Genomic DNA, 140,043 nt, shown 5'->3' with positions numbered 1-140,043 from the left:
AGACAGGAAGGGGATTGGTTCCTAAAACCTCACGCACCAGGAAGGCTGCGATATGCCCTTTGTTCATGAACAGAGGAATGATGAAGAGTGTTAGGCTAATAAGGACTTTAGTGAGGAAACACAAAGCTATCTGCCAAAGGACTGCACTGCACGAGAGCAGAGAAAGCCCAGGATGTCACAGGAAAGACGTGGCCATCTTGCCCTGAGAATGGCCCTCACTCTCCACAGGACTCAGGAGGCAGAGGGGACTGAAGAGCCCCCCATTCAACCTCCAGACTGCACCCCTCCCCCACTGCCTTCTAGAAGGAGGCTCTCCAGAGCCACCCCAAGGCCACCACCCCAGAACAGAAGCATCCTGCACTGGCCTTCCCTCCCTACCAGCGACTTCCTACCAACACTTCGACCTAAACCCACTCGACTCCCCCATCTTAAGATCCCCCATCTTAAAACCAAAGAGCAGAAGGCCTCCTGCCCGCCCAGCCTCTCCCAGCCACTGCCCCCTGGCTTACGCTCTGCAGCCATACCTCCCGGAAGGCCTGTCTCCTTGGGCTGTCGTACTTCAATCCCCAGCACCCCACTCCATGGCACCACAACTGCTCTGCAAAGGTCAAGGGTATCCTGGTTGCTGGATCCAAAGGACATGACGCCATCCTCTCTCCTGATCACTCTCCTTCCCTTAGCTTCCAGGGTGTTCCAGGGTCTGGCTCTCCTCCGCAGCCCCTCCTCTCTGCCCTCCACCCCTTCCCTGCTGTGGCCCTCTTTAGGCTCCGCTTCCTAGGACCACTTCAACACAGACGTCCAGCTCCTTCCCTCCTGCTTGGGGCTTTCACTTGCATCTCACTGCACATCAACTAATCCTAGGAGCCTGCCTCTCGGGCCACTGCACAGCCACAAATTCCCGTGTCCAGAACGAACTCGTCTGCCTGCCACCCGCCACCGCCCCCAAGCCCTCTCTTCCCTGCGTGTGCTCTGCCTCAGGGAAGGTCAAGGCCACCACCAAGCCAAAATGCACGTTCATCCTCGGCTCCTCTTCTTGCCCCCCAGTCCCTGGGCTAACCACGAAATCCTCCTAAGCCCACCTTCAACTGCCCTCCAGGCCCGCTGTGCACCCCTGTTCAGGCTACCACCACCTCTCACTGGACCCCCCAACCACTGGGACCCCACAACTGTGGTCTCCACACCAGTCAGTGATCTGTGCAAACCACTCAGATGGTGCCACGCTCTGCTCAGTCGCCGCCCTGGTGGTCAAGCCCGGCCTCCCCAGGGCCTCAAGCTGGAAGGCGGCAGGGGCAGGATGGCACCCTCCCCTGCTGACTCCAGGGCCTGCACGGCTGGCCACCAGGCCACGAGAATCCCCACTGCCTCAGAGACTACAGTACTACTCAGAGACAGAGTACTTGCTACTGGGGGGTGCTGCCTGGCCCCCGACCCAGGCTCCTCTCCCCAGTGAAGGGCTGCGTGGCTACTCTCTGAAGAAACAGCCAGGAGCTTATCAGAGATTCTCTAGCAAAGCAGCCAGGGCTGCCCATCAAAGTCTCCCACCGAGATCCCCAGATACAGTAATAACAGTTACTGCCTAACTTCAACACCCTTCAGCAGGAGGTGGTGCGCGAGAGCGCCCACTAGTGGCCTCCATACAGCAGTGCTAATGCAGGAGTAACATGGTCACTACTGCAGAGCTTGGCCTCCCTGCCCTGACAGTCAAGGGGCTCACAGGGGCCTGGAGACTTCACAGCTGCCAGGAAGATGAGGGGGAGCTGCTCAGTTCTCCGCCGCAATTATTCAGTCTTTAGGGTGAAGCTCATCCAGAGTCCTGAGGTGTCTCCAAGCCCACCCTGCAGTTCAGGTGTGAAAAGCCTGGCTAGTGGCCAAGTGTCCTCTGGGGAGGACACCCAAGCCCAACAACGGCGAGGGAGACTGCAGGGGAATCCAAACCTTCACAATGCGAGAGTCTCAGTTTTTACCAGGGTGAAAAGAGAGGGTGAAAATATGGAGTTGAGAGAACTTGAGACCTTACTCGGGGTTTAAAAAAAAAAAGTAATGGGAGACTAATTGGTATCCATCAAGTTGCTTCTGGTGAAATTACAGTGGAAGTTTCTTCCACACCTGTAGAAAAACGTTTACCAATCATTCCCTTTCCCTTCCTTTTACCAATCAGGAAGGTAGCAGCCCATCAGTGACCTTAACAATGATGCCCTGGAAACATCACAGGACCAGATACTTTTATATGTGTGCAGACAGGAGCGTCCAGGTACCTTAAGCCTATACTCTTCTATGTTCTTTCCTTTTCTATCCAAGAGTTTGGACCTGCTACAAAGCCAAAGGCCACAGAGATGACCTGGTAAAGAGCTGGAGAGTTAGAGCCAAGTAGACATACCTCCCCAAACTGGGGGCCTGCCAGGAGAAGGGGACTTTTGCTGTCTATAGCACTGTCAGTTTCAGAGCCACAGCCTTTAAATGATATTTCGAAGGGTCATTCGGAGCTGCAAAGCCATCCTCTTCATTAAAAGGGCCCTTAGAGGCTTCCCTGTCCTCCACGAGGGTGGGACCCTTCCCCAGAAGCTTCCCTAAACCCCCACTCCTTCTGCAGGGCGCTGACATGCGAGTCCCCTCCGTGATTCCCCGGCCGTTACCTCGTTTGAACTCCTCCAGGACGGCGTCCAGCTTGGTGTCATTGAAGACGAAGTGGAGTGGGTGGCTGTAGAAGCGGGTGATTGTGCTGAGCGGCGTGCAGTCTTCGGGGTCCACGAAGGCCAAGTCTTTGAGGTAGAGCATGTCCACGATGTTGGAACGCTCGTCCTCGTACACAGGGATGCGCGTGTGGCCGCTCTGCATGATGCTGGCCAGGACGCCGAAGTCCAGCACGGTGCTGGCGTCCAGCATGAAGCAGTCCTCGAGGGGCGTGAGCACGTCCTCCACGGTCCGGCAGGGCAGCACGCCCTTGCTGAGATCGCTGTAGGGGTCGCTGCCGCCGCGCGCCAGTTCCAGCACGCGCTCGCGCAGCCGCCCTGGCCGCGCCGCCAGCTCCAGCAGCTGGCCCACGGGCAGCGCCACGGGCAAGGTGAGCAGCACTGCCAGGCGGCTGAGGATCAGTGCGCGCGGCGCCAGCGCCAACGTCCAGCGCCCGCTCACGGCAGCCGGCACCACCTCGCCCACCAAGAACATGAGCCCCGCGCTGCCGAGCACTGCAGGCACGGCGCGCTGGCCGGCCGCGCGGTACAGCAGCACCGCCAGCGCCGCCTGCGCCAGGCTGGCCAGCAGCAGCAGCGCGCCCAGGGCGCAGCCGGCCCAGCGCCGCGCGGGCTCCAGGCGCCGCGCCGCCGCACGCTCCGCCTCCGACCCGCTCTCGCGCAGCACCTGCACCTCGGCTGGCGCCAGCGCCAGCGCGCTCAGCTGCAGGCCCCGCGCCAGCGCCGCCAGCGCCAGCAGCCCCGCCGCCCCCAGGCCCAGAGCCCAGGGCGGCGCCGCCTCCTCGGCTGCCCCGCCGCCCGGCTCCACACGCACGGCCAGCAGCGCCGAATGCGGGCGCACGGCCTCGGCGCGCAGGCGCAGCAGCGCGCGCCACTCGCCCTTCGGGGCCGCCGCCTCGCTGCTCTGCTCCCCGCGCACCGCCAGCAGCGCCGAGTGCGGGCGCACAGCCTCAGCGCGCAGGCGCAGCAGCGCACGCCACTCGCCCGTGGGGGCCGCCGCCTCGTCGGACGCCGCGGCCGGCCCGCCCTCGGGGCAACCCGCCCCCTCAGGGGCCACCCAGGACCAGGAGCTGTTGGCGAAGCCCGAGCCGAAAAGGCGCAGGCGGAAGGTGGCCTCCGGAGCGGCCCGCATCTCCCCTCCGCGCGCCCACCCCGCGCCCGCCGCTCCGTCCTCCTCCAGACAGACACCCAGCACTCGCGGGCCCGACGCCGCCTCCCCGGCGGCGTTGCCCAGGCAGAGCGCGGCGAGCAACCAGCCTAGCCGACCCGCCGCCGCCGCCGCCGCCGCCGCCGCCATCGCCTGCTGCCCCCTCTCGGCCTCCCGCGCAGCCTACCCCTCCGCCTCCCCCGGGCCAATCGTCGCCAGCCCTGGCGCCTCTTCCGCCAATAGGCGGCGGGCGGGGGCGGGCCCCAGGGTCGGACTAGGCTGCGCCGGGGAGTAAACAGGCCGCGGCGCGATCCCGGGGCGGGCCGGGGGCGTGGAGCTCTCGGCCCCGCGGGGCTCGGCCGCGACTCCCGGGGCTGGGGCTGGGGCTGGCTGGCGTCCGGAGGGCGCGGAGCGGCGAACTGGCCCCCCTCCGCGGGCGTCTGGTTCTCACCGGCAGTCGCCGCTCACCGGGAGGCCGGGCCCGTGCTTTGGGAAGTCCCTGGCTCGGGACTCGGATCCCAGAGCGGAGCGGCGCTCCTGAAATTGCAGGCGGAGAATTCAGCCAACGGAGATGGGCCGTTTTCTCAGAAAGGGACCCCCTGAACCACTGACCTAAAGGGCGAGGAAGGCTGAAAGAACCGGTGACTGGGCATCGGAAGCCAAGGTTTATTGAAAGTGTTTCTTGATCGCACCCGATTCTGCAATAGGTCTGGGACGTGACACACAGCCCCTGCCTTAAAGGAACTTGCATTCCTGCCAGGGAGAACGATGGTGAATACGTACACGCACGAAATCACTACCTCATTGGATCCTCACAGCTACTACATGTTGTGAACATATTTTACCGGAGAAAAGTGAAGCACGACTCAGACACGGATGTTGGGTTTCAACGCGACCGGCCTAATATCCTGTTCGCCATCCCAGCCACATTAGGAGATGGCAGCTCTGTCAGGAATTACTGTACAGTCACTCCACTCCAACAGATCATCCTTGGGAAAATAATTCCTAAAGACCAACAAGAACTATTCAAGAGAATCCTCCCAAAGACTGTGTGGTCCTTGACAGTGTGGAATGTTCTTCAACCTATTATATGTGGACGTCACCTGGTTGGAAGGAAATAGACAACCTGCTAACAAGACTCCTCTATAGGAGTCCAGATGAAATGGGTTTTTTTGTATTTTCTTTACATTTTTATGTACTTTCAAATCTCCTTACATAGACTTTCATAAGGCTGTTCACGTACATGTCATTTAAAATGGTCTTTACAAGGATTCTATAGAAATTCATGTGCTGTGTCATGAAAACACTTTAAACAACAGTTTTGGCACTGTGGCTGCAATTAAGTAAAATACATTTGTGTGGAAGGTAATGTGCAAGAATGAATAAGCCCGTGGCGAGTGACCGGCAGAAATACTGTGTGAAAAGTTCCAGAATAAGCCGCCAGCAGAAGCAATAATGACTACTGAGCCTTTCCACTGGGCTGGCATGCCTCTTTTGAAAAAAAAATAATAATAGTAGACTCAACCCCTTTGGTTCACACTTCTGTCTCCAAGTCCAGATAAAATGCTGACACTGAGATAGAATGGACAACAGGCTTGAAATGAGTCATGTGCCTGAAAAGTTAACTAGCAAAGACCAGTTCCAGAAGTAAGATGGGGAGAACACTCGGTATATCTAGACAGAGCTCTGACCTTTGACAAGTTACTTTTCCCCTGCTCTCCAGCTCCCTTGGAAAACAACCTGTAACTTACTTGGGAGGGGGGAAACCTTTGAGTAGAAAAACAGTTGGATCACGCTTGGAAAACACAAATAGTGAGTTAAACTGGGAGACCCGAAGACAAAGGACCCGGTACAGAGCAAACAAAGCTGCTCACGAGTGACTTTCTGTGAACAATAGAGGCCCTAACATTACTTTTCCAGCTTCTTTCTGCCTTGGCTCTGAGTCAGTCTTTGGCCCATCATCACAGCATCAGTGGAGACACTTGTTACCGGGCATTTAGTACCCCCACGGGCGATTTTTCCTTTCTGATCATTTGGTTCAAGACATTTCCACGTTTTATCTAGTATTCTTGAGTTTCAAACCCATAACTATTGTGTGTGACCCCTGGCTAATTCCTTCTTCTCTCTCAAGTCTGCAAACGTCACTTCCTCCAGCTGGTTTTCCTCAACCATCTTGACTAGATTGGGTCAAGGTTATGGGAGCATTGTGCTCCCCCCCCCCCCGCCGCCAATAGCATCCAGTACTCACCTTCTTGTAAGACCCATTCATTCATTCAACAAGTATTTCCTGCATCCAGTGCCTGCAATGTACCAGGTACTGTCCTAGTGCTGGGACTGCAGTGGAAATAAGAAAGACCTTGACCTGCTGGAGGTTAAGTTCTAGTGTGAGGACAACAGAAAATATACAAATCCGTATTTTAATATCTGACAATATGTGCTATGGAGAAAAACATGGCAATACAAGGAGACGGACAGAGGGACTGGGGCCAAGCTCTTTTGGCTGGGGTGATGGGGGAAGGCTTCTTCGAGGAAGTAGCGTTTGAACAGAGGCTTAGATGAAGCAAGGGGGTGAGCCTCACAAAGACCTGGGAGGAAGTTCCAGGCGGAGAAGACAGCCTGAGGGGTTGGTGGCACCTGGCATGTAGCAAGGGCTTAAACGTGTGGAACAGATGGATGAATGAAATTTATTCTTGCCCACCTATGCACAAGACTTTGTATTTGTTATTCCTTTTATCTGAAATGTCCTCCTTCCTTTCTGCCTACCCAGTGCCTCCCTTTCTTTAAACATTCCCCCCCACCCCGAGTTGGCCCTGTCAAGCCAGGCTTACTTGAGCCCCTGGCCTGGGTGCACTCGACTGCACACACAGGCCGAGGCACCTGTGGGTAGGAGTCCGCCTGGCTGAAGCCTCGGGAGCGGATACAGTGAGGTCCCTCTCAGGCGGGCTCTCCAGCGGTGAGCGCTCCAACTGTGAAACCACAACCAGCCCCTGAGTATGGACTGAGAGGCACCCGCTGCTCTAAGACAACGTGATCATACTTCTGGATCAAGCTCCTTTCTCCTTCAGCCCGCAGGGGAGAGAGAAGGGGCAATCTGCCCATCCCAGCTGCCCCCAAGCCTCTGGTGTCCATTGTACCGGATCCCTAATGGTGCCAGTTGAGCACACTTGCCCTGTCTGTCTAGCAGCAGCTGGCACTCTCTAGCTCCTGTGACAACAGCCTTGACTATATATATTTTTGTAAGTTACATCTCTGCTTCCTTTTTACTGCTACACAGTCCCAGAACGCTGGCCCCTTGCCCTGTCATAGGAGAGAGCCAGGCACGGCCACTTCTAGCTCTATGACCGGTACCGAGTATCGACAGGACTCAAACAGGCCAACTGTAAACTCACCAATATTTATACATATTTCTTTTTTTATTACCAATCAAAAATAAATTCCATATATCGTTTAGCAAATATTATCATTGTTTTGTGACAAAAGACACAAGATTCATAACAACAAAACTCCCCGAGAGTCAAACTCATAACAATGCCAAAATAAATCACAAAAATATACAAATTAAAATCTTATGCAAAATAAATATGAGTTATTTGCTACGGTGGCTGTAACTCGCCTACCCATCCAGGGGCCGTTTGCGAAGGTCTCCCTTCCACGGGAAGACACGCAGGGCTGGGCCAGGTCAGGGTACTGCTCAGCCCAGGAACGAGAGATTGGAATAGGAGGTGAAAAATTGCACTGGGAGGAGGAAGTCATCGGACCAGTAATATGTGGAAATAATCATGACCCTCTGCACAAAGTGATTATAAATGGGGACGGGAAGAGGAGGGGAGGCGGGACCATCTCTTGAAAGTAACTGTGCGTGCAAAGAGGTAGCCGTGGAAGCGTGTGCACCTGCTCCTTTGGCTTCACACACACTCGGTTCAGGCCGTGAGTCTGCTCCACCTGGCACTCAGGTCCCAGGAACACAGCTCTGCGAGCCCCTGTGTGGACTCGGAAAGCAAGCTGCTCCTGGAGAAAACTGAGGGGTTTTCAGGCCCCAACGGGGGCCAAAGGTCTGGTGTCTTTTTTCCTTATGGCTTGAGAACCCATGGCTGTCACCACCTTCTCTGCAGACTTGTAGGAATCAATTCTGTGTCTGGAAGGACTTTAAAATGACCAGGGGCCAGTATACTTGGTGCAAGACATTTCCTGGTCCCCAACAGAGCACTTGGGGTAACAGGACTCACAGGCTGAGGAAAGGAGTGAATAAATAACACTCAGGAAGGCCTGTGGAGTCTCCCTCGCCTGATCTTGGGCCCCCCCACCGCCCCCCCCAGCAACTGTTCCACCCAACCAAAGGGCCACCTTGGACCTTGGTCCTACAGCCTCCCCGATGGCGGGAAGCCTGCGGCACAGGGAAAAGGTGCTGGGGCAGGACTGCGCGTGGGGCTGGGGCTCTGAGCGCCCAGGACCACGAGCTTCAGCAAAGGCCAGGACGACATCTCACACTAGGATAACACACACGTGGGGAAGACGGGGCTGCCAGCTGTGTGCCTTTTAGTTGGATCTGTAAGTGCGTGAACAAAGCCAGGTGAGCCTCAGCCACAGAGGAGAGGGCAGGAAGGACCGGCTTAGGTCGGCTTCCTACAACGTCCTCTTGTCCTCAGTCCCCAAGAGGCACTGGGGTTTTGGATTAGAAACCGGGAGTCCGGAAAGAAGGGCTTGGTGGGTCAGTGACTGAGACCTGACTTTCGCTGTGGGGTGGGAAGGGGGATGGAACGAATTGCTAACGACGTAGATGCCCATGACCAGGTTCCCTCCTGGCCCCAAAAGGAGCATCGCAGACAAGTCCCCTCTAACGCAGTCGCTCCCCCAGCCTGGGGAAAACCTTTGGTGAAAGTGAGGTCAGGGCCTGGGGAGCAGGGGTTAGCAATCTTAAAGGTGTGAGACCCTGCCTAACACTTGGACTCAGCCCCAGTACAAGGGGAGAGTTGTCCAGAGGGGCAGATATGAGGGACAGGGCGAGAGTCCTCAGCGGAGCGCAACTCACCAGGAGAGCCCATCAGCAGAGTTCTAGGAGATTCCTGGGTCCAGCGATTACCAGGAGGAGGTATGCTCCTCTCCGCAGTTGCGAGTGTCACGTCCCTGATCACGGTTCCCAGAATCCCTCGGCCTCGGTGACACCAGGCGAGCCTCAGCGCGTGTCCGGGCAATTGTCCTCAGCACTGTTTGGTTCTTTGCTTCCTGGGAAGAACTTTCTTCCCTCCCAAGGGAAAACCTTCCTCCAGCAGGCGCGTGGGATGCCATCTCTGGAGGAGGTGGAGGAGAAGCAGAAAGAGGAGGCTTCCTGAGTCAGGGACATAGCCAAAAAGGTCCCGGCTGCGAGCAGGTTATGGCTATCGCTTCCCGGGGTGAGAAACCCTACCCCTTTTAAAGTTTTTGTGGAAAAAAAAAAAAATTGTTTTTAAATAAAGTTCCTTAACCCTGTCTTCCCTTCCCCATATGGTATTAAAAAGAGGTGAGATGAGCCTAGTTTAGAAGCACTCCTGGTCGCCGGCCCATTGCCCCACAGTCCAGGGTGGGCAGCCGCCAGCCCGGAGCTGTTCAGAGGTCCCTGTCGGAGGCCAGATCCCCCTCGGGTCGGGGGCCATCTGGCTGCTCAGTCAGACAGACTATCTGTACCCCTTCCGGCCTAACAGGCTCCCTGTCTTCGTGTGGGCCCACTGGGGAGGCCCCCGCGGGGCTGGCGGGGGACCCCGGGCCCTCCCGTCAGATGGCGCCCTCGAGGGAGGCTCTGTGCAGCAAGGAGTTGCGTTCGTTCAGGAGAGTCGTGGTCTCGTCCACCAGGGGCAGCTCGGACTTGTCGGTCAAGTTCTCGGTACAGATGGTGCACCCATCCGGGGGGAACTGGGGGCAGTTCTCCATGCGTGAGGCCAGCAGCCCATTCTGGTACTGTTGCCGGGTGATCTGCAGGGGGAAGCGGGACGGCCTGGTTCACCGACAGCAGGGCCGGGGCGGGGGGCCAACCCTACAGGAGACCCGGAGAAACGGGCAGCCAGGAGGGAGGTTGCGAGTCCAGGAGAGAGGGCGTGACCCAGGGGGCGGAGTGGGGGGGGGGTGACCAAAGAGTGAGGAGCTAGAGCAGGAGGGACACGCATCCATCCCGGGCCCTCCGTGCTGGGTGTGGTGGATCAAAGAAAGAAGCTGCCGGTCAGAGGCAGAGTGATCCAGACGCCCAGGAAGAGGAGGATGGTGCTGCCCGGGAAGAGGGCCATGGGGAGCGCTCACCTTAATGTACTGGAGGTCCATGAGCGCCCGGACGCTGAAGTCGGAGGTGTACTGGCCCAGGATGGAGCTGCCGAACTGGCTGCTGCCTGCCAACGGGGCCGTGCTCGACGCCGTTTCTGAGCGGTCCGGGTAGCTGAGGGAGGCCGAGCGGCTGAGGGGTGCGGGGTGGGATGGGGAGCGGTCTGTGGAGGGAGAGAGGCTGTCAGGCCGGGGGCCAGCCTGGTGCCCCTCACAGCCTCCCGTCCAACCTTGTCCACGGACACCCGGGCAGTGGTGCCCCCACCGGCAGCGGGAAGTAGCTCGCGGGCACAAACGAACGGAAGCTCTGCCTGCAGAAGGTCTGACCTCATCAATGCCAACGAGCTAGTTTGTTTAGGACTGTGGTGCAGTAAGAATTAAAAAGTCTACCCAAACAGATGAACAAAACAGAAAACAAAAACCAGAGACACAGAAAGTTTATGGCTACAAAACCCCTCATTTCCCCAACAGCTGATCAGGCAAGGGTGACACAATGATGGCTCGAGCATGGCAGAGGAGCCACTGTCCCTGTCTCGATGACAGCTTCTGTCAAGGGACATAAACTGCATACTTTTTTTTTTTTTTTTTTGCGGTACGCGGGCCTCTCACTGTTGTGGCCTCTCCCATTGCGGAGCACAGGCTCCGGACGCGCAGGCTCAGCGGCCATGGCTCACGGGCCCAGCCGCTCCGCGGCATGTGGGATCTTCCCAGACTGGGCACGAACCCATGTCCCCTGCGTCGGCAGGTGGACTCTCAACCACTGCGCCACCAGGGAAGCCCAAACTGCATACTTTTAAATTATATGCAGAGGAAGAACCTACAGTTTGCACTCTCTCACCACACGTCATACACCCCCCAACATGACACCCTGCTCACATTTCAAAATGCTCGTAAGAGCTCAAAAGTGTGCTCGGCACGTAACCTGTTGTGTGTGGAACAGTCCTGCCCTGTGTCTGCTGAGCCCAGCCAGTCTGGCAGGGGGGTGGGGTGCAGCAGGTTCCTCTCAGAGGAACCTAGAGGCCCCGGAGCTCCAGGCTTCCCACTCTGGGGTGTCTGGGGGCTGGGTCTCAGTCCCCCTCCCACGAGGCAGAGCCTGGGGTAGCGGTGGCAGTGCCTCTTCCCGCCACTAGGGGAAGCACAGGCCTCCATTCGGTCGAGTGAAACCAGGCAAGGGGAATGGCTCAACCTCCAACGAGGAAGGAACCAGCTCCTTATTTTGGAAAAGGAAGGGCACACACATTATTGTACATCATTAGCTCGTATTTTGGGGAACACTCAGAAAACAACGAAATGCACCAAGAAGTTAATTGTGGAAGCGTACTGGCTTGTTTTAAACGAACAGGACGTGGACTAAGCTGATTTGCTTAGTTAACTAGTAAGTTACTAACTACTGAGTCAGCTATTCTAACAAACAGACCAGTGAAAAGAGCAACCATTGAATCTGGGTGGCTGAACCCAGTGCGACTGAATTGAGTAATACTCTACGTTTGAGTTTCATTCATAAAACCAGGAAACTACAGTCTGGATAGTCTATGATTAGGTGGTATACAACCGCTAGAGGACCATGTGCACGTATCACTCATTCTAACTTAAGCAACACCTCTGATTAAGTTCTAGCAAAGACCAGAAACACTAGGGATATTGCTTAATATTTGACATTAATTATTTGGATGATAGAATGCTTTTAATTAATCTTATTAACACTCCAGGAACAGGAACTGAATTTAAACCAACATAAATTAGTCACATGGCCTATTAAAAACAGAGGTCTAGAAATCTAACAAAATACGAAGTGTTTGTTTCTGAATAATGAAATTATGATGCTTCTTAATTTTCTTAAGATTTTTTTCCACCTTCCCAATTTTCTAAATAAGCTATGCTACTTTTATGATTAAAACAAAACAAAACAAAAAAACAGGGGGTTTGCCTTGGTAAGTCCATTTCTGGAAGACTAGTCTAAGGACATAATCTTAAACACAGAAGAAGTTTTTCCGTAAAGAGGTTTACATCATGCTGTTATACTTAGAATATAGACCTCCATGAATATGCATAAGGGGGAAAAAAACCAAACGAAGGCACACCTGCTTGGTGAAACTCTGTGTAGCTCTAACTAGAAAGCTTATGGAAAAGGGTCTCGGTTCCCATATTAGGTAAAGACATCAGGATTCAAACCATGTGTGCATCAACTCCCGGCCATCTATGAGACAGAAGCAAGAGCAGAAGAGGAGAGTGAGGCTGAGGGGTTGGCCAGTGAGGGCTGACATGGCCCATTCTGTTCTCATCAGACAGCCCCCTGCTCAAAGACCATTAATGGCTTTGTACTTCCCATCACTGCCAAAAGTTGGCTGTGTTTGAACGGGACAAGTGACTTCTAAATCACCTTTTTTTTTTTTTTAAAGAGGGTCAATTTTAAAAAGTGTGTTTTTGTACATTTAAGATGGAAAAAACCCCAGCTGTACAAACATAATAGGGGAAACAGTTGACTGAAGTGATAGGTTTTTAGCACTGCTGGGACCCAGGGACCTTCTCTAAGTTATGCACTGAGACCGGAGCTCAAAGACACGCGTAATGCTCTTCTCCTCCGGGCTCAGCAGCCCAGGCCAGAATCCTGACATCAGGACCTCTGCCGCCGCAGTATACATGAGATAGGAATCCCTCGAACTGAGTGATTCTGAGGCCGACACAGTTCCCACCAACCCTGGGACAAGGCTCGGGAGTGTGACATATCAAAGGCCAGAAACAGCATGCTTCTGTGGCTTTTGGAATTTTCCTAAACACTTTCTGATTGGAATGTCACGTTTTGGTTGTAACAGAGAAAAAACAAACAGTAACTGAGCTCTAACTAAACATTTTATATCAATTCTCTCACTGCTGCCAACAATTCTAAGAAGTGGGCACATGTATTGCTCCCATTTCACAGGAGGAAACCAGGACTTAGAAAAGGTAAGTCAGCTCCCAGAATCATTTAGCTGGTGTCTACGCAGACCCCATTCAACCAGGGCAGTATGACTGCGGCCACACTTCTAACCACCCAGCTGCTGCCTCCCCCTGGCAGGTGGAACCGGCAGCCAAAGAATGAAAACCAAAGCCTGTGAGGAAAGCTGGAAAGTTTTTTAGAGAAAGCTGATGGGGTGACAAGTCATCCTGCTCAGGCCTGTGAGTGGCCCTGAGCAGCTGGGCTCCCTTGGTCTGGCCGGGAGCCACCCTCCACTCCCAGCCTGTCACCTGCAGGCGTTTGTGTCTCTTCTCAAAGACTGAAGGACCTCTGGGGAAACCCTTCCAGGACCTGGGCAAAGGCACATAGTAATTGGGCCCCAGGCCAAGCACAGCTAGCACTGGTCAGGCTGGCCCACAGGTGTGAACAGGTGGGATGGCACAGGTGCTGGGCGGGGGGCGGGGCCCCCAGTACCTGCTGGGAGCGTTTAATGCGGCTGCAGTGTGAGGGCTCAGGCGGCAGGTGGCAGTGCAAATTCTCCAGCCATGCCATGTTACCTGAGAGCCGGGAGAGCAGTGAGTTCCGCTTGCCAGGCGGACACCTGACCAGGGTGGAAGGCACTGGAGCAAAAGAGGAAAAGGTCAGTGATGGGTGGGGTGGACGTGGAGCCATAGGAACAGGATGGAGAAGCAGACTTGCTGGGGGCCAGGTTCCCTCGAGCAGAGAGGGGGCACAACAGTAAAGGGGACCCGGCCCTGACGGAGAGGGTGCTCAGAGCTGACCAGAGCCCTGATCAGAGAAGGGCAGAAGCTGGTGGAGTGTGCCCAGAGCCCCCGGAAGTCATCTCCCCTCCCTTCCAGCCACTGCAAGTGGGAACCTGGGGCCTCCACATCAAAAGACAGAGCCCAGGACCCTAACCAGGCTCTGAGGCATGGCTGCAGAGAAAGGGTGCTTGGAGGGACGTCCCGTGACTGTGTGCCCTGCTGCACAAGATTTCCCCAAGCTGGACCGCAAGAGGTGCTCTCAGGAGGGGCAGAGAAGTCCTCCCCAGGCCTAAGGCACCTGGGCAGGGGCCACCTGTTCCAAGACCCAGCTCTGCAGCCTTGTTTCCCACTCCCCTCCCCCAGGAGCCTGTTCATGCTGGTGCAGGAGCTGAGCTGTGTCAGTATGCACGGGTGCCCAGCCCCCCACATGGGGGTCCTCTTTGTCAAAGGACAGTAACAGGCACAGCATGGAGGCTCCCCAGGAGCTGCAGCAGCCCCGTCACCATGTGCCTGTCCCCGGCACCAAAGCAGACTTTCACTGTCCAGCCTGCAGCAACCTGGGGCCGGAGGGGTCACACAACTGGCGAGAAGCTGAGCCGGGCGAGACTTGGGCCTTGTCTGCAGGGCAACCCCTTCCAGCAAGGGGAGCCGGAGCCACCCAGAACCGGAGAAGCAGAGGGCGCCGGGGTGGCCAGTGGCCCTTCTCAGAGGCTGCCCAGTCCTTTCTTTGCCCCCAGGTCCCTTTATTCCATCAGAACGGCCCCTTAACCAAAAGGCAGTGGCTCGGCCCCCTGAAAAGCCGAAGCCATCTGCAAACTGCGCGGCCGAAAAACAGGCCCTGGCCTGGCCTCCAAACACGGGGGCTATGGGCCCCCTTCCCCCACCCTGACTCCCCTGGCCCAGTCTTCACAAGTGAGGCCCTGCAGCCTCCCTCCCCTCCACCTGCCTCTCTCTCAACTGGCCTCCCACCGTCATGGCTAAGGAGGGCCACTCCGCTGTCACAGGACTGCCTGCTCAAGGGCCGCTAACGGCCTCCTGCTTCGTATGGCAAGCAAATGCCGTCAACTTCCTGCGGCTCCCTGACTCACGTCCCCCCTCTTCCTCACCTCCTGGTGGGCTGGTCTCACCACCTCAGAACACGCTCTCAGCTCCCTCCGGGCTTTCGTCAGAATCCCCTCATCTCTTCCCTCCACTCTCTGAACCCAGTCCCAAGGGGCGAGTCACTGCTCTTCCAGGCCACTTCCTCGAGGCCCTGGCAGCTCTGGCCCTCGCTGGCCTCCTCTCCCCCGAGCCACCTGGGTTATGACCCTTCTAGGCGGCCCTAGGTTCTGGGGGGCCAGTCCGAGTCTCTCCCCCTCCAGGAGTGCTGGAGGGCGGCCCAGACATGGCCCAGAGACTCACCAGAGGGGGACGAGGACAGGGCCATGGTCCCGTAGTAGGAGAAGGCACCCGTCTCAAACTTCATGTTCTCCTTCCCGGCCTCCACCTCCACCTTCCCCTGAAAGAACACGGGTCAGGGTTACAAACAGAGTTGAGAAGGAAAAAACATCTGGGAAGAAAAAGCCTGAGGCACGAGGGAGACGCGAGGAGTGAACAGGGCTGTGGGCCCCGTGGAGGAGCTAGTTCCAGAGCCCTGGAGACCCAGGGGCTCAACGGTGGCCTTGCGGGCGGAGGACGGGCAACGGGGAGCAGAGGCTCAAGGGCAGGAAAGCAGGTGAGAGGGCAGCTCAGGCACGGAGGGCAGGGCGGGGCAGGCGCACCTGCAGGACGAGGATAAAGTAGTCAGCCGGCTTGTTGCGGGTGTACAGGTAATGGCGGACGTAGTACTTGTTGTGCTCATCGAACTTGAGCTCCTGAATGACGTCTGGGTACTTGAGCAGCCGCAGCAGGATCTTCTCCGATATCAGAGAGGGGCTGAACTGGGGAACCTCTGGAGGAGGAGAGAGGATGATTTCACATGAGGCCAGGCTGGGCGGGGCAGTGCCTGGAACACGGTCACTGCTGTGCTGGACAGCTCCTCACTGCCTGGCCCTGCCTCCCCGGAGGGCATGACCTTGGCTCCGGCCTCAGTACATGCAGGTCTATCACTGGTTGGGCCTGGACAGTGGCTCCTACACTAATAAAACATGACCTCAGGCAAACTCTTTCACCTGTGCCTCAGTTTCCTCATCTGTAAAATAGGGATTTAAAACCTCATGGGGTCGCTGTTTGGTGAAATGGGATAACGGACGTAGGACACTTAGACACACGCTTGCCACATGCGAAGTGCCTAATAAACGTGACTATCACTACTGTCAGGATCCGTGTCATCAATAGCCCGGCAGGAAAAGCACAGGAGAGGGAAGGATCACAGCTTTAGCAAGTGAGGGCTGGGAAGGAAGTCAGACTGAGGGGAGAGGACAGAGCAGGCGGGCGTTCTCCTAATCAATCACCCGGGTCTCCAAGGGACCTCTGAGTCAGGGGTGAGAAGAGAGAAAAGTCATTGACCTAGAAGTCAGGTCCCGAGGGACCCAGCAGATGCAGGCGGAGGGGAGGCAGAGAGACGAGAAGGGAGCTGGATCCAGACACTCAGAAAGGATGCGCATGCAGGGCTGTGGGCTGTACCCAGGGGGAGGGGGCATATGGAAGGGCCTCCTTCTCCCTCCTCAACGGGGAGCCCGGTGCCCACCTCAGGTCCTCCCAGCACAAAACAGCCAAAACAAAGCCGGATGGTTCCTGGAAGTTTGTAGCAGCAACCCACTAACGGGGAAAACAAACCGCAGGGATCTTCGGTGGGGATGGAAGGAAAACACCTCGCCCTCTCCCAGAGGCAGGCGCGCGTGCCCCAGGCCCTTCATCTGCTGTAGCCTTTGTCCCCTGGGGAGGAGTAACCAGAGGCCCAGTACGTCTCCCTCCGGGGCTGTATCCCACCGACACCCGAAGGCCCCCCCTTCATGCTCTTACCCGTGGACAGGAAGCGATGAGCAGCCAGAAGTAGCTGAGGAGAAATTTTCACCTTGAGTTCATTGTCAGCATCCTTGAAGGCTGAGAAGTCACGCTTGTTCTTCTCAGATACCCGTTTCCGGCTTCGGTTGTCAGCTGCAAGAGAAGGAATCTGGAACTGAGAACAGCATCCCCCGAGGACTGGGGAACAGACTGGTACCCACCCGCCGACTCCCAGACCCGCGGCTCCTTCTTCCACCAGAAGCAGAAGCAGCACTGTCTGCGCTGAGACACAAATGCTGGAAGGAAGGCGGCTCCTGCGGGCGCTCCGAGCAGCCCTGGTTGGTGCCCAGCCTCCCGTGCCCACCTGGGGACAGCAGGTGGGAGTCTGAGCAGAGCAGAGCAGGGCAGGGCGGGGAGGGGAGGGGACTCACTGTACATATCAGACTCGTCCAGGATCTCGGACTTGATGATCTCCTCGATGACGTCCTCCAGGGTGACCAGGCCCAGCACCTCGTAGAAGGGGTCACCTTCGCCCTCGTTGTTCACCTTCTGCACGATGGCCAGGTGGGACTTCCCTGCAGGGACAACATAATGAGTCAAACAAGAGCAGAGGGACCAGTCATGAGACTCCGCCACCAAAAGTTAACACATTTGGGGTCTTAAGTCACTGGGGTGGGGTCATGAATGGCATTTCTTCCCTTTTGTGCATTTCCTGAAGCTTCTATTGCAAACAGACATTGCTTTCATGGAGAGGAAAACCAAAAGTATTTTTCAGTTTAAAGGCATTTAATTAAGGACCATTTGTTTAAATAGAATGAAAATGGCAAGGCCCTGCCTGGTGCCGCGCACCAGGGGCTCCTGGGACCCCTGGGAAGGGGACAGACCCACCCTGACAGCTCGTGGACAGAGGCAGCATTGGTCAGAGCCCTGCGTGCACCAGCTGGACATGGGGCTCCCCAGGGGGCCCACGCCGCCCCCCATGGGCCTCAAAGGCCACTCACGTCCCTTCATCCAGTGCTCCCTGGCAAAACTTCCCTGCATGTATCCAGGGGCCATGATCCTGCCCAAGGCAAGGGCTCTCAGTACCCAAAGCCATTAACAAATTAGCCCAGGCTATAATTAGGCCAGGCAGGTACTGTAATTAGAGGGCCACCCTTGGAGGCAAGAAAGAAAGTTAGGAGGCAGAGGGTGGGGAGGAAGGACCCTCCACAGAAGCTCTGTGGGGCGGCAGGGCTTCCCAGGCCCTCCTTTGGGGTCCCACACTGCTCTCGTGCCCCTCGCCCCAGTGCGTGACAATGACAGGGTGACAGTCAAAAAGGGCCCGGCCCCCACTCTGGGTTGAACGGGACTGTGTGACCCACACACGGGGACACGGGTCTACAGCAGCCTAAGGGGAGAAGGCCCGGAGAGCTGTGAAGGTCAAGGCAGCTTCCCCTGCATGACCCAGCCTCAGCCCTGACTCTAGCACACAGTGCGCAGAGGATGTTCGCCAGGTCTCTAAGGCCTCAGGGAATCCCAGTCCCAGGATGCATCTCCATAACTCCTGGGGGCCTCTGAGGGAGAACAGAGACATGCCAGTTCTCGGGACCAGCATTTTTAAAAATAAAGTGAAAAATCGCAGAGTACACCACATGGGGGCAAGTACTTTTTTTGTTTGTGTGGTTGGTTTTTTTTGTTTGTTTTGTTTTAATTAATTTATTTATTTTTTATTTATTTTGGTTGCATTGGGTCTTTGTTGCTGTGTGCGGGCTTCCTCTAGTTGCGGTGAGCGGGGGCTACCCTTCGTTGCGGTGTGTGGGCTTCTCATTGCGGTGGCTTCTCTTGTGGAGCACGGGCTCTAGGTGTGTGGGCTTCAGTAGTTGTGGCACGCGGGCTCAGTAGTTGTGGCTCGCGGGCTCTAGAGCGCAGGCTTAGTAGTTGTGGCGCACGGGCTTAGTTGCTCCGCGGCATGTGGGATCTTCTTGGAATAGGGCTCGAACCCGTGTCCCCTGCATTGGCAAGCAGGTTCTTAACCACTGCGCCACTAGGGAAGCCCTGTGTGGTTGGTTTTTTTGTGTGTGAAACTTTTCCACAAGGTGCCGGTCACTGTGGTATCCTTATTTCCAGTCGTGATCAAAAACCTTTCAGCGCTTTGCCAGGAAGAACCATGGGCTCGATTAAAACTTTCCAGTGTCTTCCAGAGCTGAGCCGGCAAGACCCAGAGCTCGGCCAAGGTCCTCAGCAGGCAGCAGGCAGTCAGGGCCAGAACCCCGGTGTCCGGCCCCCCGGCCTCTTCACCTGTCAGTGCTGCCCATGTAGGAGCGCTCCCTGGAGACAGAAAGGATGCTCTGAGGGGCCTGGGGCAGCCAGTTAAGCTGTGGCATCAGGCGGGAACCAGAATTAGAGCAAGGGAGCTTTTGCTGCTTCCAGACGGCACACCTTAATAAGCCTGGGAGCGCCCAGTGCTGGGGAGACACGCAGGCCCCCACAGGCACTCTGGTGGGTGGGCAGGTAAACAGGCACACATTTCAGGAGGCCCAGTTGGCGGCATGTCTCAGAATTCAGGGTCCCTAAGCTTGGACTTGGAAATTCCACGGGTAGGAACTTACTCTACGGATGTAATTTTCAAAACGTAGAAAGACAGAACAAGCAAAGGGGCTCATCAGAACATTCTTTTTAACAACCTCAAACCTCGAGAGCAACGGAGCAGCAGTCCTTAACAGGAGCCACTGCTGTTCTGGGGAGAATGCAGCACGGCCGGATGAACCACGTTGTGGAAGGAAGCCCTGGAGAGGCGATAACGAGACAGAGTGCGTGCTGCCACCTGCCTGCGAGGGCCGGTGAGGTGTAAACTACCCTGTTAGCGTCTGGAGGAGATAACCATGGCCACCTTCGGGGATATTTGGAGTTTGAGGGAGGGGCCGTGTTATCCCTTACTTTATACCCTTCTATATCGTTCTACTTGCTAGGCATGTTCTACTTCTACAGTTTTGGTTTTTTTTAATTGAGAAAAAATGAAGGGGGAAAGACAAAATTAAAGCGAACAAAGTGAAACTTGTGGGAGGGGGTGAGCAAGGACCCTCCATGCCTAACCTGCCGCAGACTGAGCCCCGGAGAACAGGGTGGGTGTGGCTCAGTCCGCAGGTCCTTGCTCACAGCCCAGAAGTCAGAGCGCCTGCAGAGAAGACACAGCTCCAGTAATCTGAGAAAACGTCCCCGTCCCCACTGAACCCTCTGATTAACCCCCAGACTCAGAACAAGTCCTGACCCACAAAACAGTCACGGGTCACACTGGGCCTCACAGGGAAAGGTGGGTGGCTTCTCTGAAGGACCGAAATGCCCCTCCTGTGGATGAAACGAGCAGATTCCTTGAGCCCCTCTCAGCCCCCTCCCTGCCCCTCTCTGGGGCACCTTGGTTTTTGGAATCCACTGGTGGGTGTGGGCGCCCTCTAGTGGCAGCACCTTGCAGACAGGTACCCTGTAGGTAAGGCAACCTGGGGCACCGCCCACGGTCAGCCCTGCTCTGCAGGCTAAGAGCCTGGAACACTGCACTGACTGTGGCTGGCCAGTTGGGCCGCATGCAAAGGTGCTGGGCTGGGGGCCAGTCAGTCGTCCTCTGCTGGCCCGGGCACAGGACCCTGGGCCATATCTGCCGCCTTCTAATTTATCTGCCCAGAGGGGCCATTCTTGGGTCGTAGCAGAACCATCTCCCCTCCTGGTCAGAGAACCTCTCTTGCCAAGGTCACCAATGACCTCCAACGGTGGGGTCTCAGTCTCAGATGACCTGCCCAGGCCACAGTCTCTGACAAGGGGCCAACTCTCTCCCTCCCCCTGGAAATCCTCCCTCTCCTTGGCTTCCAGGACACAGCTCTCCTGGTGTTCCTCTGACCTCAGGGCTGCTGCTCCTCCTTGATGAGAGAGGGTCCCAGGGCTCAGTCCTTGCACCTTGTCCCTTGCCTCTGGACTTTAAATACAAACTATAAGTCAAGGCGTCTCAAATAAGTATGAGCAACCCAGCCCTCTCCTGTGCTCTCTAGACTCACATATCCAGCCAGCTGCTCGCCGACAGCTAGCTCCACGTGGATGTATAACATCCTGAACTTAAGTCGGCCAAAACCTAGCTCCTGCCCTTCCTCCAGACCTCCCCAATCTCCATCCATCCAGTGGATGAGGCCCTGGGGGAATAAACTTTGCCACCTCTATTTCTTTTCTTCTCTGGCCACGCTGTGCGGCATGCGGAATCTTAGTTCCCCAACCAGGGTTCAAACCCGGGGCCCCTGCAGTGGAAGCGCGGAGTCCTAACCGCTGGACCGCCGGGGAAGTCTCTGATTCCTGTTTCTCTACCCTTCTACATCCAACCCACTCAGCGGATCCCATCGGCTCTGCCTGCAACGGACACCCAGAATCCAACCTCCTCTGGGAGCCTCCACTGCTACTGCCGCGTGCTGAGCCACATGCACCTCCTGTCACCCAGAGGGTGAGACCCCAAGTCTTCATCCTGGACCCGAGTCTACTCTCAACACAGCAGCAAGGGGGACCCTCTTACAAGAGAAGTTATAACGTCACCTTATGCTGTGCCCCAAACCCTCCAGTGGCTCTGTCTCACTCACGGTAGACAGCATACTCCTCGCAGCGGCCTGGGGCCCAAAGCCCTCCTGCTGCCCTGCTCTCTCACACTTGTGCCGCTCGGCCTCCTGGCTCTTCCTCAAACTCCTAAGGCTGCTCCCTCAGCCTGGCCTGCTCCTCCCACACACACCTGCCCAACTCAGCCTGCTTCGGGTCTTCCTTCACTGCTCAAATGTCACCTTGGCCTACCCAGAGGGCCTCACTGAGTACTGCAACACTTCCTCCAGCCCCGCAACCCTGGTCTTTAGTTTATCACCTACAATAAACAATAGAGGAATTCCCTGGTGGCGGAGTGGTTAAGAATCCGCATGCCAATGCAGGGGACACAGGTTCGAGCCCTGGTCCGGGAAAATCCCACATGCCGCGGAGCAGCTAAGCCCATGTGCCACAACTACTGAGCCTGCGCTCTAGAGCCCACAAGCCACAACTACTGAGCCCGCGAGCCACAACTATTGAAGCCCACGTGCCTAGAGCCTGTGCTCTGCAACAAGAGAAGCCACTGCAATGAGAAGAAGCCCACGCACCGCAATGAAGCGTAGACCCCGCTCACCGCAACTAGAGAAAGCCCGCGCACAGCAACAAAGACCCAACGCAGCCAAAAATAAATAAATTTTAAAAAAAATAGACCATGCTTGTTCATTGTGTTTGTCGTTTTATGGACCATCTTCTCCCACTAGATTGAGAGCTCCATCATATCAGAGGCTGTCGTCTGTGTTCCCAAAACTCAGAACAGCAAGCAGCACACAGTAGGTGTTCAATGAATATTTGTGGAATGGATGACACAGTTCATGTGGATGTGCCTTAGGAAAAGAAACATAACCAACGGGGGAAGGGGGAGAGAGACGGAGACTAGGCAAAGAATTATTCTGAATTTTAGTAATCAAGAAGTTTCTGTAGGGACTTCCCTGGTGGCGCAGTGGTTTAAACTCCATGCTCCCTTGGGCTTCCCTGGTGGCACAGTGGTTGAGAGTCCGCCTGCCGATGCAGGGGACACGGGTTCATGCCCCGGTCCGGGAAGATCCCATGTGCCGCGGAGCGGCTGGGCCCGTGAGCCATGGCCGCTGAGCCTGCACGTCCGGAGACTGTGTTCTGCAATGGGAGAGGCCGCAGCAGTGAGAGGCCTGCGTACTGAAAAAACAAAACAAAAAACAAAAAAAAACCTCCATGCTCCCAATGCAGGGGGCCCAGGTTCGATCCCTGGTCAGGGAACTAGATCCCACATGCATGCCACAACTAAGAGTCTGCATGCCACAACTAAGGAGCCCATGTGCCACAACTAAGGAGCTGGCGAGCTGCAACTAAGACCCGGTGCAACCAAGTAAATAAATAAATATTTTTTTAAAAAAAGCAACAGGGAGGTGATGACTTTAAAAAAAAAAAGCAGCTTCTGAACAGTAATTCAGAAATTACTATTAACTGATTTACTATTTAGAATAAGAGGATCAACTTAGGACTTACATTTATGGTTCTCATTGTATGGAGTTTAAACCTAACATAGAATTTCATTTTAATGAGTTACCTCATTTGATTATTAGTATCCATTCAACTGGATAATTGGATTTTGGGGGGAGAAGTGGGGTGAGAAATGAAACATGAAAATTGACATGATACATCTACTCCAAAAGCTGAGAATCCCACGTTTTCCAAGGCAGTCCTTATTCAAAGAAAAGAAGGCTGAGACAATGTAGCAAAATGATTATATTCGGCTGCCCCATATGAAATTGCTGATATTTCACTATTTTTGACCAAAAAAAAAAAGACAATTGCAATTCATATGGTTTAACCTAACAGTATGGGGGTTTCAGTATGGTTTCTGTTTTCTTTTTTATACTTCCCTAAATAGAAATTCTAAAATTTCCATAACAATGGTATAATTAGAAAGAAACACATAAGAAAAGAAAGAAACTCTTAAAAATACTCTCACACTGCTTTGCTAGGGCTTGGGGCTTCCTCAGCCTTCTAAATTCAAGCACTGCTAGGAAGGGGCAACCTGGCTGTGGGGAAGGGAAGGAGGCACCTTGAAATTGCTGTCCTGAGGTCACCTCTGGGCCACATCTGGCTGCAAGCTTGCCCTCTCCGCCCTTGTCAGCCTTTGTCCAGGTCAGAAAGCTGCACGAGGCCTCTAGAAACCCCCGCGGGATCGGCAGATGCAGACAGCAAGCCTGGGCCTCTTTCACTGCCCTCTCCCACCTGGAAGAGGGGGCAAGCAGAGGGAGGACCTGCCTGAGTCCCTCAACAACCTCTTTACCCTTCCACCAGCCCGTTGGCACTCACTGCCCCCGCGCCGCCCCGCCCCAGTTCTTCCTTGCCCAGCACTTGGAAGGCTGTGGGCTGTGCCATCGGCTGCCTGGCATCCAGCTCCCCGCGGACCAGGACCAGGATGCAGCTCAGCCTGGCCTGCACCGTGATTCACTTCTCTCCATGAGCCCCCCATCCCTCGCCCGGTGCACAGCAGATGCTCCAAACTCGCTAGAAACATACAGGGAGGTCTCCAGGGGCCCTGGAAAGCCCAGTCCTCCACCGCCCACAATGTCCATTTTAGCAAACAGCTGTGTCCTCCTCCCCCCCACCGCCCCTCAAAAAACCTTTATAGTCTCTCAAAGATCATAAGAAAAACACATTACTAGGTGCTGGGTTTCAAAGTCCACAAGGGCTCCAAGAGGCCCTACTCGCCAGCTCCAGTTGCCTTTTCTCATGGGGAAGATCCAGGGGCCTCAGATCAGACGTGGGATTACCGCCACCCAAGATGGTGTCCTTGGCATCTCTCTCTGGCCTCTCTCTCTGGCCTCCCTGGCTGGCCTCCCGGCAGGTCCCACCTCCTGCCATCCCAGGTTCCAAGACTGGCCCTGAGCTCTCAGGCACCCCCCATGGTGAGAGGAGCTGACCAGGCAGCCACCTGCCAAGTGTAGACCCATTGCCCAAGACATAGCCTTGGGCGATGGGCCTGCACTTGCAGACAACGGGCACCCTGATTTCCTGGGAATCCCCCTCCTCCGCCACCCTCCACCGGCCAGGGCAGGATTAGGACCGCAGCCAGCAGGAAGAGCCGTGGCCCATCCCAGCAAGAAGCCAGGGGCCAGGGTGATAGAGGAACCAGAGGGGCAGAGCACAGCCCTCCCAACTCAGCTCCAAGTGGGTGGGAGAGTTACATGCAAAAAGAATACTGCAGAGCATCCAGGGCAGAGAGGGCCGGCCGGACTGGGAGGGCCGGGTGGAAGTTGTTTAATCAATAAGCAATTTAAAAGAACAGTGAGAAAAATTTTTTTAGTTTTTCTAATTAAAAAAAAAACACTGAGGAGGTCCTTAATTTTAATATAAATTAAAATATAAGACTGTGGTGACTAAAAGAGTGCAGTACTGGAGAGAACAATGACATTTTTCCGTCATGACCTGGCAGTATGCGTCAAGATGTAAAATGTATAAGACCTTGGACTCCGCTTCTTTCACTTCTAGGAAAGACCTTAACACAAAGGAAGTGCCCAGGCCATGTGCGAGATGTGCCCAGGAGGGTCCACCCAGTGTGGTTTATGACACAGTACTGCAGCCACTCAAAAGGTTGATGTAGATATAGATTTATTTTAAAAGACGGTGGTTCACTGTTTGTGTAAAGCAGAAAGTTACAAAACAGGACAGTAAGAGCAATACTGGTTTCTTTTGCTTTTGCTTGATGCATTTTAAAGTCAACATGTTTTACTTTTTACGTTTATAGTCAGAAAGGAGAAGAAGGATGTGTCATTTTGAGGGGGAGAGGCAATACAGTTCATTGCTGACTCACTAGAAGAAAACGCAACAAAAACATCTGGGGTGGTAGGATGAGGGTGACTTTGACTTTTATTTCTTAATCATTTTCCACCTTTCTAAAAGTTTCTATGATAAATATATTACTTTTATTTTAATTAAAAATACAAGGTACACTTTTCTGCACCTCACATGTTGCCCTCAGAGAGGTCACTGGAGCGCAGAGCTGCTCCCCACTCCGCGGCCCGAGAGCTCGGATTGCGGGCACCAGTATGGATGCGGATCTGACCCTCTCCCTTCTGCTGATGAACACATTATTGTTGCCAGGTTTTTTTCTACTGCAAACAATGCTGTAAGGATAATCCCTGTATGTCCACCATTTCTGACCCACGTGAGATACATTGATAGTTGTGGAGTCACAGGTCAAAGGGCAAATTTGATAGAAAACTCCCAATTGCCCTCCCCAGTGTGGGTCCCGGTTTACACTCACCCGGGCGGTTCTTGACTCATGACTCCTTGTCCAGATGAGGCTCAATATACAGCAGGTGCCCGACAGGCAGCTAGCCAATGAATATCACCAGTGAAAATACCGCATTATAGCGGGTTATGTTTTTGTTTGGTTTTGATAAATTTATTTATTTTATTTTTATTTATTTTTGGCTGCATTGGGTCCTCGCTGCTGCGCGCCAGCCCTCTCCAGTTGCAGCGAGCGGCGGCCACTCCTCGCTGCGGTGCACAGGCCTCTCATTGCGGTGGCCTCTCCCGTTGCGGAGCACAGGCTCTAGGCGCGTGGGCTCAGTAGTTGTGGCTCGCGGGCTCTAGAGCACAGGCTCAGTAGTTGTGGCACACGGGTTTAGTTGCTCCGCGTCATGTGGGATCTTCCCGGACCAGGCCTCGAACCCGTGTCCCCTGCGTTGGCAGGCGGATTCTTAACCACTACGCCACCAGGGAAGCCCCAACGGGTTATGTTTTTAAAAGGAAGTAAATGAAAATGTAAGGCAAGACAAAAGGTAAAACAGAGTAAAGCAGAAAAAAAAAGACAGTGATAGGAGGACAGCTGCATGGAAAAGAGAAATGGAAATGGAGACACTGGGGCCCACTTGCCAAAACAGACAGGGGTCTGCAGGTAAAAGGGGTTCTAGAGACCGACCAGGAGATCGACAAGCCGAGCCACCCCGAGCAAGACGACAACGCAGTCACGGCCCGTCCGGGACCTTTCAGAACAGGGTCTCCCAAGGGGGTACTCATCCCTTACACGGTTTCTGTTTATTTTTAATCCAAGATAAATAAGCAACTTTAGCTTTTGTTTCTACACAGACTGACCACGGGTGGGCCTGGACCAGGCCTGCAAGCCAGCTGGTCACCAGTCACCGCAGGTGACCACGGGGCTCCGGATGTCCTGCACATACACATTCACTCATACTCCAGCAGACTGGGAGCCAGTGCAGACAGGGGTTTACACACGACGTGGAGTACACGGGACCAAAGCAAAGCTCGCAAAATGGACAGTTGCTTAACAACTGTCTGGGCAAGGAAATCCCAGAATGAAGAGCACAGATGCCAACAAAGGCCAGAGCTGCCCTTCTCACCACCTGCTGCCTCAACCAGCACCGGCGGAAAATCACTAAGGATGGAGTCAGGGCTGAGTGACTGGCCAGAACGATTCAAAACAAAGAAAACTATGTGAAACACAGACGTCCAGCCACTGTCAGTAATGATGAATCCCAGCAAAAGGGTATTTTGTGTCTTGAGAAAGTATATAAAGTGTGTGCTAGAGATAATAGGAAGTGGTAACTATTAGCAAGACATTTTTAAATAATGGTTATTCCATTTTTACTTCTTTAAAATTGTTTTTCTTTGTTCTATAATATATGTGTTAGAAAAACAGTATATGTATATAATTTTTGAATGAATGGAGATACAAATTAAAAAAAATTTTTTTCCTAATAGGGTCCACAATCAAAAAAGTTTAAAGAACTCTGTTTAGAACAGCCTTGAAAAGGTGGCCACACCTTCGCTGTCCCTTTGCACCGTAGATGCTTGGGTGTCCCCCCTCAGGGTCTACTTCCCCCCAGGCACTGAGCAGTCAGGGCGAGCACTTTTGGGGGAGGAGGGCAGGGTGCTGTCCCACCCTTCCCCTCCCCCCATCAGAGCATCTCCTACGACCAACCCCACTCTTCACAGGAAGAAACCCCAGCTCAGAGAGGTCCTGCCCAGAATAGCACTGTGAGGAGGTGAGCAAGCTGGGATTCAGAAATGGGACTTCTCCAAATAGCCTTCTTTTTTTTTTTTTTTTTTTTTTTTTTTATGCGTTACGCGGGCCTCTCACTGTTGTGGCCTCTCCCGTTGCGGAGGACAGGCTCCGGACGCGCAGGCTCAGCGGCCATGGCTCACGGGCCCAGCCGCTCCGCGGCATGTGGGATCTTCCCAGACCGGGGCACGAACCCGTGTCCCCCGCATCGGCAGGCGGACTCTCAACCACTGCGCCACGAGGGAAGCCCCCAAATAGCCTTCTTTTAACCCAAGCGCCCCAGGGGTCAAGCTGTTGACAAATGGATGTGGGGGAACCCTAAGACTGTTCTCTAATTCTCAGGACAGGTCTTCATGGCTTTGATTTTTCAGTTAACTAGTAGTCTCTAATTTTTAACCTTTTATGATGGAAAATAAAAGCCTATACAAAAGGAGAGGAAATAATATCATTACACCCTTCACCTACCTTAAACAATTAACAACTCCTCTGGCCAATCCTGTTTCCTCTTTCACCCCACCAGCTCCACTGGTTTATTATGAAGGAAATCCCAGATCTTATCTGTAAACATCTGTAACTTTTACCCAAGCATTTTGGTGAGTATCTCTAAAAGTTAAGGACCCTTTAAAAAAACAAAACCACAATAGTATCATCACACCCAAACATATAATTCCTTAAGACCATCAACAGTCAGCGCTCTAACTTCCCCAATTTTCTTGTAATTTTTTTTTTTACATCTAACTAATTTTTACATGTTTTTTTTTTTCTGATTGTGGTAACAAAAGTAGAAAGAAGGAAATTAAGATCACTTTTAATCCTACCTTCCAAAGATAAGTACTGGTAACTGCTTGTTTTCTTTGGTCTTTTAAAATTAACATACATAGATAAAATATTATATATTTTCTCCACAAATTGGATCATAATGTAAATAGTTTTATACTCCGTTTTTTTTTTTTTTTTTTTAATGTTGAGCCTTCTTTTAATTTATTTATTTTTATTTTTGGCTGTGTTGGGTCTTCGTTTCTGTGTGAGGGCTTTCTCTACTTGTGGCAAGCGGGGGCCACTCTTCATCACGGTGCGCGGGCCTCTCACAGTCGTGGCCTCTCTTGTTGCGGAGCACAGGCTCCAGACGCGCAGGCTCAGTAGTTGTGGCTCATGGACCTAGTTGCTCCGCGGCATGTGGGATCTTCCCAGACCAGGGCTCGAACCTGTGTCCCCTGCATTGGCAGGCAGATTCTCAACCACTGTGCCACCAGGGAAGCCCTTGTACTCCGTTTTTTAAATACTTTGCATTCTTTGTATTTGCCCGTGTCACAGAAATATTTGTAAAAACTGAATGGCCTGATAATATTTCATTGCACACATGTGTACATAATCTCAAGCCCCATTGGGCTCTTAAACTGTGCCCTTCCCCTTCTTCTGCCAATATGAAAATCCTCGTAATAAATATATTTGGATCTATCTCCATGTCCTTAAGATAGATTTCTAGAAGGGGAATACCTGGGTCAAAGGAGAGGGTTTTTTGTTTTCTTTTTTAAGTTTCTTAAGTTATCTAAGGAGTGAGCTCAGACCAACTGCTGGTGTCTTGGTCCTCAGAGATGTGGAAACCTCTCCTGGAGGACACTGCCAGGGATGGTGCGGAGGGTGGGGAGGAACACAGAGAACTAGAGCTACATTACACAGTGGAAAGAAATAAAGTGCAGAGAAGACGCTGGCCCGGCTGACATGCCTGTGAGCGGAGGAAGGCACCACCAGCCTCCTTTTGACTTTGGACCCTTCCAGCAAACTGCTTCTCTCTCTTTCCACCCATCCTCTGGTCTCAGGAGCTCCCCTGGCCTTTCCCCCTGGAATCCCAGCTCCTGGCCATCTGGCCTCCCACCCCAGCCCCCGCCCCCAAGGAGAAGCCCCTTCCTCACCACTCCCCGCAGCACCACTCACAGACTCAGCACACTTACTGCCTTCAGAGGCATCTGCTCTTTTGGATCTGTTTGTGCAACCAGCTAATAATCTACGGGCAAATCAACCTAAAAACTGGACCACTGTCAATGAGCCCACATGTTGCATGTTATTCATGAAGATATAACAGGAAATTCTCTTAAATGTTAACATCAAGATAACATTAAGTCTGGGACTAGTTTTCTCCTGAACTAACCTAGTAATCCTATCCCCCGTCACAAAAAAAAAAGGTTTTTTGTTCTGTTTCCATTGGTGAAGCCCAGTTGGTTCCTGGTAATCATACACGTTTCCAAATAATTTGTAAACTATTAAAATCATTCTAGACCTTGATATCAAAATCTGAAGGAGAAAAGAAAAAAAAAACCCTAAAGAAGGAGAAAAACTGCAGCAACATTGCCGGTGATGTAAGACGCTTATACTGGTTGTCTGAAGGAGAAGCAGGAAACGGGGAGGGAGAGGGTGAGATAATTACTTGCTACGTTCAAATTTGCTCGCCTAAACTGAAATATTAGTTAAAAGAGGGAAAAGGACTCAATTATTAGGCAATTATTTTTCCTGCCACAACAAACAAGCAAACAAAAACCTAACAGGGACACCTTGTAATAATATCTTCCTCAATGTTTTTTTTAATGGCAGAACAAATACTTATAGGCCTATCTCATGAACGTAGATGTCAAAATTCTAAACAAAGGTATTGGCAAGTCAAATCCAATGACGCGTAAAAAGAATACATCACGGCTAAGTCAGGTTTATTCCAGTTATACAAATATTTAAGGGTTAACGTTCAAAAATCAATCAGTATAATTCAGAAAAAAAGGAGATTAATCATTCAATCATCTCAGCAGATATTTAAACAAGAATGCCCACTGTCACCAGGTCAATATGATCCTATATGTCCTAGGCAGTGAAAAAGGCAAGAACAAGATATAAAATGTATAAAGTTTAGCAGTAAATAAATAAAATTGCCATTATTCATAAGCAACATAATTATATGTGTAAAAAAGCCAAAAGAATCTAAAATAAACTATTTGAATTAAATATTGTTTGGCAAGGTCAATGAATTCAGAGTCACTATACAAAAATTAACTACATTTCTCTATCCTTGTGAACATATCTAGTCTCCAACCCTAGTTCCTGTCACAGAGCTTCCAAAACCCTTGGATTTCCTGAGTGACAGGAGTGCCTTTGTGATGTTAATAAGACGACTCTAGGGAATTCCCTGGCGGTCCAGTGGTTAAGACCCCGGGCCCTCACTGCTGAGGGCCCGGATTCGCTCCCTGGTCGGAGAACTAAGATCCCACAAGTTTCGGGGAGGAGCCCAAAAAAAAAAATAATAATGTTGATGACTCTAGGTGGGACCCTAGAGAGAGACTGGAGACGGGTCACCAGTTAAACTGAAGAGGGCACAAAAGGCCCTACCTCCAGGGAAGGCCAATGGCTTAATCAAGCATATGCTAAGGAAGTCCTGATGATAAAAACTCTGGATCCCAAAGCTCAGTGGAGCGTCCAGGTTGGTGAACACACCGATGTACCAGGAGGGTGACACACTCTGGCTCCAGAGAGAGAGGGCATGGAAGCTCCCTGTCCCTCAGACAGACCCCATCCTAGGTACATTCTTTAAAATAAAACTGTAATCGTCAGTGTAGCACTTTCCTGAGTTCTGTGAGCCATTCTAGCGAATTATCAAACCTGAGGGGGAATCATGAAAACCCCTGAGTGTATAGCCACTTGGTCAGATGTACACAGGTGGAGGGGACCCCACTTGAGGCTGGCATCTGAGGTGAGAGCCGTCTCTGGAGGACTGAGCCCCTACACCCATGGGGACTGATGCTAATGCCAGGTGATTGGCACCAGAACTGAACTGCAATACACCCTGGTTGGAACAATCTGTAACAAACAAATGAAAAATAAAACTTTAAAGACACTGCTTAAAATCACCAAATACCTAGCAATAAATCAAGAAAAGAAGTGTAAGACTTCTACACAGAAAATGACTATATTATTGAAAGAAATTAAGAGAGCATGAACTAATGGAGGGGTAACCATGTCTGTAGACTGGAAGATTCATTACTATAAAGATGTCAAGTCTTCAAGTTATCTATAGTCAATGCAATTCCATAAAATTCCCAGGCAAAAAAGGTTAAGAATAGTCAAGACAATCTTGAAGAGCAAAGAACAAAGTATTGAACATTATCAGGTACCAAAGCTTACTGTAAAAGTACTGCAATTATGTCAATGCAGTATTGGAACAAGGAAAAATAAAAAGACCAATGGAAGAGGGTCCAGACCTACAGATATACCATGGTTCAGTGAGGAAAGGACAGTCCTTTCAATGAGTTCTACTGAAGTAGTTGGACATCCATATGGATTTTTAAAAAAAAGAATCTTGACCTGTAACACATCAAAAACAAAAATAGGGCTTCCCTGGTGGCGCAGTGGTTGAGGGTCCGCCTGCCGATGCAGGGCACACGGGTTCATGCCCCGGTCCAGGAAGATCCCGCGTACCGCGAGCGGCTGGGCCCATGAGCCATGGCTGCTGGGCCTGTGCGTCCGTAGCCTGTGCTCCGCTGTGGGTCCAGAAAGATCCCACATGCCGTGAGTGGCTGGGCCCGTGAGCCATGGCCTCTGGGCCTGCGTGTTCCGCGGCGGGAGGGGCCGCAACAGTGAAAGGCCCGCATACCGCAAAAATAAATAAATAAATAAACAATAAAAATAAATTCCGGAAGGATTATAGATCGCTAAGGTAAACAATACAGCTTCCAGAAGATAACACAGGATTCTAGCTTCCTGACTTTCATATAGGCAAAGAATCTTCAACTGGGAATCAAAAGCACTAACCACCACAATGGATGATAAGCAGAAGAGAACGTGCTCAGCATCATTAGTCACTAGGGAAATCTATATTAAAATCACAATGAGATACTACCACACACCTACCTGATGGGTTAACTAAAATAAAATAAATAAAGAGCCAACAATACCAGAGTTGTGAGCATAGGAGTGGAAACAGCTACAAGCACTTTGGAAAACTGTCTCCTCTATGCCTATACGATGCTCTAGCATTTCTACTCCCAGACATATTCCCAGCAGAACTGGCTACATATAGTCACCAGAAGACATGCCAAGAGTGTTCTTAGTGGCATTATTTGTAAGACTCTCAAAGTGGAAACAATCCAAACGTCCACCAACAGTACCATGGTGGTGTGTTTCTATCATGCAATACTATACAGCAACGAAAAGAGAATGAACTACAGCTACAAGCAACATGCGTGAAGTTCATAACCTTAATGTTGAGCAGAAGGACCCGGACGTAAGAGTATATACTATACGATTCACTTATAAAAGTTCAGAAACAGAAAAAATTGACCCATGATGATTTGGGGGGCAGGGGCAGTAACTGGGAGGGTGTGCAGGGGGCTTCTAAGATATTGATAATGTTCTATTTCTTGAGCTAAGAGGTATTTACACAAGGGTGCTCCTTTGTGAAAACTAGCAAGCTGAATACTTATGATTTAAGCACTTTGCTTCAACAGAAACTTTACTTTAAAACAAATCTAGGAGCTTCCCTGCTGGCACAGTGGTTAAGAATCCGTCTGTCAATGCAGTGGACACAGGTTCAAGCCCTGATCCAGGAAGACCCCACATGCCGCGGAGCAACTAAGCTCATGTACCACAACTACTGAGCCTGCACTCTAGAGCCCGCGAGCCACAACTACTGAGCCCGTGTGCCACAACTACTGAAATCCGTGCACCTAGAGCCCGTGCTCTGCAACACGAGAAGCCACCATAATGAGAAGCACGCGCACCGCAACGAAGAGTAGCCCCCGCTCGCCGCAACTAGAGAAAGCCCACGCGCAGCAACGAAGACCCAATGCAGCCAAAAATAAATAAATTATAAAAAATAGAACAAATCTAGGTCGTTGCCTAAAGTGAGAGGTTGGGCAAAACAGGTGAAGGTGGTCAAAAGGTATAAATTTCCAGTTATAAGTCCTTAAAATGGGGGGGAAGGGGGAAGGGGGAGGGGGGAAGGGGGAGGGGAGGGGTTTTAAATAAGTCCTGGGGATGTAATGTACAGCATGAGCACTATAGTAAATAGTTAATAAATAATATGTATTCTCTATTTGAAAGTTGCTAAGAGAGTAGACCTTAAAAGTTCTCATCACAAGAAAAAAATTTTTGTAACTATGTGTGGTGATGGATGTTAACTAGACTTACCACAATGACCGCTTCACAACATACACATACAGCAAATCATTTTGTTTTACACCTGAAACTGATATAATGTAATGTCAATTATATCTCAATTTTTTAAAATGTAGAACTGACAGTAAATTTTCTAGCCTGGGGTTACTGGAATATCCCAATCTTCTGGTCTCTTTCTCAATACCTACAACCCCCCTGAGAAGTGACACAGAACAGCAGTCAAGGGCTTGGCCCGTGGAGGGGAGCAGTCTGGGGTGGCCACTTAGCTGTCATGTGGCTGAGAATGAAAGATTCTCAGCCTCTCTGAGCCTCAGTTTCCTGTCTACAGTGCCTGAATTCAGTATTCAACAAAGGCTAACCATTCGTGAAGGCACTTCTTCCTTCTTTAACGATCCCTGCTCTACCCTCTTCCACAGGTTGGGTCTGGGGCATTTCTGGGGAGACTGGGCCTCTTGGGGAGCCTCAGTCCCTTGGATCCCCCTCTTGTTCCTGTTGCTTTTCTATCACAGCGTCTTGCCTCCCTAACTGGGGCACCAGGGAGGACAGGTGACTGGTGGATCCTGAGATGAAAGAACCCACATAGAGGCGCAGCTGGTAAATGTGGCCACGCTCCATTCCCAGACATCTCCCCAGAGCAGCGACCCCCAGGCTGTGCTTCTGCAGTGAGACCACAAAGGCGCTGGCCATCAGGACGGCTGCCTGAACTTTTCCCAATGTGTGGGAAACAAATAACTGAATGAGGAGCATCTCCTCAGTTTTAAGTTACTTTTCTGGACATTTTTTTCTTAAGCTCTGGCTTCTCTGTTACCCTTAACGTACATGCTAGGGTCCAGATAAGATGCCACCTGAATTAGCGTGCAATTGTATAGCAGGCTCTTTTGACCTCAATGTATTCATAATTCCAAGAAAGACACCACGCCCAGACAGTGGGGCAGCTGCCACCCAAGCCAGTACGTGAGAACCACCGTGGCCCAAGTGGCTGTCAACACCAATGGGGGTAGCTTTTGGATCGTAATAACAATAATTTTTAAAACAGCTGACATTTATTGCACGACAACATGGTACCAGGCGCTGAGCTGAGCCCCGTACGTGCCCTACCTCATTCTGTCCTCCCCACAACCTCCGGGTTGGGTGCTGTCATTCATGTGGATGACCAAATCACCAGCCACCAAAGAGAAATTTCTCTGAGCCCAAAAGTCAGTCACTATTTTGAGCCTTTTACAAAATGAACTCCACTGCACAAGCGTTTGCTCCCTTTTTAAACTTACTCTCGACAAAGTTTGATGAGAGACGGACGTACATTTAAAGCAGGACTCTAGGTGACTGCATATGTGCGCGCGCGCTTGTGTGTGTGTGTGTGTGTGTGTGTGTGTGTGTGAGAGGAGAGGGAGCGCCCGCCTGGAATGGATAAATCTATGTGTCTGTCTGCCGGTGGGTGTGGGTAACAGTGTGTAAAAGGATGCCTGAGTGTGTGTGGGATTGAGCTTGCCTGTGTGTGAGTGGGTAGGTGGGTGTGTATGTGTGCATGTATGTGTGTGCACGTGTGGACGTGGGTGTGTGTGGGTGTGGATGTAGGTGTGGGGTCATGTGTGTGAGTGTGTGGATGTGGGTGTTTGTGGGTGTCAATATAGGTGTGGGGTCGTGTGTGTGTGTGTGGACGTGGGTGTTTGTGGGTGTGGATATAGGTGTGGGGTCGTGTGTGTGCGTGTGTGGACGTGGGTGTGTGTGGATGTAGGTGTGGGGTCATGTATGTGAGTGTGTGGACATGGGTGTTTGTGCGTGTGGATGTAGGTGTGGGGTCGTGTGTGTGTGTGTGCGTGTGGATGTGTGTGGGTGTGGATGTAGATTTGGGGTCGTGTGTGTGTGCGCGTGTGTGGATGTGGGTGTTTGTTGGTATGGATGTAGGTGTGGGAATGAGCCTGCCTGGGGCGGGGCAAGGGGTTGCGGGAGGGAGGCTTCGTTCCAACCAAGGCTCCTGGCTGCCAGCTGGCCAGAGACCAGGCGTTCCAGAGAGCCCGGTGAAACCAGTCTTTCGAGAACCCTGCCCAGGTCACGGTAAATAGGCCCTGCAGCAGGGAAGAGACTCTGGCTATAACGTCTGGGGAATGTTCCAGCAATCCTAGGTTTAAGCCCCAACGAAACAGGCTGGCGGCCACACACCCCAGCCCTCTGGGCTCACCTTGTCAGCCACAGAACGCAGCCCAGCCCTCAGTCTGTGGAAATCCTCCTAGACACTCCGCCTAAGAATCCCAGGGATAAAAAGGGATTTCACTTCTTATCAGAGGAGAAATCTGAAGAACCGATCTAAACTGTGTTCCAAAAAGCAGAGCACAAAATTGTACGTAGACAGTGATTTCAATGTGAAAACACGTAAGGGCAGCTAATGAGAGAGAGCATGGCTGTAAAAATGAAAATGATTTTGAGCCTGTTGTCTTGTTACAAGATTTTTTAAACTTTAAAAAAAAAAGATTAAATTTCTAAAAAGTTATCAAAGTAAATTAAAATATTAAAAGTGCTTCTTGGGGCTTCCCTGGTGGCGCAGTGGTTGAGACTCAGCCTGCCGATGCAGGGGACACGGGTTCGTGCCCCGGTCCGGGAAGATCCCACATGCCGCGGAGCGGCTGGGCCCGTGAGCCATGGCCGCTGAGCCTGCGCGTCCGGAGCCTGTGCTCCACAACGGGAGAGGCCACAGCAGCGAGAGGCCCGCGTACCGCAAAAAAAATAAATAAATAAAAGTGCTTCTTTCTAAGTCACAGGCTTCTGGATTGTTTGGTTTTGATTTCTGCCTGTTTTCAAAGGTTCTGATAATGATATGTAGGTCTTTTTAATTAACATTAAGGAAAAGAAATTCCATAATAAATGGAACAGGAATACAGTAAGTAGTCCAGAATCCAGTCTATGAAATGAGCCAGGAGTCCTTTCTGTAGCCACAAAGCCTTTTACAGATGGATGTCCTGGGACGCTCAGGTGTGATGAGAGGGGTAACCCGAGGTTCAGGACAGGAGAGCACCCTGTCATAGGGCAGCTGTGCCCAATGGCAGATGGAGGGGCTCGGAGAACAAGGGGAGAGGACTGGATCAAACGGCAGCACCAGGAAGCTGCTCTCTGTCCTCTTAACTGAGGGCCACCTAGGGCACCTCTAGGAAATTCCATAACCCTCACATACTCCTGGCAAGTTCTGCTGAGAAGTTCTTCAGAACTCAAAACTCACTAAGGCCAAAGGAAGGCAGAAAGAGAGAGCCAGCCCTAGGACAGCCAAGGCAAGCTGTCCCTCCCCACAGGCTAGGCTGAAGGAACCAGGGGGCTCCCCTAAAATCAATCACCAAGTCAGCGACAGAAGGGTCCGGTCCGCCCTCCCCCTCTAGGCACACTCCCCTCTTAGAGAGTGTCTGATAAACAGGCTTGCGGCCCCTGCCTTCGAGGAGACAGACTGGCAGGAAAACGTCATGCGAGGCACCATTCCTTTCCCTCAAGGATATCCTAGCTGTTCAGTTACCTGGTTCATCAGCAGGACAGCACTACCTCGGGAGACGGGCACACAGTGGTGGCACCTCCCAGCCCCTCTGGAAAGGACTGAGAGGCGGTCACATATGCAGAAGCAGTTTCCCCCAAAGTTGGGGCACCAAGGGCTGAGAAGCTCATTTCTCACCCTGTGGTCTTGTCCAAGTGCTCCCAGAACAAGAGGCACAGACAGGAAAAGTACTGTGTCTATTCCCCCTCGAAGATCCAGCTGAAATGTCAGATTTCTACTGACAAGACAAGCAAGGCTCTGGCTTCTGGAGGGTCCCCTGCTCCTATCCATTTCTCCTGCAGGACACAGGAGAAGTGTGGTTTTGTGTTTCTGTGCACTGTTTTCCATATTAAACATCTGTCCAGTACCTCCTGTCCTGACCAGAGAAGTCCAGGAAAACTCTAGAGCTGGTCTTTTGAATTAGAAATACAAGACTTTTGACAAGTAAAGATCTAAGAAGCTCTTATTAGGGCCTGGCCGTAAGGCAGAGCCTTCCAGTACACAAATAATAGCTTTAGGAAGAGATCTGTAAACAGAAGATGGGTGAGGGGCTCTCAGCTCTGGCTCCCCTATGGAAGCTGGCACACGGGCTGCACACACACCACACTGAAGAGAAAGTGAGCAGCAGCCTGGCCAGTGTTTTGTCAGTTGCCCCGCTGGCATCTCTGCCCCGACAGGCAGCTCCTGTCACTCGCTCAGATATACTTGCCCCGGGGGAATCTTCTTGAGATCAGATCACCAGCTCAGTTCAAGAGTGTTTCCAGGTGGAGCTGTCCGAGATCGGGTGTAGAGCTGCCTTCGCTCTCCACTCCGGAGGCCGCCCTCTCCCAGAACCTCATGACCACTGTCCCATTCCCACAGCCGGGCTCAGCACTCGCCCTATGCGACCTCCCCAGGAGGCTCCCCAAACCAGGCCTGCATGGCTCTTTCTCATCTCGCCAGAGAGCCGCTAGGGCCAGGCTTCTCCATGCCTCACACGCTCTGCCTGCTCTCAGTTGGCTCCCAAACCTTTCAGCCGGGTCCCCGCCTCACTCCCGAGCCCCACGAGGCACTTCCCCTGCATACCTGCCTGGATGGACCGCACCCTCGCGCTGCTTGGGGTGGTCCAGGGCCAGCGGCACGGGCGTCTTGTGAGAGCTTGTCAGAAAGGCAGACCCTTGGGCCGCACCCCAAACCCACTGAGTTCTCATCTGCGTTTGAACAGAATATCTAGGCAGTCGGACATTCTTTGAAGCGCCAGATGCTCCGGGTGCACACAATGCTGGGCACAGAAGTCGGATAAAGGGTGACACCATTATTATTTAGCACCACCCCTCCCTCCGCCCTCACCAAACTGGCTCTGCTCCCTCCTCTGCCCACTCCCGTCAAATGACAACATCAACTAGAATCCCAGGCAAAAACCTCAGATGTTCACAACTACTTCCCACCCCGACTAATTATCACTGGGCTCTGTCATTCTGACTGCAGAAGCGTCTGGAGGCCTAGGCCTTCCCGGGTCCCACCGCGCCTACCTGTCTCCCTGGTAGACAGCGGCTGCTGTGAACAGGGCTGTGTTAGTCCTCTGACTCCCAAAAGCTAGCACACGGTCTGACACACAGGCTTCCAAAAGTTAGATGTTTGTTGAACAAATGAAAAGAACAAGCAGGTGGAGGGAAATAAGATACTTAAGGTGCGCCAGACGGGAGGAACCCAAAGCAAATGCAAAAATTATGCAGTGTTCTGTCCAGCCTGTATAAAGTTGTTTCAGGAATAATATTAAGCAGGTGGGGAAAATGTGATGTGACATAGCTGGAAATATGGGAGGAGTTTTCGAGAAATTATTTCTAGCTTTTTCCCTCCAAAATATAACTCACGAACTGTCTATGAGGAGCGGTAATTGTCTATGAGGAGCGGTAACAGTCTATGAGGAGCGGTGCGAGGTTACCCCAGGGGTCAGTGACCAAAGACTAAAGAAGAGCTGAATGCCTGGGAGGGGCAGGAATGCCCCGGAGGGAGGGGGAGGGAGGGGCACAGCAGAAGCTGGAGGGTGGGTTTCAATGAGGGGCGGAGCTTCCAAACTCTCAAGTGGAGAGTTCATTCATTACTGTGCTTCCAGAGTCTGGGGGAGCATCTGTGGTGAAGGAAAAACACAGCAGGGCCAGGAGCAGCCCAGGGAAGCTTCGTTTTAAGATTTCGAGCTGTAGCCAAACTCAACCAAAACTCCCAGTACTGCGAACATTCTAGACGAGGTTTAAGTGGAAGGACCAAGGTTCAAATTGTAGGAACCTCTCAGTGGCCTCACAGCCCTCACCAATTAGCGGGTCTTACTCCTGAGGGCCTGCAGCACCAGGCCTGTGTCTTGCACATAGCACGGGGTTCAGTAAACAGTGACGGCTGCCTTGAGCTGGAAGGCAGAAGCGGCTGGGAAGCTGTCGCCTCGTTGCTTTGGTCCCTAGACGAAGCTCAGCGCCCCCAGGCCTGCAATGACTCTCTGAGCCTGTCTCTAAGTAGGAGTATATTCATGACTCCCATTAATGAGTGAAGCCATGTCAGCTCTTGATGGTCAAAGACGGCTTATTCACTGAGAACCTGAGGCACAGGGAAGGAGAACCAAGACTCCACACTCTGCTTCTCAGTCCCTGAACTGAACCTCTGATACATGTGTCACTGCAGGAGCACCTCCTGGCTTTCTCGGGGCAGCTGGAAATGTCAAGTCCCTGGATAACAGCACAACACACCCATTTTTCTTTAGCCCTTATCAGCTCGTCAAAATTCTAACACTTCTGGAATGCGGATAATTCTCTCTCAAACCTGACAGGTCATTCTTTCATTCAGTGACTTTTTATTGAGGTCTTACTATGTGCCAAGAACCATGTCACGTGCCAGGGATATATTGCTGAACAGAACTTAGAGCCCTGCCCTTTGGAACTTACATTCTAGTGGGAAGAGACAGACAATAAAAACAAAGTGAACTGGTAAATTGTACAGTTGTTAGAAAGTAGTATGAGAAAAAGAAAAATGAGCACAGGGTAGGTCTGGGTAGATCAGGAAGGTCAAGGTGGGAAGGGGGTTACAGTTTTAACTAGGATGACAGGAAGGCCTCACTGAGAAGGTGAAGTTGAAGCAGACCCAAGGGAGGGGAGAGTAAGCCATGCAAAGTCTGGGAAGAACATTCCTGCCTGAGGGAACAGCCAGGGCAAAGGCTCTAGGGTGGGAGTGTCCTCAAGGCCAGGAAGGCTAGCAGGGCTTGCCAGAGACAGCCATTCGCTCGTTGCTCATTCATCGTTTAACAAACATTTACTGTTAATTTCTTCACTAGCAACTGAGTGGAGAAAACACTAATAAGGCATGATCCCAACCCTCAAGGAGCTTATACTGCTGGTGGGTAAGGTGGAGATAAAATGACCTGAAAAGAGGATTTTACACCAGCAGCGGAAAGACTCTGGCAGAATTCAGGACCCTCACCCAACCTGGAGGTGCCAAAGAGTCCCCTGAGGCGCAGAAAAGACCCTCGGCTAGACTAGCAGGCACCCTGGCCCCGATTTTGGTGCTGCTGGCTGTGTTAACCTGGCTTGTTGGGTTTTCTTAGCTAAAAAAGGAGCCTTCCAAACACCAGATTTGTAAAGAAAACCCTTTACGTTGCAGGTGTACACTACGCGTTTGCCGCGTCCTGGAGGGCCTTAGACTGAAAAGGTAGATGCCAGATGGAAAGATCTGGCAGAGGTCACACTGCGGGGAGCCCAGCATGGCAACGAACAAGGAAGTGATGGTGTAACACCCCGGGTACGTTCACTCGGCGTGACCATCCCTCACACTTGCATCTCCAGGGCCTCACACTGCACAGGGCAGACCGTGCCTGTGTTTCCATGGAATTACCAGCACCCGCTCCAGGCCTCAGTCTCAGGCTGCAAGCCTGTTAAGGAGGAGAGTCCAGTGGACTAAAATGTGCATCTGTAGAGCCCCACTCAGCAGCGCTCTGGCCTGAGAGATGCTAGCTCTGCTTCCTCAGCTTCAGGAAGCGGTACTTTTTTTTTTTTTTGAGTCCAAAGGTGGCCCTGCCAAGACCCAGGAAGCTCCCACCCTGCTGATCAGGGGCTGAGAAGCCTGACCAAGCCAATCCATACAGGTTGGATCCAGATGTGGGCTGAACGATGCTTGTCGGGTGTGTCACCAGCAACAGTTCCAAAGACCATCGAGGTGGTAAGGTGGAAGCTGCCCTGGTGAGTCCTAACCCGGTTCCCGACCAAGCAACATGGGAGAGGTCCTCTGGGCCTCGAGGCTGCAGGGTGGGGTGGGGCACAAATCCTCAGTGCTCCTCCGTTCAGATTCCAAAGCTCCCCCCAGGCTGTGCCGTCACCACGGGTCCCTCTGCAGTGAGACGACCTTACTGGGCTGTCTCCCACTCAAGTCCTCCTCAGCTCTGACGCTGACATTCAGTCTTTCAAAATGAAAAAGGGAAGGTACCTGGCCCTGACCCTGACCCCAGCATCCTTGCCAGGCCAGCTCCTCCCAAACCCACTCCATCACCCACTGATCCAAGCCAGTTCAAGCTCTCCTCCACTCTCAGTTCCAGAAATGACTGAAAAGGGTCTGGGCGCTGGCTCCCAGCTAGAAGCTAAAAGCCCTCAGCCAGAGGGAGTTCCACCAATGGGAAACACAGCCAAGTCCCCAGGTTTAGAATAAGGTCCCTCCCCCTGTTCCTCCATTCCTTTATAAAGACCTTCCCTTTCTGCCTCCTCTCTCCCTTTGGCCTAGGAGGGTTTTACTCCATAATTGGTTTGTTTACTGTCACTCTGAAGGCTTTGGAGTGGCAGAGGTAGGAGAAAAGTTTTGTTGCAAGTAAGGAAAGGGGTGTGTGCCCTGAGCTCTGAGGCTGGTGAGTAAACCCTCCGAGTGTCTCTCTAACTACCTGAAAATTGGCCAAGAACCCATGTGAGAAAAAAACACAAGGCAATGCAAGGCCCGCTGAAGATTCCCAGCAGACCACAGGAGGGAAGCTTCTGTTTGGCGCCTGGGAAAGACAGAACAATAACCAAAACTTAATCGGCTTGCTTCTGCTAAATAGTCGAAAGCATTATTTGGCATTGCTCTGGGCGGGGAGCCAACTAGAGCCCTCCCAATTCAGCTTCTGTGGGCCAGGAGCTCCAGTGACACTGTTCCCCTGCTCCAAAACCTTCCAGAGCTCCAAGCTTCCAGTAGTCTGACTGCCCTGACTTTCAGGCTCTTCCTGAGGCCCCAGATGACTCAGTCTCTCCGCACTGACCAGTGACCAGCAGAGCCTGTACCCATAGGAACAGGACCACCTGCTGGGCCACAAGCACATCCTTTGCTCCCCAACTCAGCTTCTCTGCTCTAGGGGTTCCCTCTGCCTCAAGTACCAAGTGTCCCCACCTTTCAAGGCTCTCCTCAAATGTTCTCTCCCCTGTGAAGGCTTTCCCAGTTCACCGGCCCCTTCCCCACCCAACCCCTTCCCCACCCGACCCCAGTGAGACGTGCTTGTCCTAATCTCCACGCCCTGGTGTTGGCCTCTTCTGAGGCATTAGCTTCCCTCTGTCTGGCTCCCAGGTGGGTGAGTGTGTCTTGCTCTGCTTTGATTCACCTGAAGCGCAAAGCACGGTTCCTGGCAGACAGCAGATGCTTAAGAACTGTTTCTGCGGCCCTGAGTACCGTTCACCTCAGAGGCATAGGAGGTGCTGAGCAAAGGGACACAGAGTCACGCAAATGGAACGCTAAGATCAGCAGACACGAACCAGGCAAGGATACGCGCGACACCACAAAGAGTGAAGTGGGAGCTGCATCAGGTCTTACCCTTCTTGAACTCCTCCAGCATGGCATCCAGCTTGGTATCATGGAAGACGAAGTGCACTGGGTGGTTGTAGAAGCGGGTGATGGTCTTGAGGGGGGTGCAGTCATCAGGGTCCACGAAGGCCAAGTCTTTGACGTAGAGAATATCTACGATGTTGGATTGCTCGTCTTCATACACGGGGATGCGCGTGTAGCCGCTTTCCATAATCTCCGACATGGTGTTGAAGTCCAGGATGGCATCGTTCCGGATCATGAAGCAGTCCTGGAGCTGGGTCATGATATCCTCCACAGTTTTGGTCCGGAGTTCCAGGGCACCCTGGATCATGTTCAGCTCCTCTTTCACAAGGTCATTATAGGGCTCCGTCACCTTCAACATCTCCATCAGCTTCTCCCGATTGTAAACGGTGCGGATCTCCTGACCCAGGAAAAAGTCCAGGAGCTTGCTGATGGGGAAACTGAGGGGGAAGGTAAGTAGCATAAAGAATTTGGTGAGAATGATAGTGTTCGCACCCACAGCCAGCCCATGTCGGGAGCACAGGGCCTGAGGCACAATCTCCCCAAAGATGACAATGCCTATGGTGGAGAAGGCCACGGCCACCAGCCCAGACCCGATAAGGTTATCTACAAGGATGGTGAGGGAGGTGTTGACCAGCACGTTTCCCAGGAGCAGGGAGCAGAGCAAGTAGTTGCCCTTGCGTCGGATGGGCTCGATCTTGCGGGCATAGCGCCTCTCCTTCTGAGTGCCACAGTTCTGCACGATGCTCAGCTCCATGGGGTCCAGGGCCATAAGCCCCAGATTGAGGCCAGAAAATATGCCCGACAGCACTAGCAGCACCAAAATGAGGAGGATGTGCAGCCAGAGGGGCAGGAACCTCCCAGCCTCCTCCACCATGAAGAGCAGCGAGTCCTTGTCCGTCCACTTCTGCCAGGGTCCGTCCACGCCGGCGCGGGTGCACAGCGCATACAGCTTCATGTTCTCGCTCCTCCGGAGGAACTTAGTGAGCACCACCAGCATCCCGGACGTGTCCCCGCGGCTCACGTTGACCAGCTTCTGGACGACCAGGTCCTTGGTGAGCTCGGAGCAGCTGGTGGAGTTGTGGATGGTCTCGGCGTTGTCCACCTCGGTGAAGGAGATCAGGTTGCTGGAGAAGGAGCCCAGCCTCTGGCCGTACAGCCTCAGGTTCACCGTGCTGCCCTCGGACACGAAGATGATGCCATCCGAGTTCATCCCACACGATTTGTTGCAGCTCGCCAGCCTCAGGCCCAGGATCGCGCTCCGCTGGGGGTCGCCCTGGCCGCGGGCCCCCCGCGCCCACAGCAGCACCAGCAGCACCGGCGCCACCAGGAGGAGGCGCCCTCGGGCCGGCCCGCCCCCGCCCACCGGCGCCATGTTGCTCCGGCTCGGCCGCCGCAGCTCCCCGCGCCCCTCCGCGCAGCCCCTCTCACGCCGCCGATCCTGCCGCTCCGCCGCCGCCGAGCCAACTGCCCGGGCCGCCTGCCTGACGTCAGGTCAGCGCCCCGCCCGCCACGCCACGCCACGCCCCTCATTTGCATGGGAGGCCCCCGCCCCCTGGCGCGCGGCTCCAGCGCCCTCCCTTAAGGAGGTCCGGCATTTAAGGTGGGGCGGCGTGGGAGCGCGGGAGCCGCGGGCGAGCGCACGCCCCGCCCTTCTCCTTGCACGCCTTTCCGCTCTCTCGGTGGGTCCCTCTTTCCTCCTCCCCGACCTGCTCTCTCGACCACGTAGTTCCTCTTCCGCAGCCCAGACTGGGCTTGGTTGCTGGGCTCTTTTCCCTTCCCCAGAAATCTGCAGCTCGGGGCGGTGGCCCTTCTCTGCAAGAACCTCTCGGAAGCAGCACCGCGTTGTGCTCGGGTGAGAAAATTGATTTTCTGCTATGAAAAAAGAAAAGGAGAACCTGAGGGCATAGGCCTGAGGGAGGTCTTCAAGTCCACCGGCATTGTTTTGGAACTTCCGGGGGTTTTGCCCACCTTGTCCCAAGACCAGAAGTGGGTTCCCCAGGCCCAGGCCCGAGGTCTCCTTTCGGGGGCCAGTGGAGGGAAAATCTGGGGAACTGAAGCTGTAGGATGTACCCGCAGATAGAAGGGCCAGGGTCTGTCGTTTCCATTTAGGACACAAATATTGAGCACCTACTACAGTCATTTGTTCCAGACTCAAACAGTACAGCAGTGAATGAGCCAAAGTTCCTGCCCCCTGGAGTTAGCAGTCTAGGATAGAAAACCGGCAATAAACAAACACATACATAATATTTTTTTAATCTTCCCAACAACCCTAAGAGGTAGTGTTATTATTTCCATATTACAGATGAAGAAATTGAGTCTAGGCACAAATCAGAGTCCACCCCAGACTGTTATCTTAAGAGCAGGACTGTGTGACTTTGCGTAAGGCAAGTTAGAATGTCTCTCAGCCCCGTTTTCTTCATCTGTAAAATGGGGATAAGAATGATAACACAGCAGCATCCCACTAAGCTTGTGGGAACAGCTGGCCTAGGCACTGAACAGGACAGAACAACTCTGAATGTTCTTTGACTATGCAGCTGTTGTTGTTATTGTTGTTGCTGTTATTATATGCCCTGCGGGGACCAAACCCCTAACCCCAAATTGTGGTGACTGACCCTGGGGCAGCTGCCTGTGGAAACAAGCTGAGACGCGCAGCACCAGGCCCAGCCCTGAAATGACTGCTTCCTGGGCGGCCCTACCTCGATGTCAGTCGGCAACTATGAATTGAGCACCAAGCACTCGGTGTGGGGGGGAAAGACCAACCGCAGCTGCCATCCAGTTAGGGAGAAGGAGACAGACAGACAAACATCCTTATAATTACAGAGGTGTGCTGACAGGAGGATCGGGTACCAGGTTGACCACTGGGTCTTGGACCAAGTTTTTTCCCAGCCCTGGAGACAGAATCCATTTCACTGTCTCCCTGCAGAAACACTTGTGTTTATTTTTATTACGGTATACTGTTTGCCAATAAAAGCAACAATCAATACCAGCCGGAAGGAGACTATACAGAGAGGAACAATAATATAGTGTTTTAGGAGGAGGCCTGGTGGCAGAGACCTGATTCAACTAAGCCCTGTTAGCAGGGGTAGAGGATACTGTGTGCTAGGCCAGCCTGAAGCGACCCCTTGCAGATGCCTCACTTCATATTCCATAGTGAGTGTCCAGCCTGCCAGTTTTCCAGAAAACAGGAGACTCAGATGGGCACTGGCCAGCACAGAATAAAAGCAGAGGGAAAAAAAAAAAAAAAGCAGAGGGCTTCCCTGGCGGTGCAGTGGTTAAGAATCTGCCTGCCAATGCAAGGGACACTGGTTCGTGCCCTGGCCCAGGAAGACCCCACATGCCGTGGAGCAACTAAGCCCATGCACCACAACTACTGAGCCTGAGCTCTACGGCCCGCAAGCCACAACTACTGAGCCCACACGCCACAACTACTGAAGCCTGCGCGCCTAGAGCCTGTGCTCTACGACAAGAGAAGCCACGGCAATGAGAAGCCTGTGCACTGCAACGAAGAGTAGCCCCCACTTGCCACAACTAGAGAAAGCCCACGTGCATCAACGAAGACCCAACACAGCCAAAAGGAAAGAAAGAAAAGCAGAAAGCAGAACTTTTGACCAGCTGTTCCCTCCCATGTCCACTGACCAGCATGAGCCACCTACATCACCTCGGAGCAAGCCCAGCTCTCAGGGATGCTTCTGCCCTCATCTCTTTCCAGCCGGCTTTAGGACCAGTGCCCTCCCCTACAGTACTTAGAGAATTTCCCATTCTATTATCGACCCACTGGCTATTTTTATTTCGCCCTTTTCAGACTATCTGTACTCAGAAGCATTCTATGCATGCTCTGAGCCCAATGACAGAAGCCAGCAAAGGGAAGGAAATAATAAATTTTCAAGATACTTGGGTTAAAAATGCCAGCGCTGGTGAGGATTTGGTAGGAAAAATCAGTCTCTGATAAAGTTCATTTAATTACACCCATCCTGGGCTTCCCTGGTGGTACAGTGGTTAAGAATCCACCTGCCGGGCTTCCCTGGTGGCGCAGTGGTTGAGAGTCCGCCTGCCGATGCACAGGACATGGGTTCGTGCCCCGGTCCGGGAAGATCCCACATGCCGTGGAGCGGCTGGGCCCGTGAGCCATAGCTGCTGAGCCTGCGCGTCCGGAGCCTGTGCTCCGCAACGGGAGAGGCCACAACAGTGAGAGGCCTACGTACCGCAAAAAAAAAAAAAAAAAAAAAAAAAAAAGAATCCACCTGCCAATGCAGGGGACACAGGTTCGAGCCCTGGTCCGGGAAGATCCCACATGCCGCGGAGCAACTAAGCCCGTGTGCCACAACTACTGAGGCTGTGCTCTAGAGCCCGCGAACTACAACTACTGAGCCCACGTGCCACAACTAGTGAAGCCCGCGTGCCTAGAGCCCATGGTCCACAGCAAGAGAAGCCACCGCAATGAGAAATCCGCTCATCGCAACGAAGAGTAGCCCCTGCTCGCCGCAACTAGAGAAAGCCCGCGCGCAGCAACAAAGACCCAATGCAACCAAAAATAAATTAATTAATTTTAAAAAATTACACCCATCCATGATCATATTCACACCCATGATTAGGTGAATAGAGCAGATGCAATGAAGTAAAGAAAAGAAATTCCCCTTTCCATGCTACCCAGGCAGAGGTCCATACGGCCTTGTTCTGGGTGCCCATCGTAACTTAAAGGGAAGCTTTCACAATGTCCAGAATGCTTGATGCCCTGCAAATGAAGGAGGAGGCGTCATCTGTTACTAAATAGTTTATACAGTTAAGGAAAGAAGGGAGGGAGGGAGGGAGGAGGGGAAAGAAAGAAAAAGAAAGAAAGAATGAAAGGAAGGAAGAAAGAAGAAAGAAAGAAAGGGAGAAAGAAGGAAATTCTTCTTTGCCCTCCCAGGGCCTTCAGTCTGCAGGGGAGACAAGACTCCTTGGGTAATAGTTAAATGATACAACCCAGAAAGAGTCAGAGGAGGTATTTGAGATGCAGACTGGAGTCCACGTTCATTCTCTGCCTGGCATTTGTTCCTGGTTAGGGCATTAAACCTTTCCTCATCTGCAGAGTTGAGAAACTTCCCGCAGCGTGGTGGGGACATGTGGAGATGGAGGTGTATTAATGTACAAAGCAGGAAGCCTGGACCATGTCTGGCTCCTGTGAACGAGGCTGTAAGAACAGCAGAAAGTGATGTGCATGTGACAAGCCTCTCTCCTTTAGGGGGCAGACCTGTTCCTCTGCCTGGGGTAGAAGTCTTTACTCACCTGAGTTGCCTCCATTTGAAAGTAAGGAGTTTGGAGAAGGTCCTTCCCCAAGGGGTCCTGATACCTGACCCCCAAGCACCCGAAAGCACTGCATTCACTCCACTGGGCCTGATGGGTTCTTTCCGGGACCTATGGCAGCACGTCTACACTTCCCGTGGTTGAGCCCCCTCCTTTCTGGTCCTGTGTAGGGAGACAGCTTAAAAGGTTTATTGCCCTTTCTGTACCTGGCATTGAGCTGACACCGAGTATTCAGTGATGAACAAGATCCCGAATTAGTAACCTGGGATCTCCTTTCCCACTTCCTAGGCTGGGATCCTCCCAGCCTGGATTCTTAGCCCTTTTCAATCTCTGGGTCTCCACAATGGGGAGCTGTGGGCAGAGAAGCTGCCCATCTGCTGGTGGAGCTCAGAGCCTGAGGTCTGCCATGGCCCCAGGCTGGGCAGAGCCCTTGGGGGATGCCGTGGGCCTGGGCTGTGAGAGCCTGACTGGCAGCAGTGGGACACCTTTTCAGAGTGAGACACGGATCATCCTCAATACCTGCCATGGTCTTTTTCACCACTGTCTATAAGTCTATAGTAACCCTGAGCATTTGCGGGATACATCCATGCCATTTAATTATCTCAGGAGGGGGCTTGCCTGGTAGCGCAGTGGTTAAGAATCCACCTGCCAATGCAGGGGACACGGGTTCGAGCCCTTGTCCGGGAAAATCCCACATGCTGCGGAGCAACTAAGACCGTGCGCCACAACTACTGAGCCCGCGCGCCTGGAGCCCATGCTCCGCAACAAAAGAAGCCACCACAATGAGAAGCCCGTGCATGCACTGCAATGAAGAGTAGACCCCCTCGCCGCAACTAGAGAAAGCCGTCACGCAGTAACAAAGACCCAACGCAGCCAAAAATAAATAAAAATTTAAAAAAAATTTTCTCAGGAGGGAAGGAGCAAGCATGAGGTTAGCTGGATGCTGCCTTTTCTTTTTTTCCTTTGGCTGCACTGCACGGCACGCAGGATCATCTTAGTTCCCTGAACCGATGCCCCCTGCATTGGACGCACAGAATCCTAACCACTGGACCACCAGGGACGTCCCTGGATGCTGCCTTGACTCACATCCCAACGCAGGTCATCCCAGCGCGTGGGGACACGAGGACCCGGTGTGTGAGACAGATACTTCATTGAGCCAGAGAAGGGGATGAAAACATCAGGTCAGTGGATCCAGGCCAATAAAAGGATGTGCCTCTGAGAAGCAGTCAGATGCCAAAGCGGCAAGGGGAAGGAAGCATTTGTATTCACTGGCTAGGCTTCAAGGCTCCCACGGCCATAGGACAGGTTGTTCTCCTTTGGGACAGACTCACGGGAGGCAGGATGCCCCACCATGCGGGTTCAGGCACAGCTTTGGAGGCACGATGGGGGTGCTGGCTTGGCCACAGATTGCCTGTGTGACCTGGGACTCCGGGACATTCTTGAGTGCGGAGTGAGAGGATGTCTGGCCCATGGTAAGAGCTCAATACCATAACAATGATGGGAACGATGCAGCCAGGATTTTTAGAGGACACGCAAATGTCCTTAGCTCTGCTGTGTCTCTCTATCCAACTTCAGCCAGTCTTCTTGTCCTTCCCCTTCCCTTTCCTGTGGAGGAAGAAATCAATAGAGGATGATGGGGAAAACCAGAGGCTGAGGGGGAGATCACCGAGGACTGAACAAGACCATGTGTGGCCCCCTTGGGCCTCCGTGCGGAGGGAAGAAAGGAGGCTGGGGTTAGGGGAGGTCGAGCTGGTGGGGGGCAGGGGGGCTGGGGGTTACAGACAAGCTCTCAGGCTGCTGGGAGGGAGAGAAGCCTCTCATTCGGGATCAGAGAGACCTGACACCCTGCGAGCCCAGGCCTAGGGAAGCCCCTGCTGTTCCAGGGCCCCTGTGGGGAGCCCTGGGCAGCACTGGGTGTGAGAGAGGCCTGCCGGACCTAGGACTCTGCCCGCTCTCCTTCCTCCTGCTTCCCTCCCTGTCGGGTGCACTGGAACACCCTCCGTCCCCAGGACTGGCTACCTCAGCAAGCTTTTCCTTCTGCCTCCCAAAAGGGAAAGACCATTTTCTATTTTTTTTAATTAATTTATTAATTTACTTATTTATTTGTTTATTTATTTATTTACTTTTGGCTGCGTTGGGTCTTCGTTGCTGTACGTGGGCTTTCTCTAGTTGTGGCGAGCAGGGGCACTCTTTCTTGCGGTGCGTGGGCTTCTCATTGCGGTGGCTTCTCTTGCTGCAGAGCACGGACTCTAGGCGCGTGGGCTTCAGTAGTTGTGGCACGCAGGCTCAGTAGGTGTGGCGCACGGGCTTAGCTGCTCCACGGCATGTGGGATCTTGCCTGACCAGGGCTTGAACCCATGTCCCCTGCATTGGCAGGTGGATTCTTAACCACTGCGCCACCAGGGAAGTCTGACCCTTTTCTATTTTAACAGATTAACTGCTCATCGCTAGAAAAAAACTAAGAAGAGCAAGCTAACGAACGCTGAGTATTTATAGAGGCTTATGAACAAAGTTTTCGGAGTCATTGTCCTTAGTTTCTGACCCTTTTTCTTAGTTGGCAGAAATGTCACGGGCTCTGACCCTTACCATCTGGTGAATTGGGGCAAAGTGCTTGGCCTCTTAAGGCCTCGGTTTCTCCACTTTAAAGATGAAGATCAAGAGACCCTTCTCTTTGTATTGAAAGGACCAAATAAATGAGCCCTGGTTTGAAAGCACTGCTCTGTAAACACTGGTTTCTTTCCCTTCCCCCAGGCCAGGACTTTCACATTACTATACCTTTCATTCATTTATCCATTCGTGTATTTTTATATTTTTGCTGGGCTTATAAAATAGGTGTTATACATGTTCATTGCAATAAATTCAAATAACACAGGGTGTATAAAGTAGAACACGAAAGCTCCCCTACCCCCATTCCACTGCCCAGGGGTTGTTTTTCTGGAAAGTATCCAGCCACTCTCTGCCCTCTTCATTTGCTTCTCTTCCCTTATCTGGACTGGAGGCCATTTCCCACTGGGCTGAGAACACTTCAGGGCAAAAACTGTGTCATAGTCATCTCTGTATCTGGAATACTCGGCATTCCATAAGCGTTTGTGGAATGAATTGGATTTCCCTTTAAAAAGAGGGCAGGGGCTTCCCTGGTGGCGCAGTGGTTGGGAGTCCGCCAGCCGATGCAGGGGACACGGGTTTGTGCCCCGGTCCGGGAAGATCCCACATGCCGTGGAGCGGCTGGGCCCGTGAGCCATGGCCGCTGAGCCTGCGCGTCCAGACCCTGTGCTCCGCAACAGGAGAGGCCACAACAGTGAGAGGCCCGCGTACCGCAAAAAAAAAAAAAAAAAAAAAAAAAAAAAAAAAAAAGAGGGCAAAAACAATACTATTGGGGACCAGGGATGGGAAATGAGGAGGAAGCATTTAGCCAGTAACTTTATATATAAAATTATAACTTAGAAAGCTGTTTCAGAAGACAATATTTACCCCTTGATATCATTTCTGCTCTGTTCTATTTCTTAGGGAAAAAAATCTGATCTTGACCCAACTAAATTGATTTCTTGACAGGGTCACAACTTGAAAAATACTGGTCTCATGCGTTGCGCACGGGCATCCACTGGAATACCCTTTGGGGGAAGCCTATGAGGATGATGGGGGTTAGAATGCTCTCCTTGTAAATGTCCTCCATGCCAACAGTGTGTTCCATAATCCACATGTGGCAATAAATCAGCCCAGCCAGATCAGTGAGCCAAGTTCCTGATTCCCAAACCTTATTGGCTCCTAGCCCGACCCAGGAAGGGAGACCGCCTTACAGATCTTCATTCCCAAGTGCCCAAACAACTGCCAAGTCACCAAATACCTGTAGAGCCTTCAGCAACCAGCTCATCTTGCTAGCCTCAGGGCCTTTATCTTTAACCTGAGGGAACTGGATCAGATAATTAGGATCTATCCTAATTTAAATTCTTTGATCTACGATTCTTCCTGGACAACCAAGGGAGGAAGGTAAAGGCAGATCAGAGGTAGTGGGCATCTGTTGTTCTGGTCTGTTCAGTTTCCTTCCCCTCCTTCTGCAAACGGCACCTCCCTTTCCTCTGGGAACCTGTCCCACCTCCATTTTCATGGGTTCTAGTGGGGATGGGCAACTGACCAGGCCCGGACAAAAGTACCCCAGGCCACAGCAATTGACCTTGGGTGGGTAGGACACCAAGAAGGGCCAATCAGGAGCCTGGGTTTTTATATAAGGGGAGGGTCCCTAAATGGAGGTAATAGAAGCCTCAAGCTGTCTGTTACTAGGTCCCCTCCCCCTGCTGAGGGCAGTACTTCTGTTCAGCTTCACCACAGCCTTGAAAAAAGGGGTACCATTAGTCATCTCCTTTCACAGATGAGAAAAGGGAGATTTGGAAAGCTGAAGAAACCTGCTCAGGGGCTTCCCTGGCAGTCCAGTGGTTAGGACTCCGCACTTCCACTGCAGGGCGCACGGGTTTGATCCCTGGTCAGGGAACTAAGATTCCCGCATGCTGCACAGCACAGCACCCCCTAAAAAATAAAGACAGAAACCTGCTCAGGATCACACAAAAATGGATTTCGATACTGTTCCAACCTGTCTGGACTCCAAACCTTCTTAGCCCTCCTGCATGTGCTATACCCATCTGAGGACTAGGGTTCCATGGGGACTTAAGATGACATGGTTTTATTTCTTTTCTAATCAAGGCTTTTAACCAATCTCTGTCCAAATTCCCCCTTCCAGCCCTCCTTGAGGTCTCTGGTGGGTCCACCATCTTTAGTGTGACTTGTAGTATCAGGAGCCCGGTCAGGTCCATCAACAACTGACATCTCATTTCTGACTTACATCACCTGTGCCCCCTCGTTGTCATCCTTCTCCAGGCGTGGGGTCCAGGGTCTGCTCCAAGGACTTGGAGTGGGGAAGGGGCTTGGTCAGGCTTTCACTCCTGAAATCACTGCAGCCCGTTTGGGGTGAGTGTGTATGTGTGTATCTGGTGTCAGGTGGAGGGGGTTACTTCATTCTTCCTTTTCAGGGTCAAACTTCTCCAGCATTGGGGCCTGGTAGGGCAAGGGGACAAGGGGAAGGGCAATTTCTCTTTACTTAACCTCCCACAGATTAGACCCCCCCCTCCCCTTTATGGCTGTTGCTGCTTGACTGAGTGTGGCTTGTGTCCAGTTATTGGCTTCTTATAGGGGGAGGTTTAGCTCAGCTTCTGTTGGGACTCCTTGCCCCCAGCTTCTTGCTGTTGGGGTAACCTTTGCCTGGCAGACAGCCCCTCTTGAGTCCACCCAATGGATGCTGTAGAGACCACTCCACTGATGACCCCTCTCTCTGCCTCAGGTCTTCAGTTCTCTCCTCCCTTTGCTCTAGGAGTCACAGGGCAGAACAGCAAGTCTGGTGCTTATGGTGGTATAAGATGCCAGTCCCTCTTCTTGCAGGAGCCCCCAAGTTTTCTTAGAGCACCCCCTTCACCTGACTTTGAGAAGTATGTTAGTTACTTATTGCTGCATAGCAAATTATCCCCAGAAGTTAGTTGCTTAAAATAGTAAACATTTATTATGTCATAGATTTTTGGGGTCAGGAATTAGGAAGCACTTTATTTTATTTTTTTAATAAATTTATTTATTTTATTTATTTATTTTTGGCTGCGTTGGGTCTTCGTTTCTGCACGCGGGGTTTCTCTAGTTGCAGCAAGCGGGGGCTACTCTTCGTTGCGATGGGCTGGCTTCTCATTTCTGTGGCTTCTATTTTTGCGGGGCACAGGCTCTAAGCGCGTGGACTACAGTAGCTGCAGCACGCGGGCTTAGTAGTTGTGGCTCGCAGGCTCGAGAGCACAGGCTCAGTAGTTGTGACGCACAGTCTTAGTTGCTTCATGGCATGTGGGATCTTCCCAGACCAGGGATCAAACTCATGTCCCCTGCATTGGCAGGCAGATTCTCACCCACTGTGCCACCAGGGAAGTACCTAGGAAGCAGTTTAGCTGGGTGGTTCTGGCTCAGAGTCTCATGAGATGAAATCAAGACATTAGCTGGGGCCTCAGTCATCCAAAGGCTTGACTGGGGATGGAAGATCCACTTCCAGACTCGCTCACGTGGCTGTTGGCAGGAGGCTTCAGTTCTTTTCCATGTGCCCTTGTCCACAGCGCTGCTCACAACATGGCAGCTGGCTTTCCCCAGAGTAAGTAATTCAAGAGAGAGCAAGACGATGTAGAAACCATGATGTCTTTTATGATCTAGCCTTAGAAGTGACATACCACCAGTTCTTTCCAATTCTATTGGCTATATGTACCAAAACTGACACACTATGGGAGGGGGTTATCCAAGGCATGAATAGCAGGTGTCACGGACTACTGGGGGCCATTTAGAGGCTGGCTGTCACAGGAGGTGAGGGAAAATCCTCTACTGAATACTGATCAACCAACAAACGTCCCCCAACGCTGACCCCCAACAGCTTCTCTTAAAAATTGGGCATACGGTCTTACTGGGTTAATGGTTAGGGTTGGAGAGCCTGTTCTCTGCTTAGAAGTTCAATAGACACATAAAGCCATCATCACCAAAATTAAAATATTGATTTCTCCTCCAAAACATATATCTCCCATAATTTCCCTTTTATCAGTATATGGCAATTCCATCCTTCCAGTTGCTGTGGCCAAAAATCCAGAGGCATCCTGCTCATCTTTTTCTCTTATGTCTCTGTCTGATCCATCAGCAAATCCTGTTGGCTCTACCTTGAAAATACATCTAGAATCTAGGTACCTCTCCCCACTTCAGCTGCCACCACCCAGACTCCAGGCACCTTCTTTTAGCACTGATATAGCCTCCTACCTGGCCTCCTTATTCCTACTCTTTCCCTCCCACATTCTGTTCTCAAGGCAACAGCCAGAGTGATTTTTTTTTTTTTTCTTTTTTTTTCTGGCTGCACCACATGGCTTGTGGAATCTCCGTTCCCCTGACCAGGGATTGAACCCCTGCCACAGCAGTGAAAGCCTGGAATCCTGACCACTAGGCCACCAGGGAATTCCCCAGAGTGATCTTTTAAAAACATAAATTATAAACCTCTTCTGATCCAAACCTTCCAGAAGCTCAGTTTCTTTTAAAGTAAGAGCTAAACTCCCGACATTGGCCTATACACTAAAGAGTTTTGTCTTAATCCTGTCAGGGAGGAACAAAGATTCTTATTGGGGAAGTGATGTAATGGAAACTAAAATTTGGTCAGTGTGTTGAGGAAATGGGGTGGGAGTGAGTCCAGCAAAGAAGCTGCCATTGTAATTCAGATGTGAAGGGACAGGTAGCAATTAATAAAAATTACCTCCCATTTATTCAGTGCTATGTGCCAAACACTGTGCTTTCCACACCTTTCCTCATTTAAATATTTATAGCAATTTTGTGAGGTAGGTGTTATTATTATTCTCCTTTTACAGGTAGAAAAACCAGGTCCCAAAGAGGTTACATAACTTGCCCAGGGTCATACAACTAGGCAAGGTCAACAGAGCCATGTATTGAAACCCAAACCTGTGTACTACCAATGCTTTCCAAGCTGTCATTTTCATTGACAAATGTTGAAACCAAGGGACATCATAAGAGTTTTCATGACAGAAAATAGAAATCTTTATTATAAAACAGCCGTGCATCAGTCTAGTTGTTTAAAGAAATTCCAAGTGGAGTATGATTTAAAGAAATAAAGCCATGTCTTTATAATTGGGCTTCTTACACATTAGTCTTCAGTTTTTGTCTTTTAGTGTGTAGTCTAACCTTGACTTCTTGGCTCTCTCCCAGAGCCAACAACCCTCCATCTGACTTTGGAAATAGCCGTCATCAGGCTGGCTTAAGACTTTGGGCCAGGTTAATTTCCGAAGCCACAGGATGGCTTCCCTTGACTCCATGGCATCCACTCATCCTGAAGAGCCTGCCATTCCTGGCAGAGATGGGCTCTGAGTTCTCTGCACAGAATGAGAATTTCCCTCCTCATCCACCCCCTCCCACGGCTTCTGTCATAGCTGTAGCTCAGCTGTATCCATGCACTTCCCTACACATCCAACTCCTGGAGAGCTCAGGGCTCCTCCATCTGTTCATCTACCACAGGAAGAAGGAGAGTGAGGACAATTATACCCAACAAAGACTTTACTTAGCTGTTTGACCTTCAAAGCTATAGCTTGTTGTATTTCTAATTAGAAACCCCGTGATAAGATTTGCACATTACACACTTCCACTCTGCACCCCAGATCCCTGAACAATACCCTCAAATAAGCCAGTGGTTTCTACTTCATTGATAAACCTACTTCTACGCAGGTACTTTCTTTCAAAGGGACCAAACCCACTTTCCCAGAACACAGTCCAGAACACAAGTGAGCAAGCCATAGCAAAGCTGTACAAACAATACTAATCTGTACACTTATAGAACTCTAGAGTCAGCAAGGTGCGTGTGCATCCTTTATCCATTCTTTAGTTTAATGCTGTCAACAATCAAGTGTGGTAGGTTTCATCACACCGAATTTACAGGTAGAGAATTTGAGGTTCAGAGAGATTATGTAATTTGCCCAAGGTCATACAGTAGAGCTGGGTTTCAAAAGGGCAGATGTTTTCATCCCAACTCCAACATGCCAGAGTTCTCCTCCCCCCAGCCCCGTTCTGTAACTCTTGGTGCCACTTATATCCCAACTCTGTGACAAGCAGGCATCTGGATGCCTGGAGGCAGTCCCTAATTCGTAAGAGTTCTCCCACTTCATCGAGCTATCACAGATCTAAGATCTGGTCCTTAGGATATTGTTTTTTATTAATTCACTGATGGATTAACAGATTGGAGAAGGTAAGTCACACTAACTAAGCAAGTAACTAAGTGATAAACCCAAATGTGGATTTCTTAACTAATACTGTGGCTTGTTGGGAGGTCAGAATTTGTAAGTTGCCATGGAAAATAGTTGGCCAATTAGTGTTGGAGCTACTGTCCCCTTCTATGCTCCAGGGTCTGCTGGGAGAACTGGAAATGGAGGGGGGTGGGGCCAGGTCAGCTGCAACTTTAGGGCTGAAGATGGGCTCAACCCCAAGGCTCAGCCTGGATCTCTGAGGAGGGAGGAATGGTCTACCTGGTTTGGGGAGGGCTGACATTAGGCCCTGCTTTGTGTCCTAGGTTTGGATGAGGGTAGATTTAAATGGAATATCAAGGTTTAGAACTGAAGGGTGGTACTAACACAATATTGTAAATCAACTATACTTCAATTAAAAAAAAGGGGGGGGATTGCAGGGTGGAAGGGAGGGAAAGGATGGGGCCAAGATTCTACCTTGGAACCTCCTTCATGGAGTGGGCAGCATCAGGCTTTAAGGTGCTCCTGTTTGACTTTGAAGACAGGAAAGTAGGAATCAACCAGAACTCTAGAATTCACAGCTCACTTTGCACATGAATGGCCCCCACCTTGGAGCTATGCAGCCCTAGATTGTGATTCCGTGGAGAAAAAGAGGGATATCAGGCAGCTGAAAGGGTGGTCGGTCAAGACCTGACCCAGCTTTCAGAAGGTGCCTCTATGTGTGTGTAGGGCAGTGCCGGAGGGGGGGCAGGGCTCCTTTTTCTCTTTCTTCCACCTCCCCTCAACACCTTGACATGTTGAACTTTATCTGAACCTTGTACTTCTGGAAAGCAGCTACAGTCAAGAAATGCCTCCCCCGCTTTGTGTCCCCCCTCATCCCATTTTGAGTTCTGAAAATAGCCAACTTCAAAGGACTATCCTGTTCTAGAATATTCCAAGATAAGACCCCCTTCCACCCTTCCTCACTGACTCAGATAAGACCCTCTCCAGCCTTGCTCATGATGACTCCCTTGTTTACCCGCCTCTATAAAACCCCAGTTCCCTCCTTTTCTTTGATGCATTCCTCATTAGTGAACATTGTCCCTTTTGCAACAGTCTGATTTATTGTCCTGTGCATTTTGTCTTTTACACCCTTCTCTTTTATTCCCTTTTTATTCATTGTAATGAGTTTCCTAATGAGACATCTCCTGACATAATCTACCAAATATCAAGCTCACAGCCTGCACACTGTGAATGTACTTAATGCCTCTGAACTGTGTACTTAAAATGGTAAACTTTGTTATGTATATTTTACCACAGTAAAAAAATTCCAGCTGATAGAGAAATACAATGAAAATAATCTTATTCAAAACAATGAGAATCCCTACTATGTGCTGGGTGATGGGTTAGGGAGTGGGGAAGTGGGTGGGGCCTGGGATAGGAAATGAGTAAGATCTGCTCCCTGTGGTCCAGGAGCTCTCAGACTTGCTGGGGAAACAAACATATAATCTGCTAGTTGAGCACCATAATTCAGAATGACACACATTGTAATAGACATGTGTACAGCCTGATTTGACTCAGGCTGAGCAGGGCCTTGAATGTTACACTAAGGAGTTTGGATTTTATCCTGTGGTAATTGGGAGGCATGCACGGTTTTAAAGCCAAGGTATGACACGGATAGTTATATTCAATTCCTAATGTCTTATCACCAGTCATCTGCTCTGTGTGGAGTGTGTAAAAGATCAATAGCTGTGACAGCTTTAATTTTAAAAAGTTGATCCCCCATAAAACAGGCTCATAGTCATATATCTCCTACTAAATATATTTATGCTCAGGAAAGAAGGATTTAACTTTGGTCAAGTCTATTGGGAAGACAGAGACACAGAGCTGGCAAGTACCGTGTAAGAAATGTGCTTGGAAACACTGAGAGCTCAGAGTGGGGCACTGCCCGCTGGCTGAGGGAGTCAGGGAAGGCCTCCAGGAGAAAGTGGGCTGGGGCAAAAGAGAGGGAACAGGGGAAACTGGAGCATATAGACAAGGAATGGGGTATGTGGGCCAGATGGCAGATGGCTGAGGGGCCTGAATCTCTTCCCCACAGGTGATGGTGAACCATACCGGGCTCTGTTAATAATGATGGTGATGCTGCTGATACTGCAGTGCTTACTACATGGCAGACAGTACTCTAAGAAGTAAGAGCTTTACCCGTATGGACTTATTTAACCCTGACACTCAGGAAAGTGCATGGGTAGATGGTTTAGATCACTTGGATGGCCATGTGGATAGTGGTGGACAGAACAACAGTTGGGACACTTGCTGTGGTTCAGGGGAAAGACAAAGGGAGGGATGGAAAGGATGTGATGGCTTTGAGAAATAGTTAGGGATAAAACCATCAAGACATGATTATTTACTGTTTCGGTGGTGGAATTGCTGAGAAAGAGAATGGAAGCTGGGATGAATCTCACTTTTTTGGCTTCAGGGCCCGGATGTATTATTGCACCAACAGGTAAAGGATTGATTACTCTGTTCCATTTCTCAGAGGACTCGCTGAAGTCTCCCAGTGCCTCCTACTCCCTCACGAGTAATTTAGAAGTTAGTTTAATTTCCAAACATTTGGAGATTTCTCAGAAATCTTTCTGTTATTGATTTCTAGTCTAATACTGTAATGATAGGAGAACATCCTTTATGTGCTTTCAATTCTTTTAAATGTGTGCAGGTTTGGGTTTTTTGGTTCAGATTATCTTGGGAAATGTTTCTTTTGCACCCGAAGAAAATGTGTCTTCTGCTGTTGTTGGCTGGAATTTCTATAAATGTCATCAGGTCAAGTTGTTTGATAATGCTCTTCAAGTCTTTTATAAATTTGATAATTTTCCTGATAATTTTCCAACTGCTGGAGTTGTGAAGTTGTCTATTTCTCCCTTCAGTTCTATAGATCAGTTGATAGATTCGCACGGTCAGGAGGGTACTATGGCAGAGAGGCTAGAACGTTTGCGTGGAACTGGAAGAAACATTTTATCTCTTTAAATTTACTCTAGAATGTATAGACGGAATGGAAATCACTACGTATCCCAGCAGGCCTAGTGGCACTCAGGACAAATGCAAATAAGGAAATCCAGGCATTCGGCCACGCCCCTTTCCTGAGTTGGCAAGGCAAACTGGTACTCAAGCCAGCCAATCGGTGAGATGCTCACCTGTGGGGGCGGGGACTCAACAAGAGCCAATAGGACGTGAAGGAGGTGGTTCCATGGGCCAATGGCTTGGACGACGGGGCGGGCTTTCGATGAAGGGAAGGCAGTGGGAAAGATGGCGGCGGCCCTGCAACCCTCTGGGTGGTGGCAGCGGTGGCGGCGGCGTTTGTCGGCTCGGGATGGGTCCAGGATGTTGCTCCTTCTTCTTTTGTTGGGGTCTGGGCAGGGGCCACGGCAAGTCAGGGCGGGTCAAACGTTCGAGTACTTGAAACGGGAGCACTCGCTGTCGAAGCCCTACCAGGGTGAGGCGCCGGGGGCGAGGTGGTCGTGCTTGGGGAGAGCTTCCGGACCTGAGCTTGTCCGTAGAGGCGGGGGCGGTGAAGGGCTTCATGGCCCCGAGGATGCTGCCGGCTGTGGGTGGGGGCACCGGGGGCTCTCGCTGTGTTTGGGAGCCACGGGTACGAAGGGCAGGGGCCCGTTTACCCTCCCCCCGACCCCGGAGTTAGCCCTGGGAGTTTCCAGCAGGTCGAAGCCGCACTCTCGGATGCCGCTAGCGCCGGGCCTGGAGGAAGGGGAGCGTAGAGTTGAACAGGAGGAATGTGGGAAGGGGCGAGAACTGCGACCGATGGGAGTGATTGAGGGCCACTAGCAATGAGCCGGGCTCCGGATGGAGCTGTGGATGTGCTAGAAATAAAGCAGGCGGCAGAGGTAGGGTAGAACTTGGCCGGACTGAGAAGATAAAATTCTGTTGTCAGTTAAGACACGTGTTCTTCTCCAGTCCAGGAGCCCTGTTGATGAAAGAGGCTGGTTAGCTTTGCTCTGTTTAGTGTTCGTAGGCCGCTAGGCACAGCTTATCAACCAGAAAATTTACACGGTTAGCTACAAAGAAGACCACATCAGTGTAGATGGCTTAATTAACACAAGTCTGTTTCCCCACCGGAAGATATGGGGACAGCAAACAAAAACACAAAGTGCAGGAGTGTATACACTGCTGCTAAGGGTGATTATTTACTTAGCAGATGCATCCAGTGCCTTCTCGTTGCTAATACCGTGGGTTATACAGACACAAAGTTCTCACTCTCAAGGGGCTGATAGTCTGAAGTAAGGAGAAAAGTAGCTTCACGCTTGGATTGTTCAAAGAAAGAATGTGATTAAGCCCCAGAGCCCCAAAGGGTCAAGCTCTTTTGGTATAACTGGGGAAATTTTTTATTTCATGGTGCTAAAATTTACTCACATACAAAATGGGGAAGAATGGATCTGAGCTGTGGCTTCTGTGGCATGGATAAAGTGACAGCTCTCATGTGCTCTGGGGTCTTCACCTGAGAAAGCCTTTGTGAAAGGAAACTGTAAAGATGGTAAAGAGTTGAGATGTTATGAGTGACAGAAGGTGGGAGATCGAGTGACATGAAAGGAAAAAACGGTGATGACTCCAGCTTTCGGAGGGTCCATGGTGGCTTTCCGAACGGGTTGGTGTTGAAGAGAATGAACTGATCTACTTCCTCTCCGTAGGTGTAGGCACAAGCAGTTCCTCCCTGTGGAATCTGATGGGCAATGCTATGGTGATGACCCAGTATATCCGCCTTACCCCAGATATGCAAAGTAAACAGGGTGCCCTGTGGAACCGGGTGGTAAGAATCTTTCTCCCTCCTGTGTGGCTGACCCAGAAAGTACTAAAAAGTTCACCAGTGGCATACTGACTTAATTTCACTGTCTATCCCAGTATTCTGTCTTCTGTGGATATCAAGGATTTTCATTTCAGAGATTATCGTGACCTTCATAATGAAATCAGATATTTAGGGAGATGCTCTGTTACCCTAAGTATAGCAGATAATCAATTTTGATTCTATTTTCTGAAAATAGAAAAATAGCAGTCTTTAATTCCTGATTGACCTGATAGTGTTATTTTGCAGGTTAAGTTAACTCATGTTTAATTACTTTGCTTTATGAAATAGAAGACTGCTCTTTTAAATTTATCTCAAGCTTCATCCCAGTAACCCGCCCCCCCCCGCCTTGTTATTTCCCTTTGAGTCGAATTTTAAATTTTATTTTCGTGTAAAAGCCACTTTGAGCCCTTGGTCATTTTATTTGTCCTTCTTCTCTGGGCCTTTTCTAGCTACATTGTCTTCCTTGAGGTATGGCGGCGAGAAGTGAATGCAGTATTCCTGGTGTGGCTTCACTGTGATTTTGTACAAGTGTAAGATGATGCTTTCTTTTCGGTTTCCAGGGCTCTTTCTCAATCTTTTATGACCACTTTTAGGAATGACCTTGGCATCCTTTAACACTTTCTCGTGGGTTTGTAGAAGCTAAGAACTTACTTGTACATGGTTTTTATCGTTAGTTGTAGACAAGTGAATCTCAGAAAAGGAAATGATTTATTTCCCCTGTTCATTTTGTGTGGCAGAGAACTCTAAAGGAGCAGTGGGATGAGAAGTTTCTACGTGGAGCTGTTTGCACAAGCTGGCCCCTTATCCCAGATGGCAGTGCTGAACTCAGTCTTGGACAGAATGCAGGGCAGTGTGTTCTGGTAGAAGAGGTGAAGGGCTGGCAGTTGAAAGACTTGGGTTCTCAATCTAGCTGTATCACAGACCCACTGTGAGCCCTGGCCGGTATTTATCCTCTCTCAGTTTGCAGTTTCTCCAACTGTTAAGTGAGCTTCATAATATCTGTTCTACTTGCCCACCAGGATTATTGTGAGAATAAAATAAGGCAATAGACATGAAAAAGCTTTGGAAAGTTAAAATGGTTATAGAAATGTGCTGTTGTTTGTTATACCTCTGTTACAAGGTTCACTGATACAGGTCTACGGATTATAAGTGATTGTGTCCAAGACTTTGCTGCTGTCTTGCTAGCTGTCTCTACGTAACCCTTTTATGTAGCAGTGATTCTAGTGTAGGATCTAGTTATCTTGCTCTTTTTCAGGTTCTCTGATACCTGTATTTTTTGTTATTTGACTCTCAGAATGAGCTTTGGCATTGTTTCTGAGTTATTTGAATAGGATGGATTTGTTTGAGCAGTTCTCAAATTTGGCTATCCATTGGAGTTGGTGGCTGGGTCCCACCCCCAGAGATTCTGAAATAATTGGAATGGGGTGCAGCTTAGACACCGGGATTTTTAAAAGCTCCCTAGGTGAGTCTAATATGCAGCAAAGTTTGAGACCCACTGTTAGACGTATCCCTGAGCAAAACTGTACAGCATTGCGCTACACAAGGCCAAGGATAGATGGCAGACGCCTCTTGGCTCAGTGTCAACTTCTCTGGCCCTGCTCTTCTCCCAGGGACATCATACCTACCCATTGGCTGTGGGGCAGCTTCCTGCCACTGGATTTCACTCTTGCTATGAAATCTAAATGAAATAGCAGAAAGATGAGACCCCCGAATGACAACACAGGGATTGGGCTCATCAGAGGAGGGAAAGCTATTGGAGGTTTCAGGGTTGTTTGGTGAACTCAGGAGTATCCATACCCCTTTTATTTTTGACTATGTACTCCTAATACTAACACTTTGGGAAGATTTCCCAGAAATTAAAAATGAAAACTGAAAATAATCTAGCAGTATGTTGCTCAAGACCCAGAACAATCTTTTTTTTTGGCCACGCCATGAGGCCTGTGGGATCTTAGTTCCCTGACCAGGGATTGAACCCGGGCCCTCGACAGCAAAAGTGCGGAGTCCTAACCACTGGACTGCCAGGGAATTCCCCAGAACAGTCTGTTTGGAGGGCTTTTGTCTGAACCCCACTGGTCTATCTGCTCTTCCTTCCCTTCTTTCTTCACGGTGAACTTTAACCAGGAGCCTCTGTAAATCAAATACCTACTCTGGTTTGAAAATCGGTTGAAAGTGGTTGAAAGTGTTCAGCTATTTAGAACACTTAACCATCTACTTACTTCCTTCTCCATTTTTCCAAGGCTTTGATACACAATTCAAAAGAAGAAAAACAGGGCTTCCCTGGTGGCGCAGTGGTTGGGAGTCCGCCTGCTGATGCAGGGGACGCAGGTTCGTTCCCCCGTCTGGGAGGATCCCACATGCCGCGGAGCGGCTGGGCCTGCGCGTCCGGAGCCTGTGCCCCGTGACGGGAGAGGCCACGGCAGTGAGAGGCCCGCGTAACGCAAAAAAAAAAAAAAAAGAAAAGAAAAACAAGAGTCTGTTTGGTAACCACCTCCTTAAATGTTTTTCCACCAGAGGCTGTCCCTGTGCTGGGGATGGTGGTGTTCTCCTTTGGTGCATTTGTGCTGCTTGGCTGTGGGCCTGAGGTTGGTGGGGGCATAGCTTACCCTTTCTCAAGGGAACTCTGAGGTGCCCCTCAGCTTGGCATAGGGCAAAGTCTAGCCAATTAAAGTTGTTTATAGCATCTGCTAATTATTTCTGGAGACCTTTGCAGAATGACTTAGCTTATCTTTTTCTTTTGTAATGAATGGGGCTTTGACCCTTCTTGAAATCCAAGCTTTTTAGAGTCTTTCTGTCAGAGGGGTGATCTTAAGTTGCAGGTGAGTGTTAATTAATCAGCCACCTCTGCTCTGTAGACTGAGATCCTTTGCTGGGTGGATGTAGGAACACAGTGCTCTAACACGAAGTTCTCTTGTCTTTTCCAACTGTGGAGTGCTATCCTGTTTCTGTTGGGAGATGGTGAAGATAATGGGGAGGTTTATTCACTTTTCATATTAAATATCATATACAGTTGAATGGCTCAATCTGTTTAATTTTACCACACGAACACTTAGCAAGTCTTAGATCTCGGTTTTACCCCTTAGCCTCACGTCACCTGCGTTTGTGTTTTCCGAGTCTGTAGACTGTGGATGAGGGCCTGAGGGCTTCGTGTTTCATGTTCCTCACTGATTCTAGGGTCTTTTTCACTTTAGCCATGTTTCCTGAGAGACTGGGAGTTGCAGGTGCACTTCAAAATCCACGGACAAGGGAAGAAGAACCTGCACGGGGATGGCTTGGCGATCTGGTACACGAAGGATCGAATGCAGCCAGGTACTGGGACCCTGGGTTGCTCTTGTCGGGTGCGTGACAGTACTGCTTTTTTGTGTGCCTTCTTTTTGAGAAGGGCGCATCTCCACAGTGCCAGTGGTTTTCCCTCTCCCTTGATGTCTGTAGATAAATACTGGCCTGTCTAGTCTCTAGAATGGGGTCTGAGTCCTAAAAGCAGCTGAACTTGACTCATCCTGGGGTGATTTCTTGCTAATTGGTAACTTCCACTTTCCCTTTGAAACCTCCCGGCCCGTTGGCCAGAGGAAAGCACTGCCTGTTCCGAACACTGACATTGGGCATGCTGGTTTCTTCTGGGCATGCATAGTGACCGATCTCAGAACTCCTGAGTCAGGAGAAAGGAGAAGAGTTATCTATTTTTCCTTGTTGTGCGGGAGCCATTGCTCCAAGTTGTGGCAAAACTCAGCCTGATTTGACCTGATCTCTTCTGCAACAAGAAATGGAAACTTGGGAATTCAGTTCTCTCAGGGGTGTAGTCGTCACCAGGTGTTTGTGGAGCAGAATTCTTTAGGGGCGCCTTAGCAACCAGTTTGGATCAGGGAGCAACTGGGGTGCTAAACAGGGTGGTGCTGGCCTTCTCTCTTTCCCGCCTTTAATGACAGACAACTGCAGGTGCTTACTGGGTGCTTGGTACAGGCCGTGCCCTTCACTGGGTGCTTTTACAGCCGTTTCCTCATCTTAAGGAGAGGCTGGGGAGTCTTTTGAATTTCATTTTTTCCTCTATCATAGTGATGTATTATTCCTTTATCAACTCTTGGCTTTATTTCACTGTTCATCATCTGTTCTCTCTCTCTAGGGCCTGTGTTTGGAAACATGGACAAATTTGTGGGGCTGGGAGTATTTGTAGACACGTATCCCAATGAGGAGAAGCAGCAAGAGGTAATGGCAAGTGTCAGAGCTTAGGTCAGCTGCCCTGACGTCACAGCCCTTTGCCTTAGGAATGTTGTTCAAGAGGAAACAGAGGGGAAAGAAAGTGAGGGGTTCGGTTCTATTTTCTTCACCTGCTGAACTTCAAGAGTTAATGTCTCTGTCAGGGTGTTTTCTAGATAGAGCTGTTTATGGGGCACAGCCTTGGGAATGGCTCTCGCGAATGGGGCTTTTCCTTTAGTGTTAACAATGTGCTCTCTTGTGCACGTTGGGAGCCCCTAGGCTTGAGCACGCGTGGCTGGTTGGTGCGCCTAGGCCAGCACAGAGCAAGCTGAATTTATGTACCCCCACTCCCCTGACGTCCTGTATCACTGCTGAGCTCTCTTCTGCAGCTGCTCCCCCTTGCCAGCATCCTCTTCTTCTTCCTCTTCTCAGAGGACTGCACGGCAAGTCTCCTCTCCTCTAGGAAAGGCTGTAGAAAGAAATTGATGAAATCTCAGCATTTTGTTGAAACCCAGTATCTGGCTGTTGGCAGAAGCTTCTTGCTGTTAGCTGACCCTGAGTGTTCTTCAGTACTGTCTTATACTAGCAGCAGGTCTGTGCTCGCTCTCTGCCTAACGGCCCTAAGAGCAGATGGTGGGAAGGTGATTAGGACACGTTGTTGCTGGGTATCCTGTTGCTAAATAATATTTAGCAAAGAGGGCAGGATTAGGAATGGAGGCAGAACTTACTGTACTTTTTTCCCCAGAAGTTCCTTATGAAAAATTTCAAACTTATAAAAAAATTGGATGAACAGATCATTGTATATACAACACCCAGATTCAACAGTTTTTCACATTCCCCACAGAGTTCTGCTTAGAGAAAGTAGAAAGTGAGACCTGAGTTAGGAGAGGAACCTTTGTTGTGGGTCAATTATAGACTTGCTTCTCCACGTTGCTTCTGGGCCCTTCTTCCGTCCATCAGACCTCAAGCACTTTCAAGGTGCCAGGCCCTGGGAATTAGCGAGACCAGCACAGTCCTTGCACTTGGTAGCAGGGGTGCTGATGAAGTAGTGAGGGTGCTGATGGGGGTGCTCCAGGGGGGCTATAGGAAGACCCAGCAGGAGCATCTAACCTGGGGTGGAACGGTGGTGGTGGGGACAGTGGTTGGGAAAGACTTCTTCCAGGAAGTGACATTGACGTTGAAATCTGCAGACTTAGGAACCAGTGCAGAGGGAAAAGCCATGTGTTAAGGTGATAAAGTTAGAGAAGGGAAAGTGGATGTGAAGGGGAAAAGGGGGGTCAGGGAGAGATGAGGGTAGAAAGAAAAACAGGGCCCTCAGTCTCGCCATGTTCCAGGGCCGCCATTCACATTGCATTCTTTGCGGCTAACACTCTTCCCTCTTGAGCAAGTAACTGGCCCGTGAGATTGAGCAGCGTCTCCTTGGGGAGTTGGTGACTTGGCTGTTTAGACCTGCAGCAGAGCAACCTGAGTGTAGGTGACTCGTCCTCAGCGTGCACGTTGTGGGGCAGGTTCTGAAGGGTGGTGTGTCTGTTGGGGAGTCTGGGTTTCTAAGGATTTTAAGGGGGTGGGTGCATTAAAGGATTTTAATGAGGGGAATGTCATGAGAAGGTTTGCAGTCTTGCTGAAGAAATAGTGGTGGTAGTTAGAAATACATCTGAATAAGAGGTGTGGGTTTCAGGGCTTGACTAGAGTTTTTTTTTTTTTTTGCGGTGCATGGGCCTCTCACTGCCGTGGCCTCTCCCGTTGCGGAGCACAGGCTCTGGACGCGCAGGCTCAGCAGCCATGGCTCACGGGCCCAGCTGCTCCGTGGCACGTGAGATCCTCCCGGACTGGGGCGCGAACCCGCGTCCCCTGCATCGGCAGGCGGACTCCCAACCACTGCGCCACCAGGGAAGCCCTTGACTAGAGTTTTAAACGTGGCTCCCTGTTTCTCCCAGAAATAAATCGTTCAAACTCTTTTAGCTTCCATTTCTCCATCAGATAGGAGTAATTCTGGTTGAGAGGGCAGATCTGATGGGCCTCATTTTGTAAGGAGAGTAGATGTTAATCAAAAAAAATTCGTTTCAGATGGTAAAAATCGGGACTTCTTTTCTGCCTTACTCCCAGCTGCACTTGGAATTACCTGGAGAGCATTTAAAACTATTGATGTCCAGGCCCCGAGGTCAGAGAGCCTGATGCTGTTTGTCTTAGGTGCAATCTGGGCACCCTTACTTTTTCAAAGATCTCCAGGTGAGAGTCCCATACATAACCAGGTTGAAGAACCCCTGGATCAACGTCAGGTCATTGTTTCCTTATTATTTATTAAACAAATTTATTTATCAAAGCTAAATTTAAAAAAAACGAATAAAAGCAATTTCTGTTTTTCAGTGGCTGTTATGTGCTAGGTACTTTGCAGTTATTATTTTGATCCTCATCAAATCTCTTTATAGTCAATATTATTTTTCCCATTTTACCAATGCATAAACAGAAGACTGGAGAAGTGTCTTGTCTAAGGTGACAGCCAACGTAAGGTGGAGCCAGATTTTGAACACTGGTCCACCTGATTCCACAGGCTGCACTTGTAATTATGGTGCTCTGCCACCTCCCATCCGTTTTTTCCTTATGCCAGGATGATTTCCTTGAGAACGGAGATATTCGTTCTCAGAGTAATCTCCTCTGCAATTTCAGTTCTCAGAGCTTATGCTCAGTGCAGAGAGTGGAGAAAGTGTACTCCTCTCTACATCCCAATGACCTGGTACTGTCTTAGAGGGTGAAGTCAAATGTGTTTTGTTAGCGGCATGGTTTTCTTTGACATCATACTTGAAGGCACCAGGCATCGTTTTGAGTGCTTTTACATGTCTTAGCTATTTATCCTAACAACCCCTTGGGGTAGATATTATTATTATCCCTACATTATGGGTAAGAAGCTGAAGTACAGAAAGGTTAAAAAAAACTCGTCAGTGACACCCAGGTAGTGGGTTTGACTCCAGAGACTGCAATCTCTTTATTTTGCTCTATTATTTTGAGCTCATAAGGAGAGGGTGACAAATATAGTACCTTTTGAAAATTTGGAAACGTCGTGTGTTGAAGATATGCTGGACGAGGAGGACAAGGAGCAGGCAGGAGGGGCTGTGGAACAATTCGGCAGGTCACTCAAGGCAGTGGCAAAATTGTCTCTCTGGTTTCTTGTTTCCTTGTCACCAGAGTGCCCTTGACATCTTTGCTCAGTTCACTGTCTACCACATTTGTTCATGAGGAAATATTGGGAAAATACTAGCAACATTAATGCGTCTGAGAAGGGGGTGAGGGAGTTTAGCCTTGGCTCCCTGAAATCTGGACACATTGTTCAAAATCACAACCTCAGTTCCCCCACGAGCAATATAAGAATTGTTGTTTAGGTAAGTCAAGAGCTTTAGTATTTAAAGAACAGGGTACCACCTGTGCCACAGTGAGATTGTCAGACCATAAATGGCTGTTAAAATGATAGTTGAAGAAAGAGAAAATCTGGATAGATTGAATTGGTAATTAAAAAGTGACTCACGGGGCTTCCCTGGTGGCGCAGTGGTTGAGAATCTGCCTGCTAATGCAGGGGACACGGGTTCGAGCCCTGGTCTGGGAAGATCCCATATGCCGCGGAGCAACTAGGCCCGTGAGCCACAATTACTGAGCCTGCGCGTCTGGAGCCTGTGCTCCGCAACAAGAGAGGCTGCGATAGTGAAGAGGCCCGCGCACCGCGATGAAGAGTGGCCCCCACTTGCCGCAACTAGAGAAAGCCCTTACACAGAAACGAAGACCAAACACAGCCAAAAATAAATATAAAAATAAATAAATATTAAAAAAGATTACTATAAAAAAAAAAAAAAAAAAAAAAAAAGTGACTCACAACGAAAAGCTCAGGCCCAGATGGCCTCACTGGTAAATTCTACCAAACATAAGGTAGAATTAATACCAATTCTCCAACCCATATGAAGAGTCAAAGGAGCAGATGCTAAGCAATTCATTCTTTGAGGCCAGTATTATCCTGATACCAAAGCCGGATAAAGACATCACAAGAAATGGAAAGTACAGACCAGTATCTCTAGTGAGTATAGATGTAAAAGTCATCAACAGAATACTGGTAAACCAAATCTAGCAACATATAAAAAGGAGTATACACCATGTATAAATACACTATATTCTAGGAATTCACAATTGGTTTAATATCTGAGCATTAATATGATAGACCATATTAATAGAATAAAGGACAAAAACCATATAATCATATAGATGTAGAAAAAAGTATTTGACAAAATTAAATACCTTTTTATGATAATAAAAATGCTCAACAAATTAGTAATAGAAGGGAGCTTAACCTGATAAAGGGCATTTACGAAAACCCTATGGCTGACATCATACTTAATTGTGGAAGACTGAATCCTTTCCCCCTAAGATCAGGAATAAGGCAAGACTGTCTGCTCTTGCCTCTTCTATTCAACATTGTACTGGAGGTTCTAGTCAGGGCAGCTAGTCCAGATTGGGAAGGAAGAAGTAACGATTTCTCTTTGTAGATGATGTGATCTTATCTGTAGAAAATGCTGATGAATTCACAAAAAGCTATTAGAACTAATTAATTCAGCAAGGTTACGGATACAAGATCACATACGAGAGTCTATTGTGTGTTACATTCTGGCACTGAACAATCCGAAAATGAAAGTAAAAACAATTCCATTAACTATCGTCAAAAAGAGTAAAGTACTTAGAAATAAATTTGACTGAAAAACTTATACTCTGAAAACTATGAAGTAGTGTAGAAAGAAACTGAAAAAGAGCTAAGTCAGTGGAAAGACATGCCATGTCATGGATTGGAACATTTTGTATCATTAAGATGGTGATACACTCCCCACATTGATCTACAGATGTGAGGGAACTCCTATCTTTCAAATGCCTAGCTGGCTTCTTTGCAGAAATTGACAAGCTGATTCTACAATCAGTATTGAAATTCAAGAGAACCAGAATAGCCTCCTCTTGATTAAAGAGGAGCAAAGTTGGAGGACTCACACTTCCTGTAATTAAAACTTACTGTAAAGCTACAGTAATAAAGACAGCGTGGTACTGGCATAAGGGTAGACATATAGGTCAATGGAATAAAATTGAAAATCCTCACAATTATGAACAAGTGATTTTTGATAAAGGTGCCAAGTCAGTTCAGTAAGGAAAGAATCATCTCTTCACCAGATGGTGCTGAGACAACTGGATATCCATAGGCAGCATAATGAAGTGTTTCCCTACCTCACACCATACACAAATGTTAACCCAAAGTGGATCAAAAACTAAACGTGAATCACCACAATTAAAAAGTTTTATACTTTGAAGGACACTATCAAGAAAGTGAAAAGACAACCCATGGAATAGGAGAAAATAAATGTGAATTGTATATCCGATAAGGGACTTGTAACAGTTCCTTATATATTCTAGGTACAACTCAGTAATTAAAAAGATGGCCAAAGGATCTGAATAGATACTTCCCAAAGAAGAGATATAAATGGCCAATGAACACATGAAAAGATGCTCAACGTCATTAGCTATTAGGGGCATACAAATCAAAACCACAGTGAGGAAAAAAAGACCACAATGAGATGCCAACTTTATATCCACTTGTCTGGCTAAAATTAAAAAAACAGATGATAACAAGTTTGGTAAAGATGTAGAGTAATTGGAACCTTCATACACTGCTGGTGGGGATGGAAAATGGTACAGTTGTTTTGGGAAACTATTCCATAGTTCTTCAAATGGTTAAATGTAGAGTTTATATGATCCAGCAGTTCCAATCCTAGATATATACACCCAAGAGAAATAAAAACATGTCTACACAAAAAGTTACATGAATGTTCATAGCAGCATTATTCATAATAGCCAAAAATGGATCCAACTCAAATGTCCATCAGCTGATGAATGGATAAACAAACTATATCTATACAATGGGATATCATTCAACATTAAAAGGAAATGAAGCATTGATACATGTTTCAATGTGGATGACCTTTGGAAAGATGCTAAGCAAGAGAAGCAAGTCACAAAAGACCACATATTGTATAATCCCATATATAAAAAACGTTCAGAATAGGCAAATCTATAGAGACAAAGTAGATGAATGGTTGCCAGGTGCCAAAGTAGATGAGTGGTTGCCAGGGTTGGGGGCTGGGGTGGGGAGAGTGCACAGGGTTTCTTTTGGGGGTGATGAAAGTGTTCTACGGTTCATTGCAGTTATCATAATCTTACCTGTGAACATACTAAAACCCATTGAATTACAGATTTTTTCTTTTAATCTATTTACTTATTTATTTTTGGCTGTGTTGGGTCTTCGTTTCTGTGCAAGGGCTTTCTCTAGTTGCAGCAAACAGGGGCCACTCTTCATCGCGGTGCGCAGGCCTCCCACTACCGCGGCCTCTTATTGCAGAGCACAGGCTCCAGACGCGCAGGCTCAGTAGTTGTGGCTCACGGGCCCAGCTGCTCCGCGGCATGTGGGATCCTCCCAGACCAGGGCTCGAACCCGTGTCCCCTGCATTGGCAGGCAGACTGTCAACCACTGCGCCACCAGGGAAGCCCCCAAATTATAGATTTTAAATAGGTGAATTGTGTGGTATGTGAGTTACATCTTGGCATTGCTAACTTTTTACAGTGTTGATTAAAACACAACCTGATCATCTTTTCTTGGCACCAGGAAGTCATCAGCTCATGGTCATCCGTTTCTCAGGAGAACCCAGACGTTGGTGAAAAGTTGCAGAGAACTCAGTAGCAGTCTTGGAGTAGGAATGTCTTCTCTCAGTTGAAATCAGAGTATGGTGGCAAGAGGCCTTCCTGGAATGAGAGCCCAGAAGTGCAGCCCTTTGCAGCCTTGGCCCTCATTCATCCCAGTGAGACCTTCGGACCTCTCCCCTGGAGGCAGAAACAGCTGGTTGGAAAGTGGTGCGAGCAGCTCACTGCTCTTCTCCGATCAGGCCAGCTTGGAAGTCTAGTTTGAGGGGCTTCCCGTATTTTTTTAATGTGGTGATTGTTTTTCCTCTTTTGAAACTGGAAGAAAATTAATACGCCATTCCAATTGAAAAGCACATTCCCTGAAATCTTTATGTTGATGAAGACACTAATCCCTTTTGGTCTCTTTATTGTTGGTGGACAGAATTTTTACAGTATTAAAGGAACTCCATAACTTCTTAAATTCTCTTGTTATACTACTTGGATGTGACTTAGGGTTTTTTTTTTTTTCTCAGTCCTTGGTGAGGCAGTGTCTTCTAAGAGACACTCCTTTGGAAACTAGGTCCAGCAAGCTCTCAGATGTGATTAGGCAGTGAGGCTGAGCTTCATTGGTGAGAGCTAGTTCTCAGGGGAAGTAGAAATGTACGGCTTTCTGGTAGATTTGAATACAATAGGATTTTATATACAATGTCAGGAGATTCATGGGTTCCCCACAGTAGAACTAAAGACAAGATCTCCTATTCCATAGAGTTAACAAGAAGTATTCACATACTACCATAATGGTGGTTAGTAGTCAGATTAAGGTGTTGCCTCTTAGGCTGTGTTCTGCATCTTGGCCCTTGTAATCTGGGTAGGTGGGTTATGAACTTCAGTGTTTGGGGCATACCTGGAGTTTGAGGTTTCCTGATTTTACAGTACTCTGTTGAAGTCCCCACATTACATGGTTTGCGTTTTTTCTAGTTGGGGATCACAACTAAGATAAATGGGATTAAAATCGTTCTGTGAGTTTAAGAGTTCATGATCATTAATGTTCAAGTATGTGAAGCTCTTCCAGGCAGTCAGCTGGCCTGGCGGCTGCACTATTCCATATCCTCCAGTTGAGGAGCTTTGAGACGTGGAGACAGAGTCACAGCTAGTCTAGTTTAGTAGGAGTTTGGGGGCTTATGGAGCAGGGACCTTCTCATGCCGCTTAATCTCACTGATGTTACCCATTCTAAGTAGGATGGGTATTGCTCAGTTAACCAGTCACCTCTGTCCAGGTTCCTGCACAAAGGGTTAGCTGGATGAAGAGTACTGTAGGACCAGCGACTTAGGAAGTTTTGAAAGTCTGAAAAGTATCTGTCTGGGAAGTGGCAGTGAGTGTGTTCTTTTGGTGAGCCAAGGGGACGGTCACATGGAGGTGCTGTAGAAGAGGCATTTGTTTTGTTAATTCTTATTTTTATGTAAAAGCTCATTACAGAAAAATCAGAAAAGACTAAAAAACAGAACTATACACACCTTTCTAAAAATGAAAACATTGCATCATATTTAACATACTGTTTTTTTAAACCTTTTTTTAATTTTGAAATTTTTTAGACATAGAAAAATTGAAAGTGTGGTAAATACTAGATTCAGATTAATCATTAAAATTTTTTAAATTTTGATATAATTTCAGACTTACAGACAACTTACGGTAATGCAACAAAGAATTCCAGAACGCTCTTCACCCAGATTTCCCAAAATGCTAATGTTTTAGTACATTGGCTTTGTCCTTTTCTTTTACGTGTATATGTGTATGTTTGTCTGTGCCTGTGCTCATGTGTGCGTGTGTGTGTGTGTGTGTGTGTGTGTCTGACCTCATGCATATGTGTATATTTTTTCTGAACTACTTAAGAGTAAATTGCCTTTATCATGTTTACTTAATCCTAAATTCTTCACTTGTTTTCCCTAAACACAATGATAAAAATCAGGAACTTAACACTGATAACGATATTATTATCTAATCTATTGACCTTCACCAGTTGTCCCCACTGTGTCTTTTATAGCAAAATAAAACCCCAGATCCTGTGTTGCGTTCAGTTGTCATATCTCTCCTTTCCTTTAATTTGGAGCCATTTTCCAGTATTTCTTTGTGTTTCAGGGTATATTAGAGACCTAGGTTTTTTGTTTGTTTGTTTGCTGGTTTTGGTTGTATCTAAGTATATACCAACCATTGTTCCATACTGATTGATCTTGAGAGCAGTGTGGCATAGTGATTGAGCCAGGGCTCTGAGGCCAGACTACCTGGTTTCAAACGCTTGTTTCACTACTTAATACCTCCGTTATCTTAAACAAGTTTTCTTAACTGTGAAATGCAGATACCAGTACTACCTCTTAGGGTTGTGAGAATTAAATGAAAGCATATGTATACATTACTGAGTACAGTGGCCGGCCCAGAGTAGGCTCTCAAAAAACGCTAGCTATGCGTATTCACACCACTAAGTGACATTCCCAGAGACATTTTACCGACATCTTGGCAGTAGCTGGTGTGGCTCTGTGCTCTCCCTCTCCCCTCCCACCCTCCTTTTTTTCACATCTAGGTTCCAGGGAGCAAACTTGGCCAGCTTCCTCAACTGCACTGGGGTTTAGGTTGGTAGACCTGCTTTAAGAGAATGGCTCCTAGATGCTGGTTCATAGACTCGTACTGGTTGGTTACAGAGTTTCACTGGTTTAAGAATAGGAACAGTGAAGTGACTTTTCATAAATGTGAAATGTTTTATTAATTATTTATTATAAAATTATATAGTTCTTTCTTTTTTTGGTTTAGAATGTTCTTTTTAAAAATGATGTTTATTATAGATGGTTGTCCTGTCATTCATTATTATATTTTAATATATTTAGTAGGCAAAAAAAAAGCAAGAAAAGGCAAGCCTATTAATCCCAAAAACATGTTTAGAGATTTTAGTGGTCCATGGCAGCCAATGGTCTGGGAATTACTGCTCTAAAAGACATATGTTTGGCTTTGTGTTTATATATGAACACCTGTGAACAGTATATCTAAAAATTCATTAATTTAGTCATTGGTTGAATGAACATTTATTGACTCCCTTCTGAATACCAGACACTGTACTGAATGCTTTACATATTTCATCCTCGTAATTAACCCTGTGAGCTGTGTATTATTCTCCCTGCTTACAGTGAGGAAATAGAATCTCAGAGAGAGTACACAGGTGTGAGTGGTGTAACTGCATTTAGAACCCAGGTCTCCCTGATTACAGAGGGCCGAGTGTGCTCTTTTTCACACCTAGTGGTTCGCAGCCTGTGTGCTTTGCACCTATGGAATTTTAGCATAGGATCCATACAACCACAAGTTCATGAGTCTCTTTTCAATCAAGTTGCGCTGAAGGTGCAATACCGTGTGGAGGGCCTTGTAATACAAAAATTTGAAGACATCTCCCCACCTTTCCGACATCAACCATTTGGACAATAGGTAGGAGTTCCTAATTTTTGATGACTCTTAAATTAGGAATGAAACTACCACCTTTGCCGGAGTCAGGGTGATTCTTCTGCCTTTGGTTCTGGCTATATATAGGCTGCTTTCCAAGGAAAGAAAATGAGCTGCTGTGTCAAATGAGTGGGAACCCAAGGAACCCTTCGAGAACTCCTGACTGGGCATAGAAGTTAAGATGGCATTTAAAGACATCGTTAATGTGAGCTGGAAGGTGGAAGGCTGAGTCAGGAGTTGCTGAAGTAGACAGATTCCAGCTCCAAAGCTGTGGGACTCTGTGTAGGGCAGTATTTCTTAACTTTGGCTGCATATCCCAGTTGTCTGTGGTGCCTCTTAAAAAATACATAGCCCCGTGCCCCATTCGAGACCTACTGAGTGAGGCTCTTTGACTGCGGGACCCACGTGTATGTGCAGTTGAAAAACTCCCCCAGGTGATCCTGAGGCCCAGCTTGCCTCTGGCTGATACTGGCTCATTGGCTGCTTCACCAGCCTTGGTAAGGCCCCCTTAGGTTAAGGATCGCTGTCCTAGGCACGCCCTTGAAAGATACAACTTCAACTTCTTTTTTTACAACTTCAACTTCTGATCACAGGTGCTGGGGTTGATAAATGAAGCAAGCCTTGGGATCATCAGAGCTCACGAGGGCATTTCCAATCCCTTCTTTCCCTAATTGTTCACTGAAGTTACGGGCTTCTTGTCAGAAGCGCATCTCTGTAAACTGCTGATAACATACTCACGATTCCCTTGTCCGGAATGATAGTTGTAGAAGAGTAGTTTTCCAGTAGTTTAATCATCCACTGATTCGTTTCATACCTTTCTGTAATCCTGTACATATGCCGCCAGTGGCACAAGAGAAGAGCCACTGCTCTGAGGCTCACCCCAGACCCTTGCTGTGGCCTGTGAGGGGCTGGTGTGAGCTAGCTCCCTCCTCAGCTCACACCAGCCCCCTTCTTCACTGGCTGGGTTGAAGACACCTCTGTCATCTTCTGGTCCTTGAATATGCTAACCTCATGCTTCCTCTGCCCTCAGATTTTTTGGTGGATTCTCTCTAACAACTTGGGTCTCAGCTCAGATGTTGTCTCCTCGGAGAGATGTTTCCTCATCAGTCTCTATTGTGTTACCTATTTTATTTTCATCATAGCATTTATCAGTCTCAAATGATTTTATTTACTTATTGTTTGTCCCCTCCACTCTAATGTCAGCTCCATGAGAGCAGATGTCTGCCTATCTTGTTTGCCATTGAGCTCCCAGCATCTGGGACTGTGCCTGGCTCGTAACAGGTGCTCACGAAGGATTAGAGGGCAGGAACGCTTTGGGTTCTACACCTTTGCCCACACTTCCTGTAGGGCAGGGCCGAGCTGAGCTTGTACGGGTATCTGTTATTGCTAGTAGCTTAGAACTGTAGCAGTTTTCTGGAGCAAAGCTAAACATGCTTGAACCTTGTGATTTTTCTAAGTCTGTCCTGCTGCAACGTTCCCACAGAGCTTTTTCTTGCCCACATGTTGTCGGTTAGAATAACTTGGAAATATATGTCCATAAGGCTCAATTACAGGGTAAATGATCCCTTTGGATTAGAGTTAATTTGATAGCCTCTCAAATTATGGGATTTTTGTCTTCTGGGAAAGAGCTATATCCTGAGATCCTGGGCAGTAAAAGACATCTTGAATTTGGAAGAATTTAGCCCTATTTATCACTCCTGTCTCTCCCCTTGCTAAAGAAATACTGTAGGCTGGGTACAGACCAACTCATGGCCTGACTTTTGGACTGTCAGAGACATAAGCGAGGCCTGCTTGGAGAGTGTGATGCTGTGTGTTTTATAAAGTTTCGGAGAGTTTCAGGACCCCGCGTGGGTTAGAGGGGTCTTTCTAGTGGACCCCTTTGAGAATCTGATGATAGCAGCAGACCCTCTCCTTAGAAAATGTACAAACACCTGTGCATATAGTTTTGCCTGTAATTTTGAGGGGTATGAGGACTTGCGAAATGCCTTCCACGGACCCTGAACTGTTCGGGGATTTAGATTGGTTTGCTCATCCACCACAGCTGGGTCATAGCTCTTCCATGGCTGTCTCTTTCTGACTTGGTCTCCTGTCTTCTGTGCCCTCTCTTGTTTTTATAATAACCTGCTGGACCCTCTCAGGCCCAGAAGAGACGATATTCTCCTGGAGTCCAGGTACTCAGTTCTTGACCCACCATGGCCATCCCGTACTCCCTATGTGTCCATCCAACATTTGCTACTGTTTAGAATCCGTGTGGCTATTGTCTCAGGAGTCACCAGTCTCCGATTTTGACTGCATCTTCACCTTGCATGTTGATTGTTTAGGACAATGAGGGACTCACCAAAGAAGTGGCATGTCTCATGTTTCCTGTCCTTTTATCCGCCTGCCTCTCTGCACTGCCTTAGCACTGGGCTTGTTCTGGAATGGTTAGCTCATTATTTCTAGGGAAGAATTTGCTCTACGAGTCTACTGGAGAGAGAGGACCTCTGAAGTAGGTGGGAAAATGGGTGGCATATGAGGAAACTTTCAGTGGGAGAACCTTGGCCTGAGTATTAGTGGGAGAAGTTATGTGTGGTGAAGCCTAAATGGGCTGGGTGGTCTTTTGACTAAGCATAGTCATCTGTGGCTGGAGAACACCACCTTGCAGCCTGGTTCTGGCACTGCCCTTTCTGAGTCCTGACCCATTTAACATCATATGCTTATAGAATTTTAGAATTTGAAAGGTGCTATCCTGAATGGAAAGATTTCCCTGATTGGACAGGTATTTTCAGAATACCTCTGTGTGCAAAATACTTGCCCTGGGGGGGAAGGGATGGAGCTAAGGTGGACACATGTAGAGAGGCATAATAAATGCTTTTTCTCTTCAATACGTTTACATGGCCATTACACACACACACACACACACACACACACACGAAGGAAAACAACAGTCTGTGTAGACTATAAGTGCCCAATGGCGATCTTTGGGAGGATTCCAGTCAGACTCCAGAGTGTCAGAGGGGCCATTCCAGACCCACCCCAAATGGGCGCAAGGAGGATTGCTGAAGGCAGGTAGAGAGGTCAGTCACCTCTGGGCCATGTCCCTCGAGTGACCATCTCAGTGTGGGGCTGCTAGTGATGCCACAGAGTGGTTGTCTGGTCTGCTGTGAGGACCTCAGCTTTATGTGCAGAATTCCTGATGCTGTTTGCACAGGTGTTCCTAAGAGTACTTCCTCACCGTTCTCTGCTTTTCCTTCCCTGCTTTCCCAGCGGGTTTTCCCCTACATCTCAGCCATGGTGAACAATGGCTCCCTCAGCTATGATCACGAGCGGGACGGGCGGCCTACAGAGCTGGGGGGCTGTACGGCCATTGTCCGCAATCTCCATTATGACACCTTCCTTGTGATTCGCTATGTCAAGAGGCATTTGACGGTGAGTCCCTGTTCTGGACCTGTTGGCGATATGGGCTGTCTCGCTCCCACTTCTGTGGCCTGGCCCTGATTTATCACTTTTTTATTTTTATTTTTTTGCGGTACGCCGGCCTCTCACTGTTGCGGGCCTAGCCACTCTGTGGCATGTGGGATCTTCCCGGACCGGGGCACGAACCCGTGTCCCCTGCATCGGCAGGCGGACTCTGAACCACTGCGCCACCAGGGAAGCCCTATCTCTTCTTTTTATTCTAGATAATGATGGACATCGATGGCAAGCATGAGTGGAGGGACTGCATAGAGGTGCCCGGTGTCCGTCTGCCCCGGGGCTACTACTTCGGCACCTCCTCCATCACTGGGGATCTCTCAGGTACTGCCATGTGCGCTCCTCACTTGCCCTAACTGAGGTCACATCTTGATAGGCAGCCTGGGTGAGGCTTCTCAGAGGGGAGAGCCAGCCAGGCAGAACTCTGGCAAACAAGTGCCCTGTGAGCGCTTATCTTCCTGCATTCTCGTGTCCAGATCCCTTAAAAGCCCAGGCCGGCGGTTATCTAGCACAGTTGTCTTCGGGAGATGTTTGGTGCTAATGGAAAGCAGTGTTTGCCTCTACATCAAGCCAGCTCTTCCAGCCTGTGTTTTGAGTTCTGTGCTTTCCTATTTCTTGTGCCTCCTTTTATAGCCAGGTTCCTGTCCTTTCACCTAATGTGCTTAGTTCCCTTTCTCTTAACAAAGCTTTTCCTCGATTCTGCCCTCCCTCTTCCGACCCCCAGACTCTCCTTTGTGCTCAGACTTTTGAATCTGTTGTGTGTGCAGATGCTTGCGTTTCTAAGACATCCGCCTCTGTAAACTTACCGCCATGGTGAATGCCGCACTCAGGCCTGTGTCTCTGCCATGCTATTAGCACAAGTATTTTTGTAAAAGCTCCTTCTGTTTCTTCGCTGTTCTGTGTGCTTGCTGTTGGTCCTCTCTTCAGCTTGTTTGACCAATTACTCTGAAACCCCTGCCTTCCTTGACTTGTGTGGCGTTAGCAGTACCGGGCTTTTCTACTGTTCTGTCTCCTCTGGATTTTCTTCCTACATGTTTCCCATTAGAAGCTTCTTTTATGTGCTTATTCTCTCCCTTGGCTTTAGCATCAATCATAACGTCTTTTCAGAAGAGGAAAAGAATTAAACTTTTGGTTCTTTTGATATAATGTATTATGAGTGAAGCTAGGATGAAGTAGAACTTTCTTCTGGCAAGAAAGAAAGGCAAATACCCATCTGAAATGGGCAGCATGCACTCAGTTTCAGCCATTGTTGCCAATAGAAAATGTGGGCTCAATGAGGCCATGTCTTCTAGTTTTTCAAGAGAAGCTGGAAATCTGGATTTTTTTAATGAAATCTGATTTTGTAAATCCTGGCAACTAATTGTTTTAAAAAAATCAACCTTATTGAGATATGCTTTCCACATAACAGAAGTATATAGTGTGAAGAGATTTGACAAATATTTACATATATATAACCACCATCCCAGTCAAGATACAGAATGTTTCCATCAGGGAAAAGTTCTCTTGTGCCCCTTTGCAGCATTCCTCCCTTACCTTGCCTCCAGGCAACCATTGATCTGCTTCCTGTCACTTATAAGAGATTAATTTTGGCAGCCAGTTCTAAATACTGTGCAGGTAGGCCAGAGCTGTGGGACATCTTACCTTGGCACAGGTAAGGGGAGGCACAGGCTGGAGATCTTTGCTATGGAATCTTGTTATATGACTCAAGTTGAAAGAGGTATCCCTGTCCACAAGTTTCCTGTGAGCTTGCAGGCTTCTGGGACCTGCTCAGTTAACCTCCTGTTGTACTTGTCAGTGGGAAGTTGTTCCCAACTGTTGGAAATGGCCAAAGAATAATTTTTTGTTTATCCTAAGGAGTCCTTTGTTCTAAGTTCTTGGCAATAATGCCTAGGTTAGTACATCCATGTTCTCTGCCTGTAGGATACCCCTAAATACAAATTGCGTCTTTCTATTAAGGTCTTTCTTGTTAACATCTTAACTTGTTTTGCTGTGGACTATTGGAAACTGCTGAGAAAGGACACGTCACAGCTGTCCCAGCCTTTGATGCCCCTACATTGTGAGGAGCATCACTGTGGTTCTTTATCCTGTCCCATGGTTTAATCTCAGTCCTGGCAGAGAAAACGTTTTTTCTAATTGAAGGTAAATCCAGTTTTTTTACCTGGGGGTCTGCTAAAGATTCTAAGAGTCCAAGCAGCTATAAATGCCATAGAGATGGCAAGAAATAGAGATGGCAAGAAATCCAGTCTGCAAAAACCAACCTAGTAGCAGTGAGCACCCCTAGCACCCATATTTGTGGTCTCTTAATACGAATACCAATCCTAACGGGAACAGGAGCTTCTTGGGGAAATGGCTAATGCCGGGTCTAAGGTAGGAAATACAGGCTGAAAACTTCCTAGAAAAGCAAGGAAGATATCAAAAACTTCTGGGTTCGTGTAAAAGGACTTGGGAGCCAACTTCAGTAGGCTCCCACTGGATAAAGTTGGGTTGGGTTGAGCTTCAGTAAGAGATACAACTTCAGTGTACTGAGACACGTCAAGTATGTTTGACTGTCTGAATTTATAATGTTACTTTAAAAAAGGAGAGAAAAAATTGAGTCCCTAACTTCTTCATCCTTCTCTGGTAATTAATAGTGAGATTCAGGGTAACAGTTAACTGCAAAGAATTAGGCACAGTCCAGAAGGGAAGTGTGTTGCAGGCCAATAGCTGTGCCCTGCTCATGGCCCGTTAAACAGCTGCTGTGAGGCCCTCTCCTGTCTTGCTTGTGTGTGTTGTCCATGTTAAAGGGAAGCTGTGGGGCTACTGTGTCTCCTTTCACTAGAAGGTTTTATGTGTGATTAGGGGTTAGTTCTTGTATCGTCTCTAAATTTTATTTTATTTTTATTTATTTATTTTTATAACATTGACTTTCCTTTTTTTATATATTTTATTTATTTATTTATTTATGGCCGCATTGGGTCTTAGTTGTGGCTCGCAGGATCTTCATTGCAGCATGCAGGATCTTTTGTTTTGGCACGCGGGCTTCTCTCTCTCTAGTTGTGGCGTGCGGGTTTTCTCTCTAGTTGTGCGTGGGCTCCAGGGCGTGTGAGCTCTGCAGTTGTGGCACCGCAGCTCCAGAGCGCGTGGGCTCTGTAGTTTGCAGCACGCCAGCTCTCTACTTGAGGTGCCGTGGGCTTAGTTGCCCCGAGGCATGCGGGCTTGTAGTTCCCCGACCGGGGATCGAACTCACGTCCCCTGCATTGGAAGGCGGATTCTTTACCACTGGACCACCAGGGAAGTCCCTCTCTAAATTTTAAAATTATATAGGTAATGCATGCTTGTTGATAAAAACTATAAGTACAGGATAATGTAGAATATTCCCTGTTCTTTGTCCTTAATTTTAGATGAGAAACAAGTTTCAGTTATTTTTTTTCAGGTCACTGTTTGTTAGCTGTGGATTGGAAGCTTGAACCAAGACACTTTTTTCAGGGTGGCTTGAGTAATCCTTGTTCTCTTTTTCTTTAGACAACCATGACGTCATTTCCCTGAAGTTGTTTGAGCTGACGGTGGAGAGAACCCCAGAAGAGGAGAAGCTGCATCGAGATGTGTTCCTGCCCTCGGTGGACAACATGAAACTGCCCGAGAGTGAGCACGGGGGATCCTGGGGAAAGGCCCCATGGCCAGTGAGGAGGTTGAGGGCTGTGGGGGTCTGGGGTGACATGCAGTACAGCTGGGCGGGGCTGCCTCTTTTCGGGGTTCTTCTCCGAAGCACTTGGAGCACTTGCCCCTGCTTTCTCACTTGTCTCCGTGTTACAGATGAGCAGACTGTGGACTGTTTAGGTTTTAAATTGCGGCATCCGGAAGGGGAGAGTCTGAGCTCTAGCTCCCAGAAATGGGGACTCGATAGCTTGTTGGTTGGTCCTTCCCACCGGGCGGGCTCCCTCATTCTGACTTGCTTCTCTCTTGCTTTCTTAGTGACAGCCCCGCTGCCGCCCCTGAGTGGCCTGGCCCTCTTTCTCATCGTCTTTTTCTCTTTGGTGTTTTCCGTATTTGCCATTGTCATTGGGCTCATACTCTACAACAAATGGCAGGACCAGAGCCGAAAGCGCTTCTATTGAGCCCTCCTGCGATCACGACCTCTGTGACTGTCACCCAGGAGTATGGGAGGAGCAGGCACCGGCCTGAGCACATAGCCAGGCGGGTCTTCTCTCGTCTCCAGCAGCTGGTCAAGGACTCGGTTCTGTCACTGGAGCTTTGAGTGCAGGGATGCTGCGTTCCCATGGTCACCCATGAGGACATCTAACTCTGGATCAGGAAGCCCACCCCCCCGGGCAACGCTGCTGTGATGTGCCTTTCCCCGCAGTCCTGCCAGTTGGGAGCGAAGAGGGATGGAGAGAACATAGGCTGTCATGATGCCAAAACCACCGGAAAGAGTGTCATAGCCCAGGCTGCCTTGTTGTTGGGCTCAGCGGACCCTCGTACTTCATTCTTAAATCTGCAAAGACTAGAAAACTGATAACTCCTCATACCTTCCAGCCATCTGTCCACTGGTTTTTGCTTTTTGTCTAAGCCTTTCTCCACCTGAGGAGCTTTCCTTGGAAATCTGGATGGAAACTTCTTCCCTGCCTTGCCTTCCTCCCCTCCATTCATTGTCCTCTGCAGATGCAACCTGAGCTGGAAAAGACATCTGGCTGCCTCTCTCTTGGGGCCTGGGGCTGCACGACAAACTTGAGTTTCACTGACCCTCATTAGGTGGCTGTAGGGAGGGGGCATTCTGCTGGGGTCACTGCTCTAGGCTTTGTTCTTGCGGGTGGATCTTGGTTCTGTTGGTGTGTTCATGACCGTCCCAATTAGGTCCCTTTAGGCCCTCGGCCAGGTTTGGCTGAAGGCTGGTGTGCAGGTCAAGAGAAGCTTGGGAGACGTCACGGATGCAGTGGGATTAACTGTGAAACTGACTGCTCCACGTTTTGACACCGAAAGCAACACCTGTCACATGATCTGACCACGGGGAGATGTTTCTGGACTCTCTGGAGCCTGCTTAGCTGCATGTCTTGTGTTCATCATAATTTTTGGAATCCTACTTAGAGTGTTCAAAATGTAAGGAAACTTTGTTCTTATAGCCTGAGCTTGGATACTCCCCAAAGAGGAAACCTGGCTTCTCTTTCTTAATGGATAAGGAATGGTGGTTGTAAATCCGGAAGCAGTAGACCCCCGGCATCTGTGCCTGGAAGAGTTCATTGTCATTTGAGCGGCCGAGCCTGAGTGTCCTCTGTGGGTCAGCCCTGATTCCACTGCCTTACCTGATGAGGGGTCACGCGCTGCTCACCTGTCTGCCCTGTGATTCCATTGCTAACAGGCTGGAGGCTCCCTGGAGGGCTTGGACTCCGAGCTCTCCTAGCCCTGTGCTTCTGTAGCCTGAGGGAAAGTCTTAACATGGCTGATGGAAACCAAACATGAACTTCTGAGTGGCCTTCCTTTTACAGGTGGGTTTGGCTGAGCCGTAAGCCATCCACCCTTGCCCTGCCTTCTGGGTTGGGAAAGCCCTCTGCTCAGCCCTGAAGGAAAGGAGGGTTACCTTGCCTGGCTGTGGGTTTCTGTTGTCTTCAGCTTTCTTATATCCTTCCCACAGGCGGTAGTGCTCTCGTGCAGGTGGGATGACAGTGGGACCCTCCTGACCTCCCCCCATGGCAGAGCGGCTCCAGAGTGACAGAGGGTCAGCCGGGCCCTGGGCTTGGCTCTCGGACCAGGTGGAACTGAGAAAGCAAATGGCTGTTCTGTGTTTTTGAGTTCCGGGGGAGATTGGCTAGACCCCTGTAGTGGGAGGACGCCGGTGGGCTCGTGAGCTGGCCCGGGCAGGGGTGCAGGAGGGGCAGCTCAGCGTGGAGATCGTCACACTTGTGGCTTTTGTGTGATTCTAGCTCATGAGGTCCTTGAGGCTCTGTGAGGGGGGCGGGGAAGACGTGAAATGCAGTCCCCCCACCCGGGCCAGCCTCAGAGCAGTGTGTGGTGCAAGGAAACAACCTGACTAGCGTGGTAGGTTCTGCCCTGGCTCTCCCCTCTTGTTCTAGAAACATGCTTCCCGTCATGAGTGGGGCCAGAGGTCGTTCTGGGCGCTGGAGTCCCAGCTGTGTCCCAGAGGAGGGGGCCACCTGCTCACGTGAGGGGTGAGAGTGGTGGCCTCGGCCGGCTGCTTACCCCACGTGAGCCACCTTTCCTCACAGGTGCCCTTCCTTGCCTTCTGTTTTCCTGTGACGTCAGGGCCTCTCAGAGTGGAAGAGTCCCTGGAGACTCGAGGAGGTGCGTAAGGGTGACATCATTCCCCATCCTTGTGAGTCTTGTCTGAGAGCCTGGCGTTTTCAGCCTTTCATGGTGTTGTGAACCCCCCCTCCCCACAAATTACAGGGTGGCTCCGTTACAAAAGTTGTTTATTTCAGTGGAAAATTACAACTCTGCCCTTCTTGTTGGAAGTGGTCTGAACAGAATGGTCAGAATATCCCTAGACCCCGGAAACAAGGAACTGGTAGGAAGCCCAAGGGTAGGGCTGTGGATGGGCAGGAGAGAAGCCTGGCAGACACGGGGGGAATTAGTCTGGCGGGGCTGGAAGTTCTGGGAAGATAGCTCACAGGTGATTTATGTGTCCCTGGAGGAGTTTCAGCTTATGGCCCGTTGTAGATTTCAGGTTCTGATGGGAGTGGCGAGGTTGGAAGTGTTGGCGTTGCTGGTGTTTAGTGAATTGATGATTTTGGCATATATTTGAATGGGAGCATTCAGCCGAAGTTCAGGCTTCACCCAGCTCATGGCCAAATAGTTCTAGAGAGAATAGGTAAGAGTTAGCCTGAAGTAGCAACCTGAGGGCTCTCTCTCGGGTCATCCCGAGAGCAGCTGTGCCTTTTCCCCTGTCTCCACGGTTGCCACTCACCGGAGCTGAATAGATAAAGTTGAACAGCAGAAGCCCTATAAGCAGGATGATTGAGATGCCTATGATTTTGAAGCGGTAGCGTTTCCAGAAAACATGGATGAACCTTGTAACGGGTGACCGAAACCACATGAGCAAGGTATGGGTGCGTCTGTCCAGGAGCAGAGATGGCAGAGAATGGAGGGCAGAAGGAAACTTCAGGTCAAGCAATCCGGAGCAGAGGTCTTTGATTTTAAAAAAGCAACTTCTGCTTCTGCCCTCCCCCCTTCCCAGCTGTTCTCCCCGACTGAGCCAGAGTGGGGGGGGGGGGGGGGCGGTAATTATCCCTCTTTACTTGTCAGCCTCCTTCCCTGGACACCACCCCATACAGACTGCTAGGCCCAGCAGCTCAGCTTTGTGAACGAGGAAGAGGCTTGGTGCCTTTGCCCTGCAGGACCCTTACAGGGGAGGATGGAGTGTAGGGTATTGGTTGGGTTCCGACTGGCCTCTTCCTGCTGCCTTGATTAAGGCTTCCTTCTCTGTCAAAATCTCCAGGGTCATCTTCACTTTACCCTAGAAACACCATGGGTGGTGGGAGCTGAGCTCGGACGGCAGGAGCAAGGATAGTTTTAAAGGCCTCTTCCCAGGGTCCAGAAAGGGAAAGGGATTTAACTCAGGCCCCCAGGGTCTGTCAGAGCCAAGTTACGCGGCACAGTAGTCAGCCCTGTTCCTAGGCAATAGGCACCTTCCCCAGCTCCTACCGACAAGCGCCATTTGCCGCCATCGAGGACCTGGCAAGGCCACCAGCCGCTTACAGTCTTCATCTTAAAGAGGGAGCAGTGCTTGTACTGGAGGAAGTGAGGCCACTTGGGGTCAGCATCCGTCATCCTGATGGAGCATAGCTTGGCGCGCCGGGCCGGGAGGGGCATGTCAGACAAATCCAGCTCCAGGACCCCTGAGCCCAGAGAAATGCCGTCAGCAAAAAGGAGCTCCCTGTCCTGTGGTCACGGGCCCTGTGCCAGGATCTCACCTAGGAAGTCATCCGCGGAGATGATGTTATTGTCCCAGATCTGGATGATGAGCCGGGCTGGGAACTTCATCACCATGGGGTCCAGGCTCCATATGTAGTCCTGGAGGATGGCAGGAGAGCGTATTTCCGGCCTGTCTCCTCTGAGAGTTCCTTTGGCCACTTAGCAGCCCATCACCCAGCAGTGATGGACCATTGAGGAGGAGGAGAAAGTCGGGGAGGGGGAGGGGGGAGCGGGGAGGGGTTCCACCCAAGGCCACATTCCAAGTGTCTTGGTGCAGCTCGCAGGCTCTGAGGGGAGGGGGAGGAGTGCATCCCGCTCCTGGGCCTGTTACCTTCTGACTCAAGACGCACGCTTGCTCTGCTGCCAGGTAGTCCAAGGTGAAGATGAACCGCCAATTGAAGATGCCCTCCCCCGTCAGGGAGCGGTAGTGGACATCTGTCTTCTGCATGTCCTTCTCCAGCCCGAATAACCACCTGGGGCCAAAGTCCACTCACCTGGGGTTCACTTGGATTGTCCCCACCCCTAGCTGGAGCCCTGGGAGGAGGGCTGCCCAGTAGACACCAGGCATGGGTGGAAATGGAGAGAGAACTGGGCAAGTCTGAGGGCACTCTGACGGAGCCCCGCTCCTCTCCCTTACCCTTTGACATAGATGTCGCTCATCCTCTCGGTACTTAAACTGTTTTCCTTCAGGTGCATGTGGGCAGTTTTCCAGATAATGCAGCGCAGCTCATACCTGTAGCCACTGTTCTCTGAGGCTTTGCTGAGGAATAGCTCCCCAGCTGCAACCTCGGTGAGGGAAGAGAGGCCTGGGAGGCTGCCCTCCGTGCCCACCCAAGTCATGCTGCGTTTGGGGGACCACAGGGAAAGGAGGCTCCCCAGATTCCCAACAGAGGAAAAGAATCACCGTGACTCGGTGTTGGAGCCCACTGGTGCTCCGCACGCTGGGAAGGCCACACTGAGTGGTGCAGTTGCTTAGGAGATGGGTGTCACTCACCTTCTAGGCTTTCTGGGCCTAATGTTGAATGGGGGGCCAGGAGGCCCAAGCTTCTTGGGGAAGATGTCCACCCACATTTGCACCTTTCCCTAGAGTGGAGATGGATTAGCTGGCTGGGGTTGGCCAGCCCCCGTTCTCCGCATCCTGGTCTGGGGCGGGGGCCTGTCTCAGCTTCTAGATCTGCCGAGTGGTGGGGTATCGAGGCATCTGGGAGGTGGGATGGACTTCAGACCGGAAGTCAGCACACCGCCCATCAGCTTCCACTTGTTTCTTTTTTTGGCTGGGAGCATACAATGGCTACGAGGCTGACGGCTGTGGCGCACGGATGTCAAGTGTAACTGGGGTCTGGAGGGTTGATGCCATTTAACAGGTCCTGCTGGACAGCCTCTCTGGATGGGACTCCAGAATGGGATTGGGGCTGCAACTGTTAGCCACCTTAGTGGCCCTGAGTAAGAGTAAACTAGGTGATCCCCAGGTCATTATGTTGTGGAACCACATCCTAAGGATGTCAAGCTATCCACAAAGCACAGGGGTCTAGGAAAGAAGGGTTGAACCTGGTAAGAAAAGGGGAGACAAAAGAGTTAAGAGGGTAGAACTACCAACAGTGGAAGATAGATTCCTTTAAACCATGTGACCTAGGTTTATTCTTTTGAAATTGGCCCCATTTAATGAGAAAACAGGTTTAATGAGGATGGTTTTAAAAAGTGCTCAGTAGAGAACTTTGTATCTAGAATGTGCTATCAGCTTGAGAGATTCGGAGAATGAGGTGAGCCATTCTGGTGGCTGGAGGGTAGGGGATAATTAGGGTGCCTGTGGGGATTTTTATTCCTCCTGTTTGGGGTTCCTTGCCGTGGAGAAAACACAGCCTGCACTTAACAGCCAAGCCGGGGCTGTGATGCCTGCACTCTGACCCCAGGTGCTGCCTCCTTACCCTCCCTCAGGAGAGACTTAGGCAGTGCTGGCACCGGCGGGGAAGGCCCCGAAACACTTCCACAGCTGACACGGGGCCTTGGTTTCTTGTTGGTGACTTTTCCAGCTCTGAACTTCTCCATTCTAAGAGACACCACTGCGACTTCTTGCTTATTAACATGCACAGAATGTGCTTGTCGTCTTTTCACGTACATCTGTGGGTGCCCGGCCTCTCCTTCCCCTCTTGTCCTGGATGGGTGGGCTTCCCCACCTCCTGATCCAGCCCCTCCAGTCTCATACCTGGTCGATGCCCGGCTGGCTGTCGCTGTACAGCGTGCGGGTCTCCACGTGCTCAGGTACCAGTCCTTGGGTGTGCAGGAGGTACAGCGCAAGGCGTTCTTTCTTAGATCCCAAAAAGCGAGCAGTAGGGGGCTTCAGCTCTAGATTGGAGGGGGATGGAAGGAGGGGTTGACGAGGTCATTAGCCTTCCCGTCTCCCACGTAGGCCCCTTCTCCACCCTCAGCCTGGGCAGTGGACTTGGTTATCCGTTACAGGCGAGAAGGGGAGGCGGCGTGCCCTCTGGCAGCTCCTCCATCCTGTAGCCCCACTTGTCGCAGAGGCCCAGCTCTGTGCTTTCTGGCGGTGTGCTGTGCTTCTCACCAAAGCTTTGCAGTCTGAATTTTTTCCCATTGTAAAACACAGAGTCATCCTCAGGGCTGAACAGAGGCGGAGGCAGTCCTTTCTGCCTGGCATGGTGTTCCAAGAGCAGGCTTGGGGGCATCTGATCCCGCCACCTAAAGGGCCCTGACCTGTGGGGAAAAGGTGGGGAGGTCTGAGTCCTGGAGAAGCCTCTGCTTCGAGCTGCAGGCTGACCAGTGCTGGGAGCAGGGGTGCAGACAGGTACGGGCCCTGGTTCCCCAGCCTGGGATGCAGGCGTCTTTGAGGGGAGCCGAGGGCTTACTCTTCCACCACCACCCCCCACCCCGTGCTCCCTTGCCCTGGTTCAGGTCCACGCTTACTGGCAGTAGGATTTGGAGAGCCCACAACGAGCTCCAAAGCCAGACAGGAGTCGGTTTTCAAGGTCAATGACTGTGGTTCCAATCTTATCATCGGGTGAAAATAGGTCAAAGTCATACAGCTGGATCTCTAGGTCCTTCTCCAGGGGGATGGTGCAGCTCATTTCAAACATCCTTGGGTGAGGGTGTTGGAGACACAGAGACCGAGGACCATGTTATCTACACAGCTCCCTCTCCAGCATCCCAACCACACGTGCCCGTGCTCTACCCCCGGTTTGGCCCTGGTGAATTTGGAGAGCAGAGCCCGGGATGGCTCGTCCACCAATAGCCATCCCTCAGTTGTGGCTGGGAGTAACTTTCGACAGGCCTGGGGTGTGGGACTCTGAGCTCCCTTCCCAGGCAAAGTGGTTGAGGGGGGAGGGGAGAGCTGGGCTGCCCATCAATGCATCTTCCATCTGTTGGACACTGTGCTAGGAACGTGGAGGCTAGAAAGGAACGTGAGAGTTCTCTGCCTTCTACAACTGCTCCCGGCACAGGGAGTGGGGTTGTGGGGTCGGGTGCGTTGGGGCATCTCACACGCCAAAGATGGGGTCCAGAGTGTTGGGCTGGTACTTGTCCCGGTTGCCAAGCTTTGTCTCTCCCAGTTTCAGGATCACATAAGGGTCACACTGGGGTTCAGATAGACGTGAGAGAAGGACGGAAAATGCAGAGTCAGCCCAGGTTGGTCAGGGAGGGCGGGAGTGGGGCAGAAAGGAGCCCGTTGTACCAGGTGGGGCCTGTGGGAAGTTGGCAGTCTGGGTGTCAGCCTGAGGGAGCTCTGGGATGCTGGGGTGTAGGGTGAGGTGAGGGGGGTGCCCGGGCTGGGGGGCTGGGGAAGACGAGCGCTGCAGTTCAGGGCTGCTCGTTACCAGGCCGTTGGCGTCTTGGGGCTGCAGGTTGGCTGCTCGCACCACGTACACCCGCACCAAGCACTGCTGAGGGAAGTCCTCTTTCTTAGGCCAAGGCAGGAACTGGCGAGGGGGCTTGGGGGTGTCTGGATTCTCAGGAAAGGGGTAGACACGGAATTGGCCCTGTGTGTGTGTTGGGGAGGGAAGGCATTGGCCTCTGGCCTGGCTCTGTAGAGCCCTCCAGGAGGTACCCCTGGTCTGTGTTGAGGGTGGCAGGGACGAAACCCGTGAGGACGGGTAGGGGCACGTGCCGCAGAGATGCTCTACGGGGACCACGGTGGTGTTTTCCGCTGAAGGGAGGTCTCGTTCCACCCCCACCCATCCCTTGGGGTCCGCACTTGTTTTCGAAGGCTCTAGGGCCTCCGAGAGCAGCACAGGCCCGAGCTGGGACTGAGAAGCCCTCGCCCTTCCTGCGTTGGGGGAGGCCACCCTGAGTCCCTGCAGAGGTCAGTCTCTGCCCCCCACTCCCAAGACTGTCAAGCCCTCCAGGCCCCATCCTCATGCCGAGCGTACAGAACCAGCGCTCCTGTCGGAGTCTTCCCTGGACAGAAGGGGCACGAGGTGACAGGTGCAGCGAGGCAGGGCTGGGACACGCACCTTGAACTCCCCTACCACAGGGCTGTCCAGCTTGGGCCATTCTTGGTAGAGTCTGAAGGTCTGGCAGAAGTCCTGCAGGCCCTGGAAGGCCGGCACGGCCTCCAGCTCGCAGTCGTATACCTGTGGGAGGGCGTGTGGGACCCGGCTGGCGAGGGGAGCTGGCCAGGGCTTGAGGGGACCATTCCTAGGATCAGGGGGTTGAGGGGCCACCCAGGTCTCGCCCCAGAGCATCTGCCCTGGGGTCAGCAGAGCTGCTGCTGGTGGGCAGCCCTGGTTCCTGAAAGGGTGTGGCCTGTGGCGGCGTGGCCAGGAGTCTTGTGAAAAAGAAGCCACCCCCTGACTTGGTGGTTCCCCAAGGACTTGGGGCTGGGTTTGTTGGCCTCTCCCCACAGATTTTCTCCATCCTTCATCAGTCTCCCCTCGTAGGGGCCTGCAAACCTTCAGGGTGTGATACTCTTTGTACTTGTACTTTAGGGACCGGGGAGCATCTCCTGTGGCCCAGAACAGCTTGCTCCACCAGTCCACTTCCTGGTCGTGTTCATCCTGGCAGTGAGGAGGAGGGGCATTTTGGCCCTCGGGGAGAAGGCACAGTGGCCTTCCTCTGCCCAGAGTCATGCTGCCCCACCTCCCTGAGCTGCCTGGACTTGTTCCTTATTCCCCGGGGCTGAGCCTACATCACCTCAGCGTTGCTGGACTTGAGCCAGAACTTTTCATAAAGGTAACCTAGGAGCTGAAAAATGATTGCGGTGAGCTAGGCAAGGCCTGGCCGCCCGGTCCGCCCACCACCTCTGACTTCCGAGCTCAGAAGGGGTTCGAGGCCACGGCTTTCTGCCCTGGCTCCCTTGCCCTTCACAGAGGCTTTTTAATTCAGGGATCCTCAGACATAGGACTGGGGCCGAGAAGGAGGGTCAGGTTAGTTCTCGGTTCTCATTGCCCACAGCTCCACACTTAACTCTGGAAAGGCTCAGAAGTTCAGAGCCTCAGGCCCCACCCTAGGCCTCCTGAAGCTGAATCTGCCTTTGCTCCAGATGCCAAAGGATTCCTGTGCATTCGAGGCTGACAGGTGCTGCTCTAGAGCAGCAGTTCTGAACTTTGGAAACACTGGAATCACCTGGGGCGGGGGTGGGGCGTAGGTGGTTTGGGCTTGAATAAAATAATTGCTGCTTCTGGTTCCTACCCCCAGCAACTGGTCAGAAACCATTTGGGGGGCGGGCAGGCTGTGCAGCACGTGGGGTCTTAGCTCCCCGGCCAGGGATCGAACCCATCCCCCCTGCAGTGGAAGCGCGGAGTCCTAACTCCTGGACCGCCAGGGAAGTCCCTCAGGGTTTTTAAAACTCTCGGGCATTTCTAATGTGCAGTCCAGGTTGAGATCACTGCTTTCGAGTTCTCGTGAACAAGTAGGCCTCACGCTGGGGGCGTGGATATCGGAACTCTGTTTAATCTGTACCCTCCTCAGGCACAAGGGCTGTTTCCTCTAAATGGCACAGGGCCTCCAGCCCTTTACTCACCTCCTGGTACTTCTTCACAGACAGCACTGCGTGGAGAAAGCGCAGTCATGAGTCTCAGGAGAAGGGAGAAGTGGGGGGGGGGAGGGCCACCAACCCGGCAGGACAGCCAGGGCCTTGGCCACTCCCAGTGCCAGCTTGTTGGTGAGGTCTGGGGAGGGGCGAGGAGAAAGGGCCGTACTTGGAGGCCGTGGGGGCATGTAGTCCTCAGCCCAGGGGTCACAGAAGTAGGGCTGTAGGGAGTCAACGTTGGCCTGACCCACCACGGTCTCCTGGCCGAAGTCCTGGTTGTCCACCACCTTCAGCACCAGGGGCAGCGCGAAGGCCTCATCCGTAGGCATGTACTGCAGCCCCAAGGAGAGGCCAGGGCGTGAGGCTTCCCACGAGCCGGGGCTGCCCCAGCCCTGGCCCAAGGCCTTCTCACCAGCGTGAGGAAGAGGGTTGACTGGGTGAAGTTGGGATTGGTCTGGAAGTCCCTGATGGGCTCTGTCTGCACGGACTCTTCCCAGCATTCCACCAGGAGCCGGGGCGAACGCACCTGCTTCATGTTCCGAAGGCCCCAGACCAGCATCTGCCGGGACAGAGAGGGAGGGTGGGGGAAGGGGCAGGTGGCCCCTCTGATGGGGTCCTGGCCTGGGAGCAGTGGGGCCCCAGGGGGCCTGCAGGGCCAGGGCACGAGGCTGGGTGAAGGCAGAGTCTGAAGGCTCACCCAGTCCTGTCCTGTGAGGGACGAGTCCTCCAGGCCTGGACGCTGCCATCGTTCCTCCACGAGGGAGGTGCCCATTAGGTATTGCCCTTCCTCCCCTGCTGCCCATCTGGCCTCTAATCATCTCTCTCAGGGGTGACTTCCCGCTGCCGGCTACCTCCCAGGCCCGCAGCAGCTGGAGTGCCCCGGGGTTCTTGGGCACCTCGGTGCCGTCCAGCTCGTGGCTGACTTGGATCCCACAGAACTCCACGGCCAGTCAGCGAGCCAGCACCCTGGGATATCACTCTCAACGGACAAACACTGGGTGCCCCAGGAGCTGTCCACGCCCTACTCATTGGGCCGCCTCAGGGCCAGAGTGGAAACCAGCCGGGTGGTCTGATCTTGGCTCCAGTGCCGGGAGGACCTGACCATCTTCCGCTCTTTGCCGCAGGGCACGTAGGTTCTGACCTGGGCGCCTCCATACTACTTTCAGAAGAGGTGAGAAACATCCTGGCATTTGGAGTCAGGCAGGGCCGGGCCTAAACTCTGGCGCTGCCACTGAGCCCCTGTGTCACTGTGCGTGGATGTGTTGTTTCTCAGAGCCTGAATTTCCGTCTCTGGAAGGTCGTCCCTACTTTTTGCACAAGGGCCTCATGAGGCTTACATCCGGTAGGTAACGGATGCTAAAGCCCTTTGTCTACGACCCACTGCAGAGGTTTGCATTAAAATACTTTTAAATGTTCTATCAGAACTTCATTTCTCTCCTGTCTCCCTCCATCTCTCACATGGTATCTTCTCGGGGTCCAAGCTTTGGAGCAGGTAGGCAGAAGGCCCAAGAGGGTCAGCAGAGAGCGCACCGTGGTGCTCGACTGCTCTGGGGGTGGCTTGCGCCCTGCCCACCCACCCTGCTCCACGTTTCATCACCTCAATAGCCATTTTCCTTAGCGTGGGCTGGATGCTCTTGGGGAGAATGTAGATCCCACTCTTCCAGGGAACACTTAAGATTGGCAGCTGCTGTCTGAGACTCTGAAGGGATGAGGTTGGAGAGCAGGGAACCTGAGGCCCTGTTGGGCTGGTCCTACTGTCCCCCACCCCCCACCACACACACAAGCAGGACCCTAAGAGGCTCAACTGCGGCGGCCCCGGAGCCCTATGGGCAGAAGCTGGCAGGGGAGTTAGGGAGAGGTTGGGCAGGCCGGCACCTCCCAGCCCAGTGTTCTGGTTCCCGGGCCCCAGGACTTTGCTGAGGGGCTGCGGTTGGGGGCCGCTGGCTGTGGGGACATGTGGCAGGGGAGTGGGGCAGGGTGAGGGCGCTGGCACCACACTCCCAGCCGGTCCCTCTCTCCCAGCACCTCAGTCTCGAGGATCAGCTCACAGGACGCCAAGATCTCGCCCTCTTCCTCCTCCAACCCTTTTACAAGGGGGTGCCACCTCATGGGGGGCAGGATCCGTTTTTGGACATCCAGCCAGACCACCGGTGACCACATGCTCCGTCCCCACAAGCTCTCATTGCCCTGGAGGGAAGGGGAAGTTCACAAAACATGGAGGCCAGGCTGGCAGGGGTCTGGCTCCTCCTGGGATTCTGACAACTCTAGGATCAACGCGATGTGCTCTGCGAATCAGGTCCCGCTGGAGCACTTTCCGAATATTCTCCTCCAAAATAAAAGCTCCTGGGCTCCCCTGGTGGCGCAGTGGTCGAGAGTCCGCCTGCCGATGCAGGGGACGCGGGTTCGTGCCCCGGTCCGGGAAGATCCCACATGCTGCGGAGCGGCTGGGCCCGTGAGCCACGGCCGCTGAGCCTGCGCGTCCGGAGCCTGTGCTCCGCTACGGGAGAGGCCACAGCGGTGAGAGGCCCGCGTACCGCAAAAAAATAAAATAAAACAAAAGCTCCTCACGGAATTCCCTGGCGGTCCAGTGGTTAGGACTCCGCGCTTCCACTGCAGTGGGCACAGGTTCAATCCCTGGTCTGGGAACTAAGATCCGGCATGCCGCATGGCACGGCCAAAAAAATACATTAAAAACTTCTCAGAGCTCTGCCCAGCCCAGCCCACCTTACCTGGGGGTCCCGCTGCCACAGTTCCAACACCACGAATGGTGGGCTCTCTTTGGTGTCCTGGGGGTTCTCGTACAGGAGGAGGTGCTGGAAGATGAGCGTCTGGGCCCACGTAGGGGCTGCAGAGCTCTTCAGGGTTTGCGTACACTGGCTGTGGTTCAAGAAGACCAACCGAATGAAGGGCGCTGTGGGTGGAAGGAGAGCCGTGCCTTTGAGCTGCCGAGTGACGCTCTCCCCTCTTCTGGCTGCTGCCGCCACCAGACCGGGTACCCGGGGAGGCTCAGGCCAGACAGCCACAGCCACTCCAGCTCCCCAGAAGGCCACCTCAGAGTAAGCCACAGAGCACATGGGCTTATAGCTAGAGGCCCCTTATACCATCATGGTTGGGGCCTAGCCGTCACAGATGCAGAGGGCCCGGTGGCTCCTCTGGAGGGTTCTGGGGACCAGGCTACACATGGCTGCCCTTGCACAGCATCAGCAAGTGGCCTTGGCATCAAGGAACGTCACACGGCCCTCTCGACGAGGGTGCTGATGCCCAGTGGACACAGCTCCCAGCAGACATCCACTGCCCCGGCTCAGACCCTCGTCCAACAGTCTGGCTCCCAACAAACAGGGCCACTGCCAGCCCAGGGCAGGAGCACGTGACTCACCTGAAACCTCCCATGGGGCCTCCACACAGGGCTAGAGATTGCCACCCCTCCTCCCCACCCCTCATCTTCTGTGCAGCACAAGGGACACGTGGTTCCCAAGCGTGCCATCCTCTCTCTCGCCTTTGTGCCTCATCCCCGCTCTTCCTTGTCAAGGCCCAGCAAACTCCTCCTTCCTCTTCAAGGCTCAGCTAAGTGGCCTCCAGTGGGATGAAGCCTCCCTGTCTTGATTCCACAGTGTTGGGGACACACCGCAAGAGCGGTCCTGCCTTGTATTCCTCGTTCTTGTGTCTTTTCCCCAAACCATGAGAGAAATGAGCTGCTGGGGGCAGGGGTCTGCATGTGTGTCACCCCCTCCTCGCCACATCCTTTATACTGCTGGGTGGCCACATGGAGGGGCTGGGGGAGAAGAGGTGCCCACGCCTACCCTGGAATGTCTGGATGTGGTTGGACATCAGGTTCCGGGCCTGGTAGATGTAGCAGAAGAGCTGGTAGTAGTGGGGCTCTGGGTAAGAGAGGAGCTGTGTCTGCCACCCGCCCCCAGGATCCCCACCCCATGCCCCCTGCTCCCTGCCCTCAGGTGCTGGGTGTCTCCGGGGCCACCCAAGCCGACTCTCAATTGAATGCTCACTGTTGAAGATGCAGTAGATGAAGGGCAGGTTGGGTGGCTGGGTGATCTCTGGGGGAGCCCTCCAGGAGCTCCTGATTCTGTCCAGTCTCCGTGTCGACGACACCATGTCCGCTTCCCTCTTAGCTTGCTGTTTCATATCTAGACTCTGTGCCCAGGACAGACTCCCTGAGGCTCATAGGTGCCTTTCCTGCCTCCCCCAGCCCAGGCCCAGGTCACCCTTCTCCCCATCCAAAGCCTGAGGATGTGGCTCCGGGGCCCAGTTCCCCCCACCTGCAGTGGTCAGTGCATCTGGCCACACGGGGCGTCTCCGTCTGCCTGGCGCACCAGGGGGCCCTGGCTCCGGAGGTGGGGTTGCAGGGAAGAGACACCTAGCCCACTGGGGCTTTACCAAGGATCCCTCCAGGAGGAATATGGGTGCAATGCCCTTGACCTTGTTGGGGGCCAGCCTGCGGTGCCAGCGGCGGCGGCGGAACTGGCTCTGGGGCTGAGGGTTCAGGTGGAACTTGGAGCCGAAGACACCGTACTCCCAGCCTTCCTCGTCCTCAGCCAGGCTGGGGTGGTGCTGCGAGGAGAGCAGAGTCACCCTCTCACCTGGCCAAGGGTGGGTCCCATCCATGGTCCCGCCAGGTCCCTGACCAGGCGGCCCCTCACCAGCTGCAGGAAGGACAGGGTCTCCTGTTCGTGGCTCAGCCTCCCGCGGTCCCGGTAGCGCACGCGCGCCCAGCGCCGGCGGCGGCAGGAGTAGTAGGTCTTCTCCACCGAGTTCCAGACCTGGGGCAGTCCCGAGGGCGGGATGCCCACTCCGTACTCCCAGCCTGAGGGACCAGGACACAGCCCGTGGGTGCCCAGGGAGGGGCCCACAGGCTCGGGGGCTCGGACAGGCCTGAGAGATAAGCCCCGGAAGGGCAGGCCGAGGGGGCAGTGCTGTCCCTCACGTCCAGGTCTCTCCGGCCACAAAGGAAGGTATGGTCACACTGCGTCACCCGGTGGCCTGGGCTCAACTGCCCATCTTACAGAGAAGGAAGGTGAGGCTCACAGGCGTCCTGGGACCCACACAGGGTCACACAGCCCGTAAGTAGCAGAGGCTGCATCTTGAGCCCGGGTCTTCCGACTCCCAGCCCACCGCCCCTTCCCTGGAGCCACCTGGGGTGAACCAGGCTCTGGACGCGACCCCAGTTCACGTGCTCGGGAGGCGCTTAGCACCTGCCCTGTCTCAAAGCTGGGGCCCACGTCTGCAGCAAGGGTGGAGGCCCTGCTCTCCGGAGACTGAGACCCCCAGGAACGCAGGCCTGCCCCACCTGACAGCCTGGCTACTTTCAGTTCCAGGCCCTGCCGCCCTTAGCCGCTGCCCAGAGGACTGACCTTCACTGTCCACTGCGTGGTTCAGCTCCACAGCCCAGTTCTTCTTCGCGTGCCATCCTTGGGGGCACTTCACATTCTCCCGGGCCTCCACGGGTTCTCCGTTCTGTGGGTGCACAGAGAGGGCGGGCCAAGGGGCGTGTTGCTCGCCTACTGCAGCCATCGTGGCCTCCAGCCTCCTGGGGCTCCTTAAATTTAAGTTCGTTAAAAATGAAACAAAATTCGGGAATTCCCCTGTGGTCCAGTGGTTAGGGCTCCGCGCTTCCGCGGCTGGAGGCCCAGGTTCGATCCCCGGTCGGGGAAATAAGATCCCGCGTGCCGCGCGGTGCAGCCAGAAAAAAAGAAACAAAATTTAAAGTTCAGTTCCTTACTGAACTTTGAATTCTGGGTAAAAGCGCCACCTTCGAAAGGGGGAAGGAAAGGTGCCCACTCTGTTGTTCTTCCAGTCCCATTTAGGGGACCTCTCCCCACCACCTTGGGATACAAACCCCATCAGTGCTCACCCAAGGTCACACCAGGGAGCAGGACTCAGTTGGTAACGCCTGATCCAGTGCTCTTTCCACTCAGACACCCTGGCTTCCAAGGTGCCCCCCTGGTTGAATCACTTGTCCCCCCGAGCCCCCTGCTCACCACGTCTGTGTTGGGGATGGCGGCAGGCACCCAGGCCCCCGTGGTGTCCCGGCGCTGGTTCTCATACACCTCCTCCAGCACCTGGCTCTTGTTGATGTCTGTGTCCAGGAGGAGCCTGGGGGCAGTGAGACCCCGAGTTCCCAGCATATCTCCTTGAGCTTACAGGCCCCTGGGGTCCTCCTCTGTTGGCTGAGCACTGCCGTACCTAGCAGCCCCACCTGCTCTGGGAAAGGCTGGGCAGCGGGGCCTGGCATGCAGGGTAGGGTGGCGGGCAGGTCCCCCTGTCCTATGCACCCCAGCCCCCAGGACCAGGCTGCAGTGGCTGTGTGCCCGCCTCTCTGGGCTGCTGCCTACTGGCCCTCCTGGGTAAAAGGAAGTGTCAGCTCCACTGCTGCCTGTCCAGGGGCACACAGGCTCCGGGTCCCGCATCCCAGCCTTACCTCCGCTGAGGTTCAACTGTCCATGACCCCTGCCAGTGCCATCCATGGGGCTCCTTGAAATCTTCCTTGGGGAGGGCATTGTGCCCCATGACGTCCGAGAAGCTGGGACAGTGCTGCAGCCACTGCTGTCCCCACTGGTCCTTATACTTGGCCTGATTCTCGTACTGGGGGAGGGGAGTCCATCAGTGCCTGCTGCCACCCCCAGCATACCCAGCACCGGCCCTAGGCCACCCACTCTGGGCTGTAAGCACCTCCCAGAAATGTGGTAGTCAGGCAGAGGGCCATGTGGCACCTGCCCGGGGGCAGGAGCTGCGTTGTCGCTTGTAATGGGACGGCACCGCCCCCGCTGTCAATTGGCACAGGCAGCTGCCACTCGTCAAGTGCTCACTGTGGCTGGGCCCATGCCAAGGGCATTACATGAACTGACAACCCCTTTCAGCCGCACACTCCCATTTCACAGGTGAGGAGACTGAGGCTCAAAGGTCACTTCTACCCCAGGCGGCTCGGCTCTCGAGGAGTGGAGTGGGGTGGATGCCTGCGTTAGAGCCTGGTGGTGCCTGGGGTGCGACCTGTCCACCCCGTGTCACTGCTGACCCTGGGGAACCTGGTCCTGCTCCACCACTGCCCTGTCTTTGCTGCCTCTGGACCTTTCTTCCACATTCCCCTTCTGGGCACGCACTCATCCTAAATCCCTCTCTGTCTCAGCACCTCCAAGTTCTACGATCTATCCACAGCATGCAACTTAGGAACCATGAAAATGTTTTGACAAAGTAAGTTAAAAAGCCCGAAACTCAAAACTTATTTCTCTTCTGTTCTCAGGACCTTCTCCTGAGCCATGTCCTCCCCTCCTCTGATTACAGAGCGGCCTCTGGCCGCCTGCTCACACACCTCCTGGGTTTACGGTTCTAAGGGAACATGCCTCATTTCCGGCCCCTCTGACTGTCCCAGGCCTCCCCCTCCCCGGGACTACCAGGCTGGCCTGCAGGACCCAGCTGGGGTCGGCAGGGGTCCCGGGCTGTCACGCTGATGATGGACGAGACCCCCTGCAAGCAGTCAGAGCCTGGTTCACCTCACACACCCCGAACGAATTGGGAGAAACTCCCTATAAACCTCCGTCTGGGTGAGAGTGACCAGCCCCAGGGGACCATTCAGCTGCCCTCCTGTCACCGCAGCCTATGGCTTGTCAACAGGAGACCTCTTTAGTTTCTGCCGCCTCTCTCGAGCCCCTTTCACGGTTCTCAGATTCTGCCAGTGATGTTCATCTCCACCTTCAGAGCTGGGCTGTTGCCGGGTCACCCTCCCGCCGGCCCCACCCGGGGCCCCGCTCACCGTCTCCGCGGACACGACCACTTCGCCCTGGCAGAGCAGCTGCAGATCCTTGCTGTCGGTCACATTGCCGAGCCACATGCAGACCCGGAGCTGGGCTGGGAGCGTGTCCTTCTTTCCTTCACCCTCTGGGTACTGAGCCGGAGGTAGGTCAGCAACCACGGGGGTGCAGGCCCCCAGGGGCAGGGGTGCGGGTGAGGGAGGGGCACACACACCTGCCCCTTCACCCTGAGCCCTGGGAGCAGGGGCCTCACGCTGAGCTGGGTGATGGCCATAACAGAGGCTGGTACGGGTGCCGCTGGGGAACCTGGGAATGCTCCAGGGAGGACTGGTGCTGATGGTGCCATTGACAACAATGCTTGCTATGCGCCAGGCAACGTGCTAAGGGCTCTGATCCTCACACACCACCACAAGGCGGGCATTATCACCGCCAGGCCCATTTCACAGAGAAGCAGGCTGAAGCCAGACACGGTCAGGAGCTGGCTCCGGCTCACACAAGCCGGTGAGTGGTAGAGCCAAGATTCAAGTCTCAGTGATTCTTGCAGGATGAGAAGGACTCAGGTGGGCCCTTCCACCATGGCGGAAAGGGCAGTGGGGAGCCAGGGACGTCTCCGAGACGGAGGCAGTGTCCCCCACCTGCCTCCCAGGGGGAGGGCTGGAAGCACAGGGCTGTCTTCAGGGCAGGGGACTCGTGGTCAGTCAGCCTTATTTATGGATTGTGTCTGATATGAGGGGCTGGCACCCAAACCTTATAGGTATTAAATATGTAGATAGCAGCCAATCGTGGTCCAGGGGAGACGGGACAGGGACAGGACCAAGTGACGCATCAGGATGACGGAGGGGACAAATTTGAGGAATATTTATGGTGGCATGGACTCCAGGCCCCCACCTTCCTCTGGAGAACTGTTTAAACCCCATTTCACCTGGTAAAGGGCCTGACAGAGAGGAAGTGGGCATGCCCTTGGGAGGCTCATGGGGGCTGCCCGGGGTGGGTCAGGGCTTCTCCCTTGGGACGTCCTTGGCCCTCTCCTCCCCTGAGGACCCCTGGCCTCCCCACCTGCAGGAAGAGGGTCTGCGTCTTCCCACAGAACCTGCCGGAGTGCCGGTCCCCGGTCGGGGAGAACAGGATGGTGTGGGCGGGCACCTGCGCATAGGCCACTCGCTGCTCCCGGGACATCAGCCAGATCATCACGTCCGGGAGGTTTGTCTGGGGCTGCTGGGCGGGAGAGCGTCAGGCCCACGTGGCCGGCTCCACGGCCCGCTCCCGGCCGGAGTGTCCAGCACCCACCTCGGGGAGCACGGCATTGAGGCGGTAGAGCCAGCCCTCCACGGTGGCCACCATGTCCCTGGGCTGGGCTTCCTTGGCCTTCCGGGCCAGCTCCTGCAGGAGGAGGCCGCGGAGCTGCCACCTCTTCCTGTCCAGGTTGGTTGCTTTGGGCTGATCAGCCATGCAGGGCAGTGGGTACCTGTGGCCAGGACCGGGAGGGCGGGGGCTGAGTCTCCATGTCCCTTGCTCACCATCCCGCCCGGCCTCAGTGCTCTTCCTAGACCCAAGATCCTGCCCCGCGCCTGCTGGCCTGACCCGGGGAGCCCTGCCCACCCTCCTTAGGAAGCCCACTCACTGTGGTTCCGGCCCCTAGGTCCTCATCCTTCCCCTTCCTATCCTCCCAGCCCCTGCAGTGGGCCAGGCCCGTGCTCAGGACCTCCTCGTGGACAGAGGTGTGAGCTGTGAGACAGGGGCCAACCAAACCCGGGCGGGAGCGGGGAGGATCCATGTGGGCTGCCGGGCCAGGAGGGAGCCTTACAATGGCTCTTCCAGAACAGGCAGAACCCCAAAGAGGGCCTTGTGGATAGAAGGAGCGGCAGGGGAAAAGGTACGGGCCGGGACTGTGCAGGGCTTGTCTGGACAATGGGGAGGCTGGTTTGGGAGGAGCCCCAGGCATGGGTGTGGGGGGAACAGTGATGGATGGGGAGGTCAGGGCCATTTTGACGGTCCCTGAATGGGAGAGAGGCAGCTCTGTGGTTTGGGGAGAGATCTGCGCAGATCTCATATTTCCTGCGGAGGCAGGGGTGCGGAAGGGTGGTGGTGAGGGCTGTTCTGTAGGGTCCTGTCTGCCCCCCAGACCCTGTGTGAGCCTGATCTGGCTCAGCCCCTGCCCCGGGGGAGGTGCCCACCGCCCCTACTTGCAGTCCTCCATCAGCTCCCTCAGCAGTTTCTCCCACTGGGGGAGCAGGGCCGGGTCCCTTGGATTCTTCATGGATTTCAGGGTGTCCAGATTGGCTTTCTGCCCAGCAGGAGAGAAGTGGCAATTAAGCATGGGGCTCCCTCAGGACAGGCTGCAGGGCTGATTGGCCCAAGATGGTTTCAGCCAGGACTTGGGGACATTTGAGGGGTAACCTGGGGACGTCAGTCGGAAGCTGTCACATGCCCTTGCAACGCTACGATTCCCACCCACCCTCCCAATGGGTGGCGGGAAGGAGCCAGGACAGGGTGGGACCGTGAAGAGGTTACAGGGCCCTGACACTGGGCTCCCCTTCTATCGGTGCGAGAAAGTCTCATCTGAGGCGGGGGCACCAGGTGACTCTCCTGCCTAAAACTGCTCTGCGGCTTCCTTCCTTAACAGTCACGAAGACCTTTTGTGATCGGACCCTTCCCAGCTACCCTGGCCTTATTTCCACCTCACCTCCGGGCCCCCACCACCCCCGAACTTCCTATCACCATGGCTCTGCCCGTCGTTCCCTTCTCTGCACCCCACCACTACCCCCAGCAAGACTCCAATGTCATCTCCTTTTTGAACACCTCCCCTGACTCTCCTCTCTTCATCTCCCCCACCCCAATCTCTCTGCCCCCATGGTTCTCCTGCATCTCCACCGCAGCCCTACTGCACTGCGTACCGCCTATTTGCATATCCGACTTCCCTGCTGGTGAAGACTGTGTCTACCCATCGTCGTGTCTTCAGTGCCTGTGTCTGGCACGTCCGTCTCAATTGGTGTGGAGTGCATGAGAGAGCTGAGTGACCGGGTTCCTAAGACTGCGATTCATTTTCCCAAGTCTCCCATCAATGACCCGGGTCTTTCCCTGTACCACCACCCCGTCCCCCATCCCCACACCACTCACCAGGCGGTCCCGAGTGAACTGGAGGAGGTTGAGGCAGTTCATGCGGAAGCTGACGTCCTCCCAGTAGGAGGTCACGGCCACGACGGGCTTGGTGTTGTACCAGGGCACATAATGGTAGATGTTCCCTGAGACACAGAGACACAAGCAGGGGATGGGGGCTGGAGGTCTGAGGGACAGTGTTCCCTCACTGTGTTCCCTCAGAGGACCTTTCTTGGGCTACTTCATTCCTCTAGGATCTGCTAAGCATCCTTACTGGACTCCTCCTACTGGAAGGTGGGCTGCAGGCCAGTCCAGGATGGATGCGCTTTGCTGAGCACAGCCGGCTGGCCGGAGCATTCACTGTGCTCAGTGTCACACAGCCTTACGGAGTCCCCAGTTTATAGGTGGGAAAACCCGGGCTAGTGATGGGAAGCAGTTTCCCTGTGGTGGCACAACCAGGTGGTATAAAGCAGGCATTCAGTTCCAGAGCCCGTGCCCCTAACTCAGGCAAGATGCCAAGGCCAGGGGCCTGCCCTGAGGTAGGGTCTTCCTTCTGGGTGGTGGGTAGGCACATGAAGAGTGGGTCCTGTGTTCGGGAGCCCCAGGGTTTGGTTGGCGTGGGCAGACATCTGACATGAAGGGCCTGCCGTGCAGAGGAGTGGGGTAGAGGAGTAAGCATGGACACAGCCAGTGATGGGCTTGGCAGGCTGGGTCTCCTGGCCATGATCCTTATTGAAAAGAGCGGGGGACTTCCCTGGTGGTGCAGTGGTTAAGAATCCGCTTGCCAATGCAGGGGACGTGGGTTCAAGCCCTGGCCCGGGAAGATCCCACATGCCGCGGAGAAGCTAAGCCCGTGCGCCACAACTACTGAGCCTGTGCTCTAGAGCCCGTGCTCCGAAACAAGAGAAGCCACCTCAGTGAGAAGCCTGCGCACCTCAACGAAGACCCATCGCAGCCAAAAAATAAAATAATAAATAAATTTATTTAAAAAAAGAAAAGAGGGGGGAGAAGCTAGGTGAAGCATAAAGGAATCTCTCTTTTTTTTTTTTTTTTGGCCACACTGTGTGGCTTGCGGGATTTTAGTTCCCCGACCAGGGATCGAACCCGGTCCCATGAGAGTGAAAGCGCGGAGTCCTAACCACTGGACCACCAGGGAATTCCCAAGGGATTCTTTTTATGAGATGTATTGCTGGGTTGACATAAAAGCAAGAAATCCACAGAAACCAAAAATAAAGTAAAAGCAGAAAGTCTGTGAGGCAAGCGGAAGCAAAGCAGACTTTTGTCCTCTGAGTTTCTGGCAAATCTTGGAGAACCGGTTCTTTTTGATGACTGCCAGGGCCCAGGAGAGAGAGCCGAGCACTGCCCGGGGTGGGCAGTCTAACAGGACACCCCATGTGACATGGGTGGAATTGCATCCCCTGTAAAACTTTGTTGAAGTCCCAATCCCTGCTACCTTTGCATGTGACCTTATTTGGAAATAGGGTCATTGCAGCTGTAATTAGGTAAGACGAGATCGTACTGGAGTAGGTTGGACCCTTAACCCATAAGGACTGGTGTCCTTATAAGCAGAGGAGAGGGACAGAGAGATGACAGGCCTGTAGAGACACAGAGACAGAGGCAGAACGCCATGTGGAGCTGCAGGCAGAGATGCAGTGATACATCTACAAGCCAAGGAGCACCGAAGATGGCAGGCAACACGTAGGAGCTGGGAGAGAGGCGTGGAAGAGATTCTCCCCTGGGTCCGTCAGAAGGAATCAACCCACCAACACCTTGATTTCAGACTTCTAGCCTCCAGAACTGTGAGAGAACTCATTCGCGTTGTTATAAGCCGCCCAGTTTGCAGTACATTCTGAGGGCAGCCCGAGCAAACTAGTCTGCTATGCAGAGCTGGCACTGCAAACCCTAAACCCTCAATCAGTGAGAAAGAATCCACCACACGGAAGAAGACAGTAAGGAAACCCGCCCATCTCCCGCGTGGCTCCGGGTAGAGGGGTAGGAATTTTCCTGAAAATTCGTAACCACAAGTGGGGCCTCACGCAGGTTGCATTCTTCACTCATGCCACCTGCACGGTCCAGAGAAAACTTGACGCAGTCTCTGGTTGGCAGTGCCCCAGGTGACTAGAGGAGGCAAAGACAAATCCTCACTGGAGCATGAAATTTGGGTCAAGTCCCAAAGGATTCCTACAGATAAAGTTCCAAGAAAACGAGCAGCTAAGAAGCAATATACATACCCTCTACCCCAGCAATTCTGCTCCTACGTATACAACCAACAGAAAGGCATAGAACAGCATTATCAAAAGAAAAATGTTCAAGTAGCACTACTCATAACGGTCCAAAATTAGCAACCACCAAAATCTCCTTCAGCAGTAGAAGGCATAAATAAATTACGGTATTTGCACAATGGAATACTATACAGCAATGAGAATAAACGAGCCACAACTGCACCCAACAGCATCTAGGTTTGTGAATGCATTCCACAAATAAAATGCTGAGCAAAAGAAGCCAGGCACAAAACAATACATACCGTATGGTTTCTTTTATATAAAGTTAAAAACCAGACAAAACCAACTGGCAGTTAGGAGAGGGATAGCAGCCCTTGGCAGAGGGGGGCTCAGGGGCTCAGGGGCCCTCTGGGATGTTGGGACTTTGTTTCGTGGTCTGAATGTTGTTATGTGGGTATGTTTGCCTTGCGATAATTCATTGAGCTGGACGCTTTGGTTTGTGCACTCTTCCATAGATGTGTTATACTTGAATCAAAAGTTTACTCAAGAATTTAAGAAAATAGTGGGAGAAAAAAGGCAACATACATAAAATACAGTGTGTCAAATGGTGGAAAATGCTATGGAGAAGGATGAAATGAGGGAGAGGGATAGGGATCTGCCAGAAGTTTTTAATAGAATGTTTGATTACCTAAGGCCTCTCCTGAAAAATCTAGAAGAAATTATGCAGAATGCAGTCCAGAGAGATGAACAACGTGGAAGAAAGATTTTTTTTAATGGTCCATATTAAATGGGCCAGATTTAATAGCTTGCTTTCTTCCTTCCTTTCTTTCTTTCTTTCTTTCCTGCGTTGGGTCTTCATTGCTGCACACAGGCTTTCTCTAGCTGTGGTGAGCAGGGGCTACTCTTCGTTGTGGTGCGTGGGCTTCTCAGTGTGGTGGCTTCTCTTATTGCGGAGCACGGGCTCTAGGTGCATGGGCTTCAGTAGTTGTGGCACTAGGGCTCAGTAGTTGTGGCTCACGGGTTCTAGAGCGCAGGCTCAGTAGTTGTGGCGCACGGGCTAAGTTGCTCCGCGGCATGTGGGATCTTCCTGGACCAGGGCTTGAACCTGTGTCTCCTGAGTTAGCAGGCGGATTCTTAACCACTGCGCCACCAGAGAAGTCCCAAAAGATTTTAAAATGTGCAGAACAGAGTGAGAAGTTCCACAGAGGATAGAGTGAATTCGAGACAGAGCTAGGAAAGAAAAGGGGAAGAGGTAATTTTCAAAGAGAAAGTATTTTATAATTATCCAGAATTGTTGAAAAGACGCCAGTTTCAGACCCTGGCACTGAGTGAATCACTGGAATGATAAATAAGCAGGGATCCATGACTGGGGCTCTCAGATATGAGCATGCCGATACGAGACAGCAATTTTCTTCTACTCTTGGAGAGCATACCAAAGCAACAAGGAGAAGGAAAATAACTCCATTTTCAGCAAAACAAGGAGGCAGATATAATCTGAGGCTCAAAATACACATAAGGGCTGCCAAAAGCAACTGTGAGTGCCCTAGGAGATGCAAGTATTGAAGGGTGGCAGAAGTCACCTGCGGGGAAGGAACAGCAAGACAGGCAGCGAGAGTCACGGCTTGACGGGAGCCGAGTGCAGAAAGTGCCGGCAAAAATCCACCCCCAGAACGAACCCAGGACTCGGACAAGGACATGTGAGCCGGCAAAACTCAGAAAACGAACAGAAAACCACCAAAAACATCACAGGAAGGAAGACCACATGAAAGGAAGCCCAAGGGACATTAGACTCTGCAGATAATCCAGAGAGAGGCACAGAAATAAGAAAAGTGACCAAAATAAGATGGAAATAAAGATCCAAAAAGGGTCAGTGAGAAAATGACAGATATAGAAGAAAACCAAGGAGAATTATTTAGGTCATAACTGGAGACCCCAAAGTAGAAAACCTGAACAATGGAACAGAATATTTTAAAATATAATTAAAAAAAACTCACATGGGAAAAGGATAGTCCTTTTAACAAATGGTGCTTGAAAAGTTGGATACCCATAGGACAATTAATTCAAAATGAAGCATAGAGCTAAATGTAAGAATTAAAACTAAAACATTTTAGAAGAAAAAATTGGAGAAAATCTTCATGATCCTGGGTTGGGCAAAGAGTTCTTAGGTATGACACGATAAAAGAAAAAAAAAAATTGAACTTCAGCCAGTTGAAAATGTTTGCACTTCAAAAAACACCATTAAGGGCTTCCCTGGTGGCGCAGTGGTTGAGAGTCCACCTGCCGATGCAGGGGACACAGGTTCGTGCCCCGGTTTGAGAGGATCCCACATGCCGCGGAGCGGCTGGGCCCGTGAGCCATGGCCGCTGAGCCTGCGTGTCCGGAGCCTGTGCTCCGCAACGGGAGAGGCCACAACAGTGAGAGGCCCGCGTACCGCAAAAGACACCATTAAGAAAAGGGAAAGACAAGCCACAGACTATTTGCAAATCATATATCTGATAAAGGACTTGTATTTAGAATATATAAAGGACTCCTACAACTCAATAATAAGGCGAATGATCCAACTAAAAAATGAGCAGAAGATTTGAATAGACGTATAAACAAAGAAGACGCATGAGTGGCTGAGAGCACATGAAAAGATGCTCAGTATCATTAGATATTAGGGAAATGCAAATTACAGCCACAATGAGATGCATGTCCACAGTAATAAATACATAAAAAGAGGAAATAACGAACATTGTTGAGGATGTGAAGAGACTGCAGCATCACGCATTGTGAGGGAATGTAAAATGGTGCAGGCACCTTAGAAAAGTCTGGCAGTGTCTTAAAAAGCTATTCCACTTCTAACTATATGTCCACACAGAGGCTTGTACATAAACATTCATAGCAGCTTCCTTCATAATAGACAAGAAGTAGAGGTAACACAGTGACCATGAACTAATGAGTGGATTAACAAATGATGAATGATACGTGTGTATGATGGAATACTATTAGGCAATAAAAACGAATGAAGGGGCTTCCCTGGTGGCGCAGTGGTTGAGAATCTGCCTGCCAATGCAGGGGACACGGGTTCGAGCCCTGGTCTGGGAGGATCCCACGTACCGCGGAGCAACTAGGCCCGTGAGCCACAATTACTGAGCCTGCGCGTCCGGAGCCTGTGCTCCGCAACAAGAGAGGCCGCGATAGTGAGAGGACCGCACACCGCGATGAAGAGTGGCCCCCACTTGCCGCAACTAGAGAAAGCCCTCGCACAGAAATGAAGACCCAACACAGCCAAAAATAAATAAATTAAAAAAAAAATAAAAAGCAAAACAGCGAGAGAGAGAGAGAGAGAGGGAAGAGATTTTGGAAAAAAAAAAACAAAAAAAACGAACGAAGGACTGATGTATGCTACACCATGGATAAGCCTCTATAACATTATGCCAAGTGAAGGCCAGATGCAAAAGGCCACATATTGTGCGATGCCTTTAATATGAAAAGTCCAGAAAAAGTAAATACACAGAGACAGAAGGAGATTGGTAGTTGCGTGGGTCCTGGGATGGGAATGCCAGAATGACTCCAAACAAACATGAGGGCTTTCTTGGGGAGATAGGGTGTAAGATGGGGCACAGTGATGGCTGTCCAAGACTGTGAATTTACAAACATTTATTGAATGGTACAAAACAAGTGGGTTTTATGGTATGTAAATTACACCACTAAATAAATTACTAACAAAAGAAAAGAAGACTTGAATCTACCTATTGAAAGATCCACCGTATGCCAGGGAAGACCGCCCCCGGAGGATGAACATGCGGCCACAACCTACTGAAGTTATTGGACTTTCAAGATAAAGAAAGAACCTTTGGGGCTTCCTTGGTGGCGCAGTGATTGAGAGTCCACCTGCCGATGCAGGGGATGCCGGTTCGTGCCCTGGTCCGGAAAGATCCCACATGCCGCGGAGCGGCTGGGCCTGTGAGCCATGGCCGCTGAGCCTGCGCATCCGGAGCCATGTGCTCCGCAATGGGAGAGGCCACAACAGTGAGAGGCCCGCGTAACACCCCCCCCCAAAAAAAAAAATTAAAATTATTAAAAAAAAAAAAAAAGAAAGAGACTTTGGGCAGCTGGACAAAGAAATGAAGAAATCTATAGGGGAAAAAAAAATCAGAAAGAGAAAATGCATTAGTTATGAAACTTTAAGAAACCACAAACTTCTAGAAAGAAACATTGGAGAATTCCTTAATAAATTTGGAGTGGAAAAGATCTAATTATGACTCAGAAGCCAGAAGCCATAAAACAAATGTTTGCATACGTTAAAAAAAAAAGTTTTCATGGGGGGAAAAAAAAACCCAGAACACCATAAGCAAAGCTGTGAGACAAATAGAAGATATATATTTAGAGCTCATATCGCAAAGGCCTAATTTCCTTAATATTTGAAGGGATCCTAGAAATCAATAAGAAAATGGCTAACATCCCAATAGAATAAAAGAGAAAATTATATAAACAGTCAACTAACACCAAGGGAAATACAAATGACTTTTAAACATATGAAAATATGTCTAACCTCATTTATAATGCAAGAAATACAAATGACAACTACACCAAAATACCGTTTTTCACTTATCGGACTGATAAAAATCCAAAAGTTTATGCCAGATATTTTTCTTTTTTTTTTTTTTTTGCTGTATGCAGGCCTCTCACTGTCGTGGCCTCTCCCGTTGCGGAGCACAGGCTCCGGATGCGCAGGCTCAGCGGCCATGTCTCACGGGCCCAGCCGCTCCGCGGCCTGTGGGATCTTCCCGGACCGGGGCACGAACCCATGTCCCCTGCATCAGCAGGCGGACTCCAAACCACTGCGCCACCAGGGAAGCCCCTATGCCAGATTTTGATAAGGCTCTCACATTGCAGGAGTGTACAATGGTACAACATTTATGGAGGATAATCAGGGTGCAGCCAGGAAAAGAAAACATCATACCAGATATTTGAAACAGAGGGGATTTGATAGAGAAAACATGTTTATGAAAGGGCCAAGAGATCAAAAAGGGGAAACTGAAGTTACTGAGACATTAGTAACTAGAGGAAGAAGCTACTACTTCCAGGGCTGGGGGGAAGGGACACAGTGGTATGACCAGAGACAAAAGCAGAGCCATGGCTGCATCACTGAGTTTGCTGCACGGGGTACTGGAACCAATCAGAAAATGATGCCCAACCAGTAGTGAAACTGCAGAGGAGCGGCTGCCTGGCCAAGTCTGGAACCATGGAGAGATGGGAGTTAAGCTGGGATCTCTGAAGAGATGTAGCTACTTCCAGAGACGTCTCCTGAATCAGAGAGAGAGGGGAAGAGGAAGGGGAAGAAGGAGGAGGAGGGGAAAAGAGGTGAGAGGAGGGGAGGAGAGGAGAAGAGAAGGGAAGGGAACAAGAATATCTCCCCTTGGGCTTCCCTGGTGGCGCAGTGGTTGAGAGTCCGCCTGCCGATGCAGGGGACACGGGTTCGTGCCCCGGTCCGGGAGGATCCCACATGCCGCGGAGCGGCTGGGCCCGTGAGCCATGGCCGCTGGGCCTGCACGTCCGGAGCCTGTGCTCCGCAACGGGAGAGGCCACAACAGTGAGAGGCCTGCGTACCACCAAAAAAAAAAAAAAAAAAAAAAAACAGGCAGACAAGGGGGATGCATGGAAAGCCCTCCATGGGTGATGAGAGGGTGAAGCTGACAAAGATGAAAGTGAGATAGTGTTCCTCTAGAGCAGTGATTCTCAAACTTTAGCACGCATCCCAGTCACCTGGAGGGCTTGTTGAAACGCAGATTGCTGTTCTGTTTTCTGCTTCTGTAGGTGTGGGGTGAAGCCAAGAATATGCATTTCTATCAGTTCCCAGGTGACGTTGATGGGGCTGGCCTAGGGACTGCACTTCGAGAAACTTATAGTGCCCCATAGAAGTGTCCAATGAGTATACGTTGGATGAAAGGATGGACGGGTGGATGGGTGGTTGGTTGCGTGATTGGGTTAGTGGATGGGTGGTAGTTGAATGGATGAATGTGTGGATAAGTGGATTGAAGGATGGATGGAAGGTGGGCAGGTGAGTAGTGGATGGTAGCCACATGGCTGGATGGGGGTGGTTCAGAGTAGCAGGAAAGAAGATGAGGTTGGGAAGCTGTGGTGTGGAATGTAGTGTAGAGAAGGACTTGAAGTCAAAACCTAGTTTCAGTTCTTGTCGTGGGTTCACCACCTACTAGCTAGCTGTGCAATGTTTGGCAGGTAACTTCACCTCCCTGAAGCTCACTTTCCTCACGTCTAAATGTGGGTTAACAATGCCTGTGAATGTACCGTGAGCTAATACCATTAAAAGGGCCAACACAGAGCCCGGCATGCACTGGCTGCTCTCTACTCTTTTGTTGGATCTGACTCTTACCATCATATATCACTTGGCTGTACTGTGTGGTGGAGACGAGAGGCTTGTAACTCAGGTCCGTCTTGTTTCCATAGTGACCAATGCTGACCTCGAATTGTATCAGGTCCTTAAAGTTGGGCATCATGGTACAGGAAAGGAAGATGACGCACAGTCCATACTTTTGGCGGTTCTGGTGCTTCTAAAACAACAACCCACCACATCCCCAGTGCGTAAGCCAAGGGATGAACAAGGCTATAGAGACAGGCAGGGAGGCAAGCATGAGGTGCCCACTTTCCTTCAAAAGCTACCTTTGCTTCTATTCAGGGTGACCTAGACCATCACTGAACCCCCGCCCCCCTCAAAATCCTGCCTTGACTCCCACTCACCTGGCTGATCAAGGGAAGTTCCTCCCAGGACTTCCGTCACCTGGCCCCCTCCACCCAGCCGGCCCTGGCTCCTCCTCTTCCTGAAATCGGGCAGGAGGGTCTTCTCCCTGGTCAGGCTAGACTCTGAGTTGGGCCACCCCCACCCCTCTCCGTTTTGCCTAAATGCCCCCCATCGGATGAGACCGAGTGTGGGCAGGGGTGCGGGGTGGAGGATGCATACACACACACATCTGCTCTTGGCTTTTGTCAAACCCCATCCTCCCACCATGAGTCCGTCTGCTCAGGTCCTCTGTCCATCATGTGAGCCCCTCTCTCATTTCCACTGTCTACCTCTGCCCTACTTATGCATTCTCCCAGTCTGCTCACTAGCTCAAGTCTCCCCCTCTTAAAAAATAACCCTCCTCCCATCTGAGCCACTATCTAGCTGTAACCTGATCTTATCTCCTTCAACTTTGCAGCCAAGTTTCTATGCACTTGCCTCTATGCACCGTCTGTAACTTCTCCCTCCCGCCCAAGGCAGCCTGGCTTCTCTCCTGACCCAAGGCTACTGGTGTCTTCCTAATAACCAGCGCACGCTTTTGGGTCCTCAGCCCTTCTCTCCTCCACATTCAGATCGCTGCTCGCTCCTTTCTGCAACTCTCCCCTCCGGAGGCTGCCTCAGTTCTCCGCTTTGCAGACTCCCCCTCCGTCTCTCTGCAGAGTCACCCTCCTCCTCCTCCAGTCTCATAGGCTGTGCTTCCTGATGGGCTCCAGCCTCAGCTCCCTTCTCCTTTCACTCCACCTACTCCCCAGGGCAATTCCTCCAGAACCTTGGATAGATCCTTGGATGTGTGTTGATGACACATCTGGCTGTCTAGCAGCCTTGAGGACTGGTCTTCGTGGGTGTCTCACAAGCACACGTCAAAGGTGGGACTCATCATCTCCCCCAGACCTGTTCCTCCTTTGGGGAGCCCATGTTGATGTACGCCCCCCACCTTCCCACCTCATCACCTGAGGCAGAAAAGGGGAGTCAGCCTCACTTCTTAGTGTCCTGTCGGTCAGTGGCTCTGATCGTTGTTTCCAGAGGGTCTCTGGTACCTGCTCCCTCCTCTCCAGTTCTCCTCCCCTGTAACTGTGTCCCCATTCCTCCTAAGTGGGTGGCCCAATTTACTCCCTTCCAGTCTCTTCCTGACTCTGTTCCTCCTGCCCCTTCCTGCCTCAGTGACCCTCCTTGGCCTTCAGGAAGAAATCCAGGCTCCTTAGAACATCATTTCTCCTTAACTGGATTACACATCTCTTAAACTGAAGCCTTGTCTTTACTGGGTCCCCTAACCTCCTGGGATTGGCACGGCAGGAAGCCCCCATAGGGGCTTAGCAAAGACTCAGGTGGATCGACCAAACATCCTCACACATCCAAAAAGCTCATTCCACTGCTGGCCAGGGCCTCTTGCAATGTCAGAAGCGGGACCCACAGCAGACCAGGGGCAGGCAGAGGAGCTCCTTCTTCCTGGGTTACCTGGTTCCTGTGGTTACCTCTACGCTGATGACATCTCGGGAGAGGTCCTTCATCACAGCATCTTGACGGGACTTGACGTGGGTGATTAACTCCAGGAAGACTCGGCCTCGATAAGCTAAACCGTCCTTAACGATGTCGGGAATAGTCTAGTGTGACAGGAAGGAAAACGGCGAGAAAAGGGATGAGAGAAAAAAAAAAAAAAAAAAAACCAGGAAAGTCTCCCCTGAAACCTCTGTAGGAAGGACAGGGTTGTCCTGTAACTTCCTACCTAGGGCTGACCACAGTCCCAGGGAGGAATTCCAGAAACTCCAGTCACGGCCATGCCTGGAAACCTCTGGGCCCTGAGCCATCTTCTACACCCTTAGGTCCACTCTTCCCCTTCATGCAGTTCTACCTGCTGGCCCACCTGATAGGCCCTGTTCCTGGTAAACCCTTCATGCTTGGAGGGGACCGTGGCACCTATTGAATTATCCCAGCCTGGCCAATCAGGACAGGCCCCGCCTCCTCAGCAACAGTGATTGGTCAAAGGGGAGCACACATGACCTAGGAAGGCCAATTAGAATGCTTCCCTGGCCTTCCCTAGTAGAGGCTTCTATGGTCCTCTTCCCAGCAGGGAGGCAAGACTGCAGTAGGAACGAATGAGGCCCAGGAAAGAGCAGGACAGATGAGAGATGGAGTGAGCATGGGAGAGTCTCCTAATGGCATTGAGGTCCTGGTTTCTGCAGCTCTTCCTCACTCAGATTCCTTTCCAGCCCCATTCCCTTCTTTTGCCAATTGGCTTTCTGGCATTTACCACCAGTCTTGAATAACCCAGGGCTTTTCCACATTTACCTGTGCTGTTTCTTTTGTTGCCTATGACGTTCCACGTGCCGAAACTCTTACCTGAGGTCTCATCTCAACGTCCCTTCCTCAGTGATTGCCCAGAGCACTCCATCTGTTCCTTTCTTGTGCCACAGCACATGCCCCGTATTTATATGGCCATTTATGTACAGACTTCAAGTCCTCTACTGGAGTGTGGCGGACAGAAACCAGGGCCTGGCCCTCCCCAGGCAGTTCCCAGGCCCCGGTGCCTTACACATGGTTGGTTTTACCTCCTCTGTTCCCTAGAGCTGACATGAGAAGCTTACAGCGTCTTCCTCCTTGATCCTGAAAGGGGCCTTTTTACCCCCATGGAGAGTCAGGAAGCTGGGGCCAAAGCAGGGGAGGAAGCCAGAGTACATGCCTGCAAGGGGAGAGGGTGAGAAGGGTCCCCAGGTCCGGGTGGGAGAGGTGCAGGAGGCAGGGCCGGGGGCTTGCTTGCCTTCTATTTCTGCTCCAGTGGAAGAGATCTGGTTGAGGGACAGGCTGACCGTCCCGATCTCATCATGGCACTTGTTCCCGGGGCTGGAGAGAAACACACCCTGCAGGCTGAGCCCCTGGCCCAGCTCTGATTTCTTCCTCCCTGGCGTGTTTTCCAGTCTCCACCCAGTTGCTCACCAGTCCAAGACTCTGAACTTGATGTAGCTGGAGAGGCAGGGCAGCTGCAAGGGGCAAGCGAGAGGGGCAGTGGGTGCCTGCTCGGATGGCCTGGGCCTTGCTGAAACTGGGAGCAGGTGGAAAGTCCTGAGTCTGGGTCAAGGCCTGGCTGGGTTACCAGTGAGCCCAGTGGGACTGACCATGGGAGCTTATGGACCTTTGGCTGTGGGCCCCCCACTGCATCGGCCCTTTGCAAGGGCCTGGGAAAGGCCTTGGACTGTGTCCCATGATCATTTTGTATTCTTATTCTTAAAATGGTCCCTCATTACATAAGCTCCCTAGTGGACCTGGCTTCCCTGGTGGTGCAGTGGTTAAGAATCCACCTGCCAATGCAGGAGACATGGGTTCGAGCCCTGGTCTGGGAAGATCCCATATGCCGCAGAGCAACTAAGCCCGCGAGCCACAACTACTGAGCCCGCGTGCCACAACTACTGAAGCCTGTGTGCCTACAGCCGGTGCTCTGCAACAAGGGAAGCCATGAAAATGAGAAGTCCACGCACCTCAACGAAGACCCAACACAGTCAAAAATAAAAACAAATAAATAAATAAATGTATAAGATTTATTTTATAAATTTTATAAAATAAATCGGGTCCTAGTGGACCAGAGTCCGGCCTACTTTGGGCTGCATGATTGCAGTCCTCACACGGCCCTTCAGTCTGGAGGCCTGTTTACCAAGCCTCATGGGGAGGTTGTAGGCCTCCAATGTCTTCCTCACGTTTAGCAGTTAACCTTTATTTATTTATTTTAATTTAATTTAATTTAATTTTTTTTTGGCCATGCCCCGCAGCTTGTGGGATCTTAGTTCCCCGACCAGGGATTGAACCTGGGCCCTCAGCACTGAGAGCACAGAGTCCTAACCACTGGACCGCCAGGGAATTCCCTAGCACCTAACCTTTAAACAGCAGGACATCTATCTCCTCAAAGAGTAAATCATAACAGCTGCCACTCTGGGGAGGCTTCTGTTGTCCTCAGCATGTCCTGAATGGTCTACGTGGATCACCTGAGAGACCCACCCCGCCTACAACCCCAGAAGCCAGGAGCTATGATTATTCCTATTTTCAGACAGGAACACTGTGGCACAGAGAGGCTGAGTTCCTGAAGTTCTCATGTAACATGCAGAGCCCCTACCCACTCTGGCAAGGCCTGACTGTCCCTATTTACCGAGCGGGACTGAGGCCCAGAGAGGGACTTGCTTGAGATTGCACGGTAAGGGGTAGAATCAGGATTGGAACCCAAGCTTCTGAGTCTTACCTCTGCTCTGCCCTCAGTTATAAAAACAAAAAATCCACGTATAAAACAGAGCTGTTAGGGGTGAGGCCTGAGTGGGCCCCAAATCCTCTCAGCTGGAGCCTCCTCTCTGCTCACAGCAGTTCCTGGGGTGTGGCCTGGGGTCCTCAGTTCTCCACTCCCCTCTCCTTTTCCCCTTGCCATGGAAGCCGAGGGTCAGGGGGAGCGGGGAAAGAAAGGGCTTTCCAGCTGAGCATCTGATTAGTAAGCTACGAGGAGATCACCCAGGTTAAGGAAGGACACTGGAAGTGGAGAGATGGGAGTCGTTGGGCATCCAGGTCTTCCAAAGTACCAAACCCTCCATATTTGAATTTATGGTGGAACCATCTGTTCATCCATCCTTGGGAAGTCTCCTCCCCTTTCCCAGTTCCTTGTCTTGATTCCCCTCCTGTCCGGGAGCCCTTGAACTGCTAACTGGCACAGACCATTTTCAGCAGCGCGCCCCCTGCAGCCTGCCTTGCTGGGGCCCTCACCAGCTGTTCTCAGATGCCACTGGCTGTGCAGTCATCCCGCCACTTCCGAGTGAGTTCACATCTGCTTGCTGCACTTCCAGAGGGCTAGTGACAATGAGGCCTGCACCCAAATCGCCCCAGCGCCGGAGACTGTGTCTTCAGGAAATGGGTGAGGGTCCAGAGTGTGTTTGGACATCTTCAGACATTGGAAGCCCTCTTTCAAGGATGAAGGGGGGCCTGGCCCCCCTGACTGCACCTCCCCACTGTCTTCTGAGCCTGAAGGAAGCTGAACGTGAGCGAGGACATCCAAGGCCCTGAGCATCCACAGAGAAACTAAGGATTCCAGCCATGAGCTTCATCACAGCTAGAAAAGGTGGGAGGGAGCAAGGGTGGGGGATGGACTGGGCCCCCTCTAAAATCTCTCCCTACTTTAAGAATCTATAAAGTCACCCAAGAAGGTGGGGATTATGAGGAATGGTTAAAAATGATGACTCATGGGGACTTCCCTGGTGGCGCAATGGGTCAGAATCCGCCTGCCAATGCAGGGGATGTGGGTTTGATCCCTGGTCTGGGAAGATCCCACATGCCACGGAGCAGCTAAGCCTGTGAGCCATAACTACTGAGCCTGTGCTCTAGAGCCCGTGTGCCACAACCACTGAGCCCACGTGCCACAACTACTGAAGCCCGCGTGCCTAGAGTCAGTGCTCCACAACAAGAGAAGCCACCACAATGAGAAGCCCGCGCACCACAACAAAGAGTAGCCTCTGCTCGCTGCAACTAGAGAAAGCCCGTGCGCAGCAACGAAGACCCAACGCAGCCAAAAGTAAATTAAAAAAAAAAAAAAAAAAAAGATGACTCACGAGGAGGCAGAAGATTCTACGAGAAGCAGGGAGGAGGGTCCACAGAAGGGTAGCTAATTTCACGTCACACAAATGTAAGGTAGGTATAAGGAAAGCAAAACACTCCCTGGGTAGCCAGACAGATGCCACACAAAGTTCTGTACACTCTCACTTATGGGAGTGCCCAAGTTCTCTCTCACACTGCATACCCTTATTTTACACACAGCTCTTAGAAGCCTGGCGTGGAGTCAAAAGGCAATCAAGGCTCTCCCAGGGCTTGGAGAAAACTGACATCCACACCGCTGATAGGTGACTGAGAAGGACTGAAAGGCTTTAGAAATCAGACTACAGAACCCCACAGAGAAGAGCATGTTGGGGCCATTTAATGTGGGAACAAACAGCCCCACACTACATGTAGCCAGCATGTAACTGTGTTCCTGTAGTGCCTCTAAGCCATCAACAAAGAGCTATAATTATATTCAGGGTGCATTGCCTAGAAGATAAGAAAGTGCATAATACAATTTAGAATGAGTCTTGAAAGTGATTGCTTTTTCTTTTTTTATGTAGGTGAAAGGGCACGTTTAAGTTCTCTGGAAGTTCAGTTGTAGGGTCCATTCTTTTTTTTTTTTTTTGGCGGTTCGCGGGCCTCTCACTGTTGTGGCCTCTCCCGCTGTGGAGCACAGGCTCCGGACGCACAGGCTCAGCGGCCATGGCTCACGGGTCCAGCCGCTCCGCGGCACGTAGGATCTTCTCGGACCGGGGCACGAACCCGTTTCCCCTGCATCGGCAGGTGGACTCTCAACCACTGCGCCACCAGGGAAGACGCATTTCTTTCTTTTTTTTTTTTTTTTTAACCTAGCCTCCTTGATCATTAGCTGAAATCATCTGGGTCATTTATTGGTTTCCCTTTTTTTTTTGGCCTCACAGCACGTGGTTGTGGGATCTTAGTTCCCCGACCAGGAATCGAATCCAGGCCCTCAGCAGTGGGAGCGTAGAGTCCTAACCACTGGACTGCCAGGAAATTCCCCCCATTCATTTCAAGTAAGGTTCTCTGTAATATGTCTTGGGCTTCCTCATGCTCCCTATCAGGCAGAGTCCCCGCCCCCTCCCGCCGTGCTTTGTGGCCCCTACCTTCCATCCACACACCCCCACAAACACCCAAACGCCCTTCTGTTTGTGGTGCAGGAGGAAGAGGGCGGGCGTGATGGCACAGCAATACCTGAATCTGGAAGGTCAGGATCTGGTTCCATATCGGGCTCTCGGTTTGCATCCGCACGTGTGTCTTGAGCTGGGAACATCCCAAAGCAGTGTCAGTGCCAGCCTGTCCCCTCCTCCCTCCACTGGCCTCACCTCCCAGCCCTTCCGGTCCAGCCCACAGGTGAACCTGTCTGCAGCACAAGGCTGGTCATGGGAATCCCTGGTCCAAAGACACTTTGACAACTTCTCATCCACTACAACTCTGGTCCTTTGAGTAGCTACCTAGATCCAGACTCCTTCATATTTTCCCTTAAATCAGCTTTCAATTAACTTTTAAATAGATACAGGGTTACTAACTTTATTATATCAGTGCAAGCACATAGATTTTGTTAGATAAACTCTAAGATCCCAATAAAAAGTCAGCAATAACAATGCTGATGGTATCACCCTTTCTAAAACATCACTTGACTTCATTTTTAAACCTAGCCTTATTCTAAGCAATCATCAGTGAAACCAAGGGTTAGTTGAACTGCTTGAACTTTTTCATACACTCTAAGAAAAACACAGAAATACTAAAATATTTGAAAAAATGTGTGCCTCTACCACCCAACAGTATCTCACCTACTTCCAGGTTTCCTAAACCACTCATTGGGAAATAAATACTCAGTGTGGTGGCTTCAAAATATGTCCACACCTCCCTTTGGTACTCTCCCCTTCAAAAGACGGACACTAACCTCCCTCCCCTCACGTATGGGCTGGATTTAATGACTTCTTCTAATAGGTAGAATATGGTGGAAATGATGGTTGATGAATTCTGAAACATATCCAACCCAGCATTCCCCAGATTTGAACATGCGATCTTTTTTTTGCACATAACATCCATCAACACCCTTTGGAAAATGCTACCATATGTTCATAGAGGTTCATGGAATGTCAGCAACTCTCTTGCCCAGAACCTTCAACTTCTAGATGAAGAAACTGAGGTCCAAAGCGGACGGTGACAGTTTCAGTTGTGCATTTGCGGGCATGTTGCTTCATCCACTTGTCCACTCATCCGTGCATTTGGATGTTTGGTTTTCGGTGGGCATCTTCTCTATGCAGGGCACTGGGCACAGCTCTGGGATACAGGCTGACTAAGCCATGGCCTCCACCTTCACAGAGGCCCGGGTCCAGTAGGGTCATATCACCCATAAATGGAAGAACTGGGATACAACACCTGGGGTCCTGGCCACTTTTCCTCCACACCATTTTTTTTTAGGTGCCAATTTCTCTAAGTCTCAGACCATTTTTACGCTTACCTTTTCCCCAATTAGTTCCACCTCCAACATAGGACTCACTAAGTGGTGTTTCTCTAAGAGCAAAGAAGTTAAAAGATTTCTGAGATAGCAGCATTTATTTTTTTCAGAAGGAAATGGAGAAGTGACAGAACAACTTAAAACCCTCCCCCATAATTTGGTTTGGTGCCCCCTGGGCAGACACCTCCCATTTCCACTCTGTCTCCATGTGCTGTTGTGTGTCCTGGCACACAACAGCAGCGGGGGTGGGGCCTGGCATAGGGAACCTTGAGTCTGCATCTGGGCATCAAAGACAGGGCAGGGGCACATGGCCCATTTTAAAGGGACCTTCATAAAACCATTCTTGGCAGATTTCAGTCTCCCTCTCTCCCCCACCCCAAATCGTAGTGTCAAGACGGAACTGGGGAGCCCCAGGAGAAACCAGAGTGCCACCAGGTAGGGAACCTCAGGGTCAGCCCCTCCCCCGCCCTGACTGACTGAGGTGGAGATCCTCGGCGCAGTAGATGAAGAATTGTAAGTAGGCCATATTGATAGGCACCACCGATGACTTGAAGATCTGAATGTCAGTGTCATCAGCCCTATAGGTCAGCTTTTGATCTACCTGGAGAGACCAGAGAGCTAATAGGGTCAGAGTCTTAGGGAGGTCACGGCCACCAGACTTGGCTTCCCCAACCTTCCGCTTGGTTGGGGTGGGGATGGACAACCCTGAAGGGACACAGTGGACAAATGAAAGCATGTGAAGGAACAATGGCCTCTTGGGGAGCCCACGGGGGGGCCCCACGGAAGCAGCCAGGGTAGGAAATGTTCCTGGGGTGTTGGGGGGACAGCCTCACCGGTGCCTGGTCTCCCACACCGAGGGCAGAGATGGTGACTTTCAGGTAGCCTCTTACACCACTGCTGGGTTCATTTGGCTGGCAGAGGCCAAGCCATTTCCTCAGGAGTGTGTGACCTGGAGAGGCAGAGGGCCCATGGGAGACCAGCCTCCAGCCTCTATTCTTCTTCCCTGAAACCAGCCTTTGCTTCTGTAGGAGACGGGTGTGGAAACGTGTCTCATATATTTTGGTTCCCAGCCAGGGGCAGGGGGAAACGGGAGTCACTCCTACCTTTAAGCCAAAGCTGCCTGCTATTGCCTTTAGGAAATAGGGACCCTCCTTTCCCATCCAGGGAACTTATAGTTGTTACTGTCCTGGTCTGAGAGAGGCAAATATTTTCCCCAACCCTAAGTCCCAACCTCAACCTGGTATGTATGTTATGGTCAGGTCTACTCAAAATTCAAACACTGGCCACACATTGTAAATCAACCATACTTCAATTAAAAGAAATTAAATAAACAACAACAGCAACAAAATTCAAACACTGGCATAGAAATTCAACCCAAGGCTGCAAGAAAAAATGAGCATTTGACCCAAAGAGATGCTTTGATTTTTGTAGAGAAAGATATTATTATAAAGCAAGATAAAATACCATGAAGTACAGTAAAATGTTAAGTACAGAAAATAATTCACACCTTCTAATACTCTCCCCCCATGTGTTGAACATACAGGGATTTTGAGATGATTTCAACACCTGACCTGGTTTTTTCTCAGAAGACACACATATTTCCAACAACTGCTACCTACCTGGAGAGTTGTAGATGAACCCAATATCTGTCTGAAAAGATAAGAATAGAGTAAGGATTAGTTAGGGCCTCCAGCCAACCAACTTGATGACAGTATGAGTACTCGTTCCACCCTAATTCCTTTAATCTTTACAATGACCTGGAAGTTGGGCCATTATCATAGTGGAGGCCATTATCACCTCCACTCTACAGGGGAGGATACTGAGTTTGAGAGAAGAGCCCAGAGTTTTACAACTAGTAAGTGAGGTGGCCTGGATTGAAAGGATTCTTGACCACCACCAGCACTGCTGGCCAACACAGCGTTATTCTTCCCTACCCCTGGGGGGCGTGGAAAGGTGTCTCCCGTCCTGGGGAAGAGGATGGTCAAGGGAGGATTTGGTAAAGAGACTATGGGTTTTCCCTTTCCCCTGGGAGACAGTTTTTGACTCCCTGAGGCCTGAGGGATGCACAGGATTGAAGGTGGTGTGGGGCAAGGTACCGCAGAACATTCAGGCCACCCTTGGAAGGGTCCATAGAGCAAGCCCCAAGTTTTGCATGTAGGCCTGCTTTAAAGCTCAGTCAGCCCCTTGGGTTAGGTAGGCAAAGATTTCTTAGATCCAACAACAAAAACACAGTCCATAAAAGAAATTTTTGATAAATTGGACTTCATCGAAATGTAAAACTTCTGCTCTTTGAAAGACACTGTTAAGAAAATGGAAAGAGGGCTTCCCCGGTGGCGCAGTGGTTAAGAATCCTCCTGCCAATGCAGGGGACATGGGTTCAAGCCCTGGTCCGGGAAGATCCCACATGCCGCGGAGCAACTAAGCCTGTACACCACAACTACTGAGCCTGCGCTCTAGAGCCCGTGTGCCGCAACTACTAAGTCTACGTGCCACAACTACTGAAACCTGTGTGCCTAGAGCCCGTGCTCTGCAACAAGAGAAGCCACCACAATGAGAAGCCCGCACACCACAACGAAAAGTAACCCCTGCTCGCTGCAAAGCCCACGTGCAGCAACAAAGACCCAACAGAGCCAAAAATAAATAAATAAATAAACTTATTATTTTTTTAAAAAAAAGAACCCTTAAGAAAGAAAAGAAAATGAAAGGAGACGTGATATACTGGGAGAACATATTTCCAAATCATTTATCTGATAAAGGACTTGTATCCAGAATATATAAGAAAATCTCAAAACTCCATAGTAAGAAAACAAACAACCCAATGAAAACAAGCAAAAGATTTGAACAGACACTTCATCAAAGAAGTTAGATAGCAAATACTTGAAAAGATGCTCAACATCATCAGGGAAGTGTAAATTATAATCACAACAAGATACCACCACACATACTTAGAAGAGCCAAAATTTAAAAGATGGACAGTATCAAGTTTGCATAAGAATGTGGAGCAACTGGAACTCTAATATATACTGCTGGTGGGAATATAAAATGGTAGAACCTATCTGGAATTTTTGGGAAAAAACTGCTAGGAATTTTCTTTAAAAGTTAAACACACACCTACCATATGAGATAGTCATTTCACTTCTACATATTTAGTCAAGAGACATCAGAGCATAGGTCCATACTAAGACTTATACATCAGTGTTACAGCAGCTTTGTTTCTGTTTTTGCGGTACGTGGGCCTCTCACTGCTGTGGCCTCTCCCGTTGCGGAGCACAGGCTCCAGATGCGCAGGCTCAGTGGCCATGGCTCACGGGCCCAGCCGCTCCGTGGCACGTGGGGTCTTCCCAGACTGGGGCACGAACCCATGTACCCTGCATCGGCAGGCGGACTCTCAACCACTGCGCCACCAGGGAAGCCCAGCAGCTTTGTTTTAATAGCGCCAAGCTGGAAACAATCTAAACGTCCATCAGCAGATGAATGGATCAACAACCTGTGGTATACCCATAAATGGAATACTATTCAGCAATAAGAAGGAATGAACTATTGATCCATGCAACAACATGGGTGAATCTCAAAATAATTGTGCTGATTGAAAGAAGCCAAACAACAATAAAGTACATGCTGTATGATTCCATTTATATACAGTTCTAGAAAATGCAAAGCAATGTGTAGTTACAGAAAGCAGACCAGTGGTTGTCTGGGGATGGGAGCAGGAAGGATTGGGGGAAGAGGGAAGAATTACAAAGAGGCACAAGGAAACTTTGGAGGGTGATAGGTATGATAGATATGTTCATTACCTTGATTGTGATCACAGTTTCATGGTTGTATACATATTTTAAAACATGAAATTATACATTTAAAATATGTGTAGGGAATTCCCGGGCAGTCCAGTGGTTAGGACTCAGCATTTTCACTGCCTTGGCCCGGGTTCAATCCCTGGTCGGGGGACTAAGATCCTGATAAAATAAAATAGTATAATTCATTGTATGTCAATTGTACCTCAATAAAGCTAGAAGAAAACAAACCAAAATGAAACTCAGTCACCTCTAACGAAGCCATAGATCTAGGCAGTGATCATCAATAGCTGTTAACAACATAAAAAGAGACCAACAGTCGTTCTGTGTCTCCTGGTGACATCATCTTGCCAAATAATTGACCCAAGTCTGATCTAGCCTCTAGATAGGAAATACCTGGGCAGAGAGACGTGAGAAGTGATCCCCTGGAGGTACAACCAGCAAAATCCACACTGAGGGAAAACTGCAGGAAAAACTATCCAGTTGCTTCAACAAATAAATGGCAAGGTAAACTAGGGGGCAGGACCAACTGAATGAAATACACCTAAGAATAACATTTTAACCAACTGCAGTGTGCACCTGGTTTGGATCCTGATTTGAACAAACTGTAAATGGAATTCACAAGACAATTAGGGAAACGCGAGCACTGACTAGATATTAGTGCTCTCCAGGAATTATAAAAAGGTGTTTAGATGTAGTCATTGTCTTTGGTTATGCTTAATAAAATCTGTATGTTTTAGAAATAGGTAATGAAATATTTAAAAATAAAATGATGTCTGAGATTTGATTCCAAATCTGTAGGGGGAAAAAAGAAAAAAAATCTGTAGGGGAGAGGGAGGGGGCCAGGTGTAGATAAAACATGATGACATGATTGACAACGAATTGGGGAAGGTGAGTGATGGGGATGGGGGAATTCATGATACCATTCTCTCTACTTTTGTGTATGTTTGGAATTTCCCAAAAAAGGAATATATATATTTTTAAAAGCTCAGGTTTTTCCCTGACCTCTAAAACGTATTCAACAGTCAGTCATCGTCTGGAAGTCGCACAGTGGCCTTTGTCAAAATGAATGGATAAAGAAGATGTGGCACCTATATACAATGGAATATTACTCAGCCATAAAAAGAAACGAAATTGAGTTATTTGTAGTGAGGTGGATGGACCTAGAGTCTGTCATACAGAGTGAAGTAAGTCAGAAAGAGAAAGACAAATACCGTATGCTAACACATATACATGGAATATAAGAAAAAAAAATGTCATGAAGAACCTAGGGGTAAGATGGGAATAAAGACACAGACCTACTAGAGAACGGACTTGAGGATATGGGGAGGGGGAAGGGTAAGCTGTGACAAAGTGAGAGAGTGGCGTGGACATGTATACACTACCAAATGTAAGTTAGATAGCTAGTGGGAAGCAGCCGCATAGCACAGGGAGATCAGCTCGGTGCTTTGTGACCACCTAGAGGGGTGGGATAGGGAGGGTGGGAGGGAGGGAGACGCAAGAGGGAAGAGATATGGGGACATATGTATATATGTATAACTGATTCGCTTTGTTATAAAGCAGAAACTAACACACCATTGTAAAGCAATTATACTCCAATAAAGATGTTAAAAAAAAAAGACAGCACATTTTGACCTCCTGCTACCTAGCCTCTCTAGAATCTCTTAATTTCTAAACCTGTGCTGCTTCCTTGAGGGTTAGGTGGGGGAGGGGCAGGTCATGACCCTTCTTGTGCTTATTACAAGTACTGTAGTGAGAAAGAAACCTTACTTTGGTTTGCCCTAAATTTGCCTTTCCCAAGGGCTGGGCCCTTTTCCATGAGTTGCCAGATGTAGCGAATGAAAATACAGATGGCAGCTTAAATTAGAGTTACAGATAAACGATGTGGCGCTCCAAGGACAATGGTGCTTCAAGGACAAAGGACGTCCCTGCCTGAAAAAGTTTCAGCGGTACACCCCCTACCAGACTCTTAATCACCCTCCCTACCATGTTACGATGGTTACGAAATTTCTGAGCCCACCTGGGCGACGCCCGCCTGGGCGATGGGACCTGTCCCAAATAAGGAAAGGCATCTGTCCTGTCCCACTCCCATCCTATAGAAGGAAGGTATATGTGCCGCGACCAATCGGTAAAGGAAAATTTCACCTCGGACCATTCCTTTGTTTCCTGGCTATAAAAACTGATCAATAGCACACGTTTGGGCTTGACTCTCCCAGACTACTAGGAAGTTGGCCCTCTGTTCTGACAGCGACCCTTCCCTCTAATAAATTCTATCTTCTTTACATTCTGCCTTATGTCTGGAAATTCTTTTCCAACCCGCGTTTGGACAACGCCAACTTTTTTAGTATACGTAGGTCCCAAGCAATATTTCATGAGGAGTCATGAAATACTGGCGATATACTTATATTTAAAAGTACCTGTTGTTTAAGATTGAAAATTTCCGGGGCATCCTGTATTTAATCTGGCAACCCTAACTTTTCCTGATCTTCCTGGATTTGGAGAATCTTAGTTTAGCCCTTCATGACCGTGTGAACTTTCCTCACTTCTCAACCTGGGTCTTTCCCAAAGCAAATCTTTTTACTCTTGTCTTCATAGGCAGCAATCTTTCTCTAGGTTTCTCCAGCAATTAGGCTGACCTTTTGAGTCCTCTGCTTCCACAGTGTTATAAGTGTGGGGGGATTCAACGTGGAACCCAGCGCTTTCATAAATGTTACATACTTTAATCCTCACAATGACCCTGTGGGTTGAGTATATTATTAGCCCCATTTTACAGATGAGGAAGTAGAGGCTCCGAATAACTTGACTAAATCACCCAGTTGGTAGGTGGATCCAAATCTGGATCTTGTAGCATCAAAATCCTTTCCTCTAGACTTAGACATAGAGCCCAGGGCGGGTCACTGTAACTGTTTCACCAAACCGCGCCTCCTCCGTCCAGTGCTCACTTGGAATCTCCCGATCTCTGCATTGAATCTCATCACTGAGGAATTCATCACCTGCAGGGGAGTTTCCAGAAAGATCTCAGTTATTCAGAAGCCCAATTTCCCCCAGCCCCATGGGAGGAATCATAAGGGTACATCTGGATTCTCCAGGATTTACTCAATGCTTCCTAATGGCTGACACTTCCGTGTAGTTTTTCTCATTTAATTCTCAGAGGGGCCCTGTGAAGTTCACATATGGCAGCTCCATTTTACAGATGAGGAAATCGATCAGAGAGGACAATTCACTCGATCTCCACAAAGCAAATTGTTGCACTCAACTTTCTCCCCTGCATGCTGTCCTGGCTATTTCTCAAGAACATGTAAGCTCTTCAAGGGAGAAGCCTTGCTCTCCTTAGCCCTGTGCTGGGCACATAGGAAGCACTTGATAAATACATGCTCACCATTGTTACCGGGCTTCCTCTGAGTGGAGAAAGGGATGTCCCATGTTGAGGGGACATTTGAGGGGTGGCATGAGAATCCTGGCACATGGGAAAGGCTGCTTTGTTCACCTGGGAGCTGAGCTCAGGGCCTATCAGTTGGCCTTCCATAACATTTGTTGGATGAATGAATGAATGGGGTGTCTGGTTACCGGGATAAAGAAGGTGGCAGAGGTGCTGCCTTGGGGTCAGAAAGACCATCTGATGTGACTCTAGCTCTACAGGTAAGGATGCGGGGCTGACGCACTTTCCAGAATTGAGGTGGGACAAGAAAGTGGACCCACCCTGTCCAGCTCCTCACCTGGATTAAGATGGTGTTGTCGAAGAATTTTGCAGGAACCTCATAAAAATTCTGAAAGAAGATCTGAAGCAGAGAGAGTGTGGTTAGGAGACATTCCTTCCACCACTTCCCCCAGGGACTCAGCAAGCCTGAAGCCTCAGACTAGCAGGTTTCTGCCCCGCTGTTCACCCATTTCAATGGCTTTCAGCTCACTACCACCTACCGCTCCTCCCACAGAAGCAGAGGCCTGCCAGGTCCTGGAGGGGTTTTCTATCCAGCAAAGGGCGGGGTAAGGGATCCCTGGAGGACTTGTCAGAAGCAGACCAAGGCCCAGCTAACTGCCCTGGGATGGAGATTCAAGCCCCCGCTTCTTTCTAGATCGCCCTGGGAATTCCTTGGCGGTCCGTTGGTTAGGAGTCTGCGCTTTCACTGCCGAGGGCCTGGGTTCAATCCCTGGTCAGGGAACTAAGATCCCACAAGCTGAGCAACGCGGCCAAAAAAAAAAGCTCGCCCTCTCTGTCCACTGCACCCCACTCCCTGCTGCAGCCAGAACCTCCTCCCCCAGATGCAGACCGGGCCCTGTCACTCTCCTGCTTGAATCCCTCCATGGCTCCCAAGTCCCATCCATGATGGGGCCCCAGGGCGTTTTGAAGGCTCACCTCCAGCCACTCCCCTCCAACTGCACCCGTGTCTACAGTTCTGCCAACCAGCCCTGCTGCTTCTCCTTTCCAGGCCTCTGAGAACACTATTCCTTTTTCCTGAATTATCTTTCCCCATCCTGCCTTTTCGGAGTCCTCTCCAGCCCCTGCTCCGCCGTGCTTTTATCTTTTCTTTGGTGTCTAGTCATCAATTAATTCGGCACATGTTCTTGGAGTTCCTACTGTGTCAGACACGATGCTATGAGGTGGCACTTCTGCAGTGGCCAGGGCTACAGAGGGCCTGCATTTCGCGGCTGCAATCCCTGTGCACCGCAGTCTTGCCCGGTTGTCATCCTTTATGTGTTCACATATGCGGGAGGCTCCCCACAGACCACTGGCTCCCCCCATGCAGGGCTCGGAATTACTCGCTCTCTATTCCCTGTGCCAAGCCCAGTGTTTGGCCCTCCACGCCCAGTAAGAGTTTGTGAAACAAACAAATGAAAGCACCCGTGTCAGGGAGCAAGCTTGCTGGCTGCCGGCAGGAAATGCCCAGCCCTTGGCTGGCCCTCCTGGCCCAAGTGCCCCCATTCGGCTCTGAAGGGCATGTGCTGCCCACCTCATTGAAGAAAGGGTTATTTCCCATCTTGATCCGCGTGTGGTGCTGGTAGCCTCCGATGACCACCTTCACCACCGGCTTGATGTCCTTGCCCATGAGCTGCCGGGCTTCAAACACCTTCACTCGGACCTGCAGAGGAGCGAACAGGGGAACTTGACGTTGGGCTCCCCTTCCCCAGTGGAGACTCTTCTCTAGAAGAACAATATGTTCTGATAAGAAACATCTACTGCGGAGAGAAAGCGACCCCATGGACCTTGGGAAGGCCATGGTTCCTTCTCTTTCCTTTTCTGGGAACTGTCACCTCCACTTTGCCCTTTTCATCTTGGGTGCTCCTTGAGTAGTAGGGACTTGTTACAGAATAAAGTCTAACGTTTCTCAGTTTGCTGTCTCTTTATGTTTGTCTGCGATCTTTTTAGGGAATCGAACATTTTAAAGTTCTATGCAGTTGAATCTATGATCTGTGATTTGATCTCTGATTTGTGATTTCTTCTGCTGCTGCTTTTATATACTTTCCTGAGACTCAGTAAAGGGACGATGAAGTCTGAGCCCTAGAATTAGAAGGTGGGAGGGAGAAGAGCCCGTAAGATCCAGGCTGGCTAAGGCCCCAGGGGAAGGAACTGGAGATGGCGGCGGCTGGCAGGGCACAGTCGTGGGAGCCTGTAGTGACTAGCGGTAGTAACAGCACGCAGCTCTCCCAGCCCAGCCCGTGGATCCGGCCATTCTCAGTGAGGCCTCCTGTGTCTCCATCAAGTCCAGGGGCCCTTCAAGGATTAATACACATGCAGCTACCTGACCATCAGAGACAAGAGTGGTCAAACCAGGCAAACAGCCCTCATGTCAGAACTTTGCCCTACGCACTAGTACATAGGAAGGGTAGTGATTTGGGCACGCTGACCTTCTATCCTGTGGCCAGCTAGCCTCGTGAAGAGGGACAGGGCCAATGGGGAGAGGGAATGTTCTCCAAAGGAGGCGACAGCACGTGCAAAGGCCTGGTGGCTGGGGAGAAAGTCTTGAGAGTGGGGACTGTAAGTTGTGTAGGATGTTACAGCAGGGCGGGGCGGGGCAGGGGCAGGGGACAGAGTGGCCTGGGGGCCAGGCTTGGGTTATCAAGGGCCTGGGAAGCCATCGTAAGGAGTTTGGGTTATGTCCTGAGAACACTGGGAGTCCTCATTTTTAAGAACATTTTTAGGCACACGCATGGCATGATAAGAAGGACTTTATTTTTTTTTGGCCGCGTCATGCGGGATATTAGTTCACCGACCAGGGATCGAATCCATGCCCCCTGCTTCGGGAGCATGGAGTCTTAACCACTGGACCGCCAGGGAAGTCCCAAGAATGACATCTTGGAAAGACCACTTGGACTGAAAAATGGACAGGAGAGAGCTGGGGGCTGGGAGTTTGGGAGGAGCCTATTCAAGGTGGTCCAGAGAAGGGATGCTGTTGTCTGGGACCAGGGGATGGAAGAGGCAATGGAGAAATGGGTGCGGCCAGGTGATATGAAGAGCTAGGACTTGGCCACTGACTGGATGCGGGGCGGGGGGTGGGGGGAGGAGGGGCAGCCAAGGATGACTCCCAGTCTCCTGAGTACGTGGCTGGCTGGGGAGCAGCTCCAACCATGGCAGAAACGTTAGATTACAGGCTAGAGATCAGAAGTAAGTTGATAAGCCATGGTATGGGGGGCTTCCCAGGGATCCGCTCGAACTCTCCTCAGCCTCTGCTGTGCAGCTCATTTCTCCTCGCCCAAGGCTAGCCTTGTATTGCCACCTCCTGAAGGGCAGGGTCCAGGCCTCAGCTCTGCCTCCCCAGCATGGCCAGGGCCCGGTGTGCACTGCCCCCAGTGCTTCCTGCCGCCTCCCTGGAGCTGGCTCCAGCCTCAGCCACACCCAGAAGTTTCCCAGAATGGCCCCTAGAGGGGCAGGGGATATGGTGAAGATCTGAGGACCTGGAGACCAATCTGAAGCCCTGACCTTCCTCCATGACCTTGTGGAGAGGCAGGGATGGCCTGGGAACACAGTGAGGGTGTCGGCCAAATCATGTGGGCTTTCACCCTGGATGGCCTCACCTGGAAGTGCTGAGGCTTTGGGGACAGAGCCTTGTGTACAGCGGAGCTGGGAAACATCTGTTTCTGCTTGGCCACCTCTTGTGCCATTATGGCCAGGTGGTCTTCATCGCCTGGGGAAACATAGTCCATGGTGGGCTCTCAGAGGCTGGGGCTCAGGACACTTGGAGGCATTTCCCTCATTTCAGTGTTCTATCCCCAGTGACCAGCTCCTGACTAAAATCATGGCCAAGAGGCCCTGACAAGGGCAAATATCCTCCCCAGACATTCCTATGGTCTCCACCCACCATGGGCAACCCTGGGCCTCACACTCTACATATGGAGGCCCTTGGAAATGGCCATCCTTGCCTCTCTCTGCAGCCCATTGGAGGCTGGGTCTTCTGTCTACAGACGACAAGTGGACACATTGGGAGGACAGGTGACCTCAGGCAGGTGTCCAGAGATCTGGCCTACAGACCCTAACCTTGTCACGATCCTTCTGTAGGGCTCATTGGTTGAGTCTCCAAGATCCCCCAAGAGCCCATCCAGCTATGCTTGGTGAAATGCAGGGCTTAGTCCCATGGAAGTACATACCTATCTTCTCGATATCCTTGTAGGTCATAAGGGCCACCTGTAGGGTGAGAGTGCACTGCAAAGCAAAGGCAGGGGAGCTGTAAGATCCTGCAATCCTCGGCCAAGTCATAGCACTGGAACCTGGTCCAGCCTGGCAGGGGCCACACCCAGTCTTCCCGGGTGGAGTGATGCTGGCCATGGCACAGGACCACACCATGGGGGCCTGTGCGGTCTGGGATGGAGGGAGGTTATAGACTGGTGGGGAGAGAGCAATGGGTTACCATGGATGGGGTTTGAAGAATAGAGGAGGCACACATTAGTGGTGGTGACAGAAAAGGATGCAGCAGGGTGGGGAGGAGAGAGAGGGTTGACTTGAGACCAGTCTAGAACCACTGATGCTAACCTCCGAGCCCAATGTCTTATGACCTCATGTGGGAACTCCAGCAAACACCTAACTGACCTCCTGCCTGCAAGCACTCTCACTGACCGTCCATCCTCCAGACAATCGTCAGAATCGACCCCTAAACACTCCCTAAATGCTCTAAACATAAAGCTTTCCCACTCCTCTGCCTGCCTTTGAGTCTCTGTCAAAACAAAGCGATGGTGGCTGGCTCCCTTGTTATATAGCAAGCTCTGAATAAATCACCTTTGCTTGTTCTCATCTGGTTGGTCTTCCTGTGTTCCCACACATCTTAATCACCTCCCCCTGTAAAGCCTTCCATTTCCTCCCAAGTGGAATTGTTCATTCTCTCCTGACCTCAGTGAAATAGCTCACTGACCCCAATATACATGTGCTGGAGCACTTGTCACCGAGAGTGACAACAGATGTGGGTTTCATTCAATTTTGTATCCCAGGCCTTGCATAGTTGCTGACACCAGTGGACAATCAACTGAACACTCAATCTCAATGGGTGGACGAAGGGTGGAGATGTGGGTAGGTGGATGGAGGGCAGCACGGGGAAGTTGGGGAGATGATGGGAAGTGTGATGGGTCCCCCGCAGGGCAGAAAGTGCTCTCTGGGTTGGGGGCACACTGAGACTCTGCTGGAGTGGATAGCTCAGCTTCACCAGCTGCCCCCACTCCTCCACGCACCCTTCCTAGGGCCCGACTCACATCTGTGGGCATCATGGAATGGTTGAGCAGGGTCAGGTCCTTCATGAAAAGGATCTTACTTGGTTTATTCACCAAGGGCTTGAGCAGTATTGTGGCTAGGCCAATGAACCTGGGGAGACAAAGAGCAGGTGTGAGCTCCTGAGCCAGAGGAAATGGTGTCCTTCTCCGTCCCAGGCATGACTTTATCCCGAGATGCCTTTCTCTCCTCGAAGCTGTGCTGCCCACCGAGGCTTCAGGAAGGATGCTGTTGACTGGGAGCATCTACCAGAGGGCTCTCAACTCTCTGGGAATTGGCTTTGGGGCTTCCTGGACAGTGGGCACCCCAGTTACTGGCTCTGCCCTGCCCAACCTTTTCCCAGAAGCTCTGCACCCACACGCCTCCGGAATGGGACCTGTGCCAAGTAACAGCTGATTGGACCAGGAGGTGGGCACCTGACCAAAGCTGGGCCAGTCAGATTCTCTCTCCTGGGAATTTTGACCTGGGATGCCATAGCCCCAGTCTCAGCGAGGCACTAGAATGGGGCTGTGATGAGAAGCCAGGGTTGAGCAGAGAGAAAGAGATTTGAGATTCTGTGCCTTCAGAAGAGACAGAACTGTCCCTGGGTCCCCAGTTTCCTAGTTCTAGTTGATCTGTCCATCTATATACCTAGTCTTCGTATACACACACCCCACCTTTGCTTTTCTGCATCAGCTGTCTGGAGTGACTTCTGGTCCTTGCATCTGAGTGAGTTACAGATGCAGCATCTGCCGAAGGTTTAGTCAGAGAATCAGGCTCCTCCTGTCTCTCTCTCTGCCTTACCTTTCCTTCTCTACTGAGCCCATGTCCCGAAGGGTGATTTGCAGGAAAGAGTCCTTTTGCAGGGGGCGGTTCCAGAGGTGCCAGATGAGGGTCTGTGGGAGGCACAAACGGGTCAGCATCCTCCCTCTCCCCTCCCTTTTCCATCCTCCTAGGAAATTCGAAAAGATGCAGGGAACGGGCTGGCACTGTGTTTCTCTCAAACTGAGGAATATCCCTCAAGACTAATTTCCTAAGAGGATGGCATTTGCTACCTTCACCAAGGGACCAGGAACCTACCTGGGCTCCCACAGCTTAACTGTGGGAGTTAAGCAGTATTGTGGGCTTGTTAGTAGCTAAGGGGTTTGGGGACTGGATGGGTGGACATGGATGGATGGGAGATGAGAGGGGATCCTACACAAGGAGCCCTGTCTCTATTTCAGGTTTCTGGGAACATCAGGACGGCTGGGTTGGACAAGATGGGTCCATCCCCAGAGTGGGTGAGATGGGCCAAGAGCTGTGGGCAGATGTGGCTGCTATGGCCCTGAGACCTGCACAGACTTCTCAGCTTAGAGGCTACTCGCAGGGCACGATGTTCCAGCCTTGGGAAAGGGTGATGAGGCTCCCTGTCCCCTCCCTAGGCTTCTGGGCACGGTCTGGACCCAGCCTCACTGTTGGGCTTGTCATTGCCTCATCTGGGCTTGCCTGATGTGTTTTACCTCGTTCCATATGGGGTGATTGCCTTCCACCTCATGAGTTGTCCTCTTGACATCTGCAAAGACACCAAGGGGCCGGCATTGGTGGTAGGAAATATTTCAAAGTCTAGGTTCAAGTGAGCAAAGAGGGGTAGAACTTATCTAGATGTAGATAAGTCTACATCAAGTCTACATTGGCAGACGTGATACAGCACTGATTCTTTCCTACTCTGGAGATTTCAAAATTTCTCACTTTTTATAAGAGTGACATCACCCCATGTGACAGATAATGTTATGTGTTCATTTCATTTTCTTCCTGGATACATAGTTCCCAGCCATCTTGCAGCCGGGTGCAGCCGTGTGACTCATTATGGCCAACCGAGTATGGGATCCATGCTCACCACAGCCTGTACTGGTTCCCAAAATCTCCCATGAGAGTCTCCGTTCTCCTCCCCACTCTCCACATGTGCTCGCACCATCTGCAGGGTGGTACCTGGTGACTTTGCAGCCACAAGCAAAGAGCAGCTGGTCCCTAAAGTACTGTTTGGAGGAGTCATTCAGCATCGTTGCCTGATCTGCACAGTCGATGCAGCACTTGGTGTGGGCAAGAGGTAAACTTTTGTTGTGTTAAGGCACTGGGATTTAAGGGTTCCGTTGTGACCAGAGCAAAACTACTGTACCCTGATACATCCCAAAATATCTCTAATGGGTTGACAGCTCTTTATCCACTAAAATATGCCTTCCCCAGAAATATCTTTAACAAAGAACAGTCTATAGCCCTGCAAAGAACCTCGAAATTGCTAAATAGGAGATTCTTCCCAAGGAAAGAATGTGTGTGAGAGAGAAGAGAGAGGAGACAGTCGGGGGTGGGGGGAGAAGCAGGAGACTCTCTGTGCCTGCCCAGTAGTGGGAAAGGGGGACACTGTAGTGGATGGTATATGGGGGAAGCGGGGCTGGAAACGACAGGTGAAAAAGGAATAAAAGATTTCAAACAAACATTCAGTTATAAAAATGTGTAGGCAAACCTGGGGGCAAACCCAGGATTCTGGGTTGTAGGCATCTTTTTTTTTTTGTGGTACATGGGCCTCTCACTGCTGTGGCCTATCCCGTTGCGGAGCACAGGCTCTGGATGCGCAGGCTCAGCGGCCGTGGCCCACGGGCCCAGCTGCTCTGCGGCATGTGGGATCTTCCCAGACCGGGCACAAACCTGTGTCCCCTGCATCAGCAGGCGGACTCTCAACCACTGCACCACCAGGGAAGCCCTGTAGGCATCTTTGTAAGAGAGATTTCTAGGAGGAGAAGGACAATGCCTGGGAGGTGACGGGGAAGATGGCTTGGAATCAGACTGTTCCCCGGCTCACCATAAAATTAGTTTCAGGGCAAAGACATGCTGAACCTCCACTACACCTCTTTCAACCCGCAAGCTGGGGACATAAACCTACATCACCCTGTGCACCTGGAGTCCTGAGTGTTCCATCTCTGAGTGATAGCATACTCAGCAAGCAGGGTTTCACAGGCCAGAAAAAAATTTAAGGAATTTCAGTCTTCGCTCATTTCTTTTGGAAACTACTGTGTCCTATTTTCTCTTGGTCCCAATTTTCTCACTCCCCACACTTCCTGGAAAACCTCATTTGCCTGTGTCCACCCCCTTTCTCTCCTCCAACAGACTGTTCATCTTTCTTTCCCTTTTCCCCTTTTTGTTCCCAGCTCTTTGTTATATAGATACACTTAACCTTTTTCATTTTCTCTCATAAATCCTTTACACCACCCCTCCCACCCTTCTTGGACTTTTTTCCTTATCTATGAAAAATTGAGACAATAAAACTTGCCTCATAGAATTGTCATGAGGATCAAAAATCATTACATTAATGATAAAACTTTGTTGATTATAAAAGTAATTCATACAATTGAGCAGTTATTACTAGAAGTTGTACAAAGATCTGTCTGTATATTATCCTTTCAAATCCTCACAGCCATCCTATGAAGGAGGTAGTTGGGTTTTTTTTAACCTGTTTGTGGCACAGCCCTAGTTCATAGAAGAAACTCGAGAAGTATTCATCTTCTTTTTCTCCAGTAGTCATTCTCCGGAAAAAAATGGGAGGCAGAGGAGTCATACTAAGAGAAATAATAGCAACAAGGATGATAAATTTGAAAGAGCCAGACGGTGTCTACCTCACCTTTCTGTGACACAGGGCATCTTTTACCTAGTAGGGCACTGATAAATCTAGTTTTTCATTGAACGTATGTTGTCTCTCGGGGCTCCTGGCTCTCACCTCTGAAGTACACGGACACGCAGGGTCTGGGTGGGGGGCTCAGGGGTGGGCTAATCTCGGCCGACCACACGACAAGCCGCAGCATCTCTTCCACCTACTTCCCTCCGTCCTTCTCTGGCAAAGCTTCCTTCTTGGAGCAACTTGGTCCAAGGCTTCTCCCAGGGCTCAGGGGGTGAGGAAGGTCCCGAGTGTGTTGCTTAGCAAGAGAGGTGATGTCACAAAGGTCAGTGGTTCTTGGGTGGTGGTTCTTGGTTCTGGAGAGGAATGAGGAGAATGGGAGGAAGAAGAAATCACAGGGTACGAAGCCAGTGGCTTGAGGCACCCAGGGCTGTAGAAACAAAACAGTTTGGCTGAACTGCACTTCCTCCTTCCGTTCTCTTTTCTCTCTCATTCTTACTGTCCTTCTGATTTCAAGATCAGGTAGAAGGATAATATCTGCCCTTTATACAAGCAAGTTATCTGGAGTGAATCATTGCCAAAGTCACACAGTTTAGGTGAGAAAATAGAGAAGGGAGGTGAGCTGAGAAAAGAAATAAGGAAATCAAAGGCGATGTCAGTGGTGTTTCAGAAGTCCTTCCTAATGTGGAAGCAAACATTTAGGCCTCCTTTTCTCTAAAGGAAACGTGAGTCTAGATATGAGTCTCTCTTTAACCAACAGAAACTAGCTTTCTCATCAATGAGCTCTTACGCCAGCTGGGTTTGTAAGGTTAAAGAAAAATCTCACTGACATGTTATCTTGCCGTGGCATCTTAATTGCCCTCAAGGCCTCTCAGCATGAGGATGGAACAGGGTCATTGCTCTTGTCCCTACGCTTTTTCTGCTTTAGGGTTGAACATTATATAAATTATACCTTATCCAATAGTTAGCGTGAAAATTAATCGATGTTTTAAAAAAGTATATTCGTTGATGAAACAATTTAGCAGTAAGCTTACTACCCATTCTGAAACATGCGTGGGTATGTTTTAGAGCAAAAAAAAAAACAAAAAAACTGAATGTGTGATCTTGGTGTTAGGACTGCTTTCAGCAGGTTTAAAGAGTACTTCCTGACAGTTTTCTTGAAATGTAAACACAACACAATGCTTGTTGCTTTGTTAATAATTTTCCAAACTAAGCATGACACAAAAGGCAAACCCAGGAAAAGGAAGAGACGGATAGATTTGACCGCATAAAATTCAAGATTCTTGTACATAAAAATATACCTTAAAAGGTATATCAGGGCTTCCCTGGTGGCGCAGTGGTTGTGAGTCCGCCTGCCGATGTAGGGGACGCGGGTTCATGCCCCGGTCCGGGAGGATCCCGCATGCCGCGGAGCGGCTGGGCCCGTGGGCCGTGGCCACTGGGCCTGCGCGTCCGGAGCCTGTGCTCCGCAATGGGAGAAGCCACGGCAGTGAGACGCCCGCGTACCACAAAAAAAAAAAAAAAAAAAAGGTATATCAAAGTAGGGAATGTTTGCAACAGCTCTTATAATTCAATAAGAAAAAGATGAATACTCCAAAGGAAAATGGGGCAAAGTATAGATTAGATGACTGTGCAAATGGACAAAAAAAAAGATGTAAAAAAAATTCAGCCTGCTTAATAATCAAAGAAACACAATGAGAACTTCCCTGGTGGCGCAGTGGTTAAGAATATGCCTGCCAATGCAGGGGACACGGGTTCGAGTACTGGTCCAGGAAGATCCCACATGCTGCGGAGCAAATAAGCCCATGCACCACAACTACTGAGCCTGCACTCTAGAGCCCGTGAGCCATATATACTGATGCCTGCGTGCCTAGAGCCCATGATCCGCAATAAGAGAAGCCACCGCAGTGAGAAGCCCATGCACCACAACAGAGTAGCCCCCGCTCACCACAACTAGAGAAGAGCCCACGCACAGAAACGAAGACCCAATGCAGCCAAAAATAAATAAATAAATTTATTAAAAAAAAAAAAGAAAGAAACGCAATGCGATACTGTTTATCACTTTGCCAAATTGGACTCAGAAGCCCAAAAAACAAAAAAGATGTTAAAAAAAATTCAACCTCCTTAATAAGCAAAGAAATACAACAAGATACCATTTATCACCTCCCAAATTGGCAAAGAATGAAAAAAATGATAAACCTGGTGTGCTGAGGAAGGAAGAGGGGCAGAGAAAAGATACAAACCCATACACAGCGCTGATCAGAGTATAAAGAAAAAAACAGCAGAACGAAGGCTCAGGATAAGTGCCAGGGAAAGAGAGTTAAGCGTGGGGAGAGATGGACTGAAGGCAGCTCTTTTCCTGTCATCCTAATTAGATTAGGTATTAACCTCTAAATAGCATATTTAAATAGCATCCCTTGAATTTTTCACTTTGAGACTCTGTCTATCAAGTCATCTCTTTTATATCATCTCTCACTCCTTTCCCACCTCCTAGCTTCTCTCTCCCAAACTTCCCCCAACTCATCACTTTTAGATATTATCTACTGCTGTTTATCACACCATGGCAGCTTTCTTACACCTGCCTTTCCTGCATACTGTTCTCATAATTGTATCTCATTTGGGAGCTAAA

The 140,043-nt window shown here is 50.9% G+C and overlaps 4 protein-coding genes across 21 annotated transcripts in view; 1 reads left to right on the top strand and 3 right to left on the bottom strand.

Annotated features, from left to right (window-relative positions):
* Positions 1-4,032, bottom strand: part of CNNM3 (cyclin and CBS domain divalent metal cation transport mediator 3) — a 24,883-nt gene extending 20,851 nt beyond the window's left edge. For 4 of the 7 annotated variants that reach the window (XR_004352723.1, XM_032652311.1, XM_032652312.1 and 1 more), the window contains exon 1: positions 2,634-4,032. Coding sequence is in view for 5 of the 7 variants with exons in the window: in XM_032652311.1 (XP_032508202.1) it covers positions 2,634-3,987 (1,354 nt within the window). In the remaining 2 variants the exon portion in view is untranslated. The remainder of the gene's footprint in view (positions 1-2,633) is intronic. The other 3 variants (XR_004352724.1, XM_032652313.1, XM_032652310.1) reach the window with 1 other exon arrangement.
* On the bottom strand, positions 962-44,269 carry CNNM4 (cyclin and CBS domain divalent metal cation transport mediator 4). Of its 6 annotated transcripts, none has more exons than XR_004352725.1 (8): positions 42,795-44,269; positions 17,178-17,321; positions 16,765-16,899; positions 15,582-15,751; positions 15,223-15,319; positions 10,105-10,286; positions 7,239-9,783; positions 962-973 (listed from the first exon to the last, which is right to left on the bottom strand). XR_004352725.1 is itself a non-coding variant. In XM_032652315.1 (7 exons), the coding sequence occupies exons 1-7, from the start codon at positions 44,179-44,181 to the stop codon at positions 9,586-9,588; spliced, it is 2,313 nt and encodes a 770-aa protein (XP_032508206.1). In that variant the 5' UTR covers positions 44,182-44,269; the 3' UTR covers positions 7,230-9,585. The 6 variants fall into 6 exon arrangements, 2 of the variants coding, with proteins under 2 accessions (XP_032508206.1, XP_032508207.1); XR_004352726.1 differs by lacking the exon at positions 962-973 and having other exon boundaries at positions 7,230-8,383; positions 8,867-9,783; XR_004352727.1 differs by lacking the exon at positions 962-973 and having other exon boundaries at positions 7,230-8,066; positions 8,867-9,783.
* Positions 44,270-60,137: 15,868 nt separating this feature from the next.
* LMAN2L (lectin, mannose binding 2 like) lies at positions 60,138-84,952 on the top strand. Of its 7 annotated transcripts, none has more exons than XM_032652669.1 (9): positions 60,157-60,279; positions 61,555-61,673; positions 64,898-65,015; positions 65,827-65,909; positions 78,213-78,245; positions 79,321-79,482; positions 79,734-79,848; positions 83,026-83,145; positions 83,592-84,952. In XM_032652669.1, the coding sequence occupies exons 1-9, from the start codon at positions 60,225-60,227 to the stop codon at positions 83,756-83,758; spliced, it is 972 nt and encodes a 323-aa protein (XP_032508560.1). In that variant the 5' UTR covers positions 60,157-60,224; the 3' UTR covers positions 83,759-84,952. The 7 variants fall into 7 exon arrangements, with proteins under 7 accessions (XP_032508559.1, XP_032508562.1, XP_032508560.1 ...); XM_032652665.1 differs by having other exon boundaries at positions 60,159-60,347; XM_032652666.1 differs by having other exon boundaries at positions 60,159-60,347; positions 83,476-84,748.
* A 133-nt stretch (positions 84,953-85,085) lies between these two features.
* FER1L5 (fer-1 like family member 5) lies at positions 85,086-137,601 on the bottom strand. Its single transcript, XM_032652664.1, has 53 exons — positions 137,517-137,601; positions 135,268-135,320; positions 134,573-134,664; positions 133,774-133,882; positions 132,682-132,736; positions 132,112-132,221; positions 130,050-130,178; positions 128,817-128,879; positions 128,043-128,093; positions 122,929-122,959; positions 122,143-122,258; positions 121,787-121,910; positions 121,313-121,365; positions 120,037-120,105; positions 116,200-116,243; positions 116,024-116,106; positions 115,851-115,945; positions 114,741-114,869; positions 112,864-113,041; positions 104,284-104,408; positions 103,350-103,450; positions 102,454-102,631; positions 102,223-102,378; positions 101,169-101,300; positions 99,840-100,003; positions 99,400-99,514; positions 98,773-98,875; positions 98,047-98,225; positions 97,799-97,951; positions 97,411-97,555; positions 97,207-97,284; positions 96,136-96,317; positions 95,405-95,593; positions 95,004-95,093; positions 93,819-93,965; positions 93,576-93,738; positions 93,398-93,423; positions 92,569-92,619; positions 92,328-92,432; positions 91,890-92,009; positions 91,254-91,415; positions 90,922-91,013; positions 90,349-90,519; positions 89,990-90,138; positions 89,630-89,769; positions 88,421-88,509; positions 88,064-88,159; positions 87,758-87,899; positions 87,426-87,525; positions 87,157-87,350; positions 86,859-86,968; positions 86,420-86,567; positions 85,086-86,310 (listed from the first exon to the last, which is right to left on the bottom strand). The coding sequence occupies exons 1-53, from the start codon at positions 137,599-137,601 to the stop codon at positions 86,176-86,178; spliced, it is 6,099 nt and encodes a 2,032-aa protein (XP_032508555.1). The 3' UTR covers positions 85,086-86,175.
* Between the last annotated feature and the right edge of the window lie 2,442 nt (positions 137,602-140,043).

Source organism: Phocoena sinus, chromosome 13, assembly GCF_008692025.1.
Source record: "Phocoena sinus isolate mPhoSin1 chromosome 13, mPhoSin1.pri, whole genome shotgun sequence".
Taxonomy (NCBI): domain Eukaryota; kingdom Metazoa; phylum Chordata; class Mammalia; order Artiodactyla; family Phocoenidae; genus Phocoena; species Phocoena sinus.
The sequence above is the reverse complement of the archived record's forward strand: the minus strand, read 5'-3'. Positions and strand labels throughout refer to the sequence as shown.

Coding starts and splice junctions, on each gene's coding strand:
- LMAN2L (XM_032652665.1), top strand. CDS start 60,161: ATGGCGGCGGCCCTGCAACCCTCTGGGTGGTGGCAGCGGTGGCGGCGG. Junction 60,348..61,554: donor GCTGTCGAAGCCCTACCAGG/GTGAGGCGCCGG, acceptor TCCTCTCCGTAG/GTGTAGGCACAAGCAGTTCC. Junction 79,849..83,025: donor CATCACTGGGGATCTCTCAG/GTACTGCCATGT, acceptor CTTTTTCTTTAG/ACAACCATGACGTCATTTCC.
- FER1L5 (XM_032652664.1), bottom strand. CDS start 137,601: ATGCTGCGGCTTGTCGTGTGGTCGGCCGAGATTAGCCCACCCCTGAGC. Junction 100,004..101,168: donor TGGTCGTGTCCGCGGAGACG/GTGAGCGGGGCC, acceptor CCCCTCCCCCAG/TACGAGAATCAGGCCAAGTA. Junction 95,594..96,135: donor TGTGGCAGCGGGACCCCCAG/GTAAGGTGGGCT, acceptor CCTTCCCTCCAG/GGCAATGAGAGCTTGTGGGG.
- CNNM4 (XM_032652315.1), bottom strand. CDS start 44,181: ATGGCGCCGGTGGGCGGGGGCGGGCCGGCCCGAGGGCGCCTCCTCCTG. Junction 15,752..16,764: donor TCATCGCTTCCTGTCCACGG/GTAAGAGCATGA, acceptor CTCCTCCTCCAG/AGGTTCCCCAGTTCAGCCCC. Junction 10,287..15,222: donor CCTGTCCTCGTCCCCCTCTG/GTGAGTCTCTGG, acceptor CTCCCTCCACAG/ACCGCTCCCCATCCCACCCC.